Here is a 121,896-nt window from a genome sequence, read left to right as displayed (position 1 = left end):
AACTGGTGGTTACTTGAAAGCAGCAAAGAAAAGATGGAGCAATTGAAACTAATACACGGAGGGAATGAGTGTAGATTCAATGGCTGTTGACCATTAACAGTGTTAAAACAGTCTCTGATGTGATAAAACAGAAAACTTGATGGAAGAAATTAGGTGCTCAGTTTACTCATCATAATGAGGACAACTCAGAGGAGCTTTGATAACAATCTGCCTTCTCTCAGTTTTGGCTTGAGATTTCACATTCGCAGCAGAAGACCTGTGTTACAAACCAGCCGTGAGGAGTTGGAAAGATGTGGGCATTTGTCAGGGAGGAAAATGCTATCAGGTTGCATAATGGGAGGTGTAGGATCCAGAGTAGTTTTTTTTTTTTGTTTTCTTTTTATGGTGTGATTCATTCTAAGCAGTGAAACTCAGGAAATCGTTGCCGCTGCTACTTTGATTTTGACTTTTCTTTTTAAAGTCTCTTTCTCTTAGGTTCATCATCTTTATCCATGTGCGATGATAAGATTGCTGGAGCTTCCCTGTAAACTGTACAATATGTTCTGAGCCAAATGTCTTGATTACTTCTCTGCTTTCCAGCTGTCCATCTTTTGGATGTTCTACAATATGTTATAGATTGATGGAAATGAATGGAAACACTTGCTGTACACGTGATTTCTCTTTCACTAATGTTATACAAATTATATCTGTTTTATACATGATTGATATGATGCTTTATTTTATTTAAACAAATACTGTAGTGTCCAGACCGTTCCTACATAAATTGTTAACTCACCAGTTTTTACACGTACTGCTTAGAAATATGTATAAAAATAGTACATATGTACATGAAATTACAGACGCATATTATAGAAGCAATAAACCATTAATCGTCCGTATTTGCTGTCATTTTAGCAATAAAGTGTGCCTGGGCAGGATGCAAACCAGATTAAAATTCTCTTAACTCGTCTAAAATCTTTGCAAATCACAACGAGTGGCTCACAATGAAAATATCCATAACGTTAGAAACCCTGGCAAAGCGTATTAAGTGTGAAGTAGTTGAAAACTGAGCGTCTCACTGCTGCGAAGGTTAGCCGTGATCGCCCCACTGAGCAGAAGCTGGAGCTTGATTGGTTCTGATTAGTGAATAAATCAAACAGGTATCAAATCAAGCCGGGCCAATTGCTTCCTACTCACACCTTGATTAGGTTCATGCACCCAAACACGTTCCCCCAGTTGAGAAACACTCGCTCTCAGTTACACAAACACACACACACACACACACACACACATGTACACACTAGTCTACGATGTAATTGGCAAACTCTCCCAGCCTCAATCCACGCCAGCTGTAATTAGTGTGCCAGCAACAATGCTTGTTTGTCAAAAAACACACATGTGCACTTACAGTGTTCATCCCATCCTCCTTATCTCTCAGCTGACATCCTTTGATACACCCACACAGAAAAGCACACACAAATACTATTCAGCGTTCCGTGATGCCCGGGGCACTTAGTATTTACTAATCCGCTCATTTCCCTGTTAATCTCACACATCGCTCCTTGAATTCTGACACATTGTTGGGAACTAATTCACACTACCTCTTCCACACATACCAAATTTGCCCAAACCAGTACAGCAGGGTGTTTGATCAGATAATTTCTGACTGAAAAGCGTTTTTTTTTTTTTTTTGCATTATACACGCTGACAATGTCTATAATGTATTTAACATGCATTTAATAAGTCTTTATTCGCAAATACATTGCGTTTAAATCGGACGTAAGTGTTTCAAATGTTTGCATTTTCTACATGATTACTTGTGCTGCTTCTGAGTCAATGTCACAGCAACACTTGTGTGTAGCCACGTCGGCTCAATTTATAAAAGTCACTTCTACAGTTGTGTGTTAACACAAGATACAAATAAACACAAAAAGTTACGCTTTCTTAGTCATTTTTTTTTTTTGCACAGTATAGTTGCTGGCTGTCAATTGGAGTTTCCGGTCTGGATTTTCAGAATCATGGCAGTAGTGAGCTGACAACTATGAATGTTCACTCTAAAGACAAGGGGGGGCTTTTATTGTGTAGCACTGATCGATGTACTTCCGACTCTTGCGCTCGCGGTGAAAGGACTCTTCACATCTTCACCGAAAATGGTTTGTTTTAGTATTTTTTTTAAAGTTTTATCGCGTTTGTTTCGTCTTTGTTGTCGTTTTCTGGGTCTTATAACACATTTAAAGCATTCTAGATCTTTTCAAACTCAATACATAACTATAAGCTTTTTTAGTTCGTACAGAACTTCACTTTGTATAATGCTAATGAAATGCTAACACGGTAGTGATGGGCTGCTTGTTAAAAAAATAACAATGCCATAAAATACACAAAAACTTCAAAACAAATACATTTTTAATCGTGTTTGTGCTAAGCCAGACAGCAGGTTGTTATCTTCTATCAAGGACCTTTTCCTTTTTGTGCTACAGAAATGATTTTGCAGGGTCGTTAGTGGACTGGATTGGCTTGGACTCTACCAGTTGGGGCAGCACTAAGGGGATGCTGTTGCTGTAACAGGTGGCAGCTGAGACAGGCAACTTTTACCATCTCATCTAAAATTCAAGCTTTCTTTGTCCGCCACCACGCTGAATCATCCAGCTTCTAATAATGGTAGTCCTGTCAGCCATCGTAGGAAACAGAGGAATGCCACTTACCATCATTATAAAACATGTTTAAATCAGCAGAGCACATGGTAAACAAATGTGCACCTACATGTCTAATGAATGCTGCAGTAAATATTTATGTAAATTATACTACATAGAGGGGACTGCTCTGATGGATGTTTCGTGACTACTTTTTTTTTCCCAGAGCCAGCTGACTGAGCAAAAACGAAGAAACGGATTTGAACCTGCTAATGGAAATGGATGATCATGGCTCACAGACCCCTTGCTGTGATACAAGATGGTTAAAGCAACTGTCAGGCCTTCCTCACAAGCTCCTGCGGCGCCTGATGCCATTCCAAAGAGATGGTGTGGAGTTTGCTTTGTCAAAGAATGGGCGGTAAGCAGTGCTGCCCCTCACTTGGTGATACAACAGCATAGTTGTTTCTGAGTCAGTTAGTGCGCCTTACGGTTTGCATCATGGTAGCATTAAAAAAAAAAAAAAAAAAAAAATTGTAAACGGAACTAAGTACACATATGTAGATCTGTTGTTCGTTTCTGTGTGGCTATTTGAGAGGAGTGCAGCCCCCTCTGGGTTTGTGCCACTGTGTGTTTGTAGCCTTCATTCCACTCCACCTCTGCGGTGTGAAAATATTGATTGATTACTATGAAGATGCTTTCAACTCAAGCCTATTGTCTCAGCACCTAATCGAAGAATACACACAGTTCTTGATTGTTTACATCACATTTTTTGCATTTTACTTCACAGTGGACATATCAGGCTTTTATGATACTTACAATGCATGTTTATGAGTGATAGTAATTTCAAACACATTAATTGCATTAAAATGTACATCAAATGCAGCAATGTGAGGTAATGCACAGGTTTTGTTTCTATCCAAATGTAGGACAGATGGTAAACCATGTCTTTATCACTGTTACTTTTTTGTTTTCTACATATATGTACTTGAAAGCAGATGGATATTTTTAAGCCCACTGTACCACACCCCCTTATCCACTTATAGCTGCCATTTCACTCACATGCAGACAGCAAAGTTGATTGCAAGCTAGAAATGATTGTTATTGACAGTAATTTTGATCTTTCTAAGTATTTGAGACATCCTGCTGTTCTTTATTTGTTCATTCAATATCCTTGGATAGAGCCTAGAATTGAAGTCTTTTTTTTTTTGACAAAACAGACTCGTAAAAGGGGCAGAAATAACAGCATTTCTGAAAAAAATGTACCAGAATGTAATGCAGTTGTGACTTGTCGGGAGTATAACAATTGCGAGAAATATAGAATATGAATAACTGCGGTGGGATTAGATTGGGCAGGTTGACTGACAAAAAAAAACAACAACAAATGAACGTCAGCACTCTTCATTATAGAATAACTCCTAAAATGCACTAAACATCATAGATTGATGTTGGATATCAGCCCATGTGGGAGGATTTGTGGGCGCTTTTCCCTTTAAATCCCATCATCATTGTGTCTTTTTTCACCCAAAGCATCAAGAGTACTGAACCAAAGCACCAAAATGTTGTTGCAATACTTGTGGAGCCCGCTGTATCTGTCTGTGTAGGAGGTTGAGTGAATTTTATGGAGTTAGATGAGGGATAATGTGGGGAAGTTGTGATACAGTATGATAATAAAACCCCATGAGATGTGGTTGATTGTGTTGTTTACAAAGTTGGGCATAAGTTTGTCTTTCTAAAATGTAACTAGACTACATCTGTAAGAGATTATTCTCTGAGTGAGCCTACCTTGATATTTAAAAAGAGAATTTGGCGTAAAAAGGGACATCCATTAACAGCTCTCAGGTGTTAACTGCAGTTTGAAGCCATGTTAAACAGTCATGTCTAGCCTGCTTGCATTTGTCTGACTGCTTACTGTATCAGAGTTGCCTCACCTGAAGAGCACAGGCAACACAGTGTCTGTCATGCAGCAGTGCTGTGATTCGCTCATGTGTGTGTTCACACTGATGCTGCTGTTGAATCTATCTTGCAGAGACACAAATTAACTTCCCAGTAAAATAAATTATGTTCAAATACTCAATATAAAAGCATATTGCTAAACTGTCCTTCAGGACATCCAAACCCCGCTGACAGGACAGGAAATCCATTATATCACCACAGTCCAGGACAGAGAGAAATTAAGCAAACTACTGTCTACTATTTCTATACAGGAAGCCACGTGTTTGAATCCATCTAAACTCTGTGGTACATATATTATACAAGTCCTGACAAACAATGTCACTGAAGCTGAACTGTCTGGTGAAGATGCATGATTGGAAAGTGGGAAATTCTTGTTGAAATTTATAATGATTGGTTGGTATTACAAAATCCAATTTTCATCACTGTCATTAAAACCTGTCTCAGAGAGCTTCTTCTCAATGTTACATATTGTTTACCCATTCTCATTAATACTTAAACTACACACTCATTTGCTTTTGGTTTGTCAGCAGCAGCGTTTAACATCACAGACACAGTCTGCTTATCAGTTAACAGATATTACAGGCTCTCGATACTTGTTCAGAATTCATCATGGCTGCTTTGTCAAAGCACTCCATCACAGTATTTACTTTACTTGGTGCTTTAGATTACATTTCTCCCTAATTTAGCATGAAATGTTATATAGGTTGTAATGTAAGGGGATATGATATTTTGTGGAAATTCTATATAATGGGCAATTTTATTCATGGCCAGTCACCCGAAGCCTTAACTTTCCTGTATTTGGACAGTAGCCAGCCCCAATGTGGAGGTTCATTTGAAATCCTGTGTAACAAGAGAGTGTGTGTGTGTTTGTCTGTTATATTTTAAGTGCCAGTGAACTGAGGAGAAAAAAAGAAACGTAAGCGAAACACTAGTTGTGGATTGCCCCACATAGCCACAGTTTAAACTTTTCCTTAGAAAGTCATAAACACTGTTGAAACCCAGTCGTCTTCCATCTCCTACAAACTTCAGCCAAAACCTTTGCTGCTAAGAGGTCCTTTGTGTAGATTTTGAGTACATTTACAATAAATTGCAAAACTGCACTGTGAACCCATGACTGTTTGCGAGAACCCTGTGTGTCAGACTGTAGAATGCTCCAAGTCAGCCTTTTGTGCAACGTCTAACCTCCAAGCAGTTTTCCTGCTGACCAGTGTGCACCACAGGTCCAGTCCTCAGAAGAGGACCTAAACAGGCCTGGAAGATTGGGGTGAGACATGGGGCGGGGGGTGGGGGAGGGGGGGGTGCACAACACATCACTGTACAGAGGTCAAAGCCATCAAATCATTGTAGCCAGCTCGGGAGGTAGGGGAGCCCATTTCCTGACACTTTGGGGCTTGTGGGTTTCAGAGATAACATTAGAGAGCTGCGGTGACGGGGACCGTGCCGTCGTCAGGCAACAGCACTGCGAGCAGCATCCTCGCAGTCTCAAACCGTCAAGACGACACTCAGGTTATTTAAAGGAGGATGATTAATGTGTTGAGAAATGGCAAGCACCTGCCCCAGCCACACTCTCAGTGTGGGGGTGTGTGTGTGTGGGTGGATGCACGCGCTAGGACACGCGCTCACACGTGTGTGTGTGTGTGTATATATATATATATGCGTGTGTGCGCATTATTCTACATGTGTGTGGACCAGCTTTTGTTCACGTGTGTGTGTGTGTATTTTTTCCTTTGTGTGCATTTTTCACATGATGCCTGTGTGTGTGTGTGTACGCATTGCGCTGACTGGGCCGGTGTGCTGGCAATTAGAAAAACCACCAGTGGCAAGGTGCACATTAATCATGTTCCTCCGCTGAAGGAGAGAAATGGGGCGGAGACGGGGGGAGGAAGTGGAGGAGGAGGAGAAAGAATAATGAGATTGTGTGTCTGAAGTATTCAGCACTGCTCTGTTGCACTGTTTGTTCTGACATGATGTTGGAAACATTTATGAATACGCAATGTCGTGGCAATAGGCTCAGACCCAGTGGGCAGAGAGAACCAGAGGTTGATCTATCTGCACTTTTTCCATGGAGACAATTTGAACTGAGGGCTTTGTCGCACTTTTATTGTTCCTGATAATGTACAGTGTGAAGGGAACCAGATGGCTGTTACATGGTTGCAAAGCGATATGGTATCAGAGACAGCCACATGAGGTGAGCTGCATCCAGTTAAAGGTTCATGTTCAGGTTAATCATACTCTTTTTTTAAATACGGATTAAAAGGATGATCAGGATTAATGAGGGTAGATTTTGGATTCATATTTCGTTAACCGACTAATCAGTTAATTATTTTAGCTTGTACCAGTAAAAGTTTTGTGTTGTGTGTGTGTGTGTGTGTGTGTGTGTGTGTGTGTGAAGATTTGTGTCAAAATTTGGCCAGTCCTCAAGATTTGGTTTTTGGGTTAGAATAAGTTTTATTCCTCACAGGAAATATGTGATGACAATATGAAACTCGCTGGATTGGATGGACGTTATCGCTTTCCATGTGGCAAATGTTTCTGCTGATAAAAGCTTCTTCTGTGCCTCTTTCATGCACTGCCACCGCCACTTCACATAAGGAGGGTTATTAGAGAACGAATGGGAATGATGCTGCCATGTAGTGATGCCGCTGCGCTGCATGGTTGGCAAAAGGGACAAGTCAAGTTCAAGTTCCTCGGAAATGATTTATGATGGCAAGTCCATGGAGACAAAAAACAGACTTTCCTGTTTCTAAACAGACGTACAAAATAGCATCAACAATGAATAAAGGAAATCCACATTATTAAAAGTTTAAAAATTAGCACAAGACAGAACATGCATGTAAATTAAACTTCAATCTTTTGTTTCACGTGGTCTCATAACAGATGGGGCTGTCATGTTCCTCTGCTTTTTATCTTTTGGTATAAAATATTTCCCACCTTATTTACCTCCAGTTCTATGCTGCTTGAACTTATTTCCACCTGTGGCCCCGTGACAGTTTGGTCAATACAAATAAAAATGCTCTTCTCCTCTTTGAAGCTTAACTGGAGGGGTGACCCTTGAACTTTTGACGTCACTGGCCCACAAACAATAACCCATCTCTGAGGAATCAGCAATTTTGATGCTAAACCTCAAGCAGTTTTGTGCATTAGTCAGAAAAGACAGAGGGGAAGTGTGACAATTGCCAATATCATTAAAATATTATCTAACCTTGAACTCAACATGTTACTTTTTAAAAAATAATAATTATTATGAGCAGGATGAACTCAAACACAGTTAACACTCTCCAGAGTCTCTCTCAGTATTCCAACAACCGGAAACAGAAATATTGAATAGCAGCTTCAGTTCTTGCCACTGGTGCATTCTTATATCACAAGCGATAGAGTTGAAATTTGTCCAGGAGTAGCTGACTCTGAGGTGGCAGTGGCCCCTCACCATTTTCACTTCACGTGTGCTGTTTCCTGTGGCCAGGGAGGTTTGAGAAGTCCAGTTGTGACAGGAACATTTTTGGTATGAATGCTAGGACAAGCCATGAATGTCTAAACAGCGAATCAGAATAAATGCTTCTCTAATGAATGCCTTTGTGCCCTTGAGCAAGGGACAGGGCATGTTGTTATTGTTATTCCATGTAAACTATAAACTCTATCTTTTTATAGCAGCCAGGTTCAGTGGCCTGCTGGTCAGCCATGCAAAGCAATTTTCTAGTCTGAAATCCCTTCTGATAAAGTTTTCTCTGTTTCCTTTTTTTTTTTTAACAGATGTATGATTGCTGATGAGGTAAGCACCTGCAACGCTGGCTCAGGAAATCTATTTTCTCAAAAAATGAACCTGAGACTTTGCTGCATGCCTTCCAAAATAATTTGTCAGCCCTCTGCAGCACTCCCATGTGCCTAATCGGTTTTGACACAAGAATCATTCTGAGACCTTATTACTCTTGGGCCTCACATCAGCTCGGCTGTCATATGCAATTTATCGCAGTCAGTGCGCGATTGACTTGTTTTTCTCCCCCTTTGCTGTGTGTTGATTTGTTCGGTCCAGATGGGTCTTGGGAAGATGGTGCAGGCCATCGCAGTGGCGTACACCTTCAGGAAGGAGTGGCCTCTGTTGGTAGTTTTGACCTCATCGCTGATATCCCTGGATCGAGGAGCTGGAAAGGTGGATCGAGTGGCTGCAGCCTGGAGATGACAATCTGGAGGAAAACAAGAACCACACCATGTAGGTCATCCCACCCGACCACCTCCACACAACAGTATAATCTCTCCAGCATCTTGATGAATGTACTTCAAATCTGATAGTCATTTTCCTTTAATCTCCATTCTGCTAATGATTCAGTTAGTGCTAATGTTGAATTAATTCAAGGAAAAATTCCCTCTTTTATCAAGCAGATAGGGTCAAATTTTTCTCAATAAGACATGGCATATATAGAAGCTCATACAAGGTCTTCATAGAGTTCAAATATATGTTTGTGATATCTATGCAGAGTATTCTATATAATCTAAAAGATCATGGAAGGGAAAGACTTAAGCCATAGTTTGACTTGAAGAGGAAGTCGTCCCCATAATAACCTGCATAGAGTTGTCTCCCCAGCTGTCTCCATCTGCACATGCTAGCGGGAAAAATCTACCCAAAGAGTTGGAATAATAACCCAACCACACTTGTTTTCACTGTATGAAAGCAAGGGCGAGCCTGACACACAGAAAAGTTACGGCTGACAAATTAATCTGAAAGTGTCCCTGGGTGTCAGGAGCCAGCAGGGGCCGATGTTTGACAGAACTGACAGACAAATTATGTCATGGGGACGTCTGCAATATTGAACAAGAGCTGATATTTCTCAATGCAGGACGTGGGAAAAATGCTGTCGTGGAGAAAATGCAGCTCCTTCACACAGCTGTTTGTATTCGTGTATTTTGTGCTAATATGAGGAATAAGCTACTTTTATTATCTTCTCAACTTTCCCCCAGTTTTCTCAGTTTTTATTTTTGAATGAAACAAACTTTCTATATTTGTGGCATAAAGGGGGGAAGGGGTGGGGGTGGGACCTCCCCACCTCAAAACACAGATCAGGCACAAAGAGGTTGTGAAAGCCCTGTGGGGAAAACGTGTCCTTGAACTGGATGTGTTAATGACTGAATGAGGAGGCGAGAAAAAATTATGCAGCGCCTCCTCTCAGTATTTTGACTCTTGTTCCTTTGTAGAACATGAATGGCACCTTAGATTTATTTCAGTTCGTGTGTGACACCGGCGAAGAATTAGAGCCTGACAGCTGCTGGAAATGTTTTTGATTTCTCAGAGATCCTTATTGAGTTTTCATGCAGCTGAACTGTGTGCTCCTGTGTTTGTTTGTTTATCTGTGACTGTTCCTACGTGTTTGTGTTAGGGCTGTGTATAGCTTGGAAAATATAGAAACTGCAACTCAGCCCAAGAATGGATTTCTTAAGCGCTCAAGGAGAGCAAGATTTATGAAAAAGCTGCTTTGCTGGTTTGTCTGCGGCTCTTTGTCCACAGCTGTGTCCTCCTTTGTGTACTTTCATCAATTTTAAATACTGGCGTACTTTACCCTGATGGCTGAGTTGCCAAATCAATACATACTTTAACAGATCTTGAGTTCATATTTAACTGTGGAGACATACTTCAACATTGAAGGTGACTTCGGTGTGGCAGGTGTTATGCTCTAGTTTGCGTCCCATGAAAGCGAACATGTACTGACAATTACTATAAATATTTACTCAAACACCAAATCTGTATTAATATGCAGCTGAAAATAGTCACGAAAAAAAATTTGGATTCCTTTTGTTTGAGCTGTTTTTTTACGTTTTAAGTAGGAACCAATCAGCTTGAGCCACAAACAAGCGGTTGAAATGCACATAGTGGAGGGCTAACAGATCGTTGAGCTGTGTCTCTAATCAGGAGCTACATCATTTGAAGGGTGCAGTGTAGGAAGAGGTGGTCCTCAGGGCTGGTTTAAATGAGGCGGTCTGGTTTACAGGGCAGTTTCGCTGGATCCTGTCAGCTGGTTTTCTTGACACTTGAGATTTTCAAGCCCTCGGTGTGAACAGCTGTGCCATTAGCAGTCAAATTAACTGACTTTCAACTTCTCAATCATGGATAGTTCAGTTGCCAACACTTCTGTTATTAGAAACTCAATTCAAATTGAATTAGCCAAAAGAAGAGGTCATCTTGGTTGGGAAAATTATAATGGACAATTTTTCATTATTATCTGACACGTTATTAAATAAATCATTAATTGAGAAATTGACAAAGCAATGACTAGAATAACTGATTAGAACCCAGTGAAATACTAATAACAGAGTAAATAAATCATTTTAATTCCTAATGAATTACTGTTATCATGTTTATATGGTATAGGTGTGGAGGTGCATACACTGTGTTTGTTCTGAGTTGTGTGTTTGCTCTTCTATCCAAGGTTATCAGCAGCAGGAAGGTGACGGTGTTGAGTTATGGGCTTCTCACCACAGGCTCACATACCTTGCTGGACTTTCTAATTAAGCAGAATTTTCCAGTGGTCGTAGTAGACGAGTCACATTACCTCAAGTCCAGGAATATGATTCCAACAAAGATTCTGAGTGCCAAGCAGGCCATCCTGCTCACCGGCACATTAGCCCTGGGTCGCCCTGGAGAGGTAACCAGAAATGTGTTTTCTACCAAACAGTGACCCTAATAGTTGGCCAGTGTGGCTGCAGTGTTACTGACAGACTGTCATCAGGTCAGATCCAGTCCTTAGTCTTCCTCAGCTCCACCTTCTCCTCCAAATAGGGTTTTGCCCAGTTTCAAAACAAGATGTCTGACAGACAACTCACCAACTGGAGGCTCTAAAACAACAAACCCACACAGGCTACAGTATGTGACTGTTATGCACAAGGTTTTGGACAGCATGAAACTTATGGATGGAGACTTTGGAATCCCCTTTTTGCAATAGAGCCCCTGGAAGCTCATTGGAGTCCCTGGAGTCCACTTTGAAGAGCATTAATCTAAGAAAGCAGATTTAACGGATTCTGAAAATATCGCCTCATGCTTCAAAAACAATTGTGATGCCAAACTCATGAAGAGTTTCGGCTCGGCTCCGGCTTTTCACAAATGTTTCTCAGGTACATTGCCATGGTAACTTGCTCCAGAGCAGGTAATGCTCAGATCATTCAAAAAGCCAATTAACTCTCTCCGGCATTACTTATCCTCGAGGATCCCGCAGACTTATTTCAATAACCTTTGTTGCAAAAACTTCATTTACAAAGCCCGATATGAAGAGACACTGTGCCGCAATAAATGAGACAAGTAATAAAAAGAAGCACACAGGGGGGGCAAACTATTGAATTTAGAGACAATAAGAAGGGCTGTTCACAGGACAATGGTGTTTGGAGAGCAGCTCCCCTCTCCATAATGATTTATTATATCATTTTATATATGTTATATTGAAGCTATAGATCGCAGGCTTTTTCCATCACCACGGCTGCAGAAAAGGAAGTGAACTTTACACTGAGACTAAGAAAAAAAAGATTTTCTATTCAAAGACACAATATAGCATCAATAACAAGTACTGTATGTCCACTGTACGGTAATGACGGGGCTCTGATTCAACTTTGCTCAGCCACTTACAGTGTCTCATCTCCCGGCCGCTCTGTTTTTGTGACGCTTCAGTTATCACGATGATTATTGGGCAACTAAGTATTATAAATCAGGATATATTGTACAGATTACAGATTGTGCAATTGATTTGAAAAATCATATTTCTCTGCAATAACAACTATTGATTGTGTTCAAGGCATTGGAACATACACTGTATAAAACATCCTGTTTATAAATAGCTCTCATCTCTGCTGTCCGCACACGCAGTCTCACACATAATTATTGAAATACCTCTAAGGCCCCTCTAAACATGGACTCAACCTTGTGAAATAAATATTAACTGTTAAATCAGTGAATTAGACTGGCATTATTTTATATTTTTCTTACTGTCAGCTATTCTGTGGTGAGAAGCAAATATAATTTTTTTATTTTTTTTTTTATTTGTTCTTGCTTGAATATTAGCTCTAACAGCGTAACAGTGGGACTATTTTCAGTGCTGGTTTAATACACATTTGGTAGCGCGTACATTCACAGTAGGGCGGTGTACACAGGATCTTGCCAAATTAACTCCAATCAGGGAAATATCACCAAACATTTGGAAAGACACTAAAAATTAAGAGATTTATCAACAGTTGAAATAAAAGATATTTTCAAAAATTATTTAAGCACGGGTCGAAGTTCCTAGAGATGTAACGAAGCGTGAGATCATGAGGGTTAATAATAGTTATTCATAAAATATTAAAATCAATTCTGAAAGTGACCGGTAGCCACAGTAGGTTGGAGACGCTTCTGCCTCACGTTGTGTAAAGAGGCTCACATTGAACTGATAACCAGGGGCGACGACATGGGTTTTGTGACGATGTTAAAATATCTCATGTGACACGGGCCTCAGATCTTACTGTCGTCTAACTGCCTCGTCGCTGTGAGGAAAACTTAATTATTGCCAAGACTCGATCATGATAATTAACTGATGATATTCAGGCAGCTAATTAATTCCAAAATGAGGCAAAGTTAGTTCTTGTAAAAAATCTATAGTAGGTGTGTGTGAATGTGTGCGCTTGTGTGTGTGATACATGCCAAGCTGTCTTTGCCTGCAGTGGTGAGGTGAATTCTCTTCCTCTCTCTGCCACTACAATCTGAAACTGAATATAACATTTTATCATCCGCAGCATAAACCTGATAAGCCCTGTCCCTGCCTCTGTGCAAGTCTCCTCACTGCCATCATTACTCACTGTGGCGCTGACATCGAGTTAGCACACAGCTCAGGGCATGCTGCACTGTACATGATGTGCCCTCATTCCACCCACCTATTATATCAACATGGGGGGGTGGTGGGTGGGGGCTGAATGCAAAACTCCTGTTGAACAAGAGCTGAATTTAGAACAGCACTCTCACTGCGCCTGCTTATTCAGATCGCCCTGCCAATGATTACCTGTCATTATTTCAGCAATTGTTGCAAACGCTGAAAATTGACAGGATGTGTTGTGTGCACCCAGATGCACACAAACATACACACTTTTTCGGGAGCTTGTTGTAGCCTTTTGATGCACATGCCGTCCTTAAAATGCCATGCCCACTGTTGACAGAGAACAGCAGCTTGTAATTTATCAGGATTTCAAAAGCAAGATCTTGCAATAACTTGTTATTTGCATGTCAGCAGCTATCTAGCAGCACTTGGTTGATATTCTCAGTGCATATTTCATTAAATTTTCAAATCAGTTTTGGTTTCTTAGCCATTGTGCGACTGCTCCACGGTTTGACCTGGTTAATTGGTGCTGACACAAATTACCACACAGTTGCACTACAAGCGACTGGTAAACTAGGCGAAGGACAGCAGGACCTTGAATAAATTGCACACACGATCCGCTTCATGACAGTAGACTAATCGTGAGCACAGGTAAGGTCTGTGCTTGGAGCCAAAAAAAAAAAAAAGGTTTGAGTTATAGTATGCTTTCAGCTTTCAAAAGCTAAAAGTTGAGGAGGAGTTTGAACTAAAACAGTCTTCATGATGAATTACCTCACATCTAAGGAATATTTTCTTTGTAATTATTTAACAGAGGAGTAGAACGATAATGAAAAAGTTCAAAGTGCATGTTTTTAAATGTTATTGGGAGAAAACTGAAGCAGAAGCAGAAATTACATAACAGGAGACTGAGATATTATCATGCACATTCTGTGTGGTTCGTCTGTCTCCCTTCAACACACATTGACACACACCCTGAAATGTCTGGTTTGGTAAATAATGGCTTTTAAGATCCTTTTTCTCATCTGTGTTCTGCTCTTCATGCAGATCGAGGCACTCTATATGGAAAACTTCTGGACCTGGACTCAATACTCCAAAACGTTTTGCAATGCTCATTTCAGGTGAGTTTTCAACACAAACCCAAAGACTTGTACAAATATACAACATAACTTCTTATTTTGCTTCATTTTACATACACAGTCCAGCCAAGCTCACCACCTAATGGCAGCTTCATATCGGAGCTGATCAGGATAATATCTGCCTGCCTTTCTAACAGAACTGGAGATGTAGACTCCTGATAAATACATAGTTAACCTGATTAAGGTGTGAAAAGTGTATTTTCAAGAAAATTTTGAGCTTTCAGCAGGCAGCCACAATGCTGTCACATGCACTTGGGGATATTACATCATTCACAGGCACCAAAAGAAATCATATCATTATCACCTTACCAGAATGAAAACATTATCAGTTTTGAGAATTGAAATGATATAATTAAACAGCTAAAAAATATAAGAGGGATCTTGTTCATTTTGGAAATTAATGTGTAAAAGCTACATTATAACTTCAGATTTAATCCTTCTGTTTGTTCTGTTCTCATTCATATTCTCTTACTTCTTGCTTGGTTGGAGTTTCAGTGAATCTCGCCTACCTGAGTTTCAGTGGCGGTGCTGCTGAGTTGAAGGTTTGTTGTCAGAGCCAGACTGCAATTGAAGCCAAGCGTTAAATGCCAACTGGCTGCCAATTGCCAGTGACAGATCAGTTACATGAGTGAACAAACACATCAAATGCATTGTTTTGGATGTCCATCAAAATCACTCAGGGATGGGCCTGGTGCCATTAATGATAACACTTTGTATATAATAGCACTTAGTGCGGCCGGGGAATGCAACACTGAGCCACACTCACATTCACAAAGGGAGGACATCATCACCTTCAGTTCAGGGTTGCACTTCATAACAGTCAGGTTACTGGGGCAGCAGCCCTACAGACAGAGGAGCAGTCTTGCAGCTGGATAGTTGCTGGTTCAATTCTCCCCTCCAGATATGAGCATTATGTTAGAGCAAGTCAGTTTCTTTCCCCTCAGTAAGGACAAGTTTCAATACTAAAGTGTGAAACAGCACATTTTTGGCAGCGCCTTGTTAACTTTGTCCACAATTCCTGCCAATATGGCAGATAACCAGCCTTTGCGTGTAGGGCCAGTTCTATTCTAAAAATTCATTTGGCTGATATATTGTGAAAGTTGTTGTTGAGTTTTGGGATAAACCTGCTGCTGTGGCCATTAAACAAAATAGTTTTCTGCTCTGCAAATTGCCCCAGAGCAAAAAAACTGGCCCCCTGACTGCTCCGGCAGAGCAGCTCAGCAGTAAACGATGGCAGGCTGTTGCGGTGCTGGGCAGCTCCCTGGTGGAAATGTTTAAATGTGTTTAACTATTCCTTCAGGGCAGTGCTGTAAATAAGTATGTTTTCTTTGGAAGTTTAGATGTGTCTCAAAAAAAAAAAGGATCAGCATGCACAGCTTCACCTCTCAGTCAATCTCTCACAGCTTCTTTGGGTCTCGCAGGCAGGGGAACTGTTGCGGGGCATCCAACCTGAGGGAGCTGCACCAGCGGCTGAGCCAGATCATGATCTGCCGTCTTCAGGCCGAGGCGCTCAGTCAGCTGCTCCCCAAAATCCGCCAGTGCATCCCTTTTGACCTGCCAAAGGAGGCTGCAAAGGTGACAATCAGGAGATGTTTTATGTGTGCACAGATGAGTATTTCCTTTGCCACTTGTTTGTTACGCACATTAATATCCTTCCACAGTTTCATCCAGGTGCAGATGTATGAAAGGGCTGAAAAGGGCAGTGTCCCTTGAAATTCAATTGTTAAACATCATTCCAATGTCCATGTAGTGTTCTTTATAAAATGCAAGGCATAATCAGCTTGAAACTGCACTGAACCAACCATTTTAAAACATCCCTTTATGTGTTTTTTCTTTTTTTAATGCATTTCAGCGTTGACTCTGCCATAAAAAGAGCAACGTAAATAGAATTAATTCATTCATGCGTCCATTCATTCAGCTTATAATCATCTTTGTGGCATATGGCGAAAATGCTGTGGACTTTTCTAGTGTCTAATGTCCTTTGTCTGTGTGCTTTGTCATGATCTATTTTCACGAAGTGTCAGCTCAGCACACACACTAAGTTGAAGCTAGTGGTTGCACGGGTAGCCAATAGCAGCTTATTCATCAAATGCTCATGAACAGGAAATTGTTGTTTCTTAAGCGTAGATTTTTGCACCTTTTTTTGGCCTCTCCAAGTTATGGCTGCAGCTTCATGCTCCCACGCTGCATCGGACATGTGAATGCTAATGTGGCTAAGACATAGCCCGTGTCAGTGTCTCTCCTCTCTCTGCATTGGGTCACTGGTGTCAAGGCTATGAGGAGCTGCTTTCCTACTGCGTGCAACAACACATGCTGAGAATCTTTTGTTTTATTTTATATCTTATCAGCAGGAATGAGGAAACACAGGAGGAGCTCTTTCAGCACTAATTATACACTGAGCCACCATCCCTGGAATAGCACAACAATAAAGAAGCTGCTGGGGAAAGTGATGATTCAGTTTGTTAACCCTAAACATAAAAATCTCCCTAAATGTTAAATGACACTTTAATTCAGGGCTAAATGTGGTCAGTTTTTCTCCGTTGTATTGCCAATTAAGCCTTAGTGGTTTCATTTTGAATTGCTGGAAAAGTTCATGTCATGCCTTACAGTTGCCCTCATATCTCAAGTTAGTTGAAACAGCAGCTTCCATGTGCAATATCCTCAGAGGAATGAGGTTGAAAACCATTTGTCTTCGGTGGAAACAACTTAAAAAAAAAAAAACAAAAGCACAGAAGGTCCTCTGAGATGAATTTTTAAACATGTAGAAGAACCAGCAGACCTCACAGCTAAATGGACCGGAAGGTACGAAGCGGTTCATCACCCAAATCTGCAGGCGCTGTTCCTCCCTAATGCAGGAAAATATGAACAATTCGAAACAAAAAATGACTGGGTAGACTTTATTTTCTGCTAAACAAACCGTGGTGATATATGGTGTATACCAGGACCCCTCACCAGTTCATTCCTCCGATCTCATTTTACTCTCCAATGATGGCTTTTATCTTCCACAAGCAGACACTTTTTATGCCCCTCCTGCCCTTTACATTTTCAGCCCTGGCCTTTTGTCAGTGTTTGTCCAGTGAATATCCTTGAGGCTGGATTGTTTAGCAATTTTTTCTCCAGCTGATTATAAAGAAATGCTCAAATGTTGAAAATTTTAATTACAAAAAAACAGACGGACATCGTTGTGTTTCTGCAGGTGCTGCTTTGTGAAGCATTTGTGGAAAACAAAGGAAATACATTTTTGTGCTCTTCCAATGTGATACATTCAAATGTCCTTGACTTTAACAAGGTTTGAATCCACTGAAATGGTAATTATTGCACTAAATGGTGCAATGCTCATGTTTCGCTACCACAGTCTTCTCATTGTACCTGTGCTGAATGAGACGCAGTAGTGACTTGCTCCCCGAGGAAGCCTCTGTTAAGTGTGTGTGTGTGTGTGTGTATGTGTGTGTGCTTGAATTAATAAGGCTTACCTCCCTTTTCTCACCCTTTTTTTTCCCCCTTCCCCTCCGACCCCTTTCCTGAATTCACTCGACGTGATGCGTATATGCTGGCTCAGTCACAAGCAGCCATGTCTTCCTTCCTTCAGCTCGCCATATGGTTCAGTTTTTCGCAGTTTCACACGTGTCGTTTTAAGAAAGAGCTCATCCCCCACGGAAATCTGACATATGAAGTAATCTTGCACTGAATTCAGACAGATTAAATTGAGAGCTTATAATAGCATGTGCAAAATAACCCCTAATCACACAGTGGTTTAAAGTTGGGCAATTAAAAAAAAACAAAAAAACAAAAACGGTTTCAGTGGTCCACTGAAGCAGAAATTACATTCATGTTGGAGAAATTGAATCAAATGTACAGCATGCTTTTTTTCAGGATAGATTTCTACATAATGAGTTGCATAACAAAAAAATGTGCTAAAGCCTGCAGTTAATTGACTGTTTTTTGATGAACAGTACTAACCTACATGCTGGCAACAAGTGCACGGCCTTGTTTAAGAGCCGAACGAAGCATATGCTGTTCTTTCCACTGAGATCATCTCTGCTCCTCCACACCTGCCTTAAATACTTCTCGCCAATCACCTTGAGAGCACACGAGCCTTTGATTTATTGTAGCGGCCCGGCTGCTTCTCCATCTTCGACCCCAGCTTGTCACACGGCGGCTATAATTGGGAGACGCTCATGACCCACCTAACACAGCAGCCCAGTCAGTGGGGGTGGCATCCTTGGGAATTCTCCCTCGTTTGCTCTCTCTCTCTCATTTTTTTCCCTCCATCTCTTTTTTTTTCTTCTTTTTCTTCCAGGAAAGTAGGACACCCAGCAGCACCATTAATTGTTTTGCCCTTTATATCTCAAAAACAGTGGCGACCAAGTGAGAGAAGGGTGAATGAAGAATAAAGGACGTGACCTCACTGTCTTTGCTCTCTCCTTGCTTGCAGGAGGCCTCAGCCAACTTGGCAGAGTGGGAGAGAGTGATGAAGGAACTGCGGTCGGGGGCAGCTGCTGCAGACGCCACCTCTGTCGAGATCATGAAGCTGGTCTCAAAGATGTATAAGCAAACAGCAATAGCAAAGGTAATGTGAGCCCAGGTGGTGTGGAAGAGGAAGTACATCTTATTTTGCCCTGTGCCATTACACTTCACACTGATGATCTAGTTTTCTGAATCCTACATAATAGTATTGTGTGTGTATCCAATATTATCACATCCCTCTGTGTTATAGACCCTCATTGTTCCCCAAAAGCCTAAAAAACACAGGATTTCATTGCTCTATTAAACTGAGTAAACACACACAACCTCCTTTAACACACTATCCTGCTGCTGTCACTACAACACTGTGTGCATCAATCTGCAGATGAAAATAAAACCTCAGAAATGCACTTTACTTTGGTTTTACTGGAGTTTGCTAAAAACTATAGTATGCAATTTTATTGTATTACTGCCCAGTTAAAAAAAATACTCATATTATACGCCTGTGGCCCGTTTGTCATTGGAAACCAATGGGATTTGGGGCTGAGGGCCTCTCCTTTAAACATCACAGTTTAATTACACATTGCTGACAGTGATATTTCATCTCAGCGCATTTGTACATAAAGCACTCAAAACTTTATCGGCAGTGAGCTGCAGTCAAGATCTAACATCAGCTGCTTTCACCACTAGTCTTGCTACCTATTTTATTATAAGACACAGCAAAAGTGATGTTTTTTTCTTTTCAGTGGCTCAGAAAGATAAGGTTAAAGCCTCATGGTGGAACAATAAACACCAGTTCATCCTGACAAGAAGGAGACAGTAAAGTCCACGATGGGCAGACAGTGGCAACCGTGTCAGTCAAAACCAAAGTCCAGAGAGAAACTCAAAAGATTGCTGTCACTATAACTGCAGTATAACTCCATGCAATTAGGACAATGCAGTTTTTTTCTCGTTGTGTCTGGTTCTGTAGCATGTTGGAGCAGACTCGTAGCAAAGCAGGAAATAGCGCTCACCTTTCTATTAACCGTTACCACAAACTTTCTGCAACCTCAAAGGCTAATTCGACAGAATGCCTTCAAACAAGAGTTGGGAGGCAGTTTTTGCTTTCTGTAAACGTTCCTTCCAGTTCAAACTGGCTCCTCCTAATGAGCGTCCGATGCAAATCTGCTGAACTCCTCCAGAGTTACAGACTTGTTTGTACCAAAGTTCCTGTTTGTGTTTCTAGTCCCCATTTCTTAAACTGACAGCACATTTGGAAGGGCGATTTTAATGGCCATTTTATTTTTCATACCTCCACCACCAAAAAATTTTTTTTTATTGGTTATTGAATATAATGTTTTACAGAATCATCTGTCATTGGTGATGAGGATGGTGTCTGAGAACTCCAACAGTGTGGGAACAGTCACCAGTCTGATTTATGAAAGTTAAATTTGTTTCCAGGAGAATCATGGACATGAACTGCAATTCCTTTTAATTTCAAGTCATCCTTGTAATGTCACAATGCAGGAGCTGCATCTAATCAATAAAAAAAAGGAAATGTGACCCCTAACAGCAGCAAAAGCATTTATATATAACATGATTTGAATAGTTTTTGTGTAAAATTTATTCAAAACAGCTTGTACCTTTCACACACTGGGAGGAAACAGGCACCATTACATCATTAGTGCCATACAGACATGCAGTTAACAAAGCAGCAGACACTTTCCTGGAGTGATGTGCCCTGTGGTTAAGAATACAAAGGTTCCCTCTAACTCCTCTGAAAGCTGACAACAAACACTAAATTACATTTTATAATCCAAAACGGTTTAAATAGCTCAAAATTAGATAAGGAATGTCTTTTGTGTTCGTTTTGATGTTTCAGGAAATGGTGGAGTGATGGTATGGCACCGTGTTCAGAGCGCTTGGACGAACACTCAGTGTGATCTCATGGGAAGGCATTGCCATGGTAACAGAGCCTAATGGTCGCCAGTGAAAGCACTTAGACAAAGTAAAGAGTTATAACAAAGGTATTATTATTTGTGTCCAGCCTGGCAGGATTACACCCTATCTCAAAGTTACACACAGTACTAAAATAGCATCTCTGTGATGCTGTTGCCATGGAAACTTAATCGGCTCTCAGTATGAAGTGATATATATTTTTTATTTTTTAATGAGGGAAATAAGCAAGTGTGGGATGGAGGCTGGATGTGTGCTGTATGGTGAAGGTTGAGGAGGGGAGGTCAGAGCAACTGGTCACAAGAATCTAACAAGCATTTACATTTCTTGTTTCCGTGGAAACGTGGAGGTAGTGCTATAGTTTTCAACCTATCAAAAGTTCCCAGCTTCTTTAATCTTGATGTGAAGAGAGGAGGCACTTGCGTAATCTCTATGTGTAGTTGAAGAAACGTTTTTCAATGAATATAGTATCCCCCTCCAATCATCAGCCGTGTTCGAGGGCTGGAATTCCTCTCAATTAGCCCGGTGCCTTCAGCCATGAGGAGTGTGGCCTCCAGGTCAATGATGACCGGAGATAACCACTGAATGCAATCATCCACATGCTTCTTGCTCAGCCTGCCTCCCAGCTTGGATCTTTTTTTTGCGCCTGGCGCTGTTTGCTCATTGGATTTCTGCTCAGTTTAGCCTAACACTGGACTTCCTTTCATTACAAACACTCACCCATCTCAAAGCCAATACTGGTAGCCCACTCTCATTTCCTCTGGTATTGGTTTTTAGAGTCAGACACACTTTCCCTACTTCAGAAAAAAGTGTCTTCTCTCTTCTTTATTTGGATCATCTGGAGGGGTGTGATGGTGTGATAGATTCACACATCTATGTCACTCTGACGAGCATCACGGCCCCTGCCTGCCTGCCAGTCTGCCTGGTGACGGAGCTGCCAAACGCCTTTGGGGTATTTTTATTGCTTTACCCGCCAAGCATCTGCTCCCAATTACCCAGAGAGGACAGCTCTGATGCTGGACTTTAAAGAAATCTAACAGGCCGCTTCAGACAGCCATGAAGTTTGTGCACTAATTAAACTCAGCGGAAGGAAGCCGGCGAAGCCAAGTCGTCAGTAATGAGGACCCCCCAGATCAGAACAGGGTCGGCAGGCCTGGTGGAGAGATTCATTATCAGGTGCATTGGCTAATTATCAGCAAGGCAAAGCAGAGGTTCTCCCACCAGAGCGGGTGTGATGGCTGCAGAGGTTGTCAGGTTGCAGGAGGTGTGAAGAATATAAGGGTAGGATTCACACCACGGAGAAAGGCCTGTCTCTGAAACCGTCCAGTAAGGGCTCTTTTTGACTCAAATCAAACCTCACTATTTCTCACTAGTTGGTGCTATTCTTGGCAGCTTTTTGGCCTGGGGCTCTGAAATGAGCCGAGTCTGGATGTTCAATGACACGCTCATACAGCATATCAACTCCTGCTTTGCAGAAGGTAGCAGAGAACGGCCACAGCCATCACAGTGTGATCACTGGGCAGCAGCACATGGTGAAATGATAGATGCGGATACCTGCAGGGTACAGTTAACTCAGTTGCACTTCTGCTGCTTTCTTTTCAGATTGTCAGCTTCACACTGTCAATCAAGGTCAGATGCTACTGCGGAAACAAGTGAGATGCTATTAAATTTGGACTGTGATGTTTGTTTGTTTTTTTTTTTTTCAAGCATTGTTAGCTTTTTTACTTCATCAATAAAACAAGACCAAAATGCTAAGCTTGAATAAAGAAGGGTTATGTAAGAAAAAAACACCTCAAAAGTAACATAGTTTAGACACTTCTGATAGTAGCTGTCATTTTGACAGTTTACCACTGTAATTTTCGGTGTGTCCTGAACATATATATAGTGCTGTCATAAAATGAATATGAAATTAACTGTCCGCCACAAAATAAGCCCGGTTATTAGTCTGATTGGCATTGCATTGCATTACATATGTTTAGATTCACTGTAGAAAAAGACTTTAAACCTAAAATAATAAAGATGAAGCTTTCCTGAAAAGATGGCTTGTTTTCATTAAGTTATTCTATTCTGGTGTTTGTCTTGTTCACAATGGGTCAAAAGGTGAATTTTCTTGTAGCTAGTGTCACCAAAATCCTTGCCAAAAAAAGGGAGAAAGCACCAATCATATATCCGAGCTGTGAGTTATCGATTTACTCTCACTATCTGCAAGCTGACAAATGTGGCCCAGTCGCTGGGTGAGCTCTCTCCTTTTAGAGTCTGGATCCTTGGCATTCAATAGAGAATCAATCACACAGAAAGGATGGCGCAGTGATTAATTGACTTCTTCACTGATCTCGCCGATTCCTGTGTGTGAGGTCGACCAGTGAAGTGATGGAGTCAGTGGCTCTCTTTCATCTGTGTCTGTTTCTTGTGTGTGTGTGTGGCCAGGCGGGAGCTGTGAAGGACTACATTAAGATGATGCTGGAAACAGAGCAACTGAAGTTCTTGGTGTTTGCCCACCACCGCATCATGCTGCAAGCCTCGATGAAGCCGTCATCAAGGCCACGGTAAGCGAAGCGAAAGAGGTCGCATAGTGTGTGAAGGAGGTGATAGCAACTGGAAGTCATACAACAATGACAACATGACTATCAGCAAGAGGTAATAATATGCAATAATCTTGCTTAAATGAAGGCTCTACCCTGGTGATTACACTAATCCATGGATGTTGGATGTTACCTTGTGTGGTGGTGATGTGGTTTTAGCTGAGGCTTGTACCAAACAAACATGTTTTGTTCGTATTTAAAGTATTTAAATCTAAATTGGTAATTTGCAACTAAAGGGTTTTGTTATTTTATGTTCTGGCACCTTTGTTTAATTTAGATTAGTTAGATTTAAAGTAGAAAAACATCTCTTTATCTCCTTTTCTGGCCCTCATTTTTAAGCTTTTATCAGCTGCGGTCACAAAAAGCAATAGCTTCTAGTTTCCTTAAACCTCCAAGAGGTATTTAAGAAATCAGAGAATTTGTGTTGTTCTTTCACAATCAGTCAGTTTGCAACAAGAGAGGACACAGTTTTTATGTGGTTGATATTTCATTTTGGCACAAATGTTCATTTCTGCTATTTCCATTTAAGATTTTAAAGTTTTTTTTCTGGCTGCAGAGACCTGAATTGCCCATTAACTGTAACCTGGAAGTACTAAATGTCCAATCTGTATTCATATTTCACTCCTCTTTCCAGGCTAACCAGAGGTAATTGGTCCCACACTTACATTTTATTCTTTATCCATTGCCCTGCTGTGTTTGTAAGTCTGCCACCTCCACGATTAACTTAGACAGACTACTGAGCTCTGAGCTGGGCTCAGCTTCAGTGACGGATACACAGTGGATGGTACAAGCTGTGAATTATTTTCTAAACATACAAGGTCGATTCAGGCGCACACAAATACAAACGCAATGTTTTGATTATGAACTAATTAGACTTTGAATCAAATAGAACTTGGGTTGCATATAAATCCTCATCTACCTTCTGAGAAGAAAGTCTAGTTTTTCTATCTACGAAAGTAAACTTTACTTCCACAACTAATCTCTGAAGACAGATTTCACAAATCATCACAAGAAAACAATATCTCTTAGCTCAGTGCCGGAAACCTGTGAAACAGTTCAAGTGTGGGTGTGTGTGTGTGTGTGTGGCACAGGGGTCGAGAAGGTGTTGACTGAATCTAGTGCCGTGATACGATGTGTGATAGCACATCCCTCTGTGAGACGCTCATTCTCTGGTGCGTTCGCACTCACCAATTAACAGAGACGGGCTAAAAAAAAAAAAGGAATGACAGGCAACGTGCTACAGTAAGAAGCTCAGCAGAGACGAGACTGCACTCCGATCACGTTATCACAGTTTTTATGCTCAGGGATAGAGAGCTTGTTTCAAGAAGTTCTGAGTTTTTTTAAAAAACTTGAAAAAACTTGCACTACTTGCAAAAGGCAAACCAGTGTTGAAAACAACAGGTTGATTTTTGGTCATTTTTAAAACCTTGGGATGTTGTTTAACCCACTGTTGTGCCTGAGTGTGTTTTTTTGACCTTTATTTTTGCAGGAAATGTCAAACAGACCTCTCTGTTCGTGCAGTTAACATTACATTTACAAGTGGGAGCTCCACAGTACCAAAATACCCCTGTGCTGGTGGCCACTGAGCAGCTCTGCAGGATCCGTGGACCAAAATCAAAAGAGCGCAGTCGCCACAGTGCATTAGCCACTCAGTGAATCTAAAGTTCAAGTTCAGGTTTAATGAACATGCAGGCAAAGCTCTCTTTGTTTGGTGTTGTAAAATATTACAAAATATTGTGTCATTCGTCCTGCTCTTATTTTTCTCTTTCTAATAGAGCTGTGTTATTTATTCGAACCAGTTGAGCGTTTTCTATTCTGCATTCATTCGCACGTCATTGAAAAATCGACAGAATAGAAAACAGGATAATGAAATGCTCATCTCCTTTAATGTACGAAGCAGCACCGGCCTTTTAGAGCCAGACAATACTTCCCCCTGAGTGAGCCTTTGGTGAATTAAATGAAATGCACAAAGAGCCACAAGTGCATTATCTCCTCCAGTTATTTGCACGAGTCTTATTTATGTGCACACAAATAAAAAAGAGAGTGGTACACTTCAAATGTCCACATCATGTGATAAATAACATGCCGTCTCTGAGGCTCAAAAGACTTTATCAGTCTGTCAATGCAAATTTTAATTATGCTATATTTATAAATGGGACTATGTTGCATTACTAGAAAATCAAAACAATGAGCTAAAAGAACCTAAAAGCTGAGCTGAAGGGATTGATTGATCCATTGTAAATTATAACTGTGAATTACACCAACTTTAATATCCAAATCCAGCGTGAATATCCTGCAACTGCCACAGCTTTACCATGTTGTTTCTCAAAACAGGCACAAAGCTGTTTTTTATTTCCTTGACTGAGGCAGGCAGAATTCTACAAATCAGCATTTCATTCAAAGATTTCTGTGCTGCTACTGTTCCTTCAGCTGCACACATGGCTGGCGCCTCTCAGCTGTCTACCGTGAACTGAATCTTTCCTTGGAAAATGAAATACCCTTGTCTCTGTGATTTCAGGCTGGTTACATCCATATCGATGGGCAATATCCTGCCCTCCTTGCGAATCCAGTTGGTCCAGTTTCAAAGTGACCCAGAAACCCGAGTGGTAAGCCTCAGTGTTCGGGCTGCCGGTCAGGTATTTATGCAGATACTCTTTTATTTCATTTTTTTGTATTTTCTGAGTTTTTCTAACCACCGTGAACAAAATTTGCAATTCAAATGACTTGGAAATGTCCTGCAATAGACATTGAAAGATTATATTTGATAAGTAGGAATGTCCAGGAAAGACTCTGCGTCCTCTGCGTTGCCCACAGCTGCTTCTACTCCTGCAGACCGACTGGTCGTTATCAGAGAAATAAATGCTTCAGCACTGTAATGCAGCAATATATAGTCATTTGTGTCATATTTGTTAGAGGAACAACTGTTACAGGTTGGACTAAATTGCAATGAGGATTTTAGTAAAGAAAATTTAGCTGAAAAATCTTTTACTCTCAATAACAAACTTACTAAATCCATTAACATCAATTGACCAAATGTTGTTCTTCTCAGTCAGAGAAAGTACACGTTTGACTCAAATCACAGCCCATCTGTGTCAATCAGCATCTAATTCTCTGTGGTGAAATAGGCTTGAGTGCTGCGTTTAGAGGGTTGAATGAGGGGTTTTTTTTTTTTTTTTTTTGTTATGATTGGGTTATTTTCCTTCTGTGTGTGTGTGTCTCTCCTACCCAGGGTTTGACCTTTACTGCTGCCAGCCATGTGGTGTTTGCTGAGCTCAACTGGAACCCTGGTCACATTAAGCAGGATGAAGATCGGGCCCAGACCTCCTGACACCTTTTGACACCATCATGTGATCCTTGCTCAACGGGAAGGTACTATAGGAAGTGTCATGGCAGCAAATTCCATTTGTGATGCAGAATTTAATGTGAAGAAGAAATCAGATCTCACTTTAATTGCTCTTCTATTGATCAGCTGCTGCAAAAATAGATTGACATCAGAAAGTAGCTTCAAACATGTGTTTTGCTTTATATACTATGCATATAAGATAAACTGAAATTGATTTGCATGTAAAAGCTGGCTCTGGGGATTTACATAAATAATCTCTGCTTTGATGACTTGGAAAGAGAACTGCACACAACACAATTTATCACATAATTTAAGAACAAAACAGAAACATGATCAAAAGGAAGCTGTAGTGTGGAACTGAATGTCCTACATCCTTCAGGAAACGGTGACCACCACCACTCTGAATGGGAGGAAGGAAAACCTGAACACAGACGAGGGCGACCAGGACAAGTGGGAGTTCCTCAACTTTGCCAACGCCTGGGCGCCAAGTGAGACGGTGCTGCCAATGGAGGGAAATGCAGGAAATGAGAGCAGCAGCGTGTTCTTTGCTCATGTGAGACAGCTGGAACGGTGGTTTTACCCTTTATTGGTTCAGTTTTGAGATCATTAACTGAAAGAGAGGTGACCAGAGTAATGAATTTCGCCCCCACACTTAGCAGCCAACAAATTAATACATGTAAATACAGGGAGAGTTGCACAGATTAGTCAACTTTACTACTCTAATGTTGACTCATCACTGATTTCAGTTTCACAATCTAAGACCTTAGCAAATAGGATGCAGAAAAAGGCGTCTATGCCTCTGTCTCTCTGCTCGCACTGTCTAAAAGCTTTATTTACGACCATGAAACTGATAAGAAACAGTAATCTGTTCTGTTGTCTCACCTGGTCTGTTTAATGACAGCACAGCACGACAGTGATAGTCGTCTGGTCAGAGTGTGAGTAATTGCTCTAAACATCAGTTAAATGCTTTTGCTGTGTCTTAATATACACTTAAAACAGTGCAGGGCAAATGAAACGATGCTGCAAACAAATCTTGAAAGTTACATTCAGTGCAAAGAAAGACAAATATAATTTTGAAATCAGCACAATCCAAATACACAATTCTTTAAATTAATTAGTCTGATTAAAAGTCGTACAACCCTGAAAATAAAAGTCAGTGAGTATAAAACCTAAATTTGGTGCATGAGGAGGGTTAGGACTAAAAAGAAATATACATTAAAATGGTCATTTTGTTTCCTGTATTATTGGCAGGTGGATTGAAACCAAGTATGTGTGCAGTTGTGAACTATAAAGACTCAAACTAAAAAGAGCTTGTGTCTCTTCTCTTTGAGAGAACAGGTGAAGAAACATCCCTTTGCATCGCTTCAGAAAACGCTACTTCACTGGCTGCTGGCTGGAGCAAGGACCGAAAAACTCCACCACATTCCACCTGGACTTCTCCCTCCAGCCGAAGAGGTGGCAGATACAGCAGCCTAGCCCGAGCCCCAGGTCTCGATTTGCAGATAAGAGGTCGACAGCTGCAAAGGCCATGTCCAGCAGTCCCAGCAGCCCCGACGCTCTGCCTTCGATTGAGATGTGCAGCTGTGGATCCTGCGCCAAGCCAACAGCAGCCTGCTGCCTTACTGTGAGATGTGTGAGCTCCCACGCTCTTCTTCTGCTGTCATGTCAGTTATGAATAAGTCAGAAGACACAAATAACAACAAATCATCTGTTCTCTGTGTATCTGCCTGTTTTTATTTTTTGTTTTTATTAATTCACAAACTTCATTTCACTGATTGCGAAACAAACTAGATCCCATTGAGGAGGAGACAATGACACCATCATATCTTCACTAGAAAATGGAACACCTGAAGCTGAAACCCATTCATTGCTTTATTTTCCCACCCGTCAATATCAATAGTAGCAGTCTGTTGACATAATACATTTGAACGGCATTACAGATTTCACCAGATGGAGATGCACGATAGCGAAAGATGGAGGCAGGCTTGCCAGAGTCTGAAATAGCTCTGTTAGGAGAATATTGTCTGTCTCTCCCTCCCTCTCTGCAGATGACAAGGACACAGTATAATTCTCACCTGTCAAGTTGAGAGAGAGAGGGAGAGAGAGCGAACAGGCACCTACTATTGCTGCAAACGTCTTGCACAAAGTTGGAAAAAGTTAAGCGGGCTCTAGTTGATATCTCTGACAGCCTATGATTGTATCCTCCAAAAAAATAGGAGGGAAGTCATTATGACCTGGCAGGCTGCAGGTCCATGCTCTTTAAATGTCTGAGATTCATCAGATCAACTCAGAGATGGCCTGGGAAAAAAAAAAAAAAAAACTCAAATTTTGGTGCAGTTTCAGCAGCAATAACACTTAAGCAGATGAAGTTTGAGTGCCTCTTTCTAATGCAGGTCCCACTGAATTTTACGGTGCATTGGCAGTAGTTGCATTGTCATACAAACCCACGTATATTCACACTTGGATTCAACTTTACTGTATGAAAGGATAGCAGGAAAACTCCTAAAACTTATTCAACTGGAATTCACAAAGTTTTACAAAACAGGATGAAACTAACTAACTAACCACCAACAGGGCAGAAAGAAAGAGAAATCAAATATATATAGACATTCATTCATTCATCTCATGCCACCGATCCGTTTCCGGGTGGCAGTGCTGGAGTAAATCCCAGCTCACATTAGTGGGGCGGGCAGTCAGACCTACGGGCAATTTAGAGTCACCAATTAACCTAAACATGATGTCTTTAGATGGTGGGAGGAAAGCCATGCAAGCACGGGGCGAGCATGCAGTTCAGTCTCACACCTGTCTTTTAGAAAAGGGTTGACGCTGCATTCATGAAGTGTCATTCTGATACAGGAACTGTGTTGAGTGGAATAGTGCTATAAACATTTGCTGGGTTGAAGCTCTGTTTGCTGCCCATTCCACTGGAAGTTATCACATCACTAAAACAGTTCCTCCACATAAACACACAAACACACACACACACACACACACTGTATTTTTATACAATTTCCCCTCATTTCATGCTTAGCTACAGCAGATGCTTGATAACTATTCAGCAATCACATTCTCTTCTTTGTCACAAGTGCCTCTCTGTATTCACTGCAGCAGATTGTGTCAACTCACCAGACAGGGAATTTAACAACCTACTAAATTTGTAAATGACAGACTGTGCTGAAAAATAACAACTGTATTTATGGAGATATCTCTCAATTTGACAATGCAGTCCTCAGCTCGTGGAAATGTAAAAATAAATTTCATTTCACAGCCATATAGTGTGATATGAGAAATGTTATCCCTTCAAGAGCAACAGCTTCGTACAATAAGTACAATAAACGCCGTTCCACTGTGTCGCAATTTGTGTCACTAGTATGGAAGCATGTTGTGGAGTTAACGAATACCAGTAGCACTTGACAGGACATCGAGGCTTCACACTAATATAAGGGAACAGGTTTTGTTGGCATTTAGCGTCAATGTCTGTGGATTTCCGCAGCATGGTAAAAACACAGCAAGGCAGCAGCTGTAAGCAAGAAGAGTCAACATCCAGAAGGAGATTGTTCCGTTGCACCAGAGTAAATTGTACCAGAGTGAGATGCATGAAATAAAAAAGAAAGGAGAGATTTTTATTTTTCAGCGAAGGGGATTGAGGCTGGATGGGGTAAAGGGGTGAAATGGCAGATTAGAGACTGGCTGCCAGATGTCAAAGTGGTATATTGACCCTTTGCTGAGACCTGTTCCCATTTAGTTACTGTGGCTGCGGCTGTCAAACCTGCACAACACAAATGCAGTTTACGGATACAGAGGCAGACCTGGTCCTCAAAATTTGTTCTAATTTTTCAAACCATAGCTTTAATTTACACACAACAGAGAGGAAGGCCAAACAATGTTATTTCACTTTGGTCTTACGCATCATCCTGATGGTACCTGTGAGGCACTTAATGAACCCAGCATCAATCTTTTTTATGTATTTACTGCTTTTTTAATTCATTCTTTTCATGCTATAAAGCACTTTCTGACTTGTCTATCAATAAATACACTAAAACAGCTGTTATTAAATTTTATGTTAATTGGATCACTGTTGTTGCAGAGTTCCTTTTAATCAAGCTGTCATGGATTATTACCTTTTCAGGTGACAGGGTTTGTCATCTCAGGCAGGTTCGTCTGAAGTGTTTTTCTGGAGCTGGTATAGCCCCAAGTACACAACCAGGCAGCTTCTGTTCACCCATTTTCAGGTTGAATCAGGATTGTTGAGTTTCAGTTCCTGCAGCTTTTTCAGGCTCCGAGCGTGGGCATGATTTCGTCCTTCAGCTCTTTCAGTACTGGGCCAGCAAGTTGTCTCTCTGCACCTACTGTCAGAGATGTACACAGGGAGAGGCCAATTTTGTTATCTCCCGGGTCTCTACACCTCTCAGCTAGCACTCTATCCATGTCCTGATTTTGAGCATTTAACAACAAATCCAGCACTGATCTTTTCTTCGGAACATCTTTGTTACAGGCTGCAGCTGTTTTATTCTCCTCAGACTCTTAATTGAACTGTCAGAGCCTGCTATGAATACTTATAAGCTTATGTATACTGTAGGATCACAGGTTCTTTGAATGTGTGTGTGCGCATGGTAGTATGTTTGTGTCTGGATTCAAGACAAAATCTTTGAACCATATCAAGCCACTACAGACAAAATGGGGACTTCATTGGCGGGGGGGGGGGTGACTGGTAAAGTCACAACACGGCCCTCTAGGATTTCCCTGTTAACATCTTCCTCAGCGGGGACAGCTTAACACAAATTGAGCCGTCGCTCTGCGGTTTCGCTCAGCTTGTTAGCGAAACGGGGCAGTGGTGGGGCCAGGAGCCTGGAGATTCAGATGACATTTGAGGAAGCCGACTAGGGGCTGGCCATTTGAAGAAACAAGCCACAGAGACAGGATCACTAATTAGCCCTCTGCGTCCCAAAGTCTCCCAACTTACGGTCTATTGGATTTCACAACTCAAGTTCAACAAATAATGTGAAAGGATATGATTAAAATGTAACCAGGAAAGTAGAGAAAAGACATTGTATTAGACTTTCCTTAAGTTCTGTGCAACTATTCATTTTACCTCTACAAAACAGTCACTGATAAGTGGCTGTGGCTCAGAACGTGGCTCACAAGTGCAGTTTAAATTTATTAGAGGTCTGTGCTGATGGTATAATGTCTTCCATTTCATGGCTTAGGTTTGCGCTTGACTTTCAGAGGATTACACTGGGTGTTAATGAAAACCACGCGAATTGGATCATAGTGGAACTGCTGCTTAGGAACCTTACAAACTGCCATAAGGTGATTCTTTCAAGCAAGATCTGCAACTGGCAGTCAGCCATCATCAGCTGTTTGATTACCACCAGGATGCACAGATGCAGCAAACGCTGACAATAATTTTGTTTGGATTTGATTGCACACGAATCAGGCGAGCAATTAACAAAACAAAGTAACACAAGCATGACTCATTCTCCCAGCAAATTATATTGGCTGTTTGATCCAAAAGCTAGTGGAGAGGGGGGTGACAGGTGTTGCATCTGTGCTCTGCTTTGGTGTTGACGTACTGCTGAAGTGTCTAAAGACTCCAGTGTCAGTGGACACACTCACTTAGCAGTTACCTCATCCAAAATGAGCATCCCCCAAAAGCAGTTTACACTTTCCACCGCATCTCTGTTGATGTCTGCCCAATTCACACCTCTAAAATTGTCAGTAAAAGACTTATGATAGCTAATAACATCCCTAATGAACCATATTGAGTTTAACTTTCATGTCAGCAGTCATTCTGTCACGTTGTCACATTCTTCAGATGATGGATATCTCGCTTGGGAATGAAAATTTTCAGTCTGATTACACTCCGCGGCTCGGCCAATAAAGTAATCTTCATCTTGCTTTTCATCCCTCCCTTGCTCCCCTCTCCCTCTTTCTCAGCTGGCTCGCAGCCACCCAGTCCTGAACAACCCCCCTCATCTGAGAGAGACCAGGCGACCGTCGTCCTCTCCAGCTCTGACAGCAAGCCAGATGTCAGCCGGGGAAAAGCCCAGATTCTAAAACCACGCAAAGACAAACAGACTGGGGAGGAGGAGAGGAGAGAGGATGAGCCTCCGAAAGACAAACAGAACCTAGGAGAAGCAGAGGAGGAGGACAAGCTGCGGCTCAAAGTCAAACAATCAGCGGGAGAGCGAGTCTGCGACATGGCTGGCGGTGGCGGCTGCCTTCCCTCTGACCACACACAGGATAATCCCACCTGCTATCTTCTCCTTTTCATATCTAGGGAAATTGGCTGGTGCTTCATTGTCACCTGCCCATGTAATGCTGTTTAATATCATCACCTCAAACCAATAAGGGACTATATCTCATTCCATGTGGGGCTAGGCATTATTATTCTTACTATTATTAGTATCTTGTTGGATTATTGCCTATTTCTGAACTCAGGAGGCTGGAGGAGATATTGAGTGAAATTCCACTCATCTCCAGGGAACAGCTTCATGAAACAGGTGACCTGTTCAAAGTACCAAACTACGCACAAAGTCTGAGGCTTGATCACTGTCCAGCAGGTAAATGATGAGCTTCTGACTGGCTGTTTAATGAAGTGGGCTCAGGTCTAATTTCATAAAAGCCAGAAGTTCCTTCCCTCCGCCAAATGATTCTTGAAACACGACCTGTTTTCCCTGTCCACTCTGGTTATAGGTGAACATGTCTGCGAGTCTCTCAGGGCTGCGAGGAAACAAATTCCCAATTACACAGTCTGTAATATTGCAAATTAAGACCTCTGTGTTCAGGTACTTGTGTCTCAAAGGGATACACAAAGCAATAAATTGCGCTAATTACAAAGAACTAATTACACCATGTGCAATATGAAGAGCTCCTAAAAAAACTGCCAGACTAGCTGAGTCTAAGAAAAGCCTGTGACCTGGGCGTTGCCTCTGAGAGTGTCCAGACATTTTGTGTTTGAGGCAGTGAAGGATGACACGGAGCTGATATCAGTTACTTAACACCGGGATGAATATTGCCCAAACCGTTTAGGTTTGAACAGGCAGTCTATCAGGCCCTATTACCCTTTAACATCCAGTTTTGCAACAGTTGGGCAGAATCCTTTTCTTTCAGAGCCACACACATGCATTTTGACATCTATTAGTGCCCCAGAGATTGTCAAGTGTTTAATTTCATGTCTCTGTAGCTACATGTGGCCCTGATAGTCTTGGACAGATTCCCCCTGCCATCCCCACTCTCACGCCAAAAAACCAGAAAGGTGAAAAACACCAGCGTTTCGAGTGACTCAAGGGGAGAGATAAAAGCTTTACTGTCGATCAGAAATGGCAGCACTAAAGACGCACAACTTGGCCTCTCTGTTGCCTTTAGACACCTATTTTCCAGAGAGACAACTGATGTCTTTCTGTCTGGAGCTCTGTATTGTCCAGACATCAGTGTGTCTGTGTTTCTTTATGTTTCTGTCATCTATCATTCAGTCTACATGTCTAAATTTGTCATCTATTATTTCCCTGTTTTTATATTTTCTGTCTCATTGGTGGTTGTTTAGATTCTTAGATTGGCAGTCTGTCTGCCCGCCTGTCTATCTTCCTGTCAGTCCCTCTGTGTGTCCGTCCTGTTGCTGGTCAGTCAGCATGTTAGTTACATGCCGTTTTCAGTCCGTCTCCGGCAGTGTGGATTTAATACGAAACCCAGCAGTTGTCCAATAAAAGTGACCTATGGGGTCAGGAGCGGTGCCTAATCATTTTCCTCTACCTGCCCGCGGTTTTAGAAGGCAAACTGCAGAGCTGTCGGCCGCCCCCACCTCTTGATTGCTCTGAGATTACTTTCCTCACAGCACAGTCAGGCAATCACTCCTCCTCCCCTTGTCTGTCTCGCTCTCCTCACTGTCTGTCGCGCCGTCGATCTGCATGACCCAAACATTTAAAGACGGACTCTTGTTTTTGTTTTTTGTTTTGTTTTCTTCGTGTGTACCGGGTGCAGCGTTTCTGCATCAGATGTCTTCATTCTTGCCAAGCACATTTAATTTTTATTTATTTATTTATTTATTTGATATTTCTTTTTTTTTCCCCCCTGTCCTGCAGAAGATGAGATGACTCAGTCCAATTAGGCGTTGTTTTCTTTCTCGTGCAGTAAAATAACAGATAAATCCCTTGGGGTGTTCTGAAGGCACTGTTCATACTGTGTAAGTGACAGTCTAATAAGACGGCTTTGTAAGATGAATTGCCCCCATTGTATAAATGGCCCACTTAATGCAGCTGGCGGGTTCCATCACTGCAAACTGGGGAAGGGGACACTGTTGCTATAGGATACACACTGCAGAGCTGCTTGGAGCTCTGCGATGTCCTTTACATCATTAAAGATGTAAAGGACAGATCGATAGGATTTTATGAAAAGCCGGTGGCCTAAAAATGTTTGGGTTCCACGTTCGCAGCCCTGCACTTTCCTCCTGGCTGCTCGCGTTGGTATTTTCAGACACGGATTGGCCCTTTCCACCTACAGCCGGGGTGAGATCAGAACAGCATGTACCAGAGGGAAATTACGCCTATAAGAAAGGGCAACATAAAAATGAAAGATATGGACGATGTGCAGAAGAGGTCAAGGAGAGGAAATTACCTATTAGGATGATCTCACCTTGAATCAAAGAAAAAGTTTTAATATCCCAGATAGTAAAATAAATTCGACTCATCCTCGGGTCAGTATGCCAGGTGCCACCGCCCAAGTCTGGCCCAAATGCTACTTCTGCATCTGGACCAATTCTGGTAGCCACGCAGAACCTTGAGGCTGTAAGTCAATACTGAAGGAAAACAGCCTGACTTTGCACGAGCTGGGCTGAGGACACAGGCTCCCTCCATATTAAACCAAGGTGTAATGTTGTTTAGTGTGAGTTTATAGTAAGAAATTATTATAATTAATTATTAACGAACACAGTGTCTGTGCCTCGGAAATATGCAACAAAAATATATTTTAATGCTGCATTCATCAGACAGAAAATGTAGTGTGAAATCAGCCTGATGAGTCGAGGGGAGACGATGATATACGATATGATTCACTGCAGCTTCCTTACTGTTTATGAAGTAGTCAGATTAACTGCACTTCAACAATACATATAGAATTATTTTGCTGACATGATTTCAAAGCGGCTGGAGTCTAAATGTCAATCATGCCACGCGCTTTCATCAGTCGGGTTGGACTTACTCCAAAGCATGATGGGATGGAGGCTGTATCTTTGGTCCCCCAGTTTCTTCCGTCACTCAGCCTTCATCAGCACAAAAAGCCCGTTTGTCCCTAAAGCACCTGAGACTCAGTCCAGGTACATCACAGTGTGTGTTCAAGAGAAACACACTTGTCTCAGACCTCAGCCTGTGCTGCTATTTTCCCCTATTAGCAAGCCAAACGGACACACACACACACACACACACACACGCACGCATGCGCAGGCAAGGCAGACAGCTGACCACGCAAAGAGTATCATCGGTGTGTTATAGGTCATTGTCTAAATGAAGCGTGGTTGGGCAACGGCGGTCTCATTTCCACCGCCTGACCTTTTCTTGCTAGATGCTGGCAGGATGAGCAAGGTACATAGCTGACATTAATGACCTACTCTCTCTTTTCTCTTTCTCTGCTTCCGTCCATCTGTGACTGTCATTTCATCACTCTCAAGGCGTGTTTCCAACCTGTTCAGCAAATTCTTCAGTGAACTGGTAGAAAATGAATTGGGAGGTTTCTGTCAAAGAAATAGGTGTCCTACGTAGCTGCACAGCTTGATAGCATATTAAACACTAAAGGAACAGTTCAGGGAAATATGATTGTTTTCTTTATTCAAGCAGAAGGGCCTTTGCACACCAAGTCCAAATTTTTACGAGGCCTTTTATTAATCTGAAACTGCGATGAAAATGTGTCATAAAGCAATGGGAATGATCGGGGATCCAGTTGGTCTGGGAGCTGAGCCGCCTCACCATCTTGTCAACTGTGCAAATTTAAATCTCTTCTATTAGCCTACTAATTCTAGAGTAATACGGCTGTCGTGGTCAAACAATAGTCAAAAACCCTGGAAATTACACTGTTTAGATAATTTCATTTGATCTTTTTTTATGCCTCTACATGTAGGTTGTTGTGTCAACTGGTGACAGCGAGAGGCAAAATTGACTTTTGATCCTATTTGCAAGAAAATGTCACGGATAATTACTCAAACTGTTTCGTTTCAGAATCCATAATTTAATGTTTGAAAATAGATATTATGTTGATTCATAATCTTTCGTACATTGTGCTACTCGTGCATATATATATATCGGCGATCAGCTTCGAACCACATATCTACCCTATACTGCTCTGTGTATTAATCAATATTAAAAGCTTCTGGAGTTTTATGTCTCTGCTAGTCATTGCATCACCAGAGGAGCAAATACAGGTACCGATAAAGCTGTGAAAGCCAGTAATGAGCCAATAATATATACTCAGTGAGATATTAGTCAGTCTCTTCCTCTCTCCCTGCAGTGTATTTGCCTTCTACTGCTGATGCTAATGATGATGATGAGGACAATGATGGTGATGATGCCAGCACCTCCCATCCCGTCTACCAGGGCCTGCAGTTCTGTGCCAGCCAGTACACAGACCGTATATATCTCTACTCCAAGGTACTGCAGCTTGTGTTAGCATTTGATTGTACACACTGATCATCGTTAGACTCATCTCGTTGGGAGAGCAGGGAATTTCTTACTAATGATATTTTTCATGCATTTTTTTTTTTTTTTTCCTTGAGGTTGTGAATTGATGGTGCAGTTACAGGAGATGTTGTAATGCCTTTACACCCACAGTGTGTGACACTTAGCTGTTAGTTTTGCGTGTTTTAGTGCCAAAAAATTTTCAACAGCAAACTCTGAGGTTGAGATTCATGAGTTCACTTTATAAAAATCAAAAAAGGCCTACAACACAACTTTGACTGGAGTCACTAGTGACTTCACTCGACTTTGAACAACTTGATATCTTCTCCAAGCACAAAGATTAGAATTTATTTTTCGCTCTTTTTCTTTGGGTGTACTTTGTATTACTCTGCCAATCATGTTGCATATGCAGGAGGGAAAGTTTAATTTGGCAGCTTGTACACTGGCACATCAAATTTAGGTAAACAAACTTCTAATATAATCTTTTGCCAGGTTAAATGACATTCAGGACCTATCAACTGTAGCTAATTAAGGTTAATGGTGTTAATTACATCCCAAAGGACCAAAATGAAACTTTTGGCTGTGGTTTTTACTGTGTCTGTGCTCAGCCAAAGACTGTTTGTGAGAAACGAGGCGTCGCACTCTAATGTCATTCTAACATCGTGAGTGGACTGAGTGATATCTGTTGTTCAGCTGGTCTAACGCTCATCTCATGGACTCCAGTGGTTGAAATTTCAGAGTAGCAGTGCACAAACAGTGATTATTAATTTTGTACATTTTCACAAAATGTTTCAGTCGCTTGTGAATTTAAACACGCAGAAAGCGCTGGCATGCAGGTATGTGAGTAGTCTTATAGTTTGCATATAAAAAAAAAAATCTACACCTTTTTTTTTGCCATGAGTGACCTGAAATGAAAAGAAACATGCTGCACACGCTTTCAAAACCAGTATGTGTGTCTGTCGCTTATCTTCCGTATTGTTTTGGTCTTTCTAAGGCTGTGCAAAGTGATATTTTTATCCAGAAATACATCTGTCTCCTATCCCTTCATCACTGAGTGAGACCACACTCATCACACAACATGTCACAGATTCTACACAATATTTCTGGGTTGTTAAAGTGATGAATTCCAAAGTGCCAGTATCTCAGCAGTGTCATATATCTGCTACCTCTGTGTGAGAGTCGAGTGAAAAATACTGTAAGCTCAGAAAATTCATGCTAATATGATGTCACATAGGTATTGAGTGTTAAATATAACTTATCTGTGCAACCACTTAAAGAAGCTAACGTGCAGACACATCCCTTGCAGCTTTAAGTGTCAGAAAACAGGATTCTTTTTTATCGTCTAAATGAAAGTGAGAAGTTTCAATGCGATCATTTTCATCCAAGTTTTTAAGACAAAAATAAAACAAAAAACTGAGAGGGCACATTGATTTGGGACACACTCAATGCGTTGTTCCTTCATAGTTTGTTCGTGTCACTCTCAGCTAATGAGTGAGCAAAATATTATCGCTTTTACTTTTTGAGTAGAAGTTTCATTGACACCATGATCTCCTGATTAAGACAGTGCTGCAAACAATTCACTCATAAAAATGAGAGTGTTTCCCACATTGCCAATTAGCAAATAAAAGAGACGTGAGAAAACAGTTCCAGATAAAATTAAGAGTGTCGAAGTTTAAGAATGAAATGTTTTCTCAGCTAGAAATGATCAAAATAGATGCAAAACAAATTCCAGTTAAAAGTTGCTTGGCAATGTTCTTAACTTGCCATTTGAAAAGCATTCTTCAGTTTCATTCGCCACCGAGGTTCAGAACAACCTTGAGACTGGATATGAATCTAATTCACTTTTTTATTTCTTTGAAATTAATCAAGGCTTTGTGGTAAATTGGGGGATGGGTGGGGGGGTGGCCTCTTGAAATCCATTCACTTTGTTTCATTCAATACAAATAAAAGGTTTGGGAATAACAGAAGAAATATCAAATCTGGGCCCTCAGTATTTATCAGCGTGCAGGGAGACTCTCGTCTCAGAAACTGATTCAAGATATTTGTTTTTTGAAATATCCATATGAAGAACACTGAACATGTCTGAAAGGCTTCTGTGAAAACTGATTTGTCATTCTGGTGAGGCATTATCAGGCACGAGACAATAACCTGGGTTTTTTTGAGTCGTTTTGAACGGGACGACCGAGGCAGAGCAACAAAAGCACGATGAAAATAGAGATGATTTCCCTAAAACGACCTGCTATGTCGCCTTCAGAGGACGCTGCAGACACTCTCCTGCAGGGGAACTTTTTTGATGGTCGTTCAGGTGCTCTTGCTGTTGGCCTTTGTGAGGCTTCCGGCACCCAGGATGAACTAGTTTAGCCCCAGCCTGACTCTGATTACAGTCCTGTGTATTCTTGGCACTCCTCTTTAGTGCCACAGGTCATCAGACCCCTGTATTGATCAGATTGTGCCACTTTTGTTTCATTCATGAGAGATCAGATTCCTGCCACACTGACACAGATAAGAGACAAGGTGGTTTTACATAGAGAAGACCAAGGTGCTGGACTGAATCACCAATGGAATATTAACCTGACAGCAAGAGACAAGTGTCATGTACGTGTGGCTGAGACGATAAGCTGCGGAGATAAATGTCCCCCGCTGTCGTTTAAATGATGAACTGGAGGAATTCTGGTTGGAAAGCTGTCACATCGAGATAATCCTGGACCAGGCGTTGAATTCACACAGGGGGCCGCTCAGCGCACAATCAGAGGAAGATTTATCGCCCGGATTGAATGAGAAATATTGAGAGTATTAGCAATTTTATGTCTACTTTCTACACACCAAATAGTTGTTTTACTCAAGGATTCGTGTCCCTGCTCAGAAAAGTGAGGCTAGTTTGATTCATGCCAAGACAAGGACTAGCAGATGGGATGGGCTTTACCATATCCGGATTATTCAGACGCACAACTTGATGTGCTGAACTTCATTTGAAATCTGTTGCAATGACTCCACATATTTTGTGGCATTCTTTATGTCCTCTGCCAACCTTCCTAAATACTCATGAAATAACATCATTAGTCAACAGATATTTTATCCGGACACAAATTACATTTGTACAATTTTATGAATATGAGCGGTACACCTGAGCCAAATTAACCTTCAGATTGATTGGTGTTGATTTGGTACTCATTCCAAGTCGTATATATATTCTATATGTTCATCTGCTTCCATTGCATCGGTGATATGTGATATAAATTTTACCAAAAAAGCATACTAGGCAGAAACCCCAGACAGAGAGAGTGTCCTGCACAACAACAAAATTGCATACCACCTCTACTTTGAAAATTTGCAGTTGTTTTAGATTATAGATCTGATCTCATGCTCTTGAAACAGTTTTTTGCAATGAAATCTTATTTTTGTCACTTCTGAGTGCGTCGGTAGGGAAGGAACTGTCCCTCTTTTCAATCACATTGAGCAGAACTCTAATCCTGCTCCATGCTGTTACAGCACTGACTCTCCATGATATTTATTTAACATAATCCAAATAAACACACGGGCCACTATGCACTGAGGTTACAGCACAGGAAAAACCTCTGAATGTTCATTTGTATCTCCAAATCCACGCGTCGGCTGCTGGTGGGTATTAACCTTTATACTTCCACACCTAAAGTAGTTTGGACAGCCGAAGTCCAGATTGCGGTTGTTACAAAAATTCACCGGACAGCCTCTCCACTGTAAAATGCTCCTGATGGTTGACACAATCACTGTGGTGAGTGAAATTAACACTGAGGGTAACTGTCCTCCCACACTTCCGTAGTTAGCACCAACGAAGCAGTAATTACTGGGAAAATGTTTTTTATCGTGGCTCTCTCTTTTTTTTTTTTTTTTTCAATCATTACGCAGTTACCTCTAAACCGCAGCAGTATTATTACCTCTAATAACAGTGGAGCACATTCTTCTGGGTATACAGCTTTTTCTTTTTTTTTACGCTCCCCATATTCCTCATTATTTTTTGCTACTAATACACGTGTATTATCAAAAGAGAAGCATTTTCTTCAAAGCAGTGGACATACATTAGAATAAAGGGGAGAAAAGCAGGAGAGATCGCTAACAAGCTCCTTGGTAACCACAAGTAATTACCATGGCAACCAATAAAGAATAAAGTGAATGTAATTAGATCCAAGTTCTGCAAGTCAGTCATAAAAGATCTGATTGCTTGGCTGACGATACCTTTAGTTTAAGCACAAACTGAGCTCCAGTGGAACTACCTGCGGGTAAATGCAAGAAAATTGATTACGTCTATTTATAGGCCAAATACAGATGATATAGTTTCACATGTTCACGTAGGACTGAATAGAAGTTTCAGGTTTCATGTGTTACCAGCTAATTATTATCACTGCTACACCAGTTTCATAACAAAAATGTTATTTTCTTTATGATGCTTCCTTCTACATGTTTTGATTCTCGCGTCCGCAGTTGCCGCGCTGGTCCTGAAACAGAGCACACGCATTATTCAAAACATTGGACAAATATTAGTTTTGACCAGATAATGATTCAAACAAAGGGACCAGCAAAGTTAATACTGTGGTGTACACCAAATGATCAGATGATAGCCTGACTTGAAATTAGTGGGACATGAGCTCAGTAAGCAGGTGCGTGTCCCTCATAATTTCTCATATTTGTTCTCATGGCCCTGCTTGACTCATGAAGGGATAATTTATTTGATAGCATCAGGACAGTTTATTTGCAATCAATCCCTCCTCCTCAATGTGTTATATAAGTACAATATTAGCCTGACATTTATTCCTGTCAGGCACGGAAAACAACAACTCCACTGCATCGTCATTCACTTCGAAGGACACTGAGCCAGGGAATGTGTGTGGTTGTTGTTTTCTGTTTGCTTTGATTAAACCGGTGAGTCAGCAGCAAAGTCCCACGCCTCGCCAACTGCTTGGGCAGGGAAACACAAGGAGCAGGGCAGGAACCTCCAAAGAACCATGAAGGGATTGTGTGTAGCGTGGTGGTGCGACCATACAGTGAAACAGTTTCTGCCTCAAAGAACGCTGGGTGTGTTTTATGGCCGCATGGCTGAGGGAGGCCAATTCAGCTCTTTACCTCACAATGTCAAATACATTTGGCTTAAGAATGGCTAAAACTATGGCTTTACGCTTCAATAAATTGAAATGCTTTAATTATAAAGTGCCATTCAGTTCCTAAATCACACAGACATCCCTAATGTTTGGTTACATAGTTCTTCCTACAAAATGTTTTGCTTTTTTGGCTCTTATTGTATTGATAACTATATTAACTCTTACATGTTGAGTATATAGACAATAATTAATATATTTATCATCTTTTCACACAAGAGATGCAGATGTTTTACAGGAGCAGAATAAATTCAGCACTTACAATTCAGGTGCTTAGTAATATAAATGTTGCAGTGTTTTTTGTGTGTCTCCAGGGCACACAAAGATTATCAAAAATAAAGTACAGTACATGGATGGTGATAATTTGTGTGATGATAAAGGGAGAAAATGCTGTAGTCAGAGTGATGGTGGTATAAAGAGCAGCAGTGGTGGTAAAAGAAGTAACAAATCTTTGTGCTTAAGGCTGTCCTCTCTGTCTCTGTCTCCTCATCTGTTAGGATGGTACGTTGAACTTGAGCTCCTTCCCTCTGGACATCAAACTAACCAGCTGGGACGACCCGCCTGAGGCCTTTACCCAGCGCCAAGAAAATCGAAAACAGGTATGCCCTTCCCGCCAGGCGGTGTGTGTGTGTGTCTGTACATTTGCTTGCCCGTGTGCATTTCTTGTGTTTTGATTTTCCTGAGTGTGTGTGGGTGTTTTCGTGGATTCGAGCGTATGAGGGAGATGTACGCAGTTAATGTCATTACTGTAAAAACATCCTAAAGGATTTGAGTTTTAGGTCATAAAAAATGCCAATATTTTTTTCTCATGATTGATGAGGAAGACAAGAAGAAAGACTGTTCCAAGATGACAGAAGATTCTGCAAATACTCAGGAGTGTAATTTTCCAAGTTTTTTTCTTTTTTCTTTTTTCGTTTATGTGCCCACAGGCAGCTTCAGGATCAGCTTAAATTCAGACTAACATAATTTAGTGTGTTGTCACAGTCAGTGGGGTTATCTCCCCTATTCCACTCACCCAGAGAAGATGGGGCTGTGGGGGTTATTAAACCTGAGATATGTTTGTGCCACTGCCATGTGAGTCTAATGGCACCACTGATCACGAGAAGGAAGCTCAGCAGCGCAACATCGGCAGCCTGACTGATAGATAGGCGGAGTGCATACGCCCACCTCCACCACTGTGGAGCCAGGAGGGGTGGAGGAAGGACGGGGTTGGGGGATGATGGAGAGAGGAGGAAAGATAGGGGGCGGTCTGGGGGGTTTGGGCAGCAAAGGAGACCCGCAAAAGAGAAAGTTCCGTTTTTTTGTGGGTCGTTAAAGGAGATGGCTCATCACCTCAAACGACCCCACACACCAACCAGATATTAAATCCTGCAATCTGCTGTGGCAGTTATAGAAGCCCTGACAGACACCCCACCCATCACATTGTTTATGTTGGCTTGTAAAACGGAGGCGTGAGTTGCATCCCTCCTCTGACCCATCATTCACACCCTGTTTCACACCAATTGTCCATCAAAATCAATACTAAGCATGCATTTTAATGTGGGCGGCAGCACGTCCTGGACGGGGTGGCGGTGGTGTGGAAAACCCTCAGCACCTGACCACATAGACCAAGACTGTTCAGGCCAAACATTTTAAAACTGAACGCTGTCATAATAACCTGTATTTTTTTTAAATAGGCCCTCCGGAAATTATATCAAATATATTTCTGAAATGATAGTTGATTCATGAGTGGCATCACCTTCAGTATATACACAAAACCTCTTAGAGGATACAACAAGCATATATCCATGTCAATCTTTAAAACTGGTTTTGAATGCAAAAGAAGGTGATTTGATTGTCACACTATTTGTCAGCAGCCTTAATTATTTGTCAAAGTAAAGGTCCACCTTGCAATTTCATGGAATGACCTGATTTTCCCCTGAAGAGTTTTCAAAATAATGTTTAATATATATGTATATAATGATCTGTGTTCACCAGAATATCACAATGAAATGACATAGAGCTTTGTCCAGTTTCACAGTTTCACACACTGTCTCATACTCACCTTTTAACCCCTGTGACTTTTGAGTGGCAAGGAACAGGAAACAGCATCCTGCTCTTCAGCCACTCCTCGACTTTTGGATAGTGCGTTAAGGCCTCATGAAACCCTTAACCTTCTCAGAAAATACGAAACCTTTTCTTTTTCTCTATGGAGAGCAGGGCCTCCTTGATCAGTGACATCCATTCAGACCGCAGCTCTTTGACACATGAGCCCCTCCCAAGTTTTCTGTAATAGTATCAGCCTCCGTTTTATGGTCTCTTCTTAAGCTACAATAATTCAGTATTATTATCTTTAACTATCTATTAACTCTTTTTCTCATCTTACTCTGTACTTTGAAATGGAAGTAAGATGTGAAAAAAATCTGTATTTCTTTTTTGTTGACTTATTAACTTATTAGTAAATTTAAAAGTAAAATAGTGACATCAAACCAGCACTACTGGTGATCAAATCTATCAAATGGACTCAATCAAACCTTTTTCCGACGAGGAGATTCTATTCTCTTGTCTTTCATATCATAGATTTCAAATAATGAGCGCTCTCAACTTAAGATATAAGAAGAAGAATATTTCATATTCTGTGAGGACAATGGCTGAATGAGAAACAGAGACATATTCCAAAAGACATGAACACGTTGATGTGTTGGGATGAATGTGAAGCATCAGGGAACCAGTCTCCCTGAAACTCAGGCAATGATTTTATATATTCAGTTGATTTATGGAGGCCCACATATGGTAAAAATGTTTTTTTTTTTTTTTCATCATCTCTTAAAATATTTAGCTTTCAATTTTACTGTACTATTTTCTATGTTTGTTTTTAATGAGAAGTCAGTTCTCTTTCTGCCAAAATATGCATAATTCACCTGGTAAAACCTCAACAAAGCAGGAATGGCTGTTATAATAGCTTTGAAAAGGGTCTGCATCTAGAATGCTATCTTCTCAGAAGTCATTTTTTTTCCTTTTTGAGCTAAAGTGTCATTCATTGGAAAAAAAAACACTCATCAAGTGTAATATATGTAGGTAAATTGCCCGTTAGGTCCTGGTGCTTGGGTGCTATTTGTTATTTTGCCAGGGAATTTTTTCTTTGAATTCTTCATTTCAATGAAAACATACACAGCTCTCTCTTGGTTTGATGGGTTTTGTTTATCTATCTGTCTCCATGTGTGTGTCAGTGTGTATGTGGGCGCAAGTTTAGATTGTTTGTTTTCAGCTCAAATGCCGTCGTTTTCTTTTTTCTTTTTTTTTTCTTCTCTCGAATTGAAACAGTAAAAAAAATTTTTGCTTTTAAAGGGCCTCCAATGTCCAGAATATGAATTTGTGTTAGAAGATGAAAGCTCCAGGGGTTTTGGTTTCAGCTTGAAATTGACTATGAATGTCATGTCCCTCCTGCAGATACTGAGCTTCGTTCAAGAGTGGAGCAGCCTGTCAGCCATGAAGAAGAAACTTGTGTGACTTCCACAGCCCCACTCTCGGCTTGCAGCAGCTGGCTGCCGCCCAGCGCCCTCACTCCAGCGCGACGAGGTCAGATCATAGCGGGGAATGCGTTCTTGAAGGAGGCACACCTATTTGACTTTCAAAAACTTAGCTGCGATGAATGATTCTGGACTAATTTATAGTTTCTTAAACCGCAGATTTACTGAGCTGATGCTAGACCTCTGGATTTCTCTCCCTGTTGGAGTGGTGTTCATGTGGCTAGAGCCAAAACCACAGAAAAGTGAGTACAGCTGATTGAACTGGGTTCTTCTCTGCCCTGCTGAAATGCAAATACAGGAAATAAACGTGAGGTAGAATCTCCAGGCGTCTTTGACATCCTGGCTGATGAGCAGAATCAGAGCTCTGGCTTTTTTGAGCACATGGCTGTGAGGTCATTGGAGGAACCAATGAAACCGTGAAACACCATTATGATTAATTCCCCTCTTCGTCCTAACATCTCCAAAAAACAACCAGAGCTCCACTGAAATTCTAAAATTAATTAAAATTAGTTTCAGCATTTAGCTTTTTTTTTTTTTTTTTTTTTTTTTAATAGAGAAAGAGATCAACGGTCCTCTTGATGAAAACCCGATGAACGTTTGTGGAAGTAAATTGGAAAATCCAGTGACGTCAGCACGTGACGTGCTTTGAGCGCCGTACGTGTCGGCCCGTACGTAAGGCGCTGACGCACTCTCTCCCAGCCTGCCGGACTCCCTCCGCTCCGGCACAAACACTTGCTCCTTCGCCGTCGGTAGAGACCTCGGCTGTGCACCGATTGTAAAACCGAAGCGGTAAGGCAAACGTCGGATCTCTGCGGCGTATCCAGTCAAAACACGGGGGTGATGGTGGTGGGGACGTTAACCGGGTCGTTGTGCCCGCGTAACCCGAGCTAGTTAGCCGTAAACACTTCTCTTGCTAGTCCGTGACAGCTCAGGGCGCCGGTGTTCGGCCGTTTTCAAGCCGTTAGCAAAGCCACAATGCCAGGCACGAATGGTTAGCCTAGCCCCGACACGGAGCAACGCAGATTTTGGCCCTGCTCATTGGCCAAGAATGAAATTTGGGAAAAACGAAAAATGAAAATAAAATTTAAAAATACACTCTTAGCAGGCAAACATCGTGTTCAAATTGAAAGCGGCCATGTTTAAATTCGGCGTTCGTCCGGAAAAAGAAAAAACAAAAAAAACCAAAAAACAAGCAGCCGTCATTCAATAATGAAATAAAAACGAACAACTTTAAGGCCTGCTGCTTTCTCCACAACATGCGGCGGCGAACAGTGTTGTGTTGGTGTGTTTACTCGACAAACCCCCTTTTTTTTTTTTTTTTTTTTTTTTTTTTATTAAATGCTGATGTCCTGTCGGTCGAATTGAAGTTCAGCCTTTCAGAGCTCAGACTGAAATGAGCCGTGGTTTGTGTGGGCTGATATGGAGGAAACATTAAATGGCACATTTTGTAATGGAGTCTGTCGGTGACGGGCTCTCTGTGCAGCAGGGAGCAAATACATTTAATTGCTGGAAATGATAGATTCAGACTTTTCCTCGTCCTGGGCTGCTGCAGTGCACATATGACTGTTCTGATCTATAGAAAAACAAATGAGCCACATATAACCTGGACAGTTTGCCAAATAAGGGCAAAGATATTTAAGAAATACATATAAAAGAAATTAGTTTTATACCGATTAACTGTAAACTGGTAGAAAATTGTGTTGTTTTTGTCATGCATTTCGCGTGTGAATGTTATTTTAGCATTGAGGCATACAAGAGCTAAGTAGAACTCCATCACTGTTAGTTACTGCTGCTGTCAGAGAGATTATAAATGTGGCAAATCCTGCCATGAGCCACAATTATGTTCTTTAGAGGCCATAAATTATTCACATAATTCATTGTGCTACTTGTTTATGTGGAACATCCGCTGTCATTCTGATGCACTAACCTAACCAGCCAGTGGAAATGGAAGTAAAAGCTTAGAAGTTTCCACCACAGAGGTTGAGCATCAGAGAAGTATCATTTTCATTAAGGTACCAGCGGAGCCTGGTGGGTGGAGAGTGGATGCAGGTTCACTCCCTGCTGCTGCTGATTTTTAGAGATCATTGTGTTCATCTCTCATATTTTGCTGTCTGACCAAATAACGTTGAGCGCTGTTGTGTGCAACCTATAGCATGCCTTTTTGCATGCGATTATCAGTATTTGTGCAAGCTATTTTAATTTGGAAGTTGTGTTCCCATTTTAGAATGATATATTTTAACAGTTTTCATGCTGGGTGTTTTTGGAGGGGGCAAAATCTCATGTCATATGCTCTCTCGTGATTGTCTGCGCCCTGCAGCACACCCCTCTCAAGGCTCAAAATAAATGCTAATAACTGTTTGCCGGAACTGTTTCACCAGCCGTTGCTCAGGCCACTGCAGCCGCAAGTCTGTTGACCATTCATTGCACAGGTGAAGACGTATTTGGAGCTAATGACATTATCAGATATTGAGGCTTAGGATGCTGTGTTATAGCTTTCACCAAAGATGTGGCCCAATGACTAAATAATTCATCGCCTTCCAGGGGGAAAATCTCTCTCTCCTATAATATTTGGTCACGGCTATTAAATAATTCATCCGCATATCCATAAATTGTTTGTTCAATTTGTGACCTTTTCATGGGATTAAAGAACAATATTAAATTCTTCAGAGACCTGGCATAACGAAACGTACAATTATGAAGAGGGATTGGATCGGATCGGTTGTCGCAGCCTGGTGTTGGTTGCTAAGTGACAGCAGGAACTTTTCCGCACACTGTGTTTGCTGTTAAAGTCTGATTGACTGAAAGGACAAAAACAATCACATTATGGCAGTCTAGACTTCAACTGCGCTCAAGACCTGTTTGCGACTTCGTATGTCTTTGACAACCTGTCAGTCACTTAGTGATGAAAGAGTCATGAAATAAATTATTTTCAGTGCACGCTTTTATCCATCCTCTGTCCCCTGTATCTACAAAGTAGTGGGAATACTTGATCTCTAATTGAATGACTGAAGAGATCACGAGTGGAGGCTGTTACCCTTATTGTTTTAACTATCAAATCCTCTAAAGTAATGAATTAGAGATTTTGATGAAATGGAGGAGGGTTAGAGGTTGCACACAAGCGGTTGCTTCTTTTCTTCATGCCGTCAGTTTCCTATCTAATCCACAATTTAGCTAATTTTAGATGTGCTGAAAGCAAAATGTTTTATTGGAGCATTTCGCTTTTTATTTCTGTAATGGGTGGTAATTCAGGTGGTGCCTGCATCTCTGAGGCAGTGGGATTAGCTGTAGCCTTTTCTTCCTGTGTGAGAAGCAGGGTGCCAGCTTTAATGGGAAAGTAGCCCAGTGAACAGCTCGGCCTCTCAGCGGCCAGCGCCTCCCCATCGACTCTCCACCTGGTCTTTGAGCACCTAGCTGGCCGCAGACATGTCGCTCCTGTCTCCTATCCTCTCCTCCTCCCTGTTTGCCTCCTCTCTTTCTCATTCGTTTCCTCTTCTGCCTCCTCTGTGCCTTTTTTCGCCTTTTCTCGCTTACTGCTCTACCACCCACCGTCCTATTTTTCTCATCTTCCTCTATTTTCCTCTCAGTCTCCTATCTATCCCATGTCCCTGGCTGCCCTTTCCTCATCCTTCTCCTCCACCTCCTCCTACCCCCGCCTCTGTCCTAAAGCAGGGTAGCTAATGAAGAGCCCCATTTAGCCAGTGACTTTGGTTCAGTCAGCGCTCCGTAGCACAGGCCGGCATCGGCAGCCGTGACTGGCTGCTCGGGCTCTGACATCACACAGGGGCCAGCTGTTGATTTGGCGCTGTCTCCAAGGCTGGCTGGCTTGATGGCTTGTGGCAGGTAGACTCCCTCCCTCCCTTCCTCTCTCCCTCCCTCCCTCCCTGCCTCTCTCTCTCTTTGTGACACCCACTCTTACTCACCCTCCTTTACACTGCCCTCACCCAGTCTTACACTCTCACTCAGTCGAGCGAGCGTACAAGAGGCAGCAGGCAGCTGCCGAGGAGCGAGCTGGGAGGCAACTCCAGCCTCCTCTCCAGCAAATTGTGCCTCCTGTACGATGGAAACTAAGCGGTCGAGTCGCAGAAGGGATGGAGGGCAGAGGTGCCGGGCAGGTAGGTCCTGCAGCTTCCTGCCGCTTTGCTGGTAAACAGGCATGGATCTATCATGCCCACTCTGATTTCTAATTTCCAGTTGTCAGTTGTTGTTCAGCTTTTTCAAGATTTTTTTTTTTCCTCTGTTTTGTGCCTTTGGGGTTGTTGATTTTTCTGCTGCACATAAACTAAACACATGTTCTGTTCACTGTTGGCATGAGAAAATCTCTTCAGCACCAGCTTTTGTGGTTCTTTTATTATTGCATGCCAGCAAGTCAGTAAGCCGGTGTACAGCCTTCTTTCCACACTTAAGCTTTTTAAACTAAGCATAGATTTGGGGTGCTGTCAATATTGTGTTACTCAGTGAGCCGAACCAGAGCTTTTTTCCTCACCAGTTTGCCAGTGCTGCTTCTGCTTTTCATTACCAGGATAATTAAGCAAGATGAGCCAATAAGAGGCTTCGCTCTGCATTGTTTTCCAGCCAGGCTCATCCCCTGTCTCCCCTATTTCCCCCGTTTGTTCTGCAGGTGCTGTCTGCAAATGGACTTTTAATGACTCTGGCAGACTTTTTGAGTTATTCCTCTCTCATCAGGCTCCATAGCATAAAACTGCTCGACTTGCATGTTAGTTTTCAGTGTTTATTGTTTCCCCTCTAATTACGTAGATTGATATTCCCTGGAAGCTCTCCTATGGGATAGGTAATGGATTACCTACGTGCTCTGCTGTGGATTTAATTTATTAATGCTGGCTGGCTGCACCGCACCACGCTCACACCGCCTTACGCGACCTGGAGGCAGAGTGAGCAGCGGAATTAGAGGCTCATTTGTGCCTGTTTATGTTTTTTACTTTTTCTTTTTTCTTAATTCAGTCTGAGCTATTACAGGCAGTTCTTTAAACTGACACTGCCTTAGTCGCCTGAAATTGAGGCAAGCAGTGAAAGTGGTATAATTTTATAGGCTTTACACTAATCGTTTTTTTGGTTCAATTATATTGCTCCCCTGTCAGTGCTTTTCTTGCTTTGCAATTAGGAGAAATGGCTAGAAAATGGGAGATTAGTTACTCAGTTAAGCAAAACGCTGAAATCAATTTTATTGCAGCGCCACGAATGTGAACCAGCATTAGTAACCTAATTAACTGTTTATGTGATGCCTGATTTTATTTGCCAGTGTGCACATTTCTGCACGGAACCCTACATACACTATGTCTGTCCTTCTTTTATTTATTTTTTTTTCTATTGTCTTTGCTTTGTGTGGAATTTAATTGCAGTGAACTGAAATGTTTGGCTACATTTGCGTTTGTGTTTTTAGCGGATGGACAATTTTAGAAATTTGCTAAGAATAACTGGTCATTTTAGCAGAAATGGAAAGCAGGGGATACAAAGCTGTAGCCCACAGACATGCCATTACCTTTGTATTTGTGCTTTTGTCTAATCATGCGCCACTGAATAGAGCTCAGTTTAGTATTCAACATTTCTGCAGACAATATCCCAGCTGTTTGGCACAGCTCCTGCCGTTGTCCTTTTTATGTGACGCTTGCAAAGGCTCATCAGCAGCAATAAAGCATGAATTAATTTTCAACACGGTCGCTACTTTTTTCCCCTGCACAGACACTTAGAAATCACTGGTTTCTCTGTGATCACTCACAAGCTTGTGAAGGTGATGGCTTGTTCTTTTCCGCCCCGTGTTTGACTCATCTCCTGTCTCTGCTAAGAATAGAGCCGGGGGTAGAGGAGCAGATAGAGGGAGGTATTGAGGGTCCTTCACCTCCAGTTGAGCTGGTTATAGCCCAGACAAGAGCCCTGATCCTCACAGAGCTGAGCAGAACAGAGCAGAGGTGTGGGAGGGAAAGGTCAGCCTTTGGAAGAGAGAGAGAGGGGCAGGTGTGTTTGTGTAAAAGGGAAAGGAAATAGATGTATTGTGTGCGTGTGCGTGTGTGTGAGAGTGAGTGAGACACATCACCAGCAGGCTCTTATGCGCTTCACAGTGATGGAGAAATTTCTCATTAGCTTGCTATCAAACATAATTGTCCATGAGAGTAGTCCGTTAAGAGCCCAGTGTATGATTAACTCGGTTTAGTCGACAGCCGCCCTCGTGACCCCACTGTGGATTTTTTTTCTTCCTTTTTTGGAGAGAATTCATTTCCATCAGGGATGTAGTTGCAGAGGAGACTTTGTCTGTGGGCGTACGGTCACACCAGTGGACCTGATGATTTATGGAATCGTAAGATTTCACTGGCATCTTTGTTACTAACATCTTACTTTTTGATGAGCTGTTAGCTATTTGCATGTTGCCAACATCAAATTAGTGTTACAAAGTTAGATATATATCTATATTTCTATACATCTATATGATATATATATATATATATATATATATATATATATATATATATATGTAGAGAGAGAGAAAGATACAGATTTTTTATTTATTTTTTTTTTTTCTCCATCGTATGCAAATGGGAGTTGATTTTGTGCGTGTGCGAGGCTGCAGATATGCCATCAAGCGTGGCGATAAAGGTGGCGTGAAGGGGCGGTGTGACACTGAACGATGCCTGAGGGAGCCTCTTTAAGGTTGCTGCGGTCTGCGGTGACTGTAATACCAATGAACCACTCCCTGTCAGCCAAAGCACAATACTGGAGGACACACACAGAGCACCTCTACAAGTTCACCGCTTGTGTGTGTATGTTCAAGGCTGCTGAGCATCATTCAGAGGGTGATGTCTTCCCTGTGTCCGCGTCTGTCACAACATTTTTTAGGGTGTGCATTGTTTGCACCATTAGCATTCATAGGACTGTCTCCACAATACTACACACACACACACACACACACACACACACACACACACACACACACACACACACACAGGCTCAGTGTGAAATCCAGAAGCCAGCCAGTTAAGCCACGGCTGCACTGTCCGCTCGGCAGCTCTGGTCATACAACCTGGGGCACCCTCAGCCAGACTCAGCCGCACTGCTGTCAGAGCAACTTTGACACCCTGCGTGTGTGTGATAGCTGCAGGACCAAACATGAAATCATGAGCAGGCCTGACATTTTTCCATTTCAGACATTTAGCTGGCACTCGTATTGCAGCAACCTGAATTGGCAACACTTCTGCCTTCAACTAGGAGCGAGGAGGGAAAAATTTTGAGCAGCATCACAGAGATGATTCTCCTGTCACACATGAAGACCGTGTAAAAAGCGCTCATTGCATTTAGGAAGAGACGCAGGAGAGCAGAGAGGTAAAGATAAGGGCATCTTGAAGAAGAGGGAAAAGATATAGCTGATTGTGTCCTCAGGTGACCAACTTAAAGTCAGAGATAAACTGACTGGAAAATACATGTACTAGGTATTGCAGTCTCTGGATATGATATTGATGAATAGCTCCTGCCTTAGGCATCACCTGTCCGTTTGCCAAGGCCAAGCAGAAATGTTGCAGGGGACATTTGATAAAATCAGAAAAGCTAATATTAAAGTTCAAATCCTGTAAGACTGAAAAATCCCTTCTACTCACCCTACATCACAGTCACATTTCAAATATGTCAGAGACGTATAGACTTATCTCTTTGTGCATGAATAATCAGCTCAACAGCTAAATAAAAGCAAAGCACCTAATGGCAACTGATTCTTGACACATCTCTCCCACCCATCATTATCATCTCCATCTGTGGGCGGAGGTGTCATGAGCTGGGAGATTATAAAGTGAGCAGGGATTCCACTTGACCTTTGTTGTCTGGCACAGGGTTCGCACCAAGACCATGTCGGAAGCAGCAGCCAGGCCTTGGCACTGTTGGGTGCCAGAGTCAGCGTGGCATCTCGCCCGCTCACTGAGAAGGAGATTAGAGGAAGAGGGAGAGGCCGAGAGAGAAGCAGGGAGACAATAAGCCTGGACCTTGGTCAGTTATGGATTTAGCTGTAGGAGAATGTAGTAAGTGATCTGTTATAGAGCCCAAACAAGAAACAGATAACAGATAAATTATCTGGCACAAATCAACAACATTTACATTGTGCTATCTTGTAAAAGTGCTGAACATTCATTGTTCAAACTGTGAGGATTATGTGCTTTGCTCTGTTTTTCAGTTTTTGCCGACTGATAAACGAATGCTTTTGGAAGCTGCTTGCACCAAGTAAGACATTTGAAAACATCGACAAATTTCGATGGTCATTTTTCACTGTTTACTGACATATAGCAGTCAGTCAATCAACTAGGAAGTGGAGTCAACAGTCAGGAGATTGATCAATAATGGACATAATGATTGGTTGCAGCCCTGATCTGATGTTGAGCAGCCTCATTTAGCACAGCCTGCCTCCATGTTTTCACACAATAGATGAAGCTGGTAGCTGATTAAAGTTCAATAGAAATGACAAGTGAAGTTGATGGAAAAAAACAGGCATTTAGTAATGAAGCAGGAAATCATATTGACTGTAACAATTTGCCTTTTAAAAGCCCTTTTCTCCAACATTGTGTCAATATTGTGCTGCGCTTTTGTCATGGTGTTTTCATATGTCTCCCCTGCCCAACCAGTGTCACTCTGTAGTTTAGATAGAAAGGAATTGCTGGAAAACAGAGATTGTACGCGAGACAATTTGAAATTTACGTGCCACCAAATGGCAGAGGATTTTCAGATGAAATGCTATCTTCCCCCCACTGCTCAGAATTCCTAATGCTTGGTTTTTATGAGGTTGGCAGGGGTGGCTTCTCCTGTTGCCTCCACTGCTCTCCCATCTCTGTGCTCATCCATTATTTATGGCGCATCGGCACGCAAAGGCCCAGAAATACACACTTGCCGCAGTTTTACTTTTTACTTTTGACTCACAAATATTTCAGAGTTGCTGACATCCTGACTGGTGTCAGTCCATTCGACCCCTGTGTCGGTGGCTCTCCAAACCTCTGACCTCTCTCCCCCTCTCCTTCTCTCTTACACTGCTAACCCCATGCCCTTTCCATTGACAGGTCAGCAGGGGTCATGAGGGTGCCGGAGGCCCCGGTTGCTGTTCAGAGCAGCTGAAGCAGACATGGGCAGAGAAGTCTCGGATGGAATTGGCAGGCTCAGCCTCATTGCCCTCACCAGTCACATCCTCCTTCGCCACAACCACCACTGGCTACGTATCAAGTACGTGTCCTTTTAATTTGTGTTTGTCAAGAACAGTCAGTCAGGATATGTGTTATATGATGCTGTTAGAAAAGGCAAGGTTCTATCCAAATGCAGCACAAATTTTATTACAATTTTAACAAAATATGCAAAAGAAAACTTGAACCAGTCCTTTCTTTTATTTTATCCTCCCTATCCTTGTTTTAAGGGTCAATCTGACTACAGGGTTTGAGCAATTCTCTGTGGACTGAGCACTTTGATCCTGTCACAACATAATTATGTAACTGAGACCTCATTTATATTTATCAAGATTTAAAACTATGACTCAGTTTTTCCTGTATTTTATTGTTATCCACCAGAACATTATAGCACATTAAAATCAGTTATATGCAAGTAGCAAGAAATGGGCAGCATAGACATAACTGTCTCAAAAATTCCCATAACTATCTGTACTGTTGTGCAGAAATACAATCTTCATAATTACAAGGTAAGAAAATCTCATTTTGAGACAATGTGTTATAGCATAATGTATGATAGCCTTTAATCACAGGACCCAAATAAGTCAGTGTTCGTTCACAAATTCAACACAATATAACAGTGCTGTGTTTTTTTTTTATTTATTTTTTTATTATTCCAACGCTAACATTTAAAATGCAGTTAATTAATGAGCCATACGAAGTCACACTTTTTCCTCCTGTGAATGCAGTGAAAGCTTCTACAATTAAAATGTGTTTGTCAACCTTTACATCTGTTTAAAGCCCAGTGGGAGGAAGTGTTAATGAACCTGTGCAGCAGGAATTCATTCATATCAATCAGAAAAAGTTACTTTAGTTACATAAACTCAGCAGACTTTTTTTATGAAGTTGCTGTCACAGTGGATTGGCAACTACTGATGAAAATCATTATGAGTGCGTTATCCATAACAAGACATTACAATATTAGGCAAGCCACAAATACAATCTATATGAACATGTATATAAGAAAAAGATGGTGATGTCTGTTTTCAATCATAAGAGACCAATTTGCTATTCCTTAAATCCCCGTAGGTTTCCATAATGTAATAGCAAGAATCAAGTGATGATCCATATTACTTATGCAGTCAAAACATCAGGGATTCCATACAGGCACACAGTGCAATTACCTCAGCCATGAGAGGCGAGACGGAGAAATTCAAATGCATCAAAGTCTGGAGCCAAATTTAGTCCAACACTCCAGTCCCATGATAAAATTTGTTTGGAAGAATGAATGATTCGGTGAGGGACAAAATAGCTATCCATCACAAGCCTGGCTCTTGAAAATATCTGTCCAATATTGCAAATCTTCAACTGAGTGACTCAAGAGAGTTCACTCATCAAAATGTCAGCAACAGACACTAAATATTCAAAGGCATGCACTGCACTCTAGGGTATTAAGCTGTTTTCCTTCAGAATGTAAAAATAATGTAAAGCAGCAGCAGGTGTTGCTTTTGTCAAACCTCCGACAGGCCGTTTAAATTCAACATCTACTCTCCAGTGCCCGACTAAATTTTCGCTAACCTCTTAGCCTTGCGCAGCATTGGGTTTGCAGTGCACTGCCAGGCGGAGGAGCTCAGGAGAGCAGAAGGCCTCGCTAGAAGTCAATTACCCTGACATAGAGGAATTGGATGCCACCTTTTTAAAGCAAGTGGCTCCCGCTCGTCTCAGCTCTTGAGGGACGGAGATTAACAATCAAATCTCAGTCGGCCACTTTGCTGCTCAGCGATCAGATAGGAAAATGGCTCTGATCATTGCCAGGCAAACAAGTTTAGGCCCCGCTGTTGGTGAAGGGTGAGACACACACAGCCTGTCAGGCACACACTAAAGCACAGACTAAGTGTTGTCATGTGTGGATCCAGTTTTGATGTGCAAAGTGAATTTGATGAGCCCATTTCTAATTGACCTATTAATCACAGCTCTCATGTACCAGATGTCTGCCCTCCCTTCTTATGGGTGCATGTGTGTGCCTGCCTGTGTGTTTCACTGCATGGGGCCCTACTGCATAATTAGGGTATATCAGCAGGATGAACTTGCACCATGACTTCAACATAGGGAGGTCACGGCATTACACAGAAGGTACGTAGGTACGAAATGGCCCATGTTACAGGATCAGTTGTTTCATTTTGAAAAAGATCCTTTGTATTCAGCAGAATTCAGCAGCTGATGCCAACCCCCAAAATCCCCCATGTTTGTCTTCATGATATTTGAACCAGTTACATTAAAGCAACCAAAGTCTGGGGCTTTGAGCCTCCATCACATGGAAACAAGATTTTAAAAATATATTTTATTTTCATTACATTATTTTTGGAGACGGAGGCTGAACTCTAAATGTGTCAGATCTCAAAGGAGCAAACCGCCCTCCTGCTGTGTCTTGCCCAGTCATGTCCATTGTCTGTTTGTGAGCAGCTGCAGAGCTGTGAGACAACACTGACTCAGTAGTGACTGATGACCACAGACAGAAACTGCCCCGCTCTTTCTGCTGTTGCTGCTTCACCGACCTCTGGCACGACACATCAAGCGCAAGTGTCACTAACAACATTAAAAAAAGGCTGAACTCCATTTACAATACTGTCATTAGTGGCACCTGTGTTTGTGTGTGTTTTTTTTTTTCTCTGGCCGTTACAAACACTACATGTCTGCTGCTCTGTGGGAACCATTTTTCACCACCGTGCCATTGTAGCCTTGTCTCTCAAAATAAAACCCATGGGGGAAAACAGTGAGACAAAGAAAACGGTCATTATTAAACACTTGTCAACCAAAGATATGGACCGCACCACAGAAGAAGAGCAGGTGTTTTGCTGTGGGCTTGATCCTATGATTCATTCACAAGTTTAATTTCTCATCGTCAAAATAGTGTGTTGATTTATACATTATACACTGCTTTTAAAAATGCATTTATTAATTCAATTCAAATTCAAATCAGACATTTTAAACTGCTCCAACACTGTGTCGCTTTCATAATCCTTGGGGGGAAAAAAGCCTGTATATTGTGATTTCCTTTACTTGTATGTTCCTCTTAGTTTTTTTTAATTCAATAAAATAACTGCAACCTGTGTAAGCTCTTGTTTCACCATGCAGTCAATCTCAGTTTTTTGGAATCAACATTTGTGGTCCTTTCTTGTCAGTGGCCAAAGAAAATGCTGCTGACAGATAATATTCTTGCCTTCCAGGTCCCCTCTATTTGCCAGAATCTCCCAGTTAGACTTGCAATGAGAATGTCTGATACCGCTGACACTGAAACAATGAAGGTTTCTGAGGCCGTCGACCCGGTGTCATCTTCAAAAGACAATGCCTCCAAGTCTGACGTTTCGGAGCAGAGCCAGAGCAGTAGAGATGAACAAGGCGGCAGCAGCAAGAGGGACACACAGGTAAAGAAACAGTGACTTCTCGTGCAACAGAATGAGATCAGTATTCACACTAGAAACATTTCACTAGCTGCTTCTGAATGCTGAACTGCTGACTGAATAATTTAGCATTTTTGTGTCAGACTGCTCAACCCTACATAAAAACATCTAATTGTGGTGCATTTGAGGTGTCACTCAGTCTGGACTGAATTGAGAACACCTGACACTTCATCAGGTATTTTCACTTTCCTCTACTTGTATCTCCATTCAAATTCAGTTACAGTCACCATCAAACGCAAACTGCCTGGGGGCTCTCCTGTCACCTCCAGCTTTAGAGATGATTTTACCAGCTGCTTTGGCAAGAAAAATTATCCATGAAAAGTATAATCTACTCAGACTGAAATTATAATGCAGGGCTTGACTCCACTTTAACACAGGGTCACTCATGCCCATCTGCCCAGCTGTTGAGGAAGTTGTAAACAATAATAATAAATTTAGTGGTCGAACTAGTGAATCTCTTGCGTACTCGATTGGAGACATTTAAGCAGTTATCAGCTAGGGATCACTTTCAAATAAACTGCTAATTAGGTCTCTATGTCATTACAACAAATGTGCTTTGGGAGTGCTGAAAATTTGCACTTTTTAATTTGGCTTTTAAAGTAAAACTAGTGCTTGCTCGTTTGTGCCCACAGAGGACTGGATACTAAAAAGCAAACTGGCAACACAATGTGAAATCTTTTCAAGTGTGGTCAAGGTTACAAAAACCAAGAAAGGAAAAGGATTGTCTCTGTGGCCGAGCCTAAAAATAGGATTCAGGCCAATCTGGCCTTGTGGTTGGAGGCAGGCAGAGCGAGGGAGTCAGGCAAGCAGATAATCTGAAGCTCAAATCCTGGCTTATCTACCAACTTCCTGTGTCTTTGTTACCCAGAGGAACAGAATGACACCAGCATGGGGGAGCCGCACTGTAGAGACCAAGGAGGAAGAGAGGAGTCGGGGGAGGAAGGGAAGGAGGCAGGTGTTGAGAGGTTTTGAAAAGGAGGGATCAGGGCAAAGAGCAAGGTGGAAGAACCAAGACAGAGTTGGTATTCAATAAAACACAAGGTAGTGCATAGGAAATAGAAAATTAGCCTAACAAATTCAGTCTGGTCAGAATAACCAGTCACTGACATTTTCTCATTATTGAAAGATTAAATGTCTTCTTGGAAAAGTTGACTTTATGAGCAATATAACGCATCATTGCCCAGTTCAATACGGCAAGGGGTTCTGCTGCTACAGCTTCTCTTCATCTGGGCGGAGCAGCAGCTTATGTTGATGGATGTTGACAAATCAGATATTATCACCAAGTTTTCACAACCATCCTTGGCTAAAGCAGGACTATTTAGTTCAGTCAGGCCACCTATTAAAAGAATATACTGACATTTCTTGTTAATGACAAGATTGAGACGGTTTTCTTTTTTTTGCCTTGAAGTATAAAGTTAAAACCATCAGCCAGTTAGTGTTGATCAGCATAAAGACTGTACAAATTTGCCTTTATTGGGTTTATGAAGACTCAAGAGCTTTCTTTCAGCCTTTGTAATATGCACATTTCCCAAATCATTTATGTTGATTTGTTCTTTTAGCAAGCTACAGAATCTTGAAGTAAAAATCAATGGACTAATAACTTGTAATTATATTACACTGTATAATTCTGCTTTTTTACATGCAAACCAAGCTTTTGATAATATTCAGACAGTAAAAGCGCTGAAACATCTATCTGCTCCTCTGCGCCAGTGTCCAACCTTAAATTGAAACCTTACCTGCAATAACGTTTTCTGTGATCTCTCCAAATTTATTCTCTATCAACGTCTTTTTTTTTTTTTTTTTTTTTTTTCTTTTCCCCCGAAAGAGTCACCCTGTTGTAATTATTTTGTGACCACAAGATATATCAAGATATGCTGATGGCATTGAATCCCCTGGCCTTTCCGCTCATAATTTTCAGGAGTAAAGGAGGAGAAGCTAATTCTTAGGCTGTGTGTCACAGCAGCGGTTAAACACCTGAACTGTTCAATGTGGAAGAAAGGGAGGAGGTAGGGAACAGGGATAAGAAACGGTGGAGAAGGCAGTTGTAGCTGGGACCGGAGGTGGGGACAGAAAAGCATTCCGACAGAGGAAAGGGGGGGTGGAAAGACTGGGTGACTTTGCCACCATCTGCCTCCAGCTCTCCGGCTCCATCCTCTGCGGCAGGACAGGTGGCTGGTGGCCGTCCTACTTTTGCTGACTTCAGCCCTTTCCCTCTCCCCCTTCCCCAGTCCTTTATCTCCTGCTGGCATTGTTCATTCCCCACTGGCCCCACGCTACTCAATTAGCTGGTGTAGCGGTGCACTCACAGTCCCAGCCCACCCCCCATCCCCATCCCACATCCGTGTTAACTGATACAGAAAGGGCGGGGCAGGTTGCAGCCATTGGAGATGGGCAAACAGTGGCCCATTGGCCTTCCAGCTCAACAAGGGAGTGGAGGAGTTGTCCTTTAATTTTTAGAGGACAGGTGGGAAGGACTGTGTGCATATGTGCATGCACATGTGTGTGTTGATGCATGTTGGGATTAGGAAGCAGAGGACTTGGGCTCAGTTACAAGTTAGACTAAAATGGCTCCTGCCGGGTCTCCCCTCTCCTCCCATCCTCCACTCTTCTGTGCATGCTACAGAGAGACCTTCTGTTTATATGTACAGGAACACACACACACGCACACACGCACACACGCACACACACACGCACACAGCCACTAGCGCGTAAAGTACAGAGGCACTGAGCTGTCTCACACACTGCTGGGTGGCTGGTTTCTCCCTGCTTCCTGCATCTCACCTCTAGTTCCTGGGTCTGATTCACTTGACAGCAAAATGGTGCTGAGAGCAAACTATAAAACTGACCCGTATCACTCCAAGCCAAATGTGTGGCTTTTGTTTTCTCGTGTGTGTCTGTGTATGACTTTATGTGAGATAGGGGCCCGACAGTGCAACCGCTTTGGTACCATATGCTCTGCAGAAATTAATTCATGCTCCCAGGAAGTTGTGAATGTTTGACTTGAGATGTCATGCTGCAGCAGGATTTTCACTTCATTTTTCCTCTAAATTCTATCTGTGCTCCCAAATTTTTCAATTGAGGGGAAAACATCAAATTACAGCCATTACAGAGGAATATATGGTTTTCTTTGTTTTCTCTTTTTTTTTTTTTTTTTTTCCCATTTAGAATTTTGCTGTTCTTTTGCAGAGCTGGTCGTGTATGCATGAACAAAATGTAGGCCAGTCATATTTAATTCAAACTTATCCACTTTTTAAAAGTAACTGTCCTCCTTTCCCCTCCAAACGTCCTTTTTTTTTTTTTTTTTTTCTCCTCCCCCCCCCCCCCCCCCCCTTGCACTTCTTCCCTGCACCCCTCCCTTTTCTATGGACAGCCTGTGAAGTACTCTAAGGTACGGTACGATCGACATGCATGTTGTGCCAGGATGCTGCGACGTCATGTCTCATTTGCACTTGGATTGCGATGTTTGCTTGGATTGACTTGGAAGTTGTGCGTGTTATCGTACGCATTGCTGCAGATGTTCAAAATTACCTCGGTGCAATATGTTAAGACAGTGTAGGCAATGTCTCAGAGGTGACACGGTTAGAGATGAACATTTCCTTTGTGCTTGCTGCATTGCTGTTGATGTTCCTTCAAAAAAATAAAAAGAGAGAGATTTGGTTTATGTGAAAACGCTTACTTTGTTTTTTACTTACGATTGTTCTGATGAAGTTATCCGAGAAGATCTGCAGCCACAGGTCGACAGTGACTCTGAAAAAGATTTGTCAGCTAAAGTGTGAAATACAGAAACTGTTTTTGATTTGCTTGCAACAATTGATTGTGCTCGTCGGCTGTTTCTGTTTTACTTTGGCTTGTCACTGTGATGCGTGATGATGAGTTTTGATGCCGTTTCGTGTGTGCATGGTTTTAACTGTGCCCACCTACCTGCAACCCCCTCCCCCTTAGTCCAACACCAGGCTAAAGCTCGTGCGGAGCCTGGCAGTGTGTGAAGAGTCCTTTCCTTGCCCTATTCCTGAGCCTTCAGCAGCACCTCAGGTAACACTCTCCCTCAACAACCAGAGTGAATTCACATCAGAGATGTGCTGGTATACTTTTACTGAGTACTGTGTTGAAAATAATTTCTATGATTATTGACATGCTCAGACAACACCATAAACAAAGCACAGTAACTTTGTAGTATTTAAACAGGCAGCAGGACCAGAGAATCAGGCTCTTTGCATGCCCAGCTGAGACCACGTCTCAGTGTTAACATTAGTGTGTTCGCCAAAGTGCATCTTTGCTGATCGTTCACAACATGTCTGTCGTCATAGCTATAACTGGCTATGGAATTTATTTCAGTGTGTTTCTGTTTTGTTTTAACCCTGTGCTTTTTTTTTTTTTTTTAACTATTACCCCCCAGTTATTAAAAGTTGTCCAACTTACCAACTTAAGTTCAGAGAACTGATGTCAAACAAAGTCACTAATAGTAAACCTATTAACATTAGTTAAAAACTGTAAATTCACTTTATTTTTCATCTTTTCTACTCGAAGGTGTGACTGGTGCTCTTTTAATGACATCATCTTGTTCCACCCTCTTCCCCCACTGAGCGCCAGCAGTTGTTTATCTCAATAATCTCCCTCCTCATTTAACAGAAGTGGATGAAAGTGCACAAGAATTGATGTTTTCTTTTGGGAATTTTTTGTGAATTTATGTCAAATTTGAGATAAATTCAAACCAACACGAGAAGAAATCTGGACCTCAACAGACAATTCATTCAGAGCAATTTATGCTTGAACCTGCCAACCAACCCGCTTTTAGGTATATTTTATTATAGTGATTTGTCTGTCCAATATACCTCACTGTTTCCTGTTCAGTTGGGTTTTCATAGAATTGAGTTAACGTGGTTTGAGGTAATTAACTGTTTTTAAATCTGTAAATAGTCTGTATCTGGACCCGGATATCTTCGCGTGAAAATCTGATACCAACACATCGCTTAAGGAAACCAAGCGGTTCATGAGGAGTTGGATTTTCTTTTGAAAGTTGACTTAACCTGTCATCTCATCAAGCCCAGTGTGTGATTTGGCTCGTTCTCTGGTACTTTGGATCACATGCCCTGTACTGACACACTGACCTGGGATCCGTTCCTCATTTCAGCACATTATTATTGAGCAGATAGGCCTGCAGTGCTTGATTAACGGCCTTTGTCTGACAGCTATGATTAAATGCCTGGCTTGACAAAAACATCCCATCATCAAAACAAAAAGTGCAGAGCTCCAACAGCAAGCCTGTCGCTATTTTGCTAAATCAACTCTTCTTTTACACCATATCTCGGGGCACAGCCTCCCTCTGATCAAACTTTCTCCATTACATGCCACTCTGCACAGCCCCTGGCATGTGCTCTCTCACTCTTTCTCACACACACACACACACACACACACACACTCAGGTGTATCTGTTCCAGGCATTTCAGCCAGTCAGCACGAAGCTCCATAACCAGAGGGTGGTGTTATTCCCACAACAGTCTCGCATCGTCTGCACTCACACGATGTCCTGTATTACTGCCATCAATCATATCAAGGAAATTACAATTTCCACATGTCAGCTACAGAGAGCTGTGGAGCGCTCTAATTGAATACTCCTGATATTTCCCCTGCTACTGTTATTGGGCCTGCAGTGGAGGCTCCTTCTGCGGCAAACCAACCTACAGGGGCAGGGTAAAACAATAAAGACAGAGGCCGAAAAAACAAATAAGTGGAGCTGGAAGATCAGTGATTCTCATTCAAACCCTCGCCATTATCAAATCTTAACATTTTCCATTGTTCACCATTTTATATTACCGTCTCCACTGTCACATAGTGAGGGTGAACAAAGGGCCGTATAGATCTATAGGCTGTCCTAGCTTTCTCCACATCCTGAAAATCTACATCTGCCCTTCTATTGCATGCCTGGCTGTCAATTCCAATCAATGGCCAATAGTTGAAAGCCTCTGAATACACGCCAAGCTTTTTTTTTTTTTTTTTTTTGTTGTTTTGTTTTGTTTTAGACTGACAGCACATTCATTACATATTCAGAAGACCATGATTTTCATGCTGTTTTTCCTTTATCAAAAGGTAAATGGATGTCAAGAAACAAATGAGGCAGCTCGCAACAGCTGCACATCAACCAGGCGGCTTCCATGTGATGCCGAGGGTGGCATTAAGTAGCATCACTTCTTTTTGCCATGAAAAACAATCCCTTTCCTTTGGAAAAAAAAAAAAAAAACAAAAAACACACATGAACTCACTGTCACTTACACAACACACAATCCTAGACTCATTTTCACATTCTCCCAGACTCGCTGAGGCAATTAGTTGGTCACGTTTCTCATTAGCATTTTACATTTTCACTTATATTCACAGAACGTGGCGTCTCATTATCTGGCTCTGCAGCTGTTACAGTGATCAAACTGACCTTTTTTGGTCATGAGCTGCTCTCCCCCCACAGGTCACCCCCGCTTCTTTCTCTCTCTCACAGACATACAGACACACACTCACACAGACCCTCTGATGTTAGCTTTCCAGAGTTGTGTTTAATCCACTTACCATGCACTGGAAACCCCTCTCTTCTATTCAGCTTTCCTTTTCAGCCTTTGTGGAATCACCTGAAAAGCAAATCAGATACTGTGTGTGTGTGTGTGTGTGTGTGTGTGTGTTGAACAAGTGCACGAACTGGGGGTAAATCAAGGCCATTTTTAATAGATCTCACACACCTGTCTTCAAGCCAAATTGCAATATGGTTTATTTTAGGATTTTGTTTTTCTTGCAGTTGGAGGATTACAGCTAACTCATTCTGTTGAATTTTAAGGAGTGAAAAGTGCTGTTTTTTTTTTTTTTTCCTCACTCATTTCACAATTCATGTGTTATTCAGGTGGTTTAATAAAAACAAGCTAATCTGGCAGATTAATTGCCATAGTGATGGAATTCATAGACGCCGGCACATTATTACCAGCCAGGAAACAGGTTTTCAATGATAAACCAGGAGAGTTTATTAAGTGTCTTACAATGGCCTCTTTTGCCCATGCTATTCTCTAATTAACCTAGAACCTCAGGCAAGATCATCGAGAATTAAATGCTTCATATTTAATACCTCCTCTCTAAATTAATGTCTCACGTCTGTTCATCGTTCAGAACAGTCCCAGATCAAATTGACACTATTGTAAAAATTCTGATTTATTTAATTTTTGTTCTTAAAAATTTCCCCAAATAGTTCAGTGGAGACTATTTGTCAAACAATGCAGGCACATTAAGTCTCAAACACAATTCCACCTGGTTTTCAGCTCCTGTTCTTTTTTCGTCCTTGAACAGGATGCATTTCTTCTCCAGCCCTTTGAAAAAGAAGACCGAGCCACACAGGACCAAGCTGAGAAAGAGGACAGCTGTGACAAGGTGGACAAACCCGAGAAAACACAGAGGAAGAGGCTGTCGAGAGGTGAGAAATTTGAATTTCCCTGAGTATCAATAACTTTCCTTCCTATTCTTATGCCTTTTTAACATATTTTTATGCTCGTACCATCAGTGGTAGCTGTATTTCAATATATTTCTAATTCTTTTCATTTGCGTTTAAATTAATTTTAAAGGAAAGTTTCATGATGGCCTGATTAGACTGATGCTGGCTTGCCAGATTTGCCTTCACACTCACAGGAGCTGAAATATTTCCATTAACTCCTCAGCTTTCTTAACATCACAAACACCTGGGGCCTCATTTATAAACATTGCTTACTCCCAAAATAGAACTTGAAAGATGCATGTGCTTTTTTCCATTTGAAAATTTTGAATTTATATATATATATAAACCTGGCATGACAATATATGTATATATGAAATATGTTTATACAGCCCGTGATATTTTAGTGACAGTATGTCAGTGGCATCACGAAAGGCAAAGTGTTAAAAGGTAGCCAAATGCTTTAATGATACTTATCATACAATCCATGTCACTCAGCCAAATTACAGCCTTCTAATAATTATATCCTTTACCATGTCACAAGAACCATCCAATCCTAAACATTTTTTTTCTCCCTGGTGCAGTGCCCTCCAGTTTGTCTAAAAGCACTTCTCCATTTGAAATGATATCTCATTATGAGCCGATAATTGGCGTGATTCAGTTAATTGCGACAAGCTCAAGGTGTGAAGCAATTATACAGATTCCCACCACAGGCGCAGAAAGGTGTCTGCTTCCCTCTGTGGAGCAACACTCCTCATGAGGCAGCCTCCAATTATAGAAACCAGACACCTACCGAGGCGTGTGGGCTCCGGCGCTCCCCTGATTCCCAACTGATGGGATCTATCTTTTGTTGGTGCTTTATTTTCATTTTTATTTTATTTTATTTTTTTTTGTGTGAACTTCGTTGTCTTTCCACTTCTTCATTTTTAAATGGTTCATCTCGCAGCCCAGCCGATCTAAGATGCCGGATTTTTTTTTTTTTTTTCCCCCTTCTTCTTCTTCTTCCTTTTTTTTTTTTTTTTTTTTTTTGTCATCACCAATAACAACCATCAAATCACATGGACAACAGTGTCATCCACAGTGAAGTTTCTTTTTTTCTTATGTGCTGTCTGACTTCTCCATTTTCCACACAGAAACAGTTGAATGACAGGCTGATTCATTTGCATATCAATATTCACAACAGGCGTTTCATTAACTGTTTATCATTAATTTGGGGGAGTTAACGAGGTGGAACATTTCAAGTTCCTTGTTATTCATATAAAGAAAATTATGCTGAGGAAATGACATGCTGGTGAAGTGAGGGATTGTTCTATAAATCAGAGTGCGTTTGAGCGTGAAGATTTAAGTCTGAATCTAGAATCTGCTTTAGAAATGAGATCTGTGATGTGTGGCCTTAATTTCAACATAAGCCATGTTGATTATTGAAACAAGAGTTTTGTCTCTTCTGGTTAGATTCCAGTCAAGACTACACAGATTCAACCGGAATAGATCTGCATGAGTTCCTGGTCAACACATTGAAGGGGAACCCCAGGTATGCCCCCCACACACACACACACAAGATAAAGGAAAATTAAATAGCATAGAATAAAAGATTACTGTTGAGACAAAATAAACTGTCTTGTTTTTATCATTATAGATTTATATTTGGTTGCAGAGATTTGTATTTGACTTCTCTATTTTGATCAACTGAGAGGGAGGAAGGAGGGTTTAAAAAAAAATCTATAAAAGATGAAGAAGGTGGTGAGCATTGATCTGTGGGTTTTTTTTTTTTTTTTTTGTTTGTTTTTTTTTTGAATGGGGGGTGATTTTGATATGGTTTTGTGATGTAGTTGAGCAGGAATGCAACCTACAGGGGTCGTGCTTCAGACCACAAGGTTTAGAGGGGGTTGGAGGACCATATAGATGGAACCTCTCTCTCTGCCTCTGGATTCATCAAATCTTGTTTTGCTTTTGTTTTTGTTTTTTTGTGTGTGTTTTGTTTTGTCCTCCTAGGGATCGAATCATGCTTCTGAAGTTGGAACAGGACATCTTGGACTTCATCAGCAATAATGAGTAAGACATTATTATTCCTTTAGGTCCCAACTAAACACCACAGCACCTGCTTTCACTCAGACACATTTCACCAGAAGAAAAATGTGATAAGTGAACGCAGCTGCTGCAGTTTTTGCGATGAAAACCTGCAAACGTTAACACCAAATTTTCCTGAAGACCAACAGCACGGGGGAGGGGGGGGGTCTCAACACTTAACGATGGTCTGCTTGATGTCACACAATTAAAACAGCCAGCTGTTTATGGCATTCCCATTGTGACTGCTCTGAAGAGCCTGTAGCTCTGTTTGGCAGACTGAACTTTTTTGGCTATGGTCATCAAATTCTCTCTTTAGTGTATTTTGTAAGTCTCAATCTTGTTCTCCTTCAGTGAAACTTACAAAATAAAAAACCAAACAAACCTAAAAACAGATGCATCCTCAGAAACCATAAACAGATTGATATCAGATCAAAAGATGAGGCATTACTTTTCACTGTGACTTCTTTTTGTTTTTTTTCCCCCTCTATATATTTTAGCTGGACACCATTAACCATACTTCTGTGTTTGACTCTAGAAGCCAAAAGAGAAGATTCCCACCCATGACATCTTACCACAGGATGCTGCTACATCGAGTGGCAGCCTACTTTGGCATGGACCACAATGTGGACCCCAGTGGAAAATCAGTGGTCATCAACAAAACTACCAACACCAGAATGTGAGCCTGAGTTTTATCATTTGATAGTTATATTTATTCAGCTTGTTTTCAATCCAAACTCAAATTATCATTTGACTGATTGACTTTCAAGAATAAGATGAGGATAGGATGACTCTTTTCAAGACAAACTGTCACTTTAGCAATCAACCAACAGATAGGTTGGTTAACATATGCTGCTGTCAGCGTCTGCTTAAAATTAAGCTGCCACATAAACTACTGTGCATTCCCCCACCAACAGACCCGATCAGAAATTCTCAGAGCACATCAAGGAAGACAGGGCAGATGATTTTCAGAAACGCTACATTCTCAAACGAGACAACTCCAGCTTTGATCGTGAAGACAGCACGGTAGGTGTTTTTTTGTTGTTTTTTTTTTCCCCTCCACCCCTCTTCTTTTTTTTCCCCTACCAAGCTGTCACTTTCATTTCTGACATGTTGGGAAGAGTGGGACAATCTGGCGTCCCTGACATAGCTGCTAAAGAAGCGTGTGTGTCGGTATGCCTGCTTGTGTGTCTGTGTGTGCATGCGTTCGTGTGTGTGTGTGGTGTGTCCTTGCCAGATTCGAATGCGTTTGAAAGCTGACAAGAGGAGCAAATCGATGGAGGAGAGGGAGGAGGAGTACCAGCGAGCCAGAGAAAGGATATTTGCACATGATGTGAGAGCTGTTAGTGTAGGCGGGCTCGGGGGTGGTTGAGGGGGAGGGATAGTGTGGGCGGGTGGGTGGGTGAGGGGGGCATGTTGCACAAATCTTTGTTACATTTCTATTCATGTGCAAATTCAGTAGTTTTCTTGCTACCAATTACGACTGCTGGATTTGTGAATTTTATATCCAGGTTTGCTCCGATTTGGAGTGAAATTCATAATCAGACCTGGAAGCAGGTGGACCAGGGTCAAAGCATCTAAATGCAGCTTAAAATATATTTTGTTTATTGCTCAATTCAAGGACAGAGTGGATTTACTTCATCATGGAGAGCCAATCTTTCACATGCAGAAGGAGAGATGTTTTGATGACGTTAAATGGGGTTTGAATTAACTCTGACTATAAATATTTTTTTTTTACCCACAGGGAGATCACTTCATACTAGACAGAAGGTAAGCCATGAAATAGCAATGATCACATGACTGATGACTTTGCTTCACATCTCATAGTGGAATAATTTTTTTCCAAAACTGCTATCTTGGTATGGATGATTAATTGACCAATGCAGAGCACATTTCATTCTTTTAGATGTAACTAAGGGTACTCACTTTTAAACAAATCACTCATCCTGTTTTCCTCGCAGAGCAGCAATTACAGTCAGCTCTGCCATGTTTTTAAAATGGTGGATATCTCATTTTGTCAGCGGCTGTTCTGTAATACCTCTCTCCTCCCTTCAGTGCTCAGGATGAAGACGCATGCATGAGCACCCAACAGAGGCGGCAAATGTTCAGGTACGACCACCCCCATTGCACATCATTCACCCACTTTGCGAGAACGAACAGCAGGCACCGAAGGAAAAAAAAAACCTTTGAAATACCGTCCGCATTAATCAGCTCGCTCAGGAACAAGACTGCTGATCTGAGGATTTGTTTTTGCTGCTGAAAAAAGCTCCTATGAAATGGGATTTTCTGTTAAGGCCTCCTTTCCATCCTTTCATGTAGGACAGGCAATTCAGACCAGAGCTTGCCAATTAAGCCAAACCATTTTAGTTAAAGATGTCATCTTTTATTGATCAAGCATTGATCATTGAAGAATATAATGATGTGTGCAGGTAGATTCAGTTAAACCTGCAATATGGCTGAATATGCTTTTACAAGCTGACTGCAGGCCCTAAATTGAGTATGATAATGGAGATCAGGTTTTTATTTTTAAAACATTTTAAACTAGCTTTCTGGTTTAGTCTGTACTGTGCATAATTTTTGTGTTAGAGTAGGGAAACCTTCAGATAAGTAATCACTTTAAGATTTGAGCTGCAAAATCTCCAATAAATCTTAAAAATCTGAGTGTAAAGTTAACCTTGAATTGGGCAAAATAGATAATTTGAAGTTCAACCCAGATGAGCTTTAGAGATTATTAATCAACTACTTCTGAGAGAGTAAACATTTTTGGGCGTTTTATAATCTATATAGAAACAGAGAACTGAAACTTTTTTCCTTTAGGTTACGCGCTGGCAGGTCAGGCACTAGCCGGCAGAGCAGCTCAGAGACGGAAACTCTGCCACGGCACAGTGAGCCTCGGCCGTGGAGCAGCACAGACAGCTCAGACAGTTCCAACCGGCTAGCCCCACGGCCCGCCATCACCAAGGCCAGCAGCTTCAGCGGTATTTCCCCAGGCCTGGTTCGAGGGGACAGCACAGCCAGCAGCAAAAGCACCGGGAGGCTCTCCAAAACAGGCAAGACGGACAGCTGGGGCTGAGGAAGAGAGTGTCAAATGTACCACACAGCTGTAATCTGTGAATTGACTTGGACGCTGGAGATGGTGTCCTCAGCTTGTTAAACAGGAAACAAAGAAGCGCAGAAATACCTAATTGAAGCGATATTCTGCCTTCTTTGCATTTTGATTAATTGTTTTCCTTAGCAGATTCAGCTGCTGTGTGATTGATTGTGATTATCTGGTACAAGTAGATGGAGGGATTTCTCTTGTTGCTTAGTGAGCATGTCATCTATTCAAAGATGGAAATGCACATCCCAACATGAGGAGAAAAATTCATTAATGAAATGATTATCTGGGTGAAAAGGGAACAGAAATACACATTTTGCATATTCAATCACAATCCTCTAGCAACGTTGTAGGCGTTTCAGTTCCTATCAGAACAAATGTCTGTTGTCCTGCCGTGGTCAATAAAGTCTGTGGGCCACACCACAGCCGGACAGCTGTCAGAACTAATTACCGCGCTGCATCACAGTGATGGAGGAAGCCCTTCAAAAATGTTGGAACGACAGCCGTTTAAAAAAAAAAAAAAAAAGTAAGAAACCGCAATGAGGAGCGGGGGTGCTGCATAATGCATAAGTCTGAGCACTGAAAAGTGCCACACAAGTCACCAAATTAAGAACTTCCTTCCAGCTGCGCCTGCTACTCCACACTTTTCTATATGTGCCACTTGATTGTCTGAGATTAAATGAATTGTGTTGTTGAACTGTGGATTCATCCTCTACATGTAAAGCTAGAAATCCATGCTTGGCCTGCACTCTCCATTTTGTTTCCAGCCACTGTGTCTCTGACATTTTTCTATTTTTACCAATGTCTTATTATTTTTTTTCTCATAGAGAGATAGCAGCACCAGTTTTTTTTTTTTTGTTTTTTTTTTTTTTTTTTGGAACAGTTTTTTAAGTTGTTTACGAGGTGGCTCGCTGCCCTCACTTTGTGTTTTAGGAGTATAAGTCAAGGAGACATCTCGTCGGTGCTGCTGTCTTATCCTACCTTTTGCTCAGCTCCAAAATAACCTTTAGAAGATACAGTGAGCCCCTATTACCTGATCCACTTATTATGGAAAGAGGATGAATTCTCAATTTTTCAGATCAAATTGTGGAATTTCTTTTTATCCAGCAGTTTCAGTTCAGAGTGAGATCTGTAATTTTGATATCAATGTATTTTGCTGATATTAATCATCCACCTGCATCAGTGAAATTTCTTTCAAAAGCCTGACTGCAGAAAAATTATGTCATATTGGTCACCTTGAGGCTTCATGTGTCTGCACTTTGCTTGTTTTGGTGTCTTGTAGCACCAAATGAAGCCCAAACATTCAAGTGAAAGCAAAATGAGCCCATCAAATTTCTGTATGTATGTGGGGTGAGGTTTTAAAAGATCAAATACTTTCCTCGGCTACTGAAAAAGGTCACGTAAAAAGGAAAATCGTTATGGTTTGTTGTGGTCTGATGGCAGCAAACATTAAATCCTCTCAGATCATAAACACCCCTCCCAAATATCAGAGACATTTTTTGTGCACTCGCCATTTTGAAATGATGCTCAGTCATTATATTGAGTGATCCATCACAGACGCCGTAGTTTCCTAAAGAGACCACAATGCAATGCAGTTACTAGAGATGGAACATTAACAAGAGGCTCTATGGAGAGTTTTCTCCCCTGTTTCATTATTGCCCTCGAGTCTTTTCACCCAAGTGAATAACAAACAAGCTGAAAAATAAAAGTTAATACTTTTCCACACAAGCTGTCCTGAGGCGATTCTGGGAAACGTACGAAGGAGATGATTAATCTTTTTGCCCTGTCCATATTCAGGTTCAGAATCATGCAGTAGTGTCGGCTCCTCGTCCAGCTCGCTATCCCGTCCCCAGCTGCCTCTTCCAGTTTCAGGCTCATCCCGGTCCAACTTACCCAGCGCACCCTTAATCCACCCGGCCTCCGACACCAGAGCCCCTGGACACCCTGAGATGATGAAGAGCATCCCTTCACAGCCGCCGCCACCTACAGATACCACCAACTATTATGTGTTGCCATTAGAGGCCTCAGGGATCCCACCTGGCAGTGTTTTAGTCAACCCACACACAGGTGAGTAATGCTGAGCCTCCATGTGAATTTGAAAAACAAGGATTTCCATTTAACATCTCATATATATATATATATATATATATATTTTTTTTTTTTTTTTTCTTTCTTTTTTTGCCTCGGTCTCCATTTGCTGCATTAAATCAAATTCAGTTTTCCCTAAATAAATTTCCCGTCTTGTAATTTTCTGGTTCCCTCATAAATATTCATGACTTGGGGACAGAATTATAGGTTGGCATTGGGCTGTACTCGGTTTGTCTGTCAAATTAGTAGTCAAACCAAAGCATGATGATCAAAATGCATTGAACAGATGGGAGAAATCTGTAAATATTCATCATGGGCCTAACACACAGTTGTGCACGTTTGGACTGCAAACTCAACTTCAGACGCTGCCAAATCCTCTCAACTCTCCTCTTGTGCACCATGTTTGGGTGTGTCCTTGACTCTGACAAGGAACACAAATCAAGTCTTTGCTTTTGTATGTTGCTGAATTATTTGTCTGTGTAGAGTTTACAACGTTCTGGCTTTTGGTCTCTTGTGAATTGAATTTGACAGGCAAGCCTTTTATCCATCCTGATGGCAGCACTGTAGTCTATAACCCAGCGAGCATCGTGCCGACTGCTGGCAGGAACCCACAGCAGGGGAAAACACCGCAGCAGCCAATCTCAGTCACAAGCCAGCAACAGCAAACCAATCATCTACACTCCCAGGTCAGTGGGTGGGACTGTGTTCTCCAGCTGAGCATATCGACTGTTCATATTCACATTCTCATTGAACTGGGGTGAAACGACACCATTAACTTTACCTCACTAACTTTAAGTGTTGAAACTTCACCAAGCCATTGGATTGACTGTTCCCTAAAGTCTGCCAAACATCAATCGTCCAATCATCACTAGACAACCATAACGATGCAAAGCTTTATTTTCAGTCTGCAAAGACATATGTTTTTGGCATTTCCAAAAACTGGTGAACTACACGTGTGAGAGGCAAGGCAGCAGTATTTAATAGGGGTGGGGCTTAGTAAATGAAGATTCCAGCATTTTACTAACAACCTTCATCAGATCTCATGTCCTGTTCCTCTTGTCCATCTCTTCTTCCCTTCCCTCCTCAGCCGATCTGTCCTCCTCTTCAGCCGTCCTCTGAGCCTGTCCACAACCCGACGGCCTCCTATCCTCTTCCTCCTCCTCTTCCTCCTTCTCAGTTCCTGCCCATCTGTCCTAACCAACAGTACACTGTGGTACAGAACTGCTTTCTTCCATTTTATTTTTCTTCCCCCCAATACATCTCCGATCTGCTTTGGCTTATTATAACTTTATTTTGAAACTTTTCTCAGATGAAACGATCTTATCGGTATTGATAATCAGTCCATCAGTTCACACAAAGCCTCTTGTGATCTGCTCTAACATGAATGCTTCATATGCAAATACACAATCAATCTGCGTCTCTGTATGAGAGAGCGATATGCAACCTGTTCAATACTACTCTTAAGCTGGTAGATAATTAATTGTATTATAGTTAAAATCAACTGCCTCAGAAATATAAATATTTAAATATAAGTGAATTATTTGTTATATACAGGACAGACATTGAATCTATAACAGTGAGCTTTAGCTGGTAGATTATTAAGAGCTATACAGGTGAGTTCAAAATATCCAGATGTATACGCTGCACTGTAATTTCTATCTTTTTTTTTACTGCAATTTAACCTTAAGATCATGCAGAGCCATATCTCCCAGGCAACTCTACATTCATGGAGGTTTATGAATGAGGCCTAACAGGGTCTTTTTTATCCAAAATCAAGCACAGCTTTCTTTCACCTTTCTCCCAACATAGACCTTATTATTTCCCCAATTAAGTATTCCATTTTTTTTTCTTTTGGTGGAAAGGTGTATCTAAATCCAGCAGGAGTCATTACCCACATAGATAGATCATGCATTCATTTAACCTCATTTTTGACCTGATTTGAGTGAAAGACATGTCTCTGTGACTAATTATGCCTGTGGAAAGTTCCATTAATATTTAATTCATCACCAGATGTTAGCGCTGAATAATCCATGACTAAAAACACTACTTTTCCAACAACATGTCAGAAATGACCCGGCCTGGCATGCACTGGTTTACAGATGAATGGTTCACTTGAGAGTCTGTTAGTGTCTGCAGACCTGAGTGAGATTTGAACTCTTCATTTCTCTAAACCTCAATGTTAAAATCGGTTTATTACATCTCTTTGGTTTGTGTTTAACTTAGAAGTCAGATGGTGGTTGAAGTGTATTGATCCATGTCTGAGGTATTTTAATGTGTAAAACACTTTGAAGGCATCTGTATAATTTAGCTGACTTATACTAAATTATCTCTCTAGCCTGATGTCTTAAACACCCAGTTCAGTCACATGACTCTGGGACAGCAGCCGCCAAACGACAGTGGAGCATCCGCTCAAGACATACGCCACTATCCAACTGTGTACCACCACCACCACCCCTCCCATGTGGTACTGCAGGGAGCGCCTCAACAGCAGGTTGCTAGCTATGTGGTGGCAGGACCATCAGGAGGACACCCAGGGGTGCTCCAGAGTCAGCCTGCCCCACTTCCAACTCCAGGCCCAAACCACGCATATCCCAGCTCCACCCCAGGTCCTGCTGCTTTCCCTGGGTCCACTCTGAACCAGCCACTGCTTCAGCAACACACTTACATCCAACAGCCAGTCCAGCAGGTAGGCATTTCTGTTAATTTGTCATCATGACTCAAACCTGCTTCATAATTAATCCTTCGTTACTCTTCTTGCTGGGAAAAGGGATCGTGAAACAGTCATTGAATTTGTGTTTGTCTCTCTCACAGATGTCTACGTGTTACTGCTCTTCAGCCCACCATCCACACTGCTCCACCCAGCAGCAGCCGCAGCACTACCGGCCCCCTGTCAACCCACTGCCCTACAACTGCCCTCAGAGCCAAAACCTGCCACAGCAACAAGGTATGAACACCATCCTAAATTAAAAAAAAAAAAAAAAAGTGTTTCAGCACATGGTCAGGTTTTACATTACACCTGAGTACGAGACTAAGTGACCTGGTAACACAACCCAATGCAACTTTATTATTAGATCAGTTCAAATTTGTATTGCAGGACAAATGCAAAGGCTGCATGTCACACTTCTCCATTTGTCTGTAATTAAAAGCTTTGAGATTATTACAATGTGGCACTTAAGGACAAATTAAAGGCTGATGAATGAAGATCCACAGTGTCTGGTGGGAAGCAACTTATTTATCTTAAAACAAAGCTCAGCCTGGTTTCATCAATAGACTGCTAACCCGCCATTTTCAGCTCTTAGCTATATATATATATTTTTTCTCTTTCCCTTTCTTTCTTTTGCTGGTATTTGTTTCTCCACAAGGGAGCCCTGCCAACCGCAGTCCTAAGGCTCCAGTGAAGGACAAATATTTCTCACTGGCTTTCTTCCCTGTTTGTTTTTACAAGTTCAGATGTCTCCCCAGGAGTCATCAGCTTGATTATTCTGTTTCGTTTCTTTCCCCCCCACCCCCTCCACCACAGGAGTTGAGATTGTTAGCTCCTGCTCAGTTTCTGTCACAGCACACACACACACACACAACACACTCTTGCTTAACTGGATGTTATCTTTGTGCAGTTGCAAATTCTGCAGCTGTGCACACGCACACACGCACATCTCTGTAAGTGGCTGCGGCACTATTCTGTCATCTGTAGGCTGCAAATGTTGCTTCCCTGCTGGGGACCCAGGGAATAGGCAGGGAACAAATGGAGCTGACCCACAAAGGCAAAGGACAGCAATTATTTCTCAGGGAACCAGCAGGAAAATAAATGACTCCAGTGCCTCGTTTCCTTTCTGTTTTTGCATTAATTAAAAAAAAAAAAAAAATACATATAAGACCATCTAAAGGTGAAGACTGTGCAGTGCAGTCTACATAACAAATACATTATCAGTGGAAATTCTGCGATGGCCCAGTCAGTGTCCACAAAGAAACCAGTGGCTGTTTCCACTCACTTGCATCAGCGTGTCAACACCACAGGGTTTCAGCCACAGTCATGGTCATTGTGGGAAAGTATTTAATATTCTCCAAGAAGGCACTGAAGGAGCTTTCTCACTCTCAACATTATGCAGGTTATTAAAAGGTTCTGTCCTGGACTTGAAAATGTCCAGGGCAGTTTCCTCAAGTACAGTTTGATGTCATCAGATGTGCAACAAAAGCAGAAGAATTCCATTTTATTTAAATCTGAGATGAGAATAATGTTTGAGAAGCTGGAACCAAATAAATCAAATCAAGCCTACTTGGTGCAATGTCCCGAAAGGATTGGTCAGTTGATTGATTAGAGAGTCGCTTAAACCGTCATAACAGGCACTTTTCCCTGTTTTTTGACATTTGCAGACAGAATGAGTGATGCTGGAATGAGCTGATCAGCTGAGTTCCAGGAGAAACTAAATGTCATTCATAAAAGCAAAAGATGGCAATGTGTGCTCAGGATCAGCGTGACATAAAAAAAGTTACATACAAACACATATATATCTACTTTAACCATCTATCAGAGTTGAACTTGGTCTGACCTGACAGTGAATGATTAGGGCGAATACTTAAAATTCAGAGCAGTCGAGTCTTGGTTCTTTCCTGCATGTCATTCCCCTGTGACATTTTATTTCCTGTTTCTCTCCACTGTTCTTCCTATTAAAGGTGTACAATGTCCTCCCCCCCCCCGCCAAAAAAAAAAAAATAAAAAATCAATTCAGATTAGATTATGAAGCATGCGTCAACATTTTGTTGCAAATAGAGAAAATTGAGAAACAAGCAGACATTAACCTTGTTGTTACAGCACATAAACAAACACTATGAGCTTCAGTCTTCCTTTTCATAAAGAATTATGACCAAACAATACAAAGCGACAATGTGTAGTGCAAAAATGATGATCTCTGTTGTATTTGCAATAAACTAATTTCTGCCATTTATTAAGGAGGAAGAGAACTGAGCCTGAGAGGTGGGATGCGGGGCCGGGACGCTGTCTGAGAGGCCTCTATGAATCTCACAGTGAACCGGTCTCTTTTCCCACCCCTCACTCCTCACCTGCAGGCCACAAAGCAACCTCTCCATGACATGTATAGTCATCAGTAAAACTACTCAGTGCAGGAAAAGCTCCTCTAAAGTCACCGATGGGTCTGATCTGTCGTCATCTGAATTCTCGGTGGTCAGAGGCGTTCGGCCTGTGGAGGAATTTTCCAAGTAAAGGAATCACAATTGTCCCTCATCTGCTGCCTGCTGGTATGGAATAAAATTGTGTGTGTTTGATATTGCGGTCATTTCATGCTTGGCTTGTAAGTGAAGGTGGAAGACGGGGGGGTGGATAAAAATAGTCCTCCTGCCTCTGTTCGTGGTGGAGCACTTTCATTGTCTCGTTGTACTTTTCTCCCAGGGCGGCAGACTGTAAAGACACCTTCACAAAAGGACGTCCTCTCCTTTGTCACCTGGATTACCACAAATGTGTCACAAGGGACAGTATTTTCAAATGTCTCTTTTTGTCACCTTGACATTTAAGTGTCTGGGTCCCTCCCCGTCTCCCTGCAGCAACAAAATGAGGGCCGCCATTTTCAGCCATTTGGAAAATGGCTGAATCTGTGCAACTGTATGGTTTTTTTTTTTTTTTTTTTTTTTTTGGGTGTGCCATTATTCTATAGGCACTCTGCATCTGTTTTTAACAAGTACTGTCCTGTAGAAAACTGATGTACAGCTACCTCTGAACTTCATCACTTGTTGAAGTGGAGGAGTGGTTCAGCTGCCCAGGTTGCATTTTCAAACCACCACAAGTTAAATCAAATATATGGACTTCTCAGCGCATCAAACCTGTTTAGCCTTAACAGCTCAACTCCCTGAGACATAATCTTGTGCTTGCTCTGTCATTCTCCGAATGTAGCTTCACTATCTCTTAATTGTAAGTGTATTTATAAGCAAATTTCACAATAAAATCATTTAAAATGTTGTACAATTTTCTACTAAAATCTAGATAAGCAATGCTTTTTATTTGTGTAATATTCATCCTGAATATTAATTGCAGTGAGTTTGTCTCATATTATTATCACAGTGCTCAGATCAGGAGTCTCTTTTCATTCGGTCACACTGTTGTGCCTTTTCTCATTTTGCCCCAGTGCACCAAGCCGTGATGCCAAACCCAGCGTCCAGCTACCAGACCGTAGTGGGCGTGCAGCCAACACCCAACCTCGCTCTCACTGGAAACCAGCAAAGCAATATGGGCAACCAGATGCAAGGCATGATGGTCCAGTACCCTCCAATGCAGTCTTATCAGGTATGTTTGATGAAAGGATGCCTCTGTCAGATAAATTAGTCTAAAAATAAATGAGCATTTAATCAGTTTTTGAGAGAACCAGGAATAAGAAAGATTTCTTTGTTTTTTTTTGTTTTTTTTACATGAGTGTACACTTGAATAGCACAGTTGACTTTTTCATTGTTTGTCCTGAAGGAAGCGAATCTTTTTAAATTTTTGCAATTTGCACAGACTAACAGTTGTCTGTGTGTGCTGAAATTGGCCAATAAATCCAGTTTTCTGTTGAGTGTCTTACTCTGTTTGTGCTCTTTTTTTTTTTTTTTCCCTCCTTCTGCAGCAGGTTTCTGTGCCACAGCAGACGTACCAGCAGCCAGTGTTTGTGTCCTGTCAGCCGGGGCAGGGAGCAGTGGCTGTTGCTGGCATGCAGCCCTGCTACAGCCTGCTCCCCTCCAACCAGCACACCACTATGAGGTATGACCATCATACACTGACAGTCTTTCTGAAATTTGAGTTAAACTCTCAAATTCAACTCGAACACCAAATTACAAAAACATATAGATAATTGTATAAATGAATATCCACATATGTTGGAGCTGTTGCTTTTCTGTTTCACTGATCATTAACTAAACTGGATGTTTAGCCAGTTTGGGATTTAACATATTCAATTTGTTCAGGGAGATTATGATGGTTTTTTGCAATCATATATGAACAAAGGTTAGAACATTTTTGAATTATTTGAGAGAATAATCTGAAGACTAGATGAAACTAATTTGTAGATCCTGCCTTAATAAAGATAATTTGACACTCGAACATGAACTCTCATTTCACTATAATTCATGTTAATATACCTGGACATACATATGAAGATAAAATTTTAAAAGTTTACCATTTAATTCTTTTACCAATTTAGTTTACCGCATGAAATCATTCATAGCCTTCAGGAGTTAAGCTGTGCAACCAAAGAATTTCCTCCATATTGAAACCTAAATAGTGAATTAGCTGAAGGTAATCTTTTATGCATTTTTGATGTAATAAGATTTCTGCAATAATATTTAATAATCAGTCTAAAGGCCTAAAACAGCTGCCTGACATAATTGGTTTTTCTGCTCTGTATGTTCTTCTTCTTTTAAAATGAGCTAAAGTCTTACTTATATTGATGATAAACTTGTTCTGCTTTATGGTTTTGGTTTTTGTTTTTTTCATGACAGTATGTAATAACTGCAGTTGCTTTAATCAGTTTTAGATTGAATTATTAGATCAGCTGTAAATGTACTTTGTCCCAGAAACCGATTTGCAAGCACTTGATGCCGTTTCTCACTCCTGAATGTGCCTCTTATTTATAGACTTAACAAGCTTGATGGGTGAATCCCCAAAGCAGCTCAGAGCCAAGGTCATCTTTGTTCACTGTGGATGAAAAAAATGAAGTTATTACCAGAATGCTTTTGGTGAACTGGGTCTGCATGCAACTGATGAATGTCGACTCTGACGCCCTCTCATACAGCTTTAGTCATTTTCCTCCATTACTCTGCTGCAGTGGAGCAGTGAGCAGCACCGTGCTCGCTCTCATTATAACTGATTGATAGAACTAGTTCAGAGAAAGCAAAACATGTAATTAGTTTCTACCTCTACGGACCCAATCAATCTGGATACTAGTGAGCGGGGCACTACTGGGACCATTGTGCATGCACGTATACATAACACACACACCAGACATGAAAAGAATCATGTATTCAGTCATCACCTGCTCAAGAACAATTAAAAGAAACACACACACATACACACAAACACAAGCAAGGAGAGGTCACTTTCTCATTGTCAGAGCTGTAAAATGAGGCTGCTTTAGTAGGGCAGTCAGTGTGGAAATGATTTATGTGGCAGTGTTCGAACAGCTCACTCTACTCCCCCGAGAACCGACTGTCCACCTGCAGCCTGTTTCCTCACCAGCTGTACATGAGCCCCTGTAGGCAGGTTGCTTACAGAGCAGAGCGCCTGCTTTACAGATGGACTTAAAGTTAAATTTCACATTTAATACCTCAGCTGCAGCGTAAGGATCTCAGAGCTCCTGGACATTTACTTCTGTGTGGGTTTAGAAGGGATTTTTCTGATTACTTGAAAGGTCTGGATAGATTTGATCATCACATTAGACTTTGTCTTCAGGCGTTCAGGCACTGATGTGCCAAAGGAGCTGCAAGTTTGAAAAGTCTTTTTTTTTTTTTTTTATGTCTTTCTGAATCAGATAAGTCACTTTTTTTTTTTCTACGTGGAAAAATAACTGAATTATACTTGTTGAATCCTGCTCCATGTGTTCATTCACAGTTCGACAGTGAGCTTCCTGCCTGCCCCGGTGATGGAGCAGCTCCAGTTTCCTCAGACTTCGTCCTCGTGTGTCTCCCAGCAGCACCCGGGCCAGCAGTATGCAGGTACAACTCCCTTTTCTAATCAGTTTTAGATCCAGTCACCTCCGGGTAACACAGAGGTGGCGGGCCTGAGGTCCTATACTGCAGCCACCCTCCAGGGGCTTATTGAGATATTTTGCCTTCACAGCCATGTCGTCCATCTTCATATACGATGACAGTGAATTATTCCTCCTCCTACTCTTCCTCCTCTTTATTGGCAATTCTGTTAGGTTTATAAAAAAAAAAATACAATGGAGAGTGAATATTACTGGAGTGGTAGCAGTAAGAAAAGTTGTTCATTCCTCCACAGGAGAGCATCAGTTTTCAGTGTTTGACATCAGGTATTTGGAAAAAAGACAAAAGCAGCAAATGCTCAGATTTGATCTGAAGTGTAGCTTTGTATCCAAATGATACAGATGATAAAATATCTGCACGAATAGTTTTCAATAAAATTAAATTTTAAATAAAATATAATTATATTTAATCTGATCATAATATATTGGCTGTTTGAACATAAATGCACAAATGTGACAATGATTTTTCATATGAAACCTTTAGATTTGTTTTTCTCAGGTGGACAGACAGGATAATATAATCTTCTGCAGTAGCTTGTTACTCAATCGACCATTGCTGAATCATTTGCAATAAGATAATATGAAAGGATATATCAGCCATGGCGACTTAGCAGCCCTGCCACATCAGATGTTTAGATCCTAAAAAAGATGCCCTGGAAAATATCTATATATCGAACTAAAACTGTGTAGAGCTTTAATAAAATGAAAATGGCGATAATAACCAGTGTTCTTGTGTAATGCCTCTTTCATATGTGGAGGCTTTGCAGAATCGCAGTCCAGGGCCCCAGGTGGGGCAGTCTCCTCACTAATGACCTTTATTATTCATGGGTGATATTACGGCAGAGCAGTGGAGGGAGCCGTCATTTCAGACTTGTCAGTAATGAGGTCAGATGAAGGTCTTGTGGCGCTCTTACCTACAGCATCACCAGTAAACATTTTTAATTGGCCAGAAATAATCCGCAGCTTAGGCCCAAATATCCATCGTCCTTGTAACTGTTATTAGGTATTAATTCATAAATCAACAGTAATGTCAACTGTGCAACATTTACAGATTGGTTTTGCATCTAACATGAGATTAATGTAAACATAAATTAATTAGATGGAAACATGTTGGTATTTCTTGCTTGTGTGTTTGCTTGTTTTTTTTAAGATAGTTTTGTTGGGAGGGACTTTGTTTTAAAGTCAGAATCGGATTAGATAATTACATCAGCCACATCATTGCAGTGAATTTAACAGGAAAAGGGAATGGACTGTTGTAATCAAGGCACTTAAAACCTAAATGTTCAGCAGCTAACGGTGTGAGAGCAGACTTTTCTCTGATGAGGTGTGTAGCTGAACAAAAGTGCTGAAACAGAGCTTTTGGGCAAAAACACATTTAATCTGTTAGTTTACTCTGGTGGATAAACAGCAAGCTAATGTGATGAATTGAATAGAAACAGGTTCTATTAAGTGTAGGACATGACTTGTCTCTTGTCAACCATAAATCTATATTCAGCTGGTCTGTGAATTTTTGTTTTTAATTGTGTATGGTCAGGGTTGTTACCCCCGACCCCCGGCAGCGGCATGGTGATGCTGCAGATGACAGGGCCTCCCTGCCAGCAGCCCAGGGCCCCCTCCCCCTGCCAGCGAAAACAGCCCAGCTATAAACATCCAGGCCCCGAGAACCAGCGCAGCCGCAGGCCCGCTGAGCTCCCCCCGCCTCCTGACAACATCCAGGTACAAACGCTGTCCGGGTGCATCGATGAGAAAGAGACGATCACACAAAAACACTACTGGTTGTGCAAAGGCTTGAGATTGTATCTAAACTCTTTGGTACGCCTCATTGAGTGGGCTTTGAAAACATTAATTAACCTCAGAGGTTTGGATTTGACGTAACAATTTCCAAACCATGTATAAGCTAAATATAAAGGTGCCCAGGTGGTAGTTTGTCATAAAGTTAAGTTTAGTTGTCCCCATGAGCCAAAATCAGCCTCCCTGCTGGCAGGCAGGTTCAGTATTGGTGCAAATAGGCTTTGCAAATGAAGTCAACACTTCTGTAACCTGGAAATGAGGAGAAAATAGTCCTCAGTATTAGGGTGTAATGGTACATTAGGGGGAGTAATGTGGATGGAATGGTACATTAATACAACAACTTGAACGACAAAATGACTTTGTGAAAAAGAAAATGCAGCCGAGTTTGCTTTTTTTTGAATGAAAGTGTTTTTGCTTCTTCCCTGATTTCTCCCGCCGCCCCCGCTGGTGTGTTGTGTGTAGAGCAGCCTGCCTTCGTCTCCGGCACTCACTCCTTCGCCAGGCCAGCCGCCCAGCGTCAAGGGCCTCCCATCAGGCATCTCACCCATCCCTGTCATGGCCCACCACCCACAGCTCCCTACAACCTTCTGCCACGGTGGACAAGGTCAGAGGTCGCAAGGGGCAGCGAGGCTTCACTCGCTGATACAAAGAAAACGTGGGACATGCTCCCAACATGGCAGCCCATTCAAAATATTATCCAGAGCAGTTCTCATGTCAACATGGGCAAATAAAAAAAGGAGATTTCCTTTGGCAGCAATTCTGGTCTGTCTGCACTGACTAAAGTTAAAGAGCCAAACATGGTGCTGCAGCAAGAACCAGAGGACACACAACTTCCGCCAAGATTTCTCACAGGATTGTCTGTTACGAGTCTTTAATCACAGCCCAGCCATCTTGGTCATTCACTGGATAAAACAAAGCTAAATAAATAATTAAGCTATTTGACTGTGTGATAATTGTCATTGATCCTTAAAAAAAAAAACAAAAACATGGACCTATTGACAAATTGATAAATGAATTATGCCGTTCTAATAGCTATGAACAGCCATCTTGTGTTTTAAAAATAAAAACAACAATGACAACACACAAAACATGCAACAATAAAGGCTCATAAACTGCAAACTTCAGTCAAAATGGATTCCTAATAAGCTTCATAAAATAAAATTTAGGAGTTTATTCCTTTATTCACTGGTAATCTGGAAGCCACAGAGGAATTCCTGTGTTTTTTGTTGAGGAAATTTTATGAATGTGTTTCCAAAAACGTCTCAGTATTGACAGCTGCTGTGTTAATGCAGGTGAAGCGCACTACTCTCTACTGAGCCAACCTCTGCATTACAAACCCTCCATCAGACCTCCGCTGATCCACACTGCCCACATGGTGACCAAACACCAGGTTTGACACAGACCAAGTCTTTTATTGCTCTGTAATTGCAGTTTTTTTTTTTTTTTTAATCATTTTTATGGAGTTAAACTTTGTAGATGACATTTCAGGTGAGCAAACATTCCTCCGCAAACTCTGTGCTCCTTCTCCTCAGGGTCCATTCGGGGTTTGGCGTAGCGGTCATGGGAGGAAGGCCAGCAGAAAATCTTTGTCTTCAGATCTCAGTGTAGGTGAAGCAGGTAATAGGAAGTCCAGAGGGAGGCTTGAGTTTAGTGAACGTTAAGTTAACAGCAGCCATTTTACTTCATCAGACATTTTGACCATTCACCTCCTCTTGTGCAGAGCGAAGCACCAAAGCTTAATCTGGTGCAGCACAAAGTGTTTTCCTCTTGGTTTTGTGGACATCAGGGTTCTGATGTCAATCAGAAGAGGAAGCCGTTGTCCGGATGAATCACGTGATGCATCCTGCTCCTGTGTAGTCAATTTAGCAGATTGACTGAAATATAACAGCAAGTTTTTATTGTGTCAGGATCTGCTTCCACAGCTGTGGAAAAAGCAGCTTGTTTGTGAATGTAAGCGGAATAAATTACAGACGAGGCACAATCCACACCTGGCTGTGGAACTTGCAGCCCTGACGGTATTTGTGCCGAAAGAAATGTGCTGATTTTAAATATCGAGTCGTAATTTTGCACTCACCAAGCAATTTTTCTGCGTTGTTCAGGTGCGCTTGTCAACAAGCCCACTCGTGCAATCAACAGCAAGGGGGGCTTAAACTGAGCCCGACCTGCTGCGGAGTGTAACGTGAGGTCGATGCCTCTTTTTTAAAAGAATAATTATCGTACAATTGTGCATTTTTCTCATTTAAAAAATTGTTCAAAGTCATGAATTTTGCAGTTCTGACTGCTTCTCCAGCCGAAAGCTTTAAAGCAAATGGCAGCAGTATATCGAAGCCTCCCGATGGTGCAGGTCTGCATTTTCTCTTCACCCATGACAGTTGTTTTATTTACTGGCTCTGCTGCTCACAGTGCTCTCTCTCTCTGATTGTGTGTCTTCAGTGAGAAGCCAGATTGTGGAAGTGACAGATCCTCCAGAGGGGATCAGCTGTTCAGACTCCCACCACCTCCTGGCAGAGCTCTGCAAAGGGGGCGAACTGATCCTGCAGCTGTCGGACCATCATCCCCGGCTGTGTAACGCGACCAGAGACACTCCCAGCAGAGACCTGGCCTCATCATACTCTATCTTTGCCATGCTCCCTTCCAGATACGCTGCCCCGACCACCGGGCTCCACCACAGTGGCCCCCAGGCCACCTTTAAACTCCGAACTAGTACCAGACAAAAAGGAGAGCTGCGTGATTCGGACAAAGCCGGTTCATAGCTGTTGAGATCTCAGTGCATCTAAGGAGCGCCACATGAACGCACATCCAACCACCTGCCTCTGTTGCCTCTGTCTGGACTCTCTCCCAGACTGTCCAAATCAAAAACAGAAGTTTGAAGAATGAATGTTCACATCTCCTTTATTTTGGGTTCTTTTATCTTTTCTCCGGCCAACAGATCTGCTTAGTTTAGAAACTGGGCTCCACTTACCAATTTAGTTTTGTTTGTAAAATGTGTCTGTGGCTGCTGAGCTCAACTCGAGTGCCCCTCTGTTCTAAAAATCAATTTTTTTGCTAGAAATGTTTTGGGATTTCAATTTGCCAGTTAAGATGTTCATGTCTCCACTGTGGCAAGTGTGACAGCACAAATCGCACACACCTACTCGTTCGGGTTCAAGAATGCTTTTGTGCCCACTTTAGATAATTAGAGGATACTATTGCATTTAAACATAGTGTTGATATCAAAGCAAGTTTTTTTTACTCATTTTGTTTTATTTAATTTGCTTTGAAAACAGCTAAGGGAATTATTGATCAATCACCAATAACTTCCATCCAACCATATCACACAGCAGCACATGTACCATGTGAGCCCTTACAATAATAAACACTGAATAATAGATATACTACCTGAATTATTTAAAGTCACTTTTATACACCGTGAATGTTGCATTTGCACTGAAGTGATGATCCATGATGGAGATTTGAGAGGAATCTGACAGGGCCTGGATTTTGTTTTAACCCCTCATACCTGTTTGTTGCACTCAGCCAGGCCACTTTCTTTTATATTTAATTAAAATGTTTATATGCACAAGAAAAATGCAAGTTCGTCACTCTACTTGGCTTCTTTTGGATTTCTGTTTGTGAGACTCCTGAGAGGTGTTCATTGTCTGGTGTGGGTTTTGTTTTTTCTTTTGTTTTTTAATTTTACTTTTTGTTTGACTCTAATAAATGTTTTTGCCACATGTGTTGACATAATTGTTTCCGAGCTCAAGGGCAGCATGACCTCCACTCAGTGAGTGTCTGCAGAAACGTTTCTTTGCAGCGGGGGGGGGGAGGAGAGAGAGAACAGATGTGGCAACTTCTTGCCATGAAGTTCGCCTTCCTGCCTGGAGGGCTCTGCAGCGGCCTGTCTCAGCCGAGAAGGGAAACAGCGCCCCCCGGTGGACGCAGGCCGCCGTTGCAGGGCGGCTGATGGAAAGTGAAACCAGCTTGTGTGCTCGGTCGTTGTGTTGCACGGAAGGTTGTGATGTTTTAGGTGATGGAGTCGGTTGTGCGGGACCGGAGCAGGACGGTGGTCGTGTCCGGGGTCCCCTCCCTGCTGCCCGGCTGCAGGATGGTCGACAAGCTGACCATCCACTTCCAGAGCCGGCGGAGGAGCCGCGGGGGGGACGTGCAGGAGGTGGAGTACCCCACCAACATGGACGGAGTCGCCTTTGTCACGTTTGACCGCGCTGAAGGTAACAACAGGTTGTTGATGAACAAGCTAACCAAGCTGCAATAAGAGGAAGCATGTTGTCTTCACACCAAACTCCATTCAAAAAAGGCCAGTTTTTAAGTCCTCTCCTGCACCACTGGCCTCAGTTTGTTCCTCTTTATTTTCACGTTTATTTACATTTAAGTAACAAACTAAAGTCCAGTTCTTTTGCTTTTTTTAGTCCTTGGTTTGCCTGAGAACGACTGATGGTCATATATCGTTATTTCACATCAGGTATTTTCAGAAACCTGAAATTCACCCAAAGCCAAATGGGAGTTTCGAGCCATTCCTCAAGTGCCCGGCTTTACAGATAAAAACAAAAATGGCGGCAGGAAATTATTTATTGTTCTCCAGAGAAGCGTTATTTACACATGACCTTTGACACATGTAAAGCTAATAACAAAAAAAAAATTTAAAAAATCCATAATTTACTCTGCTGCGGTTTTACCTCAATGAAGGTGTTTATTTCAATAAAATAGCCTCTTTTAAATTAAATCTACAATTAATGCAGAAGTAGTCCATCTTAAAAGTGTAACTATATGATAGACAATGTCTCCTTTTCTTTGTGTATGTTGCATAATTTACAATCAACCACTAAATAAGTAAAACATTACACCAAATCCTGAAGGTGGCTGCAGACAGAGTCCCTTCCTGGCAAATGAATGTAAGCGCAAGCTGCAATTGCATTTAACATTTACACATTGATATTTTTCCTCAAGAAAGCACAGATAAATTTTGCAGTAATGGCCACAGTTTGAGAGATGTTTGAGTTTATCTTTCTGAAAATCAGATGCTCATTAGCGCAGCGACTCTGCTGTTACGGTGGAAACAGGCTGGAAATAAAAAGCTTGAAAGACTTTAAACCCAGTGTACAGCACATAATCAACCTGCAGTAGATCAACATATCTCCTGTTTTATGCCATAATTTGTTCCCGGGGAAACCAGTGGTGGTTGCCATAGGAACCAGTTATGGTGTGTTAAAAGGTGAGGTATAAATAAGACATTTATTAATAAGAAGTGCTGCTTGGAGGTCTGCCTGGCTGGTTAAACTAACATTAGATCGATTATGAGTGGATGTAAGCTCATCCCATAATAACAGACATACAGTTAGGATTCATGAAGCATCATCACAATGTCGACATGGAAACAGAACAGTCCCAACTCTTGGCAGATGCTGAGAATGTGGTTCAAAAGGAGCAACAGATCATGACGGATGACAAGTTTCCGCAGGATGTCCTCCTCACGGTGTTCCCCTTCAGCACAGATGTAAGTGTGGCCGTTTGATTTTCAATCCAGTATTTTGACAATCAAGGAGTTCGTACTGATTCAGGTGTGGTTTTGTTTTGGTTTTTTTTCTGCTGCAGGTGTTTTTCTACATCTCCAGAGCTACAGTCGATCTCACAGTATTAGGCAGCGATCAAGCGTCGCTGATCTGCAGTCTGCGGTCGGCTCACAGGTCGGTACGTTTCCAGCCGTTGCCTCACCAGAAGAAAGCCACCATTGAGGGGCCATTTGCTGCCATCAAGGTCCTGAGAGAGGACCTGATCCGCAGGGCCTGTGAGCTAAAAGCCGCAGTCCCAACTACTGTCAAACTAAAAGAACCTCCTCTTTCGGCAACATCACATCACAACCTTGTCAGCTGTATGAGCTGCAGCAGCTATAAAGCTGAGCAGGAACCAGCGGACTCAAATAGCTTTTCAAAAGCCCTGCTGAGCGCAGGTGAGGCCATTCAAGTCCAGAGCCTGCTCTCAAAAGCAAAAACTCCCCACGATTCCTCTAAACACAAAGTTTCCTCAGCTCCAGAGAGTTTTTCTCTCAAGGACAGTGTTGAAGAGCAGCTCGGCACGCTTTCCACACTTAAAAGGCCCACAGAACACAGAGCCAAGCAAACAGCAGACAGGTGCAGACAGATGCGCTGGGAGGAGATCAATGCTAGGATTAGATCCTCCTTATCAAGTCTGGACCTGGTCCCTGCAGAGAACGCATCAGCAAAAGATCCAGGAGTACACAATATTTCACAAAAACACAATGGACCAGGCAGGATTTCAGCAACAAAGACCAGAACAGATACTCATTTGAACTCTTGCCACAACAGCAGCACCGATAGCGCAGCCTATCAAAAAGAATCAGATCAGAGCAGCTCAGCAGTCACCACGGATTATCTCCAGACCAGACCTAAACACGTCTGCATGTCCTCCGAGAGCAACTCTGAGGACAAAGAATTGTCTGCAAGCTGTGCAAAGGATGTGGAGGATTCGAGCATCTGGATCGACTCGCACACGTTCAGATACATTGAAACGTTTCACAAGGAGAAGTTGGACAGATGTTTGAGAGGTCTCCAGGTGTCTGTTGAGTGTGCGGAGGGAGGTGACCTCGTGAAAATATTGCTGACTGTGAATCAGACCTCCAAGGCAGCCTCTGTGGTCCAGAAGGCCTTGAAAGAGCTGAAGACTTTGGTGGAGACCTGGACATCAATGTTAAGAGTTCATGAGATTCCTTTCGAGCAGGAGAGGCCTTCTCAGAAACAGAAACTCATCCAGATCTGCAGAGATGTGACCTTACTGTACAATGACATCGTTTACATGTTCGAGGACTCGTGCTTAAAGATTGTCGGCCCCTCACTGACGAGCTACCTTTTCTATGAGAGGGTGAAGGACCAACTGAACTCAAAGCTCGTCTGGTAAAACTGAGTGTATTTTAATGAGTGTCCACCTGGTGGTGCAGTTGAGCTACACATTGACATCTTCGCAGTTCGTGGCTGAAATCTACATTTGTTCAGTCAATTTGTCTTTGATTCCTTTTGTACATAAAGAGTAATTCTGTCTGTATTATATATCTGCTTCACCCTCTTATTAAATCATGATTAAAAAAAATCTTCCAGTTTTTTTTTTCTTTGTCTTCATTTCCTTTTGTTCATGCATGCATTAGTAATTAAGCCTACAAACATAAAAACTTAATCCAAACCGCTTTCAGAATGAGTCTTAATAATCCGCCTCATGTCTTCATGACAAAGGATAAGCTTCTAATTAACAGAAATGACAGATGCTAACCTATCATGTCGTTCCTTCTTTGTTTTCCAGGTGTTCGACAACTTAATCCACCCATGATGTGCTTCTTTAATTCGATTTTAAATGAGCGTTGGCCTGAATTAAACTGTGCTTGTATGCTGAGTGTTCATCTTCAGGCTGTCTGGCTGCAGCGGCTGAAGGGACTGATGGTGATCTGACAGTAGGGGGCGTTGTGACACCGTCTCCCCCCCCCCCCCCCCCCCCCCCCTCCACACACACACATAGACTGCCACAGCCCTGCTCACAACAGCAATTATGGCGGCTGGCTTTGGCAGGCAGGCTGCAGGTTGGCAGACGAACCATGTGAGTCGGATGTCCCATTACACACCTTCCCCCACCACACACACACACACACACACACATATTGTGTCTTTCAGAAAGGAAACACCAATCTGTGCATGTGATATGTGTGAGGATGCTCAGGAAAAATCATCACCGTGTGTGTAGGCTGTGTTATTTCTTGAAGTATTTTTTTTGCATGATTATTCAAATGAGCTTTGATAATTGATTCTTTGTGAAAAAGAATAAGCCCTGCCGCCATAATGAACACACACAAACACGGACATAGACAATCGCTCATCTCCCAGACACACACCATGGTTGTTACCATAGGAACATAGTGGGAAAGGTTGCCGGGCTGCAGCGCTGAGCGTCGTTAGGGGGAGGCTCTCAAGTACAATGACAGCATCCAGGAGGACGGAGGAATTACATTTGCAGCAGAAGAGCCCTTCATCAAAGACGAGCAGAGGAGAGAGCTCTGATAACACACCTTGAACAATTACCCATGAGTTTCAGGGGGGATAGGAACCAGGGTCAACAAGCAGAAAATACAAGTTATTTTTCCTGAAATGGTCCCAACGCTGGCCCTCCATTACCTCCCTTTTCTTCCTGCTCCCTCATTATGCATAAAATATAATTAGGTAATTGCATTTTGAATTTATTAAGGCTGTATGACTTTCAAGATGGAGCTTAAAAGAAGCAGCAGGCCTGAGTGTCTTTGTCAAGGACATTTTCATGGGGGACGAGCTCTGCTGGGGATCAAGTCTGTGACAGGACAGCTGATGGATTACTGAGTGGACCGACTGGCACGAGCCCAGGAGTCTGAAGAGTCAGGAGGCCAGAAAATTGGGCCATTTTTCTTGTTAAAAAAGCCAATTAAATGACTGACAGGAGACGCAAAACAACTGAAAACAGACAAAAAGCTCATCTAGTTGCAGAACAACCTGAAAATAATAAGAGACACCAAATGAGCACAAAGTCAATCAAAACAACGAAAAAGAAGCGGCAACATAATTTGTGGGTTTTCGGTGTAGGTCTGTGCCTGGAGGTTTGGATGGGGCTTTTCACCTCAAGACCGCCTATTGCTTTGTTTTTGTGAGTGCAACCTTGTGGGTCTGTGTTGAGGCACACCTCATATCTGGGGTCAGAGGTCGGTCAGACGAGCAACAAGCCTGTGCGTCTTCTTCCCGCTGAGGAATGAAGCTGCTGGTGATGGATCGCCTTCTGCGGGCGACGTGTGCGTCTGTGTCGCACTCACAAATTGCCTCTTAATGATTCTCTTTACAGATCATCACCCCGCCTGGGAGAGGGACAGTGGGGAGGGATATGAGTTGTGCCGTCCTGCTGCTACGCCTAAATTTTGTCGCGTATTAGGGAGTTTTGATGGAAGAGCCTTGCAGGAGAGATTGGGGGCAACAGACCGAGGAAATGGTTTGTGTTTTTTAGCTGTGGAAAACGAATGAACAGTGTTTAATTGGACTCACAACATTTGACCCACAATGTAAACAAGCCGAATCCCCTCGAATTTGGTGAAGGTGGCCCTTTGGGTGATTAATGATCAGTGTTCAGATTCGGTGTATTAACTGCAGCCAGAGGCCTGCTCGATCGATTTAACCTTGAAAGTGTCTCCTGTCTGACTTCAGGGACACATTCCCCATATTTCTGTCTTCCTCTCTCTTCTCTCCTCCACCACTCCTGCTCCTCATTCCCTGTTAGCCACAGATTTGACAGGATTTGAGAACAGCTCTAAAAAAAAAAAAAAAATCATTTGAAATGGAGCCAAATGATAAAACAATCACTAACATGCAGCTCATGCTCTGTTTCTCTTCATCAGCCAGACGTGTGCTGGATACACTGAGGGCACTGACCTGTCCACCGCCCCGTAATTCAATCATATTTTACTTTAATTCACTTTAACTCAGCCTCATCATCACACCTTTTACATACACACTAGTGTGTTTCAGGGTACGCTTTCAGTTTTATTGTTGGGCTGTGTGCTGTGTCATTGTAACGATTTTACTTTGGTGACACGCTGCAGAAGCCACAGGAGCTCCTTTCAAAATAATGCTCTAAGATGGATTTATCCTTTAACCAGTGAGTTCTGGCTCCATCGTACATCTGTCTCACTTTATGCCGCCCGTCTGTACGACCTCGCTTATGAGCCCATGTAGGAAGTGTCATTATAATTATCTGTGTCTCCTCTGACCATTTCAAAAAGCTCACAGTTAGTCGGGGGTGAAGAGAGCTCGACACCGCAGGCCACAGAGCTCAGCACACGGCCGCCACATGTGGGCCCCCCTGGATTCAGAGCTGTTCTCAGGGTGATACAGGCTGAAATCTACATCGACCTGGCTTTCACTCAGACTGTCTTATTCTTTCATTCTCGACTAACTGTTGTTGTTGTTGTTGTTGTTGTTGTTGCCTCAGATGAACTGGCCCCTGAGTCAAATCCCTGGACCCCCCGCGGCTGAAGGCATCACTGAAGGAAACTCTGCAGGACACAAGGAGATGTGGAGAAGTGAGTGTGTGTTTGTGCTTGTGTTGTATAGTCACCTCAGTACAGCCAGTGATGGTGTCGAAGTTACTCAGTCCCCCCGGAGGTTTAGCCAAATGTAGCTGTTTGTAAATACACCGAAGCTACAACACAACACTCCTGATGCTGATTCCCACAGTGAGGTGTTCAGGTTCATTCTGTATGTAGAACTGCAGCATGTAGCATCGTCCTCGTGCTTTCGAAGAGAAGATAAAAACAAACACGGTTGCTGCTGGATTTGCTCCAGAATTGATTGACAAACTGGTTCAATGTCGGCTGTCGTCGTCTGCAGCTGCTCCCAGATATCACGTAATTGGTTGAGCTGCCTTGTGGGAGAGCGTCTCCATTTTGCCTTCATCGCTCAGCTCCATTACCTGACGAAAGATACCAGCAGTCTGAGAGACACATTTCTCAGGTGACACGACACGGAATCAGACGATTTGTGGACACTCTGCCTTATTTTAAATGGTATATGGATGTGTCCGGAGGGGGAAATGTGCCAGGAATAGCTCAGATAATTCAGATATGTATGAAAGCACCATCACAGTTTAATGGCCTGGACATTCTCAAAATTGAAGCAACCACAGAAATGGCATCAGCAGCGCCATGTCATCCTCTCAGCTCACGCTGCACTGACCACAATAGGAAACTAAGCCACTAATAAAATTATGACATTGTTCAGATGGTGTAATCAGCTCGGTGAAAAATGCAATAATTCAAACCCAAAAGAGGCGGTTGCTCTACAATTTTAATATCTGTGACAGCCAAACAGAAAATCCAAGAAATCCAGTCCTAGTTGACAAAAGGAAGATTTGCATAATAATGGGAACTCATTACACAAACCAAATCTAATTTTTCAGGCTTACTCTACCCACACCAGTGTTATCTGAGTGTTTTAGGTCTGTCCAAATGGCAAAAAGAGTTGGGACAGATGGAGAGGAGTTCGGCGCCGGCGGGTAAGAAAAGGTTGTGAATACATTAACGACATCCTGAGCCAACAGCACGTGTCATCACGGGTGTGTTTGCACATGCAGGTGTGTGTGTGTGTGTGTGTGATGAGAGCATTTGTATGCTGTCAGTATCAGAATCAGTCGTGTGGCAAAGATGAACAGCAGTGGCTTTAAGTGAAATGTTGAAGTCCAGCGCAGAGAGAAATGTACACAGATAATGTAAGCTAGCCAGCAGAGACAGTCACGTCGGGTCAGTCGGTCACATGAACCCTGTACACGGGATTATTAGAAAAACGCAAATGCAAAGTCTGAAAGACTTTTCAGCGTGCGTGTGCTTCTTATACACAGAGTGACTGTAAAGATAATGCCAATCTGTTTTCATTCATACCGAAAGCAGTGAGACACAACGTCTCCTCTATCGAAAAAGGACTGGCTGCATCGGCGATGCCTAACCTCAAACAGAGATAGAAAGAGAGCAAGCAGGCTGATTTGATTAGCTCAATTCGAGTCTTTAAAGTCTCCTGGAAATGTCAGCAAAAGCATGAAAGAGGCCGTCTCCTTAATAAAACCTTGATCAAAGACATTCTCGACATACTGCGCCTTCTATATTGTTAGCCCACGGGCCAATCGTCTACATCTGCACAACATTATGGCTTTTATGGGAGTATGTAAGTGGAGACAGACCGAAAACGCGCCAAGAAAAGTGACATTTCCCCCTCTGAGCTACACCCTCAGCCCACCAACCCTCTGCAGCGTCTGGCAAAGTGTCACATGTGACATCGCCATGTTTTACATGGAATTCTCCTCAGTGTGTTGACCATATACGCAGTATATGAGCTTAATGCTGCTTAATTTCTCCGCTTCAACCATCTGAGCAAGATGTTCGTTCTCATCAGTCCGAGGAACAAGTCGATACACGACACATTCGTCACCGTGAGCGTGAATTAAGCAGAGTAGTTCTATGAAAGGCCAAGTAACAAATCACACTTAGTGTACCAGCTGTAAATAAATCTGTGATTTATAAGAGTTTTCTGTGAGCATTCAGACGGAGGTTTTCTGATGGGCAAACGCTTCATATATTAGGAAGTAAAATAACTTACTGGTATCAAGCAAAGCTTTACTAATATAAATGAAGTAAGTCTGGTTTTGGCCAAAACATCTTCAGGAGCAACACTGAGGTGAGCTGCTTCCTTCTCATACAGTAACTGATGTAATCCTCCATCTGACAGCACAAATTATCATTGTGTCTCATTTGTAATATGTGCGTGAGTGAGAATGGTCGTCTTGATAAGAACAGTGTGTATTTGCACGGGTGTGAGTGTGCACAAGTGTGATTTATGAACTGCACAGCCTCTCATATAAATCTCACCTGACACATAATCTCATTAAAACAATTACCTTTCAGAGTGATGCTACATGCTCCAGCGTTTCCATGTGTAACCTTGGTTTTATGTTTTATAATAACACACACACACACACACACACACCTCCACTCCATCTACTTACCCTCTCACCCCCGCCCCTCTTCACAGCAGGCTACAGAGACCTCAGGCCACTTCAGCACATCAAAGAACGGATGGAGGGAACGGCCCCCACCCCTGAAACCTCAGTGGCTCAAGGTAACTTCACAACACTGTTTTGTTTTTTTTTGTTTTTTTACTTCAGACGCCCCGGAGGATTCACCTTTGGTCGGGTGCACATGCGATCACACCCCCCTTCCCTGATGTCCCGGTCCGACCTGCTGGTTTGCCTAATTACAGATCATATCATGTTCTCATAAGCGGGACTTAGTAACGACACAATCACACTTCCCCTTTCCATCAACCCCCCCGCCCTCCGGAGCCTCCGTCAGTTCAGGCGCCATTTCTGCCTGCCAGGAGGCGGGTGTAGGGGTTCAAGTGGAGCTGTGGATGAGCTCCAAACTTTCTCCTGAAGACAAGGGGGAGTCTGGGGCATTTAGGGAGCTCTGTGTTGCTCTCATCTGAGTGTGAGGCCGGCCACAGAGAGGCAGCCAGATGACATAATGATCTAGTTTCTACTCCTTAATAGCAACCTTTCATCAAACTGCAGCACTGAAGCTCTGAGAGGAGTAATTTATAGCTTGTTATAAGACATTTATCTTCGCAACAAAAGAGATTTGCTGCTTCCTTTTGCCTTTTGTATCATAGTGAATTAAATATAATTGCATTTGATGCACCGTTCCATTAAAGTGGAAAATAGCTGCATGGCCAAAACATTTCCTGAGACAGGTGGAGCCTCGTGGCCTCAGGTCAGATTGTAACAGTCATTCCAGAGTGGTTTCCATCTCTGTTGTAACCAATATGTTATGTGGGAGCTCCACTCTGATGATGGATTGGTTTTCTAATTTATTATCAAATAGACAATAAAAACAGGTCAATAAATCTAATTACCACGCCAAAAATATGAAAATGTATTAATCGATTAAAATATATCAACGTAGGAGGTTTTTGGATACTTAGTAAAAAAACAAAACAAACAAACAGAACAATAGTCACGCTGGGCGAGATGTCCCAGAAACCCATCACAGCGTAACAGTGAGCAAAGCCACTACTCTGATGCTGAAGTAGCTAAATATAAAAAAGAAAATGTGCACAATTTCTGAATTGAAATTCTATCCACAGCTGTAGTTCGACAGTCTGTTCACAGTGTACTTTAGCACATCCGAGAGGCTCCCAGCCTTCCCAGCAGCCATGTCTGACGCTTTCATACAGGTCTGCTGGAGAGTTAGCACATATATGGGCCACAGAGATGGCCTGGTTGTTTTCTATATTTAGGCGGAACATGAAATATCTGGGAGGCATTTTTCAGTGTGTGTGCAGGAGCTGACTGATTTCTATCAACAAACTTCTATTGACAAGTCAAATCACAAAAAATTTATATTTTGGTTAGCTGACCAAATGCAACAAAATGTGCAGAAAGTTATGAAAAGAAGTAAGATTGTGCTAAAATGGCCGCACTTCTCCTTGATTATTAGCTCAGCAAATGTTTGAGTTTATGCTCTCAATCTCTAGATTTCAAATGTTGGTCCCATTTATAGTTTCTTCACGATCCAAATTTCAAAATGGGTGACGTGTTGCTGTCAGGCCACATGCCACAATTCAGATTTATCCCCTGAACGCCTCACAGGCAGGCAAATCGTGGGCATTAGATACAGTGCACATCTTCAGGGGGCTCCTGGTCATAAATTTAAAAATACAGTCAGCTTCAGTGTGTCATTAACAGCTGAGGACCTTTAATACCGCAGCCACAGGGCACGTACTGTCACCTGACAGCCACAAGAACACGTCAAACTCTTCCTGCGCTGTCAACATCACTCAGTTCTAATTAAAATTTAAAAGCTTTTAATTAGACTGCTGCATTATCTCCTTTCTGCCATTTGTGTAAATGTGAACACGTGCACATTTAAATTAGGAAAATATCAGTCCTGACGTTAGACTTATGGCAACACATATGGAGCTTGTTGTGACAGAAAGCTGTCTGAATCCTGGCTGTCAACTCCATCTCCACCAAACACATCACACACACACACACACACACCACCTCAGATCTGTAGCGCCCTGCAATGTGATTTGACTCATTGGAGAGACTGTGGTGGGTCCACACACGTCGCACAATTTAAAAAAAAGCCACATCCTTGCAAAACAGCTGCACATTTCCGATCATGAGGTCGAATTAAAGCTGGTTTTGATCTTCGACAGCGGGAGGCCAAAATGGGATGAAGTGAGCAGAATTCATTTCATCAACAACCCTTGGAGGAAAAAAAAAAAAAAAAAAGCAATAACTGCAAAGAAAAATATCTAAATTCAAACAAATGGCCAACAAAATTGTGGGCACGTTAACCCCTTCAGCTTAAATAAAAACAAGTCTGATTTAATCTGGTGTCATTAAAAACAAACAACAACATATTTTAATGATCTTTTCACAGTTTTTATGTAAACCTTTGTTCCTGTCATGTAACTGTCAGATAGGATTATTGTCAAATCGTGTGGTTTGTTTTGAGTAGATGCTAATGAAGACATAATTTCACATGCCATTAACCCCCAAATGGGCACACACACACACACACACACGTATGTTCAAACCTCCTTGAAGAACCAGGTCATCCCAGGAATGATTCATCCATCCATCTATTAAATATACACACAGAGTGAACACACTGACTGGGCCTCATTACATCAGTGTGTGTGTCCAAGCCTGAACGAACCCGATGACTGGTGGGCGACACTTAGCAGACTTTGCTCTCCCACAGCAGTGCGTGCCCATGTGTGTTCCCGTCACAGTGTGTGTGTCATGCCCTCGCTGCCCTGCAGATCGTTCAGCAGAGAATAGAAAACTAATGGTTTATTAAAAGAAAATGTCATGTGTCAGTGAGCCGGCGGGGCTTATCAGGATTCATTAGAGGGTTCCTGTCAGTTACCACTGTTTCATGGAAAGCCCAGGATGTAGGAATGACTCGTTGTTTTCCTGTAAGTTTTATGAGTAGTGCGAGCCTGTGCTGTTTGCAATTTTAGCCGTTAAACGCTGCACCATGCTTGATGTGACGTAATGTTGATCGGACTCACACAGTGCATGTATTTGGTAAAACTGTAGACTCCCCTGAAAGTCTGAGCTCGAATAAGTCACTCATGATTACTGACAGCGGAGTTCAAAACAGCATCCCCGGTTAGAACAGAAGTAGATCAGACACAACAGAGTTTACAGGAGGCTCTCAGTCAAAACATGGAGGTTCAGGAGGTTTTTACCAGCTCATACATTATCCACGGAGGTCTCCTTAAATTAAAATCACTCAAAATAACAGATAAAGCAGTGAAAATGAATCAGTAAGTCTTTGGCTCTTCTACTCTACAATTTAAATCCAGATGTCAGATGACTACAATGCCTAATCTAATTATATTAAGAATAACAAAGGTTTGAGAAAAATATCATATTTATCATATCTGGGCCTCTGACCGCAACCATCATTTTTAAACAATTTAATTCAGAGAGCTAACATATTATAGTGTTAAGTTACTATCAGATCACTTCAATGCTGAATTATTTCTCTGCTCTTATGCTTCTCGGTCTGCAGGAGCTGAGTGGGGATTTCTGGAAAGAGTGTTACTCAAGGCATTTTAATGGTAAAAGGAATTTTGGAAAAGTTCCCAGGTCTGTTCAGAAATGTTCACAATGTTCCCGACCACATTCCAGTTACATTAAATTTGATTTAGCAAAGAGCCAGAGCAGCGTTCACAGGCACTGTGATTTCACAACAGAGTGATCTCACTATTACAAAAAAAACAGAGATATCACTTTAAATATAGCCAAGCGCTCACTCTGATGTCATGGAGACAACAATTATTGAAAACAACAGGATCATTTCGGAGAGTACAGGGACGTCATTTTACAAAAATCAAAAGAGGTTGCAGTAAGTGATGGCAAAAATACCCTCCCTACTGAAATGAAGCAATCCAATTAATAATGTATTTACACCTCACTGCTGGATGTCATGTATAAATCTCAGTTATTTTGACCTCCCTCCTGTTGTGTGCTGCTGAAAGGTGTTATTGATTATATTGTTGTTATTCAGTCAGATTATTTCTGCTGTATTTGTTTTTTGTGGCAGTACGTGCGGTTTTTAATATGAATCTGTGGTTTTGGACAGTGTGATCCTTTTTAAATGGAGGCTGCCAGTGTGTGGTTTGTTCTCTGGCATCTGTCCCCTCCTCCTCTTCCTCTCTTTCATATCGTTGGATTTAATAAGTGCTGCGGCCTCTTCGTGAGATCCCCCAAGTCTCAATCCAGAAGGTAGTTTTTGGTGCAGTATTAACAAACATCAGCAGTTAGATCTGCCATCACATCAGTTCGTCCAGATCCTTCGTCATTTCTCCTGTGATGCTCCTGTGATGAAGTGTATCGGAGTTACAGTCCAAGTCTTGTTCAGTTATGGCAACCTGCTCTTCATTTTATGAACATGCAAAGTGCTCAAAATGTTGAGCATCCACAGTTGCCATCTTGACTACATGGTGGAAAGGGTGGGGCCATCAACATATTTTAAAGCTTGAAAATGATGAGGAGGGAGGACAAACTTTGTGTCCTGATGTCAAACGACACAATGGCAGTGTTTGATTTGGAACAGAGAGAGAAGGGGGAGGGAAAGAATCCGCCCTGGTCGGGATTTAAATCCGAGGTGTCAGACACACCCATATGGCACAGGCCCTGACTGCTGGGCCACGGAGTCGCCCCGCTGTCCATAAATTTCCACGTCTTCTGTCCAGATCATCAGCTCAAAATGAATCAAATCATGACCATGTCACATCAAGGCGCTTTACACATAGAGCCGGTCTGGACCAAAGGCAGAGGCAGAAACCCCGAGCAGAACCGGACTCAGGGAGGCCAGCCATCCGCCTCGACTGGTTGGATTGAGAGAGAGAGAGAGAGAGAGAGACGGACAAGGAAGAGAGAAAGAGGAGCAGACAGTGAGAGTGAGCGTGAAGGAGAGGAGGGATGGAGGAAGCGACCATCCGCCCTGCCTGGCCCCCACACCTTCCCCTCCATTCCTGTGTTGAGAATTTTGTGGATTATTGGTGTCTTCGACATGAGTTCCATGCTGGTGTTTTATGGAACGACCATCAGTGTGAGGAGACCCAGAAACAAGTGTTAACGCACAGGAGAAAGCGTGTGCACGCACTCCCATGTGTCATGAAAGGTCACGCAGTGGTCCAGATGGTGTGAAATAACATCGCTCCTTGTTCTGAAACCGGAGCGCTTTCAGGCTGCAGCCCCCTGCTGTGGTCAGCCCGAGATCAAGGCAGAGCGCTGAGGTAGTTAGCAAAAGCACTGCGAGAGGTCAAACTAATCTCTGACATCCCCTGTTCAACATGTATTTTATTTTAGAGACACTTTGAAGTTTTAATTTTAAAGCCTTAAACCCAAAAGCAATGGAGATGTCACAGAGGGCTGTGCACTTAAAGTCATTTAAAGTGTCCCTTATAAGTTGTATTTGTGTTTTTAATTCACTTTTCCTCTTACAAGGACCGGTCAGAAACTTTAACGAAAATAAACTGCCATTCAGAATCAATAACAAAGGAAATGTCTATTGCTTTTTTTAATCTTTTTAAATCCAATCTGGACCTCATTTCCCAGTCATGGTGACTAATCAAGGAAATCCCTCACATACTAAAACAAGTGAATGGCTTCTGTATCTGCCTAAGCAGTAAATGTCAGTGCTCCTGTGACTGAATGCACATCGACAGAGATAACTGTGGGGCAGCGTGCAGTCAGGGCAGAGACCCAGTGACCTACACTGCACACACCTCCAGCTCAAACCAAACCAAATCTTCCTGTTGACCTGTTCAGTGAATGTGAAATACTTTGTCTGAATCCAAGCAGCCACCTCAGTTTTATTTTATTTTTTATTTTTTTGAAGCTGCATGCCAATCGCACTCCTCATTTTGTGCACCAATATGCTCCAACACAGGAAGAATTGTGTGCACCAGTGCATGACCCAGGCCTGAACTGCGCTGGATATCACAGATAGCGATGGGTGTTCACTCTGCAAACACACAGATGGGAGTTTATCATTGGAAACTACAGAATTACTCCTCCGAAGTGTTTTCAGTGGGAAGAATTATATCAAAATTATATCAAAACCTTGAAATGATGAAAAGACACAAAATCCAGTTCATGCAGTAGTCATCTCCACATGTGTGCTTTCAGTTTGATTTATAGTAGAATATGAATTAAAATGTGCAGTATATCACAGTATAAATTCATCTGCACGGTTTTTATATGTATGTATACTCCCCACAGAACAGAAATGCATCACTCTCCAGGGGATTGCTGGGTAATTTCATTGTGCATGACAGGGAGGTAGCTTCAAACGTGTTGAGGAGAGTCCCAAAGGGAGCTCATCAGTGTTTCAGCTGATTCCAGGTTACTGTATATGCTGTGTTGGTCCACATTATTTCTCGTATGGGATTATTCTGCTTCCCACCTGCTAAAAGCCGCTTTAGATCTCTGATGAAAATGAGTAAATAAAAGTGTAAAGATTATGTGATGGGGCGCTGGTGTTAGCATGCCCATAAGGAAATTCACATGCATGGACACGCACCATGTGACCAGAAACAGGTGGTACCCTCATTTCTATTCTGGGAGCCATGTACAGTGTTTGGCCAACTGTACTTGTCTGCCAACGCCTTGACAAGACAGACCCAGTTTGATGTCGACTTTGAATCCATCATTGTCCATATTTCCATCTAAAACATGAACCATATCAGAAATAAAGGTATAAATTTATTGCAGAGTAGGAATGGAACCACATTTCATATTGGCATAGGACTCAAAACATATTTTTATTACAATATGACTCTTTTCACTGTTCTCAAAGTGCTAAGGTACGTTCTCTGAAGGTTGCTGCAATTCATTGTGGGGAGAAAAAAAAAGCCCATGATCATTCAAGCGTTGCAGACCAATAGTAGCGGATTTGTAAATGGGTGGAATTTTCCTCTTAGGATGTTTCTGCATGATGTATGTCTGCACAGCCTCACTCTGGCCCAAATGTGGCTGCACCCAAGTGAGATTGGCAGCGCTGCAGGCTTTAGCAGAGAGCACACACACACACACACACACACACACACACACACAGCCTGAATAAAACTGGGGAAGGGCACAGGCATAATGTGCAAACACCTCAGTTAATGTGGATGGGCCTATCTTCTCTCCTCTCCCTCAATTTGGACACAAATGATTGTCAGATTAGCCGGTGGGTATATTTAAAAAATGAAATTATCGAAATACACAAAGCAAAAAAGCACAAAAAGACATGCAGGTAAAAGCTCCACACTTTTGATTAGCCAGAATTTGAAAGAGGTCAAATTCACATGGGCAGCTAGCAGGTAGGCAGCAGAGCTATGGTGTGTAAAATCCCCCCGTCCCTTCTCTCCTGGCAGGGTTGTATCCTGGAGGCAGAGCTCCCACATAACAGACGGGACTCCCACCACACAGCCTGCAGGGTGGAGCTGTCTCACTGTAGAAACGCTGCCAGCTACACCGAGTGTCCAATCGCTCTGTCGCAGAGGAGAGAACTGATGCAGAACGCCGTTGGTTTCCCATCTTTGTAAAATTAGTGCTGATGCTGTGCTGGGAAAGGAGCCTGAGGGCTGAGAGATGGGGTCCTAATAGCAGAAGGGTTCCTGTTCACACTCTGAAAAAGACAGAAAAGGGTGCATTATTGACTCCGCAGGGAAATCTGTTTCCATTTCACCACTTTGGCTGTCTTTTCTTAAGAATCTGGGTGACAAATAACTCTGTTTCCTACAATGAGTATTACTCATGGATAATTAGGAAATCTTCACTGGAAACTTACTGATGCTGCTCACTGGAAGTAGCTGGCATCCACAACTCAAAATTGGATCGTTCTTAAATAAACAAGAACATGTGTATGTGACTTCATCGATATCTACTCTCAAAGCCCTTCTAACAAGCAGCTCAGGGGTCATTGTTTGTGTATAAAATAAGGATGGGTGGAAGGGGATGACACCAAAGTGTGTTTTGTGTCACCTTGGGATCCAATTTGATTCAGTGTCAGTTAGAAGACACTGAACAGGACTTTTACTTTGCTGCAGTAGAAAAATATTGGAAAACTTAAAAATTGGAGTTGTACAACTTTTACATGATAATGAGAAATATCTGATGAAACACTTTAACACCGCCTCTACTACTAATAAGAAAGTGTTTCTTATAATTCAGGTTACTCTATTCTTGTTTGACTTACTTCTCCCTTTTTAAAAAAATACAGTTATTGCACAGAAAAAGAGAAGAAACACGCAACAACTCGAGTTTTCCTTCTAGTTCTGTGGCTATTTGTAATTTTATTTATTTATTTTTTTTTTTACAAATAAAAATGTTTTGTTTTCAGTTATTTCATCCTTACAGTGAGTAAATTGGGCATTGAGGAAAGATGGGCAGCCATAAAGCTCTCGTGTTTACATGTAAAATCCACTTTTCATCGACTCTCACTAACAGACCAAATAAAGTCATTCAAATGAATTTTCTTCTGGATATAATAACGAAGTAGCCCTCTTTATTCTAATTGGACTAAAACTTGTGTTGCGTCCACAGGGGGCGCCATCTTGGAGGCTCGCGGGAGGGAGAGCAGCTGCCATTGGCTCGTGCGACTTTATAAATAGGGGCGCGTGTGCGCGGCCGGCTCAGAGCAGGCGGAGACACCGGGGCGTCCGCACCGACAGCACCGGCAGCACCGGGAACGCGTCCAGACGCCTCACAGGAGTGGACTCGTATTTTTTTACACCTCATCCCGACGGAAATCAATGAAGGAGAGACGCTCGTGCCAGAAATCATCTCTGAAATCCGCCATGGATCCCAGTCAGAGTGTGAAGTGTAAGATCGTGGTGGTGGGGGACAGCCAGTGCGGGAAGACCGCGCTGCTTCACGTGTTCGCCAAGGACTGCTTCCCCGAGGTGAGACAAGATGCGCGGTCACGTGTCAGATGAATGCATTTCCCATGAGGCTTCACCTGAAGCGTGTCTCTCTTGTCTCCCCCCCCCCCCCCCCCCCCCCCGCAGAGCTATGTCCCCACGGTGTTTGAAAACTACACGGCCAGCTTCGAGATCGACACTCAGAGGATCGAGCTCAGTCTGTGGGACACCTCAGGTAATGAGGCCGTCCATCAGCTCACCGTGTGTGTGTGTGTGTGTGTGTGTGTGTGTGTGTGTGTGTGTGTGTGTGTGTGTGTGTGTGTGTGTGTGAGATCGGTTACACTAATGCTCAGGTAAAAGGCACACATCATGACACGTACAGGTCCAGGTTGTATTTTTGAGCAACTGCATTATTCTGTGGCCTGTTTCAATAAAGCTGTGTTCAGCCTACCTCACAGTGGAGCTGGGGGGGGGGTGTCTTAAGAGCCACAACATATTTAATTTTATTTTTTTTTAGAGATTCATCAGAGGAATAGATTTCATGCTGGATTTTTCCCAGCAGAGCAAAGCCAAGGCAAGAAACAGGGGAGATAATGACAGAGCATATTCATACATCTGGAGGACACACTTCCCACTGGGGAAGTTATGTTGTGCAACATGTGCACTGGGCTCTGCAGCGTTTATCGCTTTGTGATTGGACTTTGGGTCCAAACTAGCTGTTGTGTCCCCTGTGTGTGTGTGTGTGTGAGAAAGGGGGGTAAACAAACCCACTTTCCCATCCATCAGTGCCTGAGCGGTGAATAGCATAGCAGTCAGGCATGAGTGAGGCGTCTGCTGTGTGTATGTATGATGGGCGGGGACAAGCCGACAGCCAGCTGTTGCTGGTCTCTGGCCTTGAATTCCTGAGCAAGACCGAGTGTCTTGAATGTAAAGATCGCCTCGAAGCACAATAACAAAACTACACAACAGTTTGCTAATTCAGATTTTACACAAACGCAGCCCAAGCGACAGATGGATATTTGAACTTTTCCTCGGATTTCCCTCGAGTACAACTGAAAATAAAAGCATCAGCAGTTAGTTGTCTCCCTGCTAGGTAACACGGCAAGCTGGCAAAACAAGGAGCTCAAATTTCAAGTTCCCCCACCCACCCCCTACAGTATGAGTGTGTTTTCGATGTGGAAAGTGGAAGAAATGAAAGCCAGCCAGATTGAGAATGATGTTTTATTGCGATGTGTTGGCCGGCAGCCTGGAGCTATTTTTCTTTTTCTTTCAGCTTCATAAAACAACCAAAGGAAAAGGAGGAGGGGGTTCCTATTAGATCAGTGTGTCTGAAATAGAGACAAGTCTCCCCCCTCCCCAGCCCAACTTCAGTCCGAACCCCCACCTATCACTTGCACATGAGAATGTACACACCCAGTGACTGATTGATGCAGCTTTCAGCTTGACTGGTCCCTTTGTAGAGACGCCCATTGGCTTTATCTCCTGAGGTGTGCAGGAGAATTGTGTGTGTGTGTGTGTGTGTGTGTGTGTGTGTGTGTGTGTGTGTGTGCGTGCACGCATGACCCCAGCATGCACTCGGCCAACAACCAGGATGCAGGGATGAAGACAAGCAGTAGACTGCCACCCCCTTCCCTCACAAACGCACACCTCCGCACTGTGGTGGTCTTTGTTCTGCAGTGATGGGCGGCCTAATGAGCAGCCTGGTGTGTGTTTAAAAGGGAGGGTGATGAGGGTAATTCAGGTCATTAAGGTAAATGCCTGCCAGTTGTGTTGCTTTCCTTTTGTCCCCCTCCACCCTGCTTGTCTGTGCTGGCTCTGCTTCCCAGCCCGAGGGTGGGGCCCGCTGGGGCCGAGGCCACAGCCTTTGATGCTTGGTGCTTCTTTCACCAGCAGAGGAAGCAGTTTGTGTTGTCCGCCTGCGTGTCTCAATGGGCTGCATAGGTGTCTGTTTGAGAGTCAAACAGGAGGATAGGAAGCCGGTGAAGGTAAACAGAGCAGCCCCTTTGGCCCAGCGCCTACATGCCTGAGGCCTCTTCTCATTTTCCACTGTAGAAATCTTAGAGCAGGTAACCCCAGCTGCAAATACTGGCTATTTTTATTACTGACCATTTAGTTTCTCAAATGTCTGAGAACAGCACATTCTCCTAATGCCACAGGTCTTTAAGATGCTTGTCAAACAGTCCGACTCCAAAGTTATTTAATTTACAAAGCAGGGGAAATGGTGGTAAATGGTTCAAAATTCTCATAAGAGAAGCCATAGCCAATAAATGTTTTAAACACTGACATAGCTGTGTGTCTTTTGGCAACCTGGGTTAAATCACTCTTTTTTCGTTGGTTGGTCTCCACCAACTCATGAGGGAAATATCTGCCTCGAAAACCGCCAAATGTTCCACTGTGGGAACCAATTTTGCTGTTTTGGGGCCATTTGCTGTTTATTGGAGCAGTTCTTCTTGAAAAACCTGCTTCATAGATCTGGACATCAGAGCAATTAGATTGTATTATATATATATTCACTGAAGCACTTTGCAGAGCTGAGAGTGACTGTAAATATCAAAAAAAGTAATTAGAGCAAGCTTAAATTTCACATCGTTTAATTACCTGCCAATCAGTAAACACTTCAGTGCTTATTTGTGGAACATGGACTGATTTAAACAGATTTCACACCTTTGCACTGTTGAAATGTTCGTACTGTACTGTAGGAAAAGATGCATTTTTCCTCCTTCAGAAATCTGAGTTGTTTGCGCCAACCCTCTGAGGAAATTTCCCAAAGCTAGGACAAACAAAAGCCTCAATAAAATTGAGTCCGGGAAACACAAAAGTCTCAGAAGCTCAGGTGTTTTTACAGCACAGCCTCTTAAAGATGTGTGTTGGATCACGCGGATCTCATTTAATGATGTTCATCCCAGAGATCCGTTTGGAAAATGTTGTTCTCTTCTTTCTTTCTTTTTTTTTTGGAGGGGGGGGGTTTATTTGTTTGTTTAGTTGAACAGCTGCCACCTCTGCACATTAAAAGACAACTTTCTTTGAAAACAGGAAGGAAATTAGAAAAAGAAGGAAGATTCATAATGACATTTTGGCTCGAGTGGTGCAGATTATCATTTCCTTCTGTGGAGCTTTCTGCATGTGCTGCCTCCCCTGTAACACTGGACAGCTTAGTTATGAGACTTTTCCATGCTTTCTATAAGCTCCGCTGCTCACACACACACACACACACACTGTGCCCCCTTCATTCCTCTGTCGGCGGCCATTGTTGCATTGGATCACATTTCTGGGCTCAGCGAATTGGAGCCACATGTCTGGCATTCCTCAGACTAAAGGTTTCTACTTCCTCCTCCACAAAGACCCCTATTGTGTGCAGCAGGCCCAGATCCTTGGTGGACTGAGAGCGAGGCGGCGTGGTTCACTAAAGCTCTACCTCGGCTCCGAGGGAAAATTGAATCTCAATGAAATTTGCCAACCGGTGGTGCAACAGTGATACAGCATTTGAACTGATGAAATCCGGGGAGAGATTAATGGACTTCCTGTCTGCTAATGTCATGGAAGGACTTTCTGTGTGATGTTACAGTAAAGCCTTTGGCATCTAGATACTTAGAAACATGACTCCCCTCCCTGAGCTTCCTGTTCACATGTGTGGCCTACGTTGTAATTTGGCATTGTACTCAACTCACACTTTGTTGTCATTAACACCTGCAGATTTTGTGCAGGTAAATCTTTTTGGCTTGTACCTTTCAAAAGAATGTGAGATGAGGTGAAACATTTATTTTCCAACTCATGATTCATTATAACATATTTAATAGTAAGATAGTCAGATTCCAAACAGCTAATTTTGTAACCTTACATTGTGTTGAAGTGCATCGCACTGTGTAATATAGTTGTGCTGTGTTGTGTGAGGCCTTTTCATCCACTGATAAATCTCAGTAACCACAGCAACTACAGCTGATAACGGCTCCGTTTAACCTGCTCTTTGTCTTCTGCTCCGATGGTGTTAAACATGCCTGACCAGAGAGACGTTATCTATTTAGGCAGGATGGTGTTCCTCAAGGCTTTACGCCTCACACACACTCGCTCGCAGACGCACATTCGCTCTAGCCTTCAGCTCAGCTATGTTAACTATGCACTAAATCAGCAGGCCTGCAGACCTGTTGCTGAACCTCCAGGCTCCAGCCAACTCACCTCATAGGTTGGACTGCATGTGTTGCTGTGAGATCGAGAGCGTTTTTCCACGTCAGTCAGCCTTCATTGTATGAGAGATTCCTCCAGAGAGTGGAATTTCCTGAACATCATGGAATATTTTTTCACATCTGGGAATGTAAAAAAAGTATTCAATGAGTCAGGGCACATTTTCCGTCATGTTTCATGTATGGAAGAGTTTCCATCTTTTCCATCTTGGAAGAAAGGAAAAGGACTTGGGCGCCGATTCATTCCAGGACCAGAGTGGAAGTTTGCTATTGATTCTCATCACTCTGCATCCTCCAATGTCACCGTGCACTATAGGACTGAATGCTAAAGGGAATATGTTTAAGGGAAGACAGAGGAGCTGCAGAGTGTGTCAGTGTGTTTAGAGGACAGAGAGGGAAGACAGGGTGTGTGTCTTCCTTCCAGATTTAGAGATCCTGTGGGAGAACAATGACAGGAGCTAATTAGGTGGCAGTCACCAGGTCCGTGTGTGTGTGTGTGTGTGTGTGTGCGCGCGTGCGTGCGTGTGCATTAGCCAACCTATCTTTCCAGTTGGCAGGAAGATGACCTCAAAGCTGAGTTTAGACCCAAATGCTGGCCTGATGTAGTTCCAGCTCTGCAACAAAAGGCAGCTCTCCTATTAAAATGTCCTGAAAAGCATTCACACACCTAAACATGTCACACACTTCGTTTTCCTGTTTACAGTGGGGAGCTTGAAATGGTTTTGGAAATGTATTGAGGGCAAACCCAGCTATAAACACTGACATCTCCAGGTAAATTCAGTGGAGTATGTGTAAACACTTGGGGGACATGTGAACAACAAGAGCTCACACACTCCACCAAGCAACACTGATGTGTGTCTCCACACGTCAGCCAACTTTTGCTGCTCCCTCCAGCTGCAGTCTTACTTTTCCTGTGATCAGTACCAGGCAGCGAGGGCTGGTGGGGAAGGAAAAACCCAACAGTGCAATGCGGTCATGATTGATTGCAAGACAGCCATGAAAAATGGCAAAGTAAATTCTTGGGGGGGGCGTCCCACATTCCTCCTCGGCTTGTACTTCCTGTGCTATGCTGTCGATAGCTGCGCTCGCTGCGCAGCGTGGAGCCTTTTTGTTTAGGAGGTGTCACCTATCAGATTGTTTTCCAAAAAATCCTCCGCAAGAGGGAGCAGACCGGCAGGAAGTTGTTGCTGGGGGAAAAAAAAGCAGGCCTGCACATTCCCATCTGAAACGTATTATATTTCGATCAAGCCATCAAAGTAATTTCTTCTGTCCGTAGTTCACTGACTTTGAGTTTTTGAAATGGTAATACTCATTCGTAATAGTCACACAAATGAGCTGAGTCTGGATTGCCCATGAGGAGCAACATTTGGAAAAGTGATACTGTAGAGCTCTGGCTTTTAGCCACAATACACCATTTCTACACTAACCCCCCCCCCCCCCCCCCCCTTGGAAACATAAAACGTCCCATCACTGCAGCCTCACCCATCCCATTAAAAAGTTTAATAAATCGCCAAAGCTAAAGAGAACTTTGTTAGATGCCAAAATCACTCAGTAGGAAACCTCTTTATTTATTCAGGTTTTTTCAATTTACTTGTTCTGTGCTCATTATAGCTCGAAAATCAGATTAACATGAACATTTAAACACATCACGCCACCATGGTAATTGACTTCGAATGCTCCTTTTCTCTGTAGCTGTAACTTTGGTGTGGTTTTCTGAGAGAGATTAACAAAACGTTTATCTTTATATATAAAAGACACTCAGATGCCAGTTTATTAGGAACACCTACCTTAATTTAATGCAGCCTAATACGACAAGGATGATTGTAAAGTTTAATTAAGGTGTAATAAAAATTCCCATTTCCTTTTTCTGTCATGAAGTAACCCTCAGCATGTTCAGACACTTGTGATGTAGAGTTATGGACATAGAGTCAGATTTCAGTTGCACAGAAATCAGTCGTTCCATTAGTCAGAGCAGATTCAGACCTGGAAGGAAGTGCAGTTTGTTTAAATGGTGTTGTCCCACACCCATGAACTGAACACTAAATCTTTGCGTGTGTGTGTGTGTGCGCGCGTCTGTGTCATGATACATTCCTGGCTTTTTTTTTCCACAGCAGTGTTTAGAGAGGACCTCCCATGGAAACATCAGTTACCAAAAACAAAATTCTCCAGATTTTTGGCAGCTGGTTGCGTGTGGTCAGCTCTTGAATGTCATGTGGCCTTGACCTATCTTGACGCGATGCCACCTTCAACCCCCCACCCATCCTCTCCAGACCTATACGAGTCTGGTGGAGCGATGGGTGTCTCCCTCACACATGGTTTAAATTTTGCTGGAGGGAGTCATTTCCTCGCTCTGAAGTTCTGTTTCTCCAGAGAGGATTTCTTCAGCGACTGATCCTGTCGCAGTCAGCACATTTTTCTGACTGATGCTGCATATTTGTTTTTCTCGCCTCGTTGCTATGGATTATTAGTTGAGCTGCAGTCATGTCTGCTGAGTTTGTCAGAAACGCTTTGAATTTCAAACCAGTCATTTGACCTTGTTCGTGCATATGCATATTGTACAAATGTAGAAGTATCATCCATCCTTCACAGCCCTGAGCAACATCTGCTTCATCTTGTGACACATTGTTAAATTTTCTCTTCTAAAACGCCACTGTGAAGGCTTTTCCTGGAGCTGCATCCCTGAGTGTAAAAGAGCAAATCTTGAAAATATCTTTTTCTCTGAGTCTGGGAAAAATTTAAGCTTGTTGCATGTTCATGGGCGGAGGAGTTGAAATGATTTCTGCAAATTGGTTTATTAGAATGAACTGAAAATGGGGTTATACTGACAAGTTGTGTTGCATAAACTTGTGCCGTGTGCCAATTTGTCCATGTCATTGTGTAACGTCTTCAAAGAGCAGCCAAATTGAATCTGAATGTTTTGTGGGTTTTTTTTCTTTCTTTGTTTTAGGATCTCCGTACTACGATAACGTGAGGCCTCTCTCCTACCCGGACTCGGACGCCGTCCTCATCTGTTTCGACATCAGCCGCCCTGAAACACTCGACAGCGTGCTGAAAAAGGTTTGTTGCTCTACATCGACTCGGTCATCAAGCCTTTTGATGTACTTAGTGGTCTTAAATCTCAGCTTCTAAACTATTCCTTGACTTTAAAGTCTGATTACTTTGATTTTGTTTGATGTGCTGACAAAAGCCCATGTTGAATATAGCTGGATCAAAAGTGTAGGTTTTATTTTTCTGTAGTCACGGTCAGATCTTGTGATGTAAAGTTGTAAAGCCGTATTGTGATGGAAGGTCGCTGGGTGAAATCCCCGGAGAGGCTGGGAGAAGGAAGTAACACTCTCTGCCGTCTTAAACTCCCTTCGAGGTGTCGCTGAAGCAACAGTTACTCACATGAAGCCGCTGGTGGTTATTATCTGATGACTGTGGCTGACGAGCACATGTCTAAGTGTGTGCTGAACATGAAGCAGGGCAGGAAGCATCAGCCATCTGACCGGTGAAAGGATGTCATGAGCTTGTTGATGTAAAACACATCTGGTATAAATTACAATCCAGTCGTACCAAGTCTTAATTAGAGGTCTGCACATCCAGTTAACTTTGTAATCAAAGCTGAACTCAGCTGGTTCCTTCACATACAGTGAGAACCAGACCCAGGACCTGCAGATAAGAAAGCAAGGCCTTGTTTTCCAGAAAGCAGCGTGCTTCCTCGCCAGTCCAGGTCAGGCCTGGATTTGTCCCTTCTGGGTGATTGACTCGATCAGACCTGCGGATTGAAGCTTGTAATTGAGTGAGGTCGGTGTTGGATCTCAGTCTTGAGCATCATTTCTGTGCTCAGATCTGCCCGCACGAATCTCGTCCAATCAGGACCAAAACAGCCCGTGACCCGTAGCACACACAGACCTCATTCTTTTGGCCAATACAGATTCTGCTTGGGAGCAAATCTCAAACATGTACTCTTGCATTAGGACTAAACTGGATTTTTAAATCTGATAGTTTGAAGTGAGCTCTGTGTAGCAGCCATCATGGAGGTCTGTTTTATACACTGTGACTGAAACTATAACGTTTGAAATGCTGCTGTTCTGCTGCTCCCCCAAGCTACAACATGTGTGTTTAAGAGCTGTAGGAACTGGAAAGCCTTTGTACAAGCCATGTGATCAAACTGTATTTTTCCTTCGTGGTGTCAGCCAAAGGCCACATTTCAGACAATGTTGGAGTTAGTCTTGGTCCAGTTCAGGGCAAAGAGGAAGTAATGGACACGTTTCCACAAAACAACTTCCTCTTTGGACATCGCTGAACTTGATCCTGTGACCAGACAGCCTGACAGCCAGCCGCTCAGCCCTCAAGCACATTATCCTCTGATTTCAATCCCCTGGAGAAATACCATCAATCACATTGCATTTATTGTCGTCAGGGAGGAAACATGGGGATTATTTGTTGTTTCTTTCCAGGGTTCAAAGTGTGAGGGGCTCCAGGAAGTGCCAGCCTTAACCTTTGTACTTAAAGGGCTTTAAACACAATTCAATCGTTGGCTTCAAACTGGAGGCTTTGTGTGCTTTCTGTTTATCTGTGATTTTCTTGGACATTGTGACCCATTTGTTTCAATTTGCAATCACAGCAGAGGCAAATAACTCCCCTTTTTCCCCCAGTTTGTATGGAGCTGTATGGAGAAAACATCGTATTCTCTCTGAGTGTGTTTGTGTTTCTCCACAGTGGAAAGGGGAGATCCAAGAGTTCTGTCCCAACACTAAGATGCTTTTAGTTGGATGTAAATCGGACTTGCGCACTGACTTGAGCACGCTGGTGGAGCTTTCCAACCACAGACAGACACCCGTCTCTTATGACCAGGTATTTCAATGCAATTTTGTGACTAATCTCTGAATAACTGCTCATTGTACTCTGCTATAAGCCAAGTTTAATTGATCGCTAAGAGCCACAATCCTTCCGTCATTGTTGACGTGAGCACATGTGCTAACTTGTAGCTGACCTGACCCCCCCTGGGCTTTTATTCCGGTGCTGACCATATCTGGCATCTTCGCTCCTTTAGGGTTCGAGCATGGCCAAGCAGATCTCAGCGCCCTACATCGAGTGCTCGGCTCAGCAGTCGGAGAACAGCGTCAGAGACATTTTCCACGTGGCCACGCTGGCTTGCATCAACAAGAACAACAAAAATGTCAAGCGCAGTAAGGCCACCCGTGCCACCAAGAGGATTTCACACATGCCCGGTAGGCCTGACCTGGCAGCAGTGGCCTCGGACCTCCGGAAAGACAAAGCCAAAAGTTGCTCAGTCATGTGACTGATCAAAGTGAGGAGGATTAGACTGAGGAGAATGAGGACAGAGCACAGTGTAAGCAGGAATCTGCGGGGCAGCCCTCTCTCCTGCATGCAAAAGACCCCTTATTTGTCTGAAGAGGGGTTTCATAAGCTTCAATTCATGTACATGTTACTGGAATACTCTGCACAAAGGAAAACTCAATGCATAGTAGATTCCCACTTCACGTGGGGCCCCCCACCCAATCAGACAAGGAAGCTATCAGTCAGCAGACTACCTGCTTGAGGAAGTGACCCACTTCCTCTGGGAGAACGAGGCGGACACGTTCGAGGCTTTCCACACCAACAGGAAATGAGCAGGAGGAGTGATGTCATTAGGCGGACGCTCATTTGTCAACGAAGGGTTTCAGAGTATTGATCTTATGAATGAGACCCAAAGTTGACAATGGAGGTTTGTTGCCTGGGGGAAAGAGGAGGAGCCGCTGTTGTTTGTGCTGGATCAAAGACTTTTTGCCCAATGGGCTCATACAACAACTTGTCCCTGTGGTTTGGATCTGATTCGTTCTCACCCTGCTCCTGTAACGTTTAGTCTGTGTGCAGAGGAGATTAGAAGAGGACTTTCTTAGACCTGCGCAGAGGAACCCTGACGCTGTGTGTCCCTTGTCTTCGATATGTCGTCTGTATAATGTGAAGTCATTGGTGTGTAACTGCGTCTTTCTTTGTTTTAGCTTCATCCTAATTAGTTGCTAACATGAACAGCTGAAACATTAATGGCAGCCTGAGTTTCATGCTACAGGTCTGAAGCAGGTGGACTGCCACTGTGTGCCATTTATTTCCTCTCCAAAGCTAGAGCTGCATTTGGACTCTCTGAGGGTAGCTTGGTTGACTCATTCATGTCCTAAATGGAACTGGGGAGCTGAAAGCAAAACCTGCATTCAGCCTCTGGAGTTCGGCAAACATTTCCTTCAGGCCACATGATGATCAGGCGTAATTTGACCCTTTGTTTTTACCCATATCAGTTTTGAAATGAGAAAACAGAAACGACTTGCATAAAACATTTAAAATCCATTAAAACGCCAAAAGGCTTAAATTACAAGAGAGAATTGGCTAATTGCGTTAAATGAGGACGTCCTGAGAAGTGACAGCTGGTGTAAACTGTGACTCACTTTCCCAGCCCACTTTACAGAGGGAGTGGAAATGAAAAGCAACAACTCCAGCTGGTTTTTTAGGCACCGACTCTGCTGTTGGGTAATATCTTCATAAAGGCCCAGTCCAGGCTCAGTGTTCAGCATTCACACAAAATAAATTCATTCAGTTTTTCGAACACCAGGAAACAGTCTTGACAGTGTTAACGTTTGAGGTAGCACAGCCTATTAGATACGTTGCACCTTTCAATTTGATTTTAATATTAATTTGATAAACTGCTCAGGTTTTCACACTAATGCAAAATTCAAAGGTACAAATAAGTTTTTTGACTGAATGCAACAAAATACCCTTTGTAATGCTGAGAAGATTTGTCAGCCCCATTCATTAACTCCTTTTTTTTAAATGAAGTGGTTAAAAACAAAAAGGGAGCAGCAAGTTAATGACACAAACATAAAATTAGTCCCTAGCTACAGTAACTGACCCATCAGCCCATTTTTATTCTCTATATTGTCATTTTAGATTTTTGAACTATGACAAATGAGTTTCTTTCTTGAATTCTGACTTATTAAATTGAATTCTAGTGCAATTTAAAGAGCAGTTTAAAAATCAAAGGTAATCATGCACTTTTAATGTAACTTTCAAACTTTCACATTAGCTTGATCAAATGCCATCAAATTCTGCGGCCCCAACTGTTATCTTTATCTTATCTGTTGCCTCTTCCCCATGTACACTATCATGTTTTCTTGAATGTCGATGTCACCTTCAAAATGTCTTTGCCATTGTTGTTGTTGCAATATTTATTGAATTATATATTTTCCCTTTAGAATAAATGCAAATGGAAGTTAAGAGAAGCGTTTTCTGTTTATTGCGTGAGGGGGAAAAAAAAGTTGTGAATTTTAAGATTTTGAGTCTTGGAGTTTTATATCATATCATAGCAGTCTGTGAGACTTTGTTGTTCACGTTAAAGTTGATGCATTTAGAGAAGTGGTGCGTAATTTGTCCTTCAACGTGATCATTTGCGTGTGAGGTTGTGAGTAACATCACAAAACAAAAGAGCTTGTGTAAACACAGATGTCGGTCATACCCGCTAAAAACATGCTCTCAATAAAGATCTGATGGATTCCACCACCTGTGATGGAAACTAATTCATTCATGGCATGTCTTTGCATTCCCGTGGCATCGCCCTCTTGAGTTGGATATAAAACCTTCAAATTCTGATGAATGGAAATCAATGGATCTCTACATCTTCAATTAAAAACATTTTAGTTTGGTGCTCATGAGACGGCCCTGTAAATGAGACTAATGTTTGCAGAGTAAACAGCTGTGAGCGTGCAGCTCAGGTGTGGCCTGTAAAGGCCTGTTTGTTTCCTCCTCTGTGACAAAGACCTGCAGCGGAAACATGATGGAGATATTCAAACATGCCCGCAGTCAACTTTCTTAGAAACATTAAAGGAAGTCCACTCTTCCTCTGGCTTTTGTCTCGGCTTTAGAGGATCATGCAGAGTTTCCTTTTGGTCTATTCAGACTCTTTAAGGCGGTTTATTATAGTTAATGACCAAGTTAGGTTGGGGCAGGATTATTTATGTCCTGCAGACAGGAAACTTTACAGCGTAAACACTAGTCATTGTCAACAATCCTGTAAATCCGCTGTTGAGCGGATGATTAGATTTTTCTTTCAGTCATCAGAACAAAATGCCCCCAGATTTAAAACTGTTCATTCAGTTTGCTGCAACCAGGATTTTCAGCTTGGAGCCCAAAAATAAAATAATTGATAAAAGTCAACATTATCCAATTAAAGATTCAGTCTGAGCTGCAGTCCAAAGAAAAACAATAGAAACCGACTAAAATGAAAGGTGTCCTCAAAGAAATTAATTAAAAACTGGACTGGGAAACATTTCTTTTGATTTCTATGAGGAACGGAAATGTGTTCAACCTGAAGCTTTCTCTCTCACCGGAAAACATTTAATTAATTGCCATTTTAAAGGGAATACTGTCATATAAACACTAATGTAGAAAATTTGGATCAAGAGCGTAATGTGTTGACTGAAGCTGTGTGTGGTACAGGCCACGGTAAATTCCCCGAGGCCGCTGAGCATGCAAACTGCTTTTTCTCACACAGCCAGCCCATATATCACACGCTGACTTCATCACATATTTGCGGCCGGAGATGTATGAGGTTGTCATGGGCAGGAAAACGGAGCTGTCAGGTGAAAAATAAATGTCAGAGAAGAAAGACGCACAAATGTGTCCTTTACGGCTGCATGGGGGGAAACATTTCTGGAGGAGTAGTCATTAATATTTGACTTAGGTTTTATTGCAAGTACTTCATTATGTCTTAAGGTGGACTGACAGACTGCAAAAACTAATCGGTCACAAATTTGACCTTCAGGTTTTATGATGCTCAAGAACAGCTTTGGAAAATAGGCTAATTTGCTTTATGTCCAGACTTAATTAAAGCTACCAGAAGTAACTGGTTAGCTCAGCTTAGCACAAAGGCGGGAAATAAGCACACGTTTCAAAGTTACAGCCCAGTAAATCATGTCAGTTTCATTATTTATGTGCAAGTTAATCAAAAAAGATTGAACGTGCTAATTAAATTACATGATGACTTTGTCTCATCTAACCCGACTTCCTTCAACCCACAAGTGGGACATGATGTTTTTTATTTCCCGTTAAATTATTTTTTAGTCCAGCAGCTGCTGCTTTAGTCTGGCTTTCTGGTCAATCCTTCATCATGAAACACAACTAGTGTCGCTGTTTTGTCTAAATTTACCAGAGGGAGTAGATGTAGATCATCCAACACATTCTCCACCCAGAGTGCTGCCTCATAAACCAGAATGCCGTTTGTCTCGACGACATGTTGAGCATTCGTGGAAAGTAACCAACTTCCTCTCTCTTTTTTGACAATACACACACGCTTATATTAAAGGTTCAAACTTGAATGGTGATATTCAAGCAAGTTTTTCGAGGCGTGTTCAAATGCACTGTGGGGAAATGAAGGGATGAGGTCACCGCGGTGGAATGAGGCAGGGGAGACAAAAGGGAAACCGCAGACCGAATTACGACATTAAATCAGCAGCAATTCCTCCGAGTTGACTGTGAAGAACTGAACTGGACACTCAGGCATCTTCTCCTGCAAATGCAAACAAACAGGAGCCTGAATGCTTATCCGTCAGAGCACGCAGCTGCTCTTTCATATATGTTTACACCATAATAGCAGCGTTGGAGTGACACCACCCCTCACAGAGAGCACAAATTCCCTCGGCCCATTTAGCCTCAATTCTCCAGCTGAGTTCACACTGTAATAGTGTTCAAACTGACCCACTTACAGTAATAAGCCAGGAATGCCACCAAAGCAGAGAAGTCCAGGCTGACACACCAGATATGGGTGGACGGGCCTGGCGGTGAGTCTGGGGTCCGCCCTGTTCTGGACTGTACGAGTCCCACAGGGCCTCATTTCACCCAGCCGTGTTGTGTCAGGACGGGAGGTGAAGTGAGCTAATCTACTGATTGCAGATGTGCTGTCGGTGATTTCCGTTGCTCTCCCAAGGTAGTTTTCTTATGATTTGCAGATGTTCAGACGCAGCAAGGTTTAGCCGTGCAGATGGCGTGGCTTTAGGGATGGCAATGTCAGTTGACCCACCACTTTGATCCAGACTTGGACGGCTCAGGATGACGACTCCTCACCTGGTTCACAATTTTGCTTCTTAGTTAGATATCTCAGATAAAGTTTGATCCACACATTAATTGTACATGAAATAGGCTTTCAACTAACGTGACATATTTCAGCTTGAGCAGATATAAGAATTCAGTAAATATGTTTTTGCTCCAAGCACCACAGTCGCTGTCTTTGTTGAACATAAATCCCTCGATTGCATCCACCGACAAACAGGCCAACATGATCATGACTCACACGATCCGACAGCGGCGGCATTTATGAGAGTGAAATGTGACAAGAAGCACTTCCTATCTGTTTGTATGAAAAGGTTGAGCTCTGTTGTGGCCTGTGGCAGCTCGTATCAAATGGAAGAAACAGTATGAAGAAAAGAGATTAGTGAGTCCTGCTGTCATTTGCTTTTGTTTACGCCGTCCTCCAGGCCTTTAATGCGACAGGTGACAAACTGGGCGCTTTGAAACGCAGCTGGGAGACTTACAAGATTCCATTCCCCCGAAAAATACATCATTTTGCTAGTTTTATAATGATTTATGAAGGCCGAATCCGCGAACTATCCAAAGGCTGTTTTGAGCCCTCAGTCAGGATTTTCTAAATAGACAGTTTTGAGAAATAGTTTTAATACTAAGCCAAATATTCTCCACCGCAAAACAAGACACATTTCTGGATTTCTCTGCAGTAACAGGCGTAGAGAGAAGAGCTCTATTCATCTCCATCTTTGCAGGAGTGGAAAAGCTTCCCTTTCATCTTGTTTGAAAAAATAAGATTGTTTGAATGAACTGTTATGGCAAAAGCAACAACTCCATTGAGCAGCAGCGATACTCTATAAACCACATTTCGCTTTTTGAAGCGCTCACACACAGAATAGCTTCACACTCTGAATGTAAATCTTGGACATCCTGGAGATACTGGTCTGTGTGTGTGAGACCAGGCGCTAATCTCAACCCCCCCATAGCTTCCCTTATTTTGCCGCAGGACCAGCTGGAACAGACACAGAGCGGGAGCATGGAGATCAATAGGTCTAAAGAGGGGAGCATTGTTCCTCCCAATCCTCCTGCCTCAGACAATCCGTCATGCACAGCTGTAAAATAGACACAGACTGAAAGCGAAACAATGGCTGTGTTTTCTGCAGAAAACACTGGTGCTGGACTCGGGCTGAAGGTCTGAGAAAAGAGGACGAGGAGAACGAGTTCCCTGTGGCACTGAGGCATTCAGTCACAGGAGCTTAATGACGGACCCTCCGTTCATAACGAGTGGTCTGCTGCAAAACGGGGAAATAGTCGGATTAGTCTAAAATGCTGACTCAGTTTGGACATCCGGCACACATGAGGGCTTTTCCTGAGATGAAATTTCAGATACGTTTTACAAAGCAAAAGTGACAATGTTGAAGTCCAGATGCCCAAATAATGACAAGAATCTTTACTTCTCATCTGTGCTCATGTTGCTCAGAGTAAGATGCAGATTTTCACAGATGTATGAACATACACCGACTTCAGGACTCCAAATCAAATGCCAGTTTATCTTTTCCAATGAAATGGAAACCCTTTTTCTCATTTTGGCTCGTGGCTGCTGTCCAGGCCGGATTTTGTTTGGCGAGGGACTGTGGGAACAACAAGAAAATCTCTTCATGCTTCTTGGGGGAAATTGTCTGTGGTGGATGGCAGAGTGGATCCAAACAACCAGAAAAGTCCCTGACTCATGTTTTATTGGGGACATAGTTTGCCAGATATAAATCACGGGCCAGATTCTTCAGGGGAATGTGGCACAAATTACATTTTGACTATAAATCTTGAAGCTGTTTTGACGTCAAACACGTACAACATTTCCATTTCCATACAACTGATTTTTATTTTCTGATGAACCAGATTCCCTCATTATTCTCCAACATGAACTCTTCTCAGGTCTGGCTTGCCATATGACTGATCTTCACTGTGGGCTACTTCTAGACCCCTGACCTCCTACATCTCTCCACTCCATGCCATCTGCTCCCTGGGTTGGCCTTTTTGGTAAGACGCCAAGTGTTCACAGGCTCAACACATGTCTGAACATGCGGTCACGAGAGAGTCCTCAATGCTGGCCTTTTCTCTGAATGCGTCTCCGTCACAGCAATCTCGCCATGTAAAACAATGTGGGCAGAAGCCAATGATCTGCCAGGGAGACATGGATGA

The 121,896-nt window shown here is 42.3% G+C and overlaps 4 protein-coding genes across 10 annotated transcripts; all 4 read left to right on the top strand.

Annotated features, from left to right (window-relative positions):
- The first annotated feature begins 2,887 nt into the window (after nucleotides 1-2,887).
- On the top strand, nucleotides 2,888-55,236 carry zranb3 (zinc finger, RAN-binding domain containing 3). Its single transcript, XM_029513426.1, is given in 23 exon segments — nucleotides 2,888-3,027; nucleotides 8,313-8,331; nucleotides 8,593-8,681; nucleotides 8,683-8,773; nucleotides 10,979-11,194; nucleotides 14,390-14,499; nucleotides 15,921-16,092; nucleotides 18,953-19,087; nucleotides 23,344-23,462; nucleotides 24,988-25,051; nucleotides 26,017-26,052; nucleotides 26,054-26,134; nucleotides 26,728-26,821; nucleotides 26,824-26,867; nucleotides 27,221-27,394; nucleotides 28,289-28,505; nucleotides 32,779-33,051; nucleotides 37,336-37,475; nucleotides 43,129-43,230; nucleotides 46,061-46,116; nucleotides 46,118-46,189; nucleotides 51,942-52,079; nucleotides 55,182-55,236. Coding segments are annotated over 23 exon segments (2,637 nt in total).
- Nucleotides 46,819-87,691, top strand: r3hdm1 (R3H domain containing 1). 6 transcript variants are annotated; one of them, XM_029519452.1, is made up of 27 exons: nucleotides 46,819-46,929; nucleotides 55,182-55,341; nucleotides 58,505-58,702; nucleotides 62,109-62,126; nucleotides 62,681-62,770; nucleotides 66,059-66,182; nucleotides 67,650-67,728; nucleotides 68,190-68,249; nucleotides 68,800-68,940; nucleotides 69,179-69,287; nucleotides 69,499-69,594; nucleotides 70,006-70,031; nucleotides 70,317-70,370; nucleotides 71,079-71,311; nucleotides 73,156-73,425; nucleotides 73,978-74,132; nucleotides 74,534-74,659; nucleotides 75,782-76,132; nucleotides 76,258-76,390; nucleotides 79,581-79,738; nucleotides 80,055-80,188; nucleotides 82,034-82,137; nucleotides 83,722-83,903; nucleotides 84,441-84,582; nucleotides 85,271-85,368; nucleotides 85,511-85,595; nucleotides 86,412-87,691. In XM_029519452.1, the coding sequence occupies exons 3-27, from the start codon at nucleotides 58,544-58,546 to the stop codon at nucleotides 86,729-86,731; spliced, it is 3,447 nt and encodes a 1,148-aa protein (XP_029375312.1). In that variant the 5' UTR covers nucleotides 46,819-46,929; nucleotides 55,182-55,341; nucleotides 58,505-58,543; the 3' UTR covers nucleotides 86,732-87,691. The 6 variants fall into 6 exon arrangements, 5 of the variants coding, with proteins under 5 accessions (XP_029375312.1, XP_029375328.1, XP_029375320.1 ...); XM_029519468.1 differs by lacking the exons at nucleotides 62,109-62,126; nucleotides 62,681-62,770 and having other exon boundaries at nucleotides 80,058-80,188; XM_029519460.1 differs by lacking the exons at nucleotides 62,109-62,126; nucleotides 62,681-62,770.
- A 264-nt stretch (nucleotides 87,692-87,955) lies between these two features.
- On the top strand, nucleotides 87,956-91,071 carry LOC115055167 (uncharacterized). 2 transcript variants are annotated; one of them, XM_029520707.1, is made up of 4 exons: nucleotides 88,131-88,186; nucleotides 88,385-88,437; nucleotides 89,375-89,469; nucleotides 89,568-91,071. In XM_029520707.1, exons 2-4 carry the CDS (start codon nucleotides 88,410-88,412, stop codon nucleotides 90,885-90,887), a joined length of 1,443 nt encoding a protein of 480 aa, XP_029376567.1. In that variant the 5' UTR covers nucleotides 88,131-88,186; nucleotides 88,385-88,409; the 3' UTR covers nucleotides 90,888-91,071. The 2 variants fall into 2 exon arrangements, with proteins under 2 accessions (XP_029376557.1, XP_029376567.1); XM_029520697.1 differs by lacking the exon at nucleotides 88,385-88,437 and having other exon boundaries at nucleotides 87,956-88,186.
- A 14,188-nt stretch (nucleotides 91,072-105,259) lies between these two features.
- On the top strand, nucleotides 105,260-117,159 carry rnd3a (Rho family GTPase 3a). Its single transcript, XM_029517934.1, has 5 exons — nucleotides 105,260-105,511; nucleotides 105,617-105,704; nucleotides 112,595-112,704; nucleotides 114,352-114,486; nucleotides 114,686-117,159. The coding sequence occupies exons 1-5, from the start codon at nucleotides 105,362-105,364 to the stop codon at nucleotides 114,932-114,934; spliced, it is 732 nt and encodes a 243-aa protein (XP_029373794.1). The 5' UTR covers nucleotides 105,260-105,361; the 3' UTR covers nucleotides 114,935-117,159.
- Nucleotides 117,160-121,896: the final 4,737 nt, after the last annotated feature.

This window comes from Echeneis naucrates, chromosome 2, assembly GCF_900963305.1.
Source record: "Echeneis naucrates chromosome 2, fEcheNa1.1, whole genome shotgun sequence".
In the NCBI taxonomy this organism is placed as follows: domain Eukaryota; kingdom Metazoa; phylum Chordata; class Actinopteri; order Carangiformes; family Echeneidae; genus Echeneis; species Echeneis naucrates.
The sequence above is the reverse complement of the archived record's forward strand: the minus strand, read 5'-3'. Positions and strand labels throughout refer to the sequence as shown.

Coding starts and splice junctions, on each gene's coding strand:
- LOC115055167 (XM_029520697.1), top strand. CDS start 87,988: ATGGAGTCGGTTGTGCGGGACCGGAGCAGGACGGTGGTCGTGTCCGGG. Junction 88,187..89,374: donor CACGTTTGACCGCGCTGAAG/GTAACAACAGGT, acceptor AACTCTTGGCAG/ATGCTGAGAATGTGGTTCAA. Junction 89,470..89,567: donor TGTTCCCCTTCAGCACAGAT/GTAAGTGTGGCC, acceptor TTTCTGCTGCAG/GTGTTTTTCTACATCTCCAG.
- rnd3a (XM_029517934.1), top strand. CDS start 105,362: ATGAAGGAGAGACGCTCGTGCCAGAAATCATCTCTGAAATCCGCCATG. Junction 105,705..112,594: donor CAGTCTGTGGGACACCTCAG/GTAATGAGGCCG, acceptor TCTTTGTTTTAG/GATCTCCGTACTACGATAAC. Junction 112,705..114,351: donor TCGACAGCGTGCTGAAAAAG/GTTTGTTGCTCT, acceptor GTTTCTCCACAG/TGGAAAGGGGAGATCCAAGA.
- r3hdm1 (XM_029519452.1), top strand. CDS start 58,544: ATGAGAATGTCTGATACCGCTGACACTGAAACAATGAAGGTTTCTGAG. Junction 67,729..68,189: donor ACATTGAAGGGGAACCCCAG/GTATGCCCCCCA, acceptor TTGTCCTCCTAG/GGATCGAATCATGCTTCTGA. Junction 70,371..71,078: donor CAGAGGCGGCAAATGTTCAG/GTACGACCACCC, acceptor TTTTTCCTTTAG/GTTACGCGCTGGCAGGTCAG.